The sequence below is a fragment of the Chenopodium quinoa genome, unplaced genomic scaffold (assembly GCF_001683475.1).
Source record: "Chenopodium quinoa cultivar QQ74 unplaced genomic scaffold, ASM168347v1, whole genome shotgun sequence".
NCBI classification, from domain to species: domain Eukaryota; kingdom Viridiplantae; phylum Streptophyta; class Magnoliopsida; order Caryophyllales; family Amaranthaceae; genus Chenopodium; species Chenopodium quinoa.
The window spans coordinates 4723259-4867437 of record NW_018744026.1 but is presented as its reverse complement, the minus strand read 5'-3'; the positions used below and the strand labels follow the sequence as shown (position 1 = coordinate 4867437).

General features: G+C 36.3%; 8 protein-coding genes across 9 annotated transcripts in view; 5 read left to right on the top strand and 3 right to left on the bottom strand.

Moving 5' to 3' along the window:
- Window positions 1-25966: 25966 nt before the first annotated feature.
- On the top strand, window positions 25967-27384 carry LOC110690267. Its single transcript, XM_021867093.1, has 2 exons — window positions 25967-26545; window positions 26638-27384. Exons 1-2 carry the CDS (start codon window positions 25967-25969, stop codon window positions 27382-27384), a joined length of 1326 nt encoding a protein of 441 aa, XP_021722785.1.
- A 7356-nt stretch (window positions 27385-34740) lies between these two features.
- On the bottom strand, window positions 34741-35262 carry LOC110690266. The gene has a single exon (XM_021867092.1). The coding sequence runs from the start codon at window positions 35260-35262 to the stop codon at window positions 34741-34743; it is 522 nt and encodes a 173-aa protein (XP_021722784.1).
- A 10329-nt stretch (window positions 35263-45591) lies between these two features.
- LOC110690308 (bifunctional riboflavin kinase/FMN phosphatase-like) lies at window positions 45592-52376 on the bottom strand. Of its 2 annotated transcripts, XM_021867128.1 has the most exons (11): window positions 52221-52376; window positions 50951-51062; window positions 49689-49875; window positions 48829-48959; window positions 48665-48734; window positions 48382-48447; window positions 47128-47282; window positions 46940-47035; window positions 46281-46432; window positions 46111-46194; window positions 45592-46024 (listed from the first exon to the last, which is right to left on the bottom strand). In XM_021867128.1, the coding sequence occupies exons 2-11, from the start codon at window positions 51036-51038 to the stop codon at window positions 45872-45874; spliced, it is 1182 nt and encodes a 393-aa protein (XP_021722820.1). In that variant the 5' UTR covers window positions 51039-51062; window positions 52221-52376; the 3' UTR covers window positions 45592-45871. The 2 variants fall into 2 exon arrangements, with proteins under 2 accessions (XP_021722820.1, XP_021722821.1); XM_021867129.1 differs by lacking the exon at window positions 49689-49875 and having other exon boundaries at window positions 48829-48933.
- Window positions 52377-62717: 10341 nt separating this feature from the next.
- Window positions 62718-64067, top strand: LOC110690306 (VQ motif-containing protein 4-like). Its single transcript, XM_021867127.1, has one exon. It carries the CDS (start codon window positions 63066-63068, stop codon window positions 63753-63755), a length of 690 nt encoding a protein of 229 aa, XP_021722819.1. The 5' UTR covers window positions 62718-63065; the 3' UTR covers window positions 63756-64067.
- Window positions 64068-76901: 12834 nt separating this feature from the next.
- Window positions 76902-80733, top strand: LOC110690265 (zinc finger MYM-type protein 1-like). The gene is made up of 2 exons (XM_021867091.1): window positions 76902-77740; window positions 78246-80733. The coding sequence occupies exon 2, from the start codon at window positions 78274-78276 to the stop codon at window positions 80731-80733; it is 2460 nt and encodes an 819-aa protein (XP_021722783.1). The 5' UTR covers window positions 76902-77740; window positions 78246-78273.
- Window positions 80734-89523: 8790 nt separating this feature from the next.
- Window positions 89524-121354, bottom strand: LOC110690305 (probable bifunctional methylthioribulose-1-phosphate dehydratase/enolase-phosphatase E1 1). The gene is made up of 13 exons (XM_021867126.1): window positions 121211-121354; window positions 118981-119254; window positions 118305-118441; window positions 117634-117729; window positions 113586-113705; window positions 113211-113300; window positions 108766-108942; window positions 100930-101085; window positions 92953-93102; window positions 92768-92869; window positions 90735-90844; window positions 89998-90116; window positions 89524-89887 (listed from the first exon to the last, which is right to left on the bottom strand). The coding sequence occupies exons 2-13, from the start codon at window positions 119228-119230 to the stop codon at window positions 89796-89798; spliced, it is 1599 nt and encodes a 532-aa protein (XP_021722818.1). The 5' UTR covers window positions 119231-119254; window positions 121211-121354; the 3' UTR covers window positions 89524-89795.
- Window positions 121355-137910: 16556 nt separating this feature from the next.
- LOC110690264 (rRNA 2'-O-methyltransferase fibrillarin-like) lies at window positions 137911-138400 on the top strand. Its single transcript, XM_021867090.1, has 2 exons — window positions 137911-138168; window positions 138260-138400. The coding sequence occupies exons 1-2, from the start codon at window positions 137911-137913 to the stop codon at window positions 138398-138400; spliced, it is 399 nt and encodes a 132-aa protein (XP_021722782.1).
- A 3622-nt stretch (window positions 138401-142022) lies between these two features.
- LOC110690304 overlaps window positions 142023-144179 on the top strand; it is a 10120-nt gene continuing 7963 nt past the window's right edge. The window contains exon 1 of the mRNA XM_021867125.1: window positions 142023-142342. Within this exon, the coding sequence (XP_021722817.1) occupies window positions 142118-142342 (225 nt within the window). The 5' untranslated portion in view covers window positions 142023-142117. The remainder of the gene's footprint in view (window positions 142343-144179) is intronic.

Below are 144179 nucleotides of genomic sequence, written 5' to 3'. Positions count from 1 at the left end.
TCTGGTAATATCTCGCGCACCGATACAATAATGACGATCACTAAGATGCCTAATTAGAGACCGTCGAGTAAGGCCACTGCCAATCCCATCTTGACAACCACTAAGACCCACAAAGGAACACTGAAACTTCACAGTGGAAGCCGACATAGCTGCACACAAACAAGCACCACCCAAAACTACCCAAGCCGCAAGAAACACCAACAAAGTCGATACGAGACAAAAACTACCAAATACAGCAAACAAACATACGCTGCAAATAACCTTAAAAACGCCAGATAATGCACTAGAAACAGATAGAAAACTGCACCCAAGAGGTGCCAAAACTGCACCAGAAAGTTCCACAAAACACAGCCAAAAACACACGCAGAAACATCCTAAAATTTGCCTCAAATTCGACCAAAATTTTACCAGAAAATAGCCCGCAAATAGCCCCAGAAACCTGCCTCAAAAATGCCCAGAAACAATCCCAAAAATGCTCGAAAAACCTGCCTCAACTTCGCCAGCAATTGGAACAAAGCAGCTAAAACCACGAGCCAAAAACTCCACCTAAAACACGAGTCAAAAACAGCCTGAAAGACGACCAAAAACGAGCCAGAAACGAGGGCAAATTTTGCTTGAAACATGACCAGAAATGCTCCCAGAAACAACCTGAAAACAACCAAATTATGCCTGAAAAGAACCCAAAAACCCAGCAACAAACGAAGACAAACTGCGGGAAAAACCGACACCGGAAAACCACCGAATATCCGCCTAAAAACAGCCACTAAAATGCCCTAAAAACACCCTTAAAACTTCTCGATCCCACCAGGAATTCGCCCAAAAAAAGCCCAAAAGTCACCTGAATCCACCGGACTTGATTGCACTACCACCGAGAATCTGAAACAGCCGGAATATCTGCCAAAAAGTTAACGTGGAACTCTACCCAACCCTAACCTAATCGCACAAAAATGAGAGGATTATTATTATGATTATTATTATTATTATTATTACTATTATTATTATTATTATTATTATTATTACTATTACTATTATTATTATTATTATTATTATTATTATTATTATTATTATTATTATTATTATTATTATTATTATTATTATTATTATTATATCTCAAAAACAAAAGTCATACAACCTACAATAAATTAGTGGGAAGCCGAGATACAATCTGGGCCCCCACTCCTCTAGCTATAGCAAATCCTACCCTAGTGAAGATATGAGCTGCAGCACGAGCCCCAATGTCTTGCGTCATCGAGAACCTCTGAATCCGCTTCAGTAACGCAACATCCTCCTTCTCTAATTCCCCAAGCGAAGAAAAGGAGAAGGGAATGAGACCATATCCAATCGCCTGACATCGAGCTTCATACTTAACCCGCTTCCGATGAGCAGCATCAGCCACAACCCGCCCAGGAATAAAGTCAGATAGCCCTGATTGTCTCAAAGGAGAAGACCCTGTCAAATCAACACAGACATCGCGACCACGATCCCATGAATAAAGTAACACATCCGCAGGTCTGAGGGCCTCGTCGTTCCCTCCAGCCAACCCAATGTCAACCTCCTTTCTCGCTGAAATCCCAGAACGATAGCAAACATCAACAAGGGTATCCCGAACAACATTATGCCGATGTTTAATGCCCACAATACCAGCACAAGACACCGCGTGATCACCAAAAATATCTCCAACAAAAACCCTCGACCAAGCAGAGCACGACGTCGAGATAGTCATACAACCTGCGGATCCGCTTCAGCAACGCAACAACCTCCTTCTCTGATTCCCCAAACGAAGAAAAGGAGAAGGGAATGAAACCATATCCAATCGCCAGACAATGAGCTTCATACTTAACTCGCTTCCGATGAGCCGCATCCTCCACAACCCGTCCCGGAACTAAATCAGATAGCCTTGTCTGTGTCAAAGGAGAAGACCCTGTGAAGTTGACACATACATCACGACCACGATCCCATGAATAAAGTAACACATCGGCAGGTCTGAGGGCCCCGTCATTCCCTCCATACAATCCTATGTCAACCTCCTTTCTTGCTCAAATCCCAGATTTGTAGCAAATATTAACAAAATTATCCCGAACAACATTGCGCCGATGTTTTATACCTACAATACCAGCACATGACACCGCATGGTCGCCGAATACATCCCCAGTAAAACCCGAGAGCAAGCAGAGCACAGTGTCGAGACAGAGAACAATGGAACACCCATCCGATAACACAACACACATCGGTATCTCTTAGCGTTCATCGTCTGACCCAATCTAGAAATAGGGACTACCTGAAGCCAAGCAGAGTTGTGATCACCCTGCTGCGACTTCCACAATGCCGACTGCTGAGGAAACAAAGAAAAGGTGGATTCTACATAAGCGGTAACCTTTCTGAAATATATATCTGCCAATTTCTTCATGATTTTAGGGGCAGCGACCTCACAAGGATTACCTAAAATGTCAGATTCAACCGTTGCAGTAAACAGACTCAACGCATCCTCAAAATCCTAACCAAGACCAACAATACCAGTACGACGCAGAAGCTGCGTCTGCAACACAGAAGACTGCAATCGAGAAGCAAGAAAAGCATAATGACGAACATCACCTACGGAATAAACACCAAGCCCTCCAAACGCAAAAGATAAGGTGGCAAGTCACCACAACCAATCACCAAACCCGGGCCCCGAAGCAGTAACAATACGCTCTAAGGAAGATCGAAGAGTCTCGTCAAAAACGCGCTGAGTCACCTTGAAAGCACCTGGAGGACAAGTACGCAAGGAAAAGTAGAGTTTAGAAACTCTAGTACATGCCCTAAGTAACAATAGCTCCTCACACTGAGGATCATCCAACATAGCAACTTTATCCATAAGCGCAATGGTCTAGGTCACCCTCTGCATCACAAGCTCGCCACTAAACCTGGAATCAGAACTAAAGGGACTACCAAGCAGCTTAACACCATGCAATGGTCGAGCAATAGAAGGGGGAAAAACACCCATAAGCCTGGTTCGAGGGTCTTCTGCAGGTCAGAAAGCTTCAGTTTTTTCCACATTAAGATGCAACCCGAAACGAGGTCCTTCCTCTATAATCAACTGTAGAACCTTCCCTACCACCAAAGTATCTCTAATAATAGTGTTGTCATCCAAATACCACGCCTGAAGTCATACCTCAAAAGCATCTCTGATTTTACACACAAGAGGTTGTAAAACCAAAGAAAAAAGGAGAGGACCAAGAGGATCACCCTGCTGCACCCCCTGAGACGACCATAAGGTGTGGTCCCCATAATACAATCTGGCTAGGTTAGAGTAGCAGAATTCAACCCACCGCGAAATACCCGAACAACGACGACGTACTTCACGTTACATGATCGCACGATGAACTAGGTTGAAGGCATTTCGAAAATCCACCAACAACATAGAAAGACCAACTAGGGGTGAAAGTTCGGTATTCGGTTTGGATTTTACTCCAAACTGAATCCAAATCGAATTATTTTGGTTTCAGATTTTTGAAACCGAATCCAAACCGAATTTGGATTCAATCCAATCCAATCCAAACCGAAATAATTCGGTTTTGAAAAATGAATCCAATCCTAACCAAATTTTTTTTAGGCTGTCATTTTGGGCCTTAAATTTGGGCTTTTATTTGGGCCTATTGTTTTAGTCATTTTAAAGGCCTAAATTTTGTACGTTTCCTAAACAATTTTTTAAGAAAAAACTAAAGTCTTTAAGACTAATATTTGTCAATTAAGTAATAGCTTAATAATAATAAAATAAAAAAATAAAAAAATTCCAGCCATTAGAATAAAATTACAGACATAATAGAAATCTTAAAAATGAAATAACAGTCCAACTAGCAGCAACTTAATTCAATTGGCAGCAGCTTAATGAAACAATGGCAGCAGCTTAATTGGCTGGCAGCTTCAACTCTTCAACCGTTCAATCAAGCTCAACCAAGTCTTGGTTATTTTGACCACCACCAATTGTGTCAAATTTCTCAAGTCTAACAACAAAAACAAAAAAACAAGTTACATAATATATATGAAATAATGAAAAAAAATATCATATAATAATTGTTGTTATTAAAACATATCAAACAGAGGCTATGGGTGAACATCAATTATCACCAAACAATCAATCTATCACCAATTCGAACATCAAATATCACCAAACAATCAATCTATCACCAATTCGAAGTTTTCGAACAAAATAAAGGAAATCTAGGGACAATTGGACAAAGGAAAATTCACCAATTCGAACTATAAAACATTAAATTCACCAATTCACAAAGGAATATTACCATTTCAAACATAACAAAACATCAAATTCACAAAATCGAAGAGAAGCAGGAAAAGAGAAGTGAAATATGAAAGAGAAGGTATTCTTAGCTTTGACTGAATCAGAACGTGGTGGTGACTGGTGAGCGTTGAGCGGCGGTGAGATATCGAAGTACCGGACTGGTGGTGGACGGACGGAGTGAGGTGGTGAGGGAGAGAAGAGGGAAAATCTAGGGTTTTGGTGAGGGAAAGTGAAACTGTGAAAGGAAAATGGGAAAAGAAGGGACGAAAAGATCTAGGATTTTGGATATATATATGTCATAAAATGGGCTGGATTAGTGGGCTTATAAATTTCGGTTCAGTGTTTGGTTTTCGGTTTTTCAAATTCCAAAACCGAATCTACACCGAAATATTTCGGTTTCTATTTTTTCAAATCGATCCAATCCGAAAACCGAAAAAAAACCGAACCGAATTGCTTATTCGGTTTGGATTGGTTCGGTTTTCGGTTTTTATCCAATTTACTTTCACCCCTAAGACCAACGTCAGAATCACGATCCTCAATCAACCGATTCACAGCATGAAGAATAGCTTCACCCCTGAAGAAACCCCAACGCCAAATTGAAGACCATCAAAGTATTTGCCCAAAGACTGGCGAACCATAACATCACCAATCTTCGAAACCAAACGACGCCAAACAATACCCACATGTATAGGATGTGTACCACCACAGGGCTTAATAAGTGGTGTGAGAGGAGCGCTAGCAATATACTCTCCTAGTTTCATAGGACATCTTCCAGCAAGAAATAGATTAACCACCCCGGAAATAGAGGCAACTAACTCATCTGAGACAGCCACAACAACAACACCACTCAAGCAATCCATAAGGTGTTGAGCACGTAAACCATCTCTACCACATGAAGTACCACGCGGAAAAATCTTAAACCGATCCAAAACAACATCAGAAGTAGCTTGTTGTTGTTGTTGTTGTTGTTGTTGTTGTTGTTGTTGTTTCTTATTCTTATTCTTATATTATTATTATTATTATATAATAATTAATATTTAATATTTAATAATAATTATTTATATAATATTATTATTAATTGTTATTATTATTATTATTTATTATTTATTATTATTAGTATTAAATATTTATTATTATGATTATTATTCAATATTAATCATTATTATAATTATATAATATTAATTATTCATTATTATTATTAATTATTAATTATTAATAATGTCACATATTAACGTTTCTTGCTGATATAGTGGCAAAGTTGAAAATAAAAGCATTAATTTATGTAAAGTATTCATTTTATTTTTCAACTGGTGATGTGGACTCCGTTTATTCAGTTTGTTGTACCAATTTCGTTTTGAGGCTTACTTAACGGCAAAATTAACATCGTTGCTACCTAATTGTCTGCAATTCTGGGTAAGATGGTAGGAGGAGAGAGAAACCAAAATTTAGAGACCGAAAGCGAAAAGAAATCTAATTAACGCTACTAATAATGCCATGGACATGGTTAGCTATGACGCGCGCGATGCCTCCCTAGTATGAATAGAAGCAAGAAGCCTAATAATGGAAAATTTGCCAAGAATAATACTACCTTTCACTTGTCTTCCAATAATGAAACCACCTTTGGACTATCTCAAAATAACACGACCTTTGATACACGAACTTTGTACATGTGTCACATTGTGATTCGTTAAGATGTTTATTTTAGTTTTTATATTATTCTTTTACTTAAAATGATTTTATTTAATTTATTGTTTTAATTAAAAACCCTCCCCTTTCCCTATTCTCTAGCTAGCCCCATCCATCTCCCTTTCCCCGAATTCCCCCATGTCAGCCACCATTATGCGGCCCCACAAGCACCAACAACCTCCCCCTTCCCGCATGCCACCCTCTTGTCGCATCAACCCAGGCCCTCCTCCTCATCTCCTCCCTTCCCCACAAAGCCCCAATTCCGCCATGTCCCCTTCCTGCTTCTCGCAACCCCGATTGCCGCAGCTGGTTTAATTTTGTGGTGGGTGTTTTAGAATGGTTGGGGTAAGGGTTAGTGGTGGAAATGTTTTGAGGGGGGTTCTGGTCTCGAAGAGGGTTGGGGTGGGGTTTCGACCGGGCTGGTTTGTACAACGGTGGGATTTGTCGAGGAATTTCGAGGCTCGTGGTGGATTTTGCGGCTGGTGGACGATGAGGTTAAAGGATGGGGTTTCGACTGGGAAAGGGTGCTTGGATGGGGTTTGTCGGGGCAGGTGATGGTGGGTGAAGGCGAGGGCTGGTGATGACTAGCGGCAGTGGGGCGGTGATGGGGTGGGGAGTTTTCTTTTTTTTTTTTTTAATTTAAGGTTTTTTTTTTTAAATCAAAATTGATTACAAAAAAAATTAACCAATGACATTATGACACGTTTTACAGGTAACCTATTAAACAGGTTAATAACAAGTGACGTTCTATTTATAGAAGATGTGAGTCAAAGGTCGTGTTATTTTGAGATAATCCAAAGATGGTTTTATTATTGGAAGACTGGTGAAAGGTGGTATTATTCTTGGCAAATTTCCCCTAATAATTTCTCAAGATATTATACGACGCGCGATGGAGAAATTCAAATATTAGGCTTCTATTCATACTAGGGCGGCATCGCGAGCGTCATAACTAGCTATGTCTATGGCATTATTAGTAGTGTTAATTAGGAAAAATATGTAAACAAATATTTTTAGGAACAAATATTTTTAGGGGTATAAATGTTTTTGATATTTTTAAGTATTAAAAAAAACAAGGAAAAATGAAAATAAATAAACCCACCTTTGCTTGAACTGAAAGTAACAAACCCACCTTTGCATATTTACAAGACAAACCCACTTTTATTATTAATCTTCTTTTAATATACCAATTTACAGGCTACCTGTTGAATTGGTTAATCTTTCCCATTTCCCTCCTAAACTCTCTTGGTGTTCAACTAATTTTATTCGAACACCATTTCTACTGGTTTGATGACGAACTGCGAGGAAATTCCCAAAAAAAAATAAATTAAATTGACGTTGTTGATCTATAGACGCAAAGCTTGGAGCTTCAGTAAGGGGAATTGTGAACTAGGTTTCATCGATCTTGGGCAATACGTGTGTTGTCGAGGTAATTCCAGAAACCCTAAGTTTCGATTTTTTTTTTTTTTTTTGAATTGGATGAATTGAAGTGAAAGTCTTGTGCTTGGGGTAGTAATTAGGGTTTATACATTACTTTAACTGAATTACTTGCTTTCGTTTGATAATTAAACATGGAAAATGTGTGTTTGAAATTTTACCATGGGGGGGTATTTAAGATGCGCAAAAATGGTGGATGAGAATATGTGGGAGGGCGATACAGGACATTTGCAGTTAATGCTGATGAGTTGTGTTGGTTTTATTTAAAGGAATTAGTAGATAAATGTGGTAATTATGGTGATGTGTACACGATTTATTACTTGATGCCTGGGTTTGATTTTGTTGATGGGTTAAAGAGTGTGTATAATGATGATGATGTTAGAACAATGGGGGAAGTTTTGCATGATAGTAGATGTCTGGATTTGTATGTGGTTCAAGATGGAAAGCAGCCTAATTTCTTAGACCCTTTGTATGGATCCCAGACTAGATCAACAAACACAACCCACCCCATTAGAAGCCCAAAGCTCTTCCCTGGTCCATCCACAAGGCCCAAGAAAATGACCCCAAGAAAATGCCCTATGTTGACTCAGGAATCATGTGCTGCACATGATGAAGGGAAGACAACTCCTGTGCTGGTCCCCACAGCCACAATTGACCAAAAAAACAAAAAAACCTACTTCTACATCTAACAGTTTAGGTGTTCAGATCCCAGACAACAACAACAACAACAACAAACAAAAAACCCCACTGAAACACAAAAACCAGAAGCTGAACCCAGAAACATTGTTGAACCATCAAACAGCTTTGATAGAACTGAAGTCCCTTCTAATTATGACTAGGAGGATGACAGACTGTAGACACCCATTTGTGTCTCCCCAAAACCAAACCCAATGATGAGTACCTTTCACATCGAATCATCATCGAATGAAGTGAAAGTGTGGAAAAATTAGTGTGGCGGATAGTTTTAATTTATTTTCTCTTCTCTCTGTTTTTGAAAACTTATTTTAAGAAAACAGCCAATCCAGTTTGGTTGGTCCATGATATGGGTCCAATAGTAGTGTAGTTGGATGGGGTTTGAAAAGAGATTTCCAAAGATATATTATAAGCCCAATTCCGATGAATACTGAGGAAGTTATGGCCAATTTACTAAACTGGGCCCGGTTTGAGCCTTATATGCGGCCCAATGATCTAGGGGAGGGCCTAATATGGATTTATCATTCCTAATGCAATTAGGAATGGTTTTAGTCTTCTAGATTCTTCTAGAAGGTTATTTTCATTCCTAATTCAATTAGCATTGATATATTGACTTTTGTTGACTTTTCAGAGTTTTAATTAAAATCAAAGAGCATTTTTGAGGAAAAATACGATTTTATCCTCCTGTACGGCAATTTTTATCTGATTTAAAGAAAACGCATGATTTTCTGAATCAGCGCCAAACGCCAGTTGTAGCGCCTGGCGCTACGCTTGGCGCCTGGCGCCAGCGTTGGCGCTGGTTAGGTTTGATGTGCGCCAGACTCTGTTTTGATATTTTATCTTTTTGGCTGATTTTCTTTATAAATAACGTACTAAAAACTCCGTTTTCGATAACCAGATTTCATCTACAATCACCGATTCTCTCTATTACCAACTCTTATCAAGATTTTCTTGATTACTCTCTCTCTCTTTCTCTTTTCTAAACTAGCTTCTCTCAAATATAAAAATTCCGCATACATTAGATCTAGATACACCTAGCCATATTCGAAGTTGCCTTCGCCTTAGACGTGAAAGGTTTAATTTCTGAGGGTTTGGTCCCTAATCTCTCTTTCAATTATTTAATTTAATTGTTTTGATTATTATTTTCCTTGAAGTTACTAACGTGTGTATTTTGTTATTATAAAGAGGTACGAGGCATCAAAGTAAGTAGTTTAATGATTTAATTGATATTATGATGTAGAAATCATGTTTAGATTGTTATTTTAATTCCTAGTATCATGTCTAGGGTAATTTTTATCAAGTATGATTAAAAGTATGATGCCTCCTATGTTCTTCCTAATATTTATGATTGTTAGTATCATGTTAGGGTTAAAGATTTGATTTTTATTGCTTAGTGACATGCTAGGGTCTGTTATTAATCTTGTTAGTATCATGCCTAGGATCTTGCTATTTTTATTATACTTTAACATGAGTTATGATTATTTTTATAATTGTTTTGATTATGATTATAATTTTATTATTGCTATAATTATTATTATCATGATTATTATCATGATTTTGATTATTATGATTTATTGTGTTGCTTGATATTTATTGTTATTGCTTGATCACGCCTTTTATGCATGTTTAAAGGGAATTAGTATTTGTAATCACGCTTAATAAGATAATTAATAATCTTGTCAGGGTTAATTTGATTATAACTCAAGTGATCGCCAATAATAGATTTATTTGTGCATTAATATTCAACCAACATAGATAAACAGGTTTAGGGTAATCCTATTGATTGCATGTTAGTCAGAAAGCGCACATGAATACGATCAGAATAAAGTAGAGGCCTATTATTAGGGCAGGTTCAATCTCTTTTAGGTTGGATTTGTATCTTCATCCCCGAACCCTTATTTGGTTCAAGACCTTATGGAGTTGACGATCTCTTGGATCGTTAAGAGGTGTAACCTTCACCCTGTGAACGGTTTACAAGTTCCTAAGAAACTTGTTGGCGACTCTTTTGCTCTATCTTCTTTCCCTTTGGACACCATCGTACTTTAGTGTATGATCACAGTGGGGTTCAAGCTAGGGGATTAACGCTTGAAATTATTCCCTATAGTTTTTGGCGACTCCACTGGGGAGGATTTTTATTTTAATTCCTGAATTTGTTTCGGCAATGATTTAGAATGAGTGGATGAGACTCGAAACGTTCTAAGTATTTCATGTGCGTAATTTTGATTAACATTATTGTCATATGCATAAAAAAGATCTCATTGGAAAGACCATCCGTAATGAGTTAAAAACATAGGATTTTACACGTAGGAAATTTGAGAAATATCTTTCACAACTAGGACCGAAATAACACTGCGCGAAAATGGAAAATTTTATCGAGCATAGAAAGCTGTTGAGGCATGTAGGAATTAGCGTCAGCAACCAGAGCATTGGCGCCAGAATTTTAACTGTAGCGCCAGATGCTAACATTGGCGCCAGGCGCTACAGCTAAAACTTGGCGCCAAGCTCTGTTTGCTGGCACCAAATTCTTCCAATACCGAGCCAGAAATATGCGTTCTAATTTCGACCAGTTTTTCGTATTGTTTGCTCGATCCTACTTCCTTATTGAGTTTTTCTCACTTTTATGAAACTCATATGTGTTCTACATATGGATATAACCCTCTGGGAATTCATGCTCCATCTACCTGATTGAACGCTCTGAGCAACAAAGGGTACATCCGAGATTGTTGAATTCACCAAACCATGGAAGCGAGTTTTTCTAAAACTCGCGGTGTCCCATCCACTCGCGCCAACCCTTAACGTTTAGTCTTCCGCGCGGTGCATCCGGACAATTAACCATAGACTCTCTATTGACTAAACCATATCCTGAACTTTAGAGAACTAGAGCCATGGTTAGGTTGCAAACTCATTGCATCATATTGTGCCTACTTGACTAATTGTGCATTATTTGTTGTACATATATATGTTTTCTTAACCGTTTGTTTGACTTGTGTTGAGATTAAATAAATTAATGACTTAAAGAACTTTTCCTAATTAATTAATTAATTTGAGTCAATAAAGTCTAATATTATAATCAGAATTGACCTAGTACGACTTTAGGCATACCCCTGTTGATTAATAACACCGAATACAGTCCTAGATTGAAGCTCCAGCATTGGCGCCAAAGTCTGGACTGTAGCGCCACTCTGTGGAGTGTGGCGCCTGGCGACAGCTCTCTCATCTGGCGCTACACTACACAGTGCGACGCCAGTCCTGTCGTTTTGCCGACAGTTTGGATTATTGGTCGAGTCATCACCTAGTGTCTGATTAACCAGTTTGCTGATTAATTAGGTTAATTTTCGCTGTCAATAGTACTTGGTTGAGTCATTAATCGAGTTTAGGCACTAAGTCCCATGGTCATGAAACGAGTCTTAACATGTCACCTACACTCACTAGTCTTAGCACACACTTTGAGTATACATCACCATGACCATGTCTTAGGTTCATGCATAAGTCGGTCTTTCCGTCACTTGAGTTGGGGGGTACATCCTATTCCTAGTTCTTCATATCCCTCCATCTACATCATTTTCCTTCACATTCTATTCCAATCTTTCTTCACTTCCTCCATCCATTGCATGTTGAATAAAGTTTGAATATCCTCAAGTTCCTTTTCCACAGTACTTGGTCGAGGAGAGAAGGGCGATTAATCAAGGACAACACCTTTGTTCAGGTCTCGCTTTTTGATAAACCCGATTCGTCAAAAGAGGAAGGCTAAAAAGATAATGGCAAGTCAAGAAGAGGTCAATGAACTTAGGAATCAATTGAATGATGTGACTGAGGTGTTAAAGGCTTTAACCCTCAAAATTGATGACCCTGTGAAGCAACAACAAATGAACCTCATGCAAGAAAGTTTGAGAAAGCTGTCTAGTGACTATAAATTTCAGGGCATGAGTTCAAAAGGGGTCTCGCTAGGCAAGGAACTTCTTCCGCATAATTTCAACGCCACTGACATCCCTAAATTCAAGGCAATAGATAATCCTTACTTCCATCTAAGAGCTTTTGAAACTATAATGAGCATTAAGAGTATCGATAAGAAGGTTTTCCCCTCTCTGTTCCCACTATCTCTCGAGACCGTTTGCCAACAATGGTTCTTCTCCCTTGACAAAGAGAAAACATCTACCTGGGAATCGATAGTAAACGCTTTCATAGATAGATATAAGTGCAATATCCAAGTTGAAACCGACTATAGACGACTTGAGATGCTAAGGCAAAAAGAGAATTAAGGCTTTACTTCTTTCTTTAATAAATGGATGGAAACTTCCGCTAAGATGATTGAGGCGCCCACTGAAAAAGAATCTGTGAGGATGTTTATCAAGAATCTCAAAGAGAAGTATTCGAAGCATTTAAAATATCAACACAATCTGAATACTTTCAAGGCGGTTTATGACATCGGAATTGAAATCGAAGATGACCTCGCAAAGCAAAAAGCTACTAACAATAGTAACCACGGTGGCTAGAAAGGAAAGAAGAACTACAATCCTTCTTCTTCCGAAAACGCCCACTCTAGTAACAATGTTAGTACCTTTGACCATAACGATGTCTTAGCTGTGGATAATCAAGGATATAAAAAGAAACCCAGGAGAGAGTTCACACCCATTGGAATGACCTACGATGCTGCTTTCGATCGTCTCTATGACCGAGGGTTAATCAAACCTATTGGCCCTACCGAGGATCCAACGCCAGAAAATCGATCCTCGAGATAGAATCCCAACTCTTATTGCAAGTACCATCGAGGAAACGATCATACCACTGATGAATGATACAGGTTTCAAAATCTCATTCAAGATCTCATAGTTGCAAATAACATCCCATTGCCTCTAGCTAACGAGAAGATTGGGTGATGATAAAGAAAACAACACAAGACATGAGGCGAGCTTCAACGACAAGATTTCATGATCTTTTTTCTATTTCTTTTTCTTTATTTATCCTTTCCCCAATAAGTCTACCATAGGCACCTTTCTTTTCCCTCGGATTAATTTTGTAGATTCTTTCTTTTTCCCTTTTTAATAAAATGAGCATTTATTTCTTACATATGATCATCTCATTATATTGCATTTAAAAAAAAAAAAAAAAAAAGAAATCCATGTCGAACTAAACACAAGGTATACCAATGATTTGACGCACCCCTTGTAGCCACCTCATATTGCCTTTCACCCTTCTAATTTATAATCCTTTCTTGATAAACCACTTTGAGCCTCGTCTAACGATAGACCCTTCTTTTTTCAACCCAAATCTACCTAACCTTGTGATGGGATGATGTGCAACTTATGCAATTTTGAATTTCATAAAAAGCTTGAGTGACTTCAAAAGATAGAATAAGCAAAAAATAAATAAAAGTGTACAAAAGGGTAAGTGTTCCAATGTCTTTGACATGAAAATATCTTCGATAAGAACACGTCTCAGATTGCGTCTCTTATCGAGTGCTCGGTACCGTGCCTGAGAAACATGAATGCCAAGTGAGTGATAGACCGCATGATCAAGATTTCCCACACTTATAAAAATAAAATAAATGCTAAAGCAAAAAGAAGAGAGCTAAAAAAGAGAAGCAAGCCTCAAGCATAAAAATATAAAGACTCAAAAGCAAGGTTGCACACCTTGGGGGCTTATCTAGGGTCTTGAGCCTTTTTTATCCCCTTCTTCTTTAACCTTTAGCCTAACCACGTTACAACCTTTAAAAAGACCTTTTTGAGGTATACACATACTTGTGCGAGGTTCGGCTAGAGCTACGTTTGGCCTGATTCCTAACGGATACGTAGGCAACCTCAAATCGAGGTGCGGCCGTAATAAACATGCATTCATATTCACATTCACACACTTACACCATGATCATATCAAGGGATCTCCTATGCTCATCCCTATTCATGTAGAGCTAGACTTGGGGGCTTGATCCCTACATCATTAGCTTACCTAACCTAAGAGTCACCACCATTTGACTCTTTTAAAAAAAATAGTATCTTTCCACACACTTAGCCCTTGCGGCCTAACTTTAGTATCACTTTCACACACATCACGGATACATGACTAAATATACTTCACTTAGGAACCCTTTGTCATGGAATCTTAACAAAATGTTGAAGCATGCCTTGTCATATCAACATCACTCATCAATCATAATTGTCATTGCATCACGAAGTACGAAGTACTTAGCCTCCGTGCCTAAGTTACCCAAATACTTTCATCATGGAGTCAACAGTTGAGATAGCCTAGGATGGGTTAATCCTTGAACCTTAAGAGATGGTATCAAACAACATTTGACTAAGCTCATTCAACATGCATTCGAAAACTTCGATTCTTTTTTCGCGTCTTTCTTTTTCGGGAGAAAGTCGGTACCCTCCACAAAATGACGGAAATTTTTTGATTTTTTTGCATTTTCGAGTCGCGCGATCATATAATAATGCACACACGAGTCATGTACACATTGAATCATGTCGTGTCATATCACTTTGATTTGAGTCTAACACACGTGTCATTTCACTTCGAGTCGAGTCAACCTCGAGTCAATCACAGAGAGTCAAGTTTATACCTTGAGTCGTGTCAAGTCGATGAGTCAAGCGACGTTAAACCTTAGGTCAACCCTAAGATAATTAAAAAAAATTAGCAAAGTTCTATAGTCAAAAATAAATACAGGTGCAGCAGAATAGGGAAGACCCTACCCCAGCGCCAGACGACAACATCTAGCGTATAGAAATAGATTTCAGCGCTTGGCGCTAGCGTCTGGCGACAGAGTCAATTCTTGGCGCCAGAGATATTTCAGTAGCGACAGAGCTCGAAGCCTCTCGGAAAGGTGATTTCGACCTCAAACAGCAATTTCGGGTTCCTTGGTACGCCAGTTAGCCCCTATAAGCAATTTGACATGATTAAGTAGTCGGTTTGATTACAGTCTAAGTGATCGACCTGACGAAAGATCATCTCACTTAGCTTAAGCGCCTAAAACAATGGCTCATTACAATCGGTTTAAAAGCAAGCACTTAAACGACAATATTTCCAAATATGGATTGTCGCGCATTCTTATTAAACGACAAATTTTTCCAAAAATTGGATTGTCATCCCCAACTGACAATATTTCCAAAAATGGATTGTCGTGCATCTTTTTCAACGACAATTTTTCCAAGATTGGATTGTCATCTCTGGAAAGGTTTCTAAGCGTGGATTGTCGTGCTCCTTCTTTGTTTGGCAAGTTTTTCCAAGTTCGGATTGTCATACATTCATCGACTCATTGGCAAGTTTTCCGAGATTGGATTGTCATACACCCAGTTCCCTATGGAAAAATTTCCCAAAGGATTGTTGTAGGACTCTATTTCATCATAAAAATCAGCAAAGGTTCCTCAACGTGGATTGTCATTCATTTCAGTAAGTGGCAAATTTTCCCGAAGTGGATTGTCGGTCGACTCTTTTTTGCAAATGTTCCAAGACGAGGATTGTCAATTGTGTCAATATTTTCCTAAAAGGATTGTCGCATAGCGTTGGCAAATTTCCAAGGTGGATTTCTTTCAAGAGTTATATTCCAAGATGTGGATTGTCGATCGTAGCAAAATTCTTATGACAGATTGTTACGAAGCATTGACAAATTTTCCCCAAAATTGGATTTTGGAAAATTTTCCGAGGTACGGATTGTCGCTTCATCGCGGCAACATTTCCAAGGATGGATTGTTACGAAGCATTGACAACTTTCCCTAAATCGGATTGTCATACATCATACAAGAGTTATGTTGGCAACTATTCCCAAATAAAAGAGGATTGTCGACATACTGGTTCACAAGCAGCAAAGCGCCGATATACTGGCATAGCAGCATTAAGGATCAACAAGAAGTGATCTTTTCGAAGACTATCACAGCGGAAATTGGAGGCATATCAATCATCAAGCTATTTTGCTCTAGAGACGCGTGGGCATATCATTCAAAGAAGCTCTTTGTTCAGAGGCGCGTGAACATATCCAAAAAGAAAGAAGCTCTTTGTTCAGAGACGAGTGAACATCAAAACAGCAACATGGCGTTCCCTAGATTGTGGAGAGTTGTCACAAACAATTGAAGGTCATTTCAAGCGAAGCTGTCTTTGATCATGTTCCCTTAGACGTGGAAGATGATCACAAAGCGGGAGGAGATTGTTTCAAGCGAAGCAATCTTCGATGGTATTCCCTTGGACGTGGAATATTATCAAAGCGGAGGAGGATCGTTTCAGGTGAAGCAATCTTCAATATTGGAAGCAGTTACAATCGTAGCGGTTTTCAAGTAGGATGGCATTCTCTTGGCAGGAGGTCATCAAAACAATGGCAATGCGGCAGCAAATCGGTTACTTTCAGAGACGTGTGCTCGACGGTGCAAGATACGCGTTTCTTAACTCTTTTATCTGTTTGACTAACGCTAGTTTGCAGGTATCGGCGTTACAAGAATGATTTAGGATCGCGAAACGTTCTGAATCATTCTCCGCCCCTATCGATACTTTGACTTTTGTTTTCGAAACTTGCATTTCTCCAAACTCAGTCAAAGTGGGGGCTTCTGTAGACACCAATTTGTGTCTCCCCAAAACCAAACCCAGTGATGAGTACCTTTCACGTCGAATCATAATCAAATGAAGTGAAAGTGTGGAAAGTTTAGTGTTGCGGATAGTTTTAATTTCTTTTCTCTTTTCTCTGTTTTTGAAAACTTATTTTAAGGAAACAGCCAATCCAGTTTGGTTGGTCCATGATATGGGTCCAATAGTAGTGTAGTTGGATGGGGTTGAAAAGAGCTTTCCAACGATATATTATAAGCCCAATTCCGATGAATACTGAGGAAGTTATGGCCAATTTACTGAATTGGGCCCGGTTTGAGCCTTATATGCAGCCCAATGATCTAGGGGAGTGCCTAATATGGATTTATCATTCCTAATGCAATTAGGAATGGTTTTAGTCTTCTAGATTCTTCTAGCAGGTTCTTTTCATTCCTAATTCAATTAGCATTGATAAATAGACTTTTGTTAACTTTTTAGAGTTTTAATTAAAATCAAAGAGCATTTTTGAGGAAAAATACGATTTTATCCTCCTGTACGACAATTTTTATCTGATTTTTTAAGAAAACGCATGATTTTCTTATTCAGCGCCAAACGCCAGCTGTAGCGCATGGCGCTACGCTTGGCGCCTAGCGCTAATGTTGGCGCCTGGCGCCAATAGCCAGCGTTGGCGCTGGTTCGGTTTGATGTGTGTCAGACTCTGTTTTGATATTTTATCTTTTTGGCTGATTTTCTCTATAAATAACGTACTAAAAACTCCGTTTTCGATAACCAGTTTTCATCTACAATCACCGATTCTCTCTATTACCAACTCTCATCAAGATTTTCTTGATTACTCTCTCTTTCTCTTTTCTAAACTAGCTTCTCTCAAATATAAAAATTCCGCATACATTAGATCTAGATACACCTAGCCATATTCGAAGTTGCCTTCGCCTTAGACGTGAAAGGTTTAATTTCTGAGGGTTTAGTCCCTAATCTCTCTTTCAATTATTTAATTTTATTGTTTTTATTATTATTTTCCTTGAAGTTACTAACGTGTGTATTTTGTTACTAGAAAGAGGTACGAGGCATCAAAGTAAGTAGTTTAATGGTTTAATTGATATTATGATGTAGAAATCATGTTTAGATTGTTATTTTAATTCCTAGTATCATGTCTAGGGTAATTTTAATATCAAGTATGATTAAAGTATGAGGCCTCCTATGTTCTTCCTAATATTTATGATTGTTAGTATCATGTTAGGGTTAAAAATTTGATTTTTATTGCTTAGTGACATGCTAGGGTTTGTTATTAATCTTGTTAGTATCATGCCTAGGATCTTGCTATTTTTATTATACTTTAACATGATTTATGATTATTTTTATAATTGTTTTGATTATGATTATAATTTTATTATTGCTATAATTATTATTATTATGATGATTATTATCATGATTTTGATTATTTTGATTTATTGTGTTGCTTGATATTTATTGTTATCGCTTGATCACGCCTTTTATGCATGTTTAAAGGGAATTTGTACTTGTAATCACGCTTAATAAGATAATTAATAATCTTGTTAGGGTTAATTTGATTATAATTCAAGTGATCGTCAATAATAGATTTATTTGTGCATTAAAATTCAACCAACATAGATAAACAGGTTTAGGGTAATCCTATTGATTGCATGTTAGTCAGAAAGCGCACATGAATACGATCAGAATAAAGTAGAGGCCTATTATTAGGGCAGGTTCAATCTCTTTTAGGTTGGATTTGTACCTTCATCCCCGAGCCCTTATTTGGTTCAAGACCTTATGGAGTTGACGATCTCTTGGATCGTTAAGGGGTGTAACCTTCACCCTGTGAACAGTTTACAAGTTCCTAAGAAACTTGTTGGCGACTCTTTTGCTCTATCTTCTTTCCCTTTGGACGTCACCGTACTTTAGTGTATGATCATAGTGGGGTTCAAGCTAGGGGATTAACGCTTGAAATTATTCCCTTCACAGACCCTGTAGTCCAATTCCCTTAGATTTGTTTTTGCATGGTGTTAATTCTGATGAGGATAAGTCAGATGAAGATTATGAAATAGGGTTAGATGAGTGGGTGGATGAGGATGATGATGAGTGGTTGTTTCAGTCTGCTGATGAAGTAAATGAAAGAACTCAGGAGGATGAGGAGTGGTTAGGTGATTATGAGATATATGAAGCAAATTTTTTTTTTGGGGGGGGGTGAACATAATGACTTAGAACAATTACAAGATCCACTGTTATTAGATGGATTGGATAGTAGTGATGATGAAATACAAGAAGCAAGGGAAAGAGTGAAGGGATTCAACTGTAGCATTCTTGAATTAGCTCATAAACTCCAAGCGGAGGCTGATCAGTGTGGGCTTACTGCACAGCAACTGGGATCTACAGACCCACAGAACAGTGAAGTTGACCCTAAATCTGAATATGAGGATTCTGGGGAAGAAATACATTCACTTGTTGTAAGTGGTGATAAAGCTGACACCATTCAACAAAGAAGGGAGAGAAGAGGGTTGTTAGTAGGGAAGCATACAGACTTCTCATTATTTAAGTGGAAGGTGGGTCAGAGATTCACAAGTAGGGAAGATTTTAAGCAAGCTGTGGCCAAGTTTGCAGTGTTACAAGGGAGGAACTTGCACATTGTTTTGGCTGATAAGAAAAGGCAGCAAAGGATAGGTGTAAGGTGTAGTTCAGGTTGTCCCTTTAGATTGTATGGTTCCTGGGATTCTAGAAGGGGATCATTTCACTAGTAGAAAAAACGTTATGGGAAGCGGTTCAAACCCCCTAATGGGAAGCGGTTCTGAACCGCATGGGTTTAGGGGGCTTGCCAATTGCCATGTAAATGGCAAGCGGTTCAGAATCGCTTCCCATTAGGGGGGAATGGCAAGCGGTTTGGCGCCAAAACCGCTTGCCATTTGTATATATTTTTTTTAAAAAATTTTATATATATATTAATTAATAATAATAATATTATTAGTGACCTGTTTTGATATGCACATTAATCTGTAATTTTAAAAATTATTATTATTATTAATATTATTATTAATTAATATTAATAATTAATAATAATTAATTACAAATATTACAAATGCATAATAATAATTCAATAATAATAAAATGCATAATAATAATAACATATATAAAACTCATAAATAATATATATTACTAATTACAAATAAGTAATATAATGTACATATATATTTAAAAAAAAATAAAAAAGATAGTTGCTAAATATTAATTGTTCATAATAAAAAAATAACTCAATCTCATTCATTATCTAACTAACACATATATATTATATATTCTACCCAGATGCCATCAAATGTCACAAAAAAAAGCCCACATGTCGCGAATTTCATCAACTTCTTCCCTTGTCAAAGGGCCTTCCCTTTGAATCTTACAAACCTTTGGAAAGAAAAAAATACCAAACATTAAACATCATTCATATATTACATAAAATTCAAACTAATAATTAAAAAATAATAATGTATATGTTAAATATTTCAAACATCATTCTAACTTGCCCGATTTAGCATTCTACTAAGTTTTAGGACGGCTTTTACCAAAAATCGCCTATTTCACTACTACTTTGCCCGATTTCTACATTTCTTATCTAATGAGATATTTCTTTAGCATAACATGTCAATTATAACTAGTCTTAGGTGTCTAATGTTTGAAATCATAGCAAATTAGCATTCTACTAAGTTTTAGGACGGCTTTAACCAAAAATCGTCTATTTCACTACTACTTTGCCCGATTTCTACATTTCTTATCTAATGAGCTATTTCTTTATCATAACATGTCAATTATAACTAGTCTTAGGTGTCTAATGTTTGAAATCATAGCAAATTAGCATTCTACTAAGTTTTAGGACGGCTTTTACCCAAAATCGCCTATTTCACTACTACTTTGCCCGATTTCTGCATTTCTTATCTAATGAGATATTTCTTTATCATAACATGTCAATTATAACTAGTCTAATTTTTGAAATCATAGCAAGTTAGCATTCTAATAAGTTTTAGGACGGCTTTTACCCAAAATCGCCTATTTCACTACTACTTTGCCCGATTTCTACATTTATTATCTAATGAGCTATTTCTTTATCATAACATTTCAATTACAACTAGTCTTAGGTGTCTAATGTTTGAAATCATAGCAAATTAGCATTCTACTAAGTTTTAGGATGGCTTTTACCCAAAATCGCCTATGTGACTTCTACTTTGCCCGATTTATACATTTCTTACCTAATGACCTATTTCTTTATCATAACATGTCAATTATAACTAGTCTTAGGTGTCTAATGTTTGAAATCATAGCAAATTAGCATTCTACTAAGTTTTAGGACGGCTTTTACCCGAAATCGCCTATTTCACTACTACTTTGCCCTATTTCTACATTTCTTACCTAATGAGCTATTTCTTTATCATAACATGTCAATTATAACTAGTCTTAGGTGTCTAACGTTTGAAATCATAGCAAATTAGCATTCTACTAAGTTTTAGGACGGCTTTTACCCAAAATCGTCTATTTCACTACTACTTTGCCTGATTTCTACATTTCTTATCTAATGAGATATTTCTTTATCATAACATATCAATTATAACTAGTATTAGGTGTCTAATGTTTGAAATCATAGCAAGTTAGCATTCTACTAAGTTTTAGGACAGCTTTTACCCAAAATCGCCTATTTCACTACTACTTTGCCCGATTTCTACATTTCTTATCTAATGAGCTATTTCTTTATCATAACATGTCAATTACAACTATTCTTAGGTGTCTAATGTTTAGAATCATAGCAAATTAGCATTCTACTTAGTTTTAGGACGGCCTTTATCCAAAATCGAACCGAAAAAAAGTAAAAACAAGTGCCTCCTCAATGTGTTGGGCTTCAGTGCACCTATTGACTATGTCTTGCATAAACCTCATCACGTACAAGGCACAATCAACGCCGTTGTCTTGTTGCGCACACTAACATGACACAAAGTTAAAATAGTCATGCATAGCCATAACTCAAGGCAATTTTATTAAATAAATCAATATATCAAGGCTTTACCTTCGAATATTTCCACGTGGGACCCGCAACCGATCGACAATTCAACTTCTTCATAACACTTCAAAAAAATGAAAAACAAACAATTTAGGAACATAGCCACTCAATCACTTAGGTGATGATACAAAACAATATATAGGAATCGGTATGTACCTATTCAATAGGTTATTCACTAGCAACTTCCTTGGTGGCCATATACGAGCCGAGTCAAAGTAGTAGATTGTGTTAATGGAAACACAAATCACCATAAGGCTCCAATGTAGACTACATATATATTAAAGCAAATATAAATCCATCAATTGTTATGCGTCAACATCTATACTTAACAAGTAAATTAAGAGTGACATATTTAAACTTACTCCTCAAAGAAAGGGGCTAATATGAACTTGTTTCCCGCACGCATTGATTCTCTAATACCCCGCTCAAGGTAATCTATCACATCATGAGGGTTATGAAAGCATTTGGTTACGGAGGTCTACTCGGGGCATAACCACCCAACTGCTGCTTCACCATCGGGTTTACTACTTAGGAGCTCCTATAGTGACCTTCAAGAAAGTAATGTGTGCAAGTAATTACTAGTTGCATTGTTTTGGTACGAAAATATCAAAAATACAATATGTTTAGAAATAGTCTCGTTAATTTACCTCATGAAAGTTTGAATGATGGAAATGTTAAGCATGGAACCGGTTAGAAATTCCGTCACATCCTCTCTAGAAATGTATGCGATCGCATCCTCATCATAGTGGAACAATGCCTTAGGCAAGTTCACTTGAATATGTGTACCCGTAGGCAACTTACTAACACGGTTGTGAAGAAAAGTACATGCTTTAGAAAGCTACCTAAGGACATTGGCTTCTACCTGTGGAGTACATGAAGCTTTCGAACTCTTCTTCGACACTTGTCCTTGTTCCATCTTCGGAGGAACTTCTTCCTTGGATTTTGGCTTCTCCACCTTATTCCTTTTAGCGGACTGATTTTCCATAGTAATCTAGTAACATAAAAGAACATGGTCATTGCACAAAGACATGTTAATCTAGTTACATACAAGTAGTTACATACAAGTAGTGTTTACTTACCCCTCCTACCAACCTCAACCGATCACGTGGCCATTGCACAAAGCTCCCGGTCGCGTCACGCAGCTTAAAAAAATCATATTCCTCTCTAGGCATCGGTAGTGGTAAGCAACTATAGAATCGATCCCGACCGAGATGTAATGGGTGCTAGTATATATTAGACTTAAAATGGACCTTGTCAAAAGGTTGTGCACTACCATACCCCACCAACTGCAACTGTCCACCGGTGTTTTCCCCGAGGTGAAGAAGCTCACAAGCCGTCTCTTCCTACATATTTGATTAAGACATAAGTTATGAAATAACAAACGAAAGCCTAACATAAGAAAAGCTGATTACGTAGTGTTCTAGGTACACGTTCAGTGTGTCATCAATACAAATGGGACATGCTTTATGCCCTTTGTTCTTTTACCCAGACAGATTGCCATATGCGGGAAAATCATTGATGGTCCACATAAGGGCAGCACGCAAAAGAAACATCTCGTTCTTATGGGCATCATAAACGGTAACACCTCCGTCCCACATTTTTCTCAAATCATCAATAAAGGGATCAAGGTAAACATCAATGTCGTTTCCAGGTTGCCTTGGCCCCGTTATCAAAATTGAAAGCATTATATATTTCCGTTTCATACACAACCACGGAGGCAAGTTGTAAATCACTAAAAGTACCGGCCATGTGCTATGTTTAGTACTAAGAGTGCCAAATGGATTCATACCGTCCGTGCACAACCAAACCTTAAATTTCTGACTTCACCCCCAAATGCCCTAAACTTCATATCGATGTTCTTCCATTGTGGAGAGTCGGCAGGATGCTTCAACAAACCATTTTTCTTTCCTCCCTCAGCATGCCATCTTAGGTTCTTGGCGTCTTTTGGTATTGAAAATAGACGCTTTAACCTTGGAATAATAGGAAGATACCACAACACCTTGGCAGGAGGTCCTTTACTACCAGCATTGCAGCTTGATCGCTTGTAACGCGACTTACCGCAACGTGGACACTCCTCCAACTCTTCATATTCATTTCGATACAGAACACAATCATTAGGACATGCATGTATCTTCTTATACTCTAAACCAAATGGATACATTAGTTTCTTTGCATAATAATAGGAATTAGGAAGTTCATTCCCATCTGGCAACATATCACATAACGCAGTCAATAAAGAAGTGAAACTAGTGTCACTCCAGTTATGCTTAGACTTAATTTCAAATAGTGCAAGCACGGCTGAGAGTTTTGTGTACTTTTTGGACCCGGGTTACAAAGGCTTTTTGGCAGCCTTTGATAATGACTCAAATACATCAGGTCGGTCACCAAATTCACCTTCAACATCACGCATCATCTCATCCAAGTGATCATCACCACCACCATCCTCGGTGTCATCCCTTTCACCACCATCATCACTCCCATTTTCTTCTTCAACATGAATTTCGGCACTTTCAACGTGCGTCTCATTGCCAACAACATTCTCCCTATACGATCCCATCTCACCATGCCAAACCCAAACATGATTTTGAGGCCTAAACACATGACATTGTACATGAGCCATGATGGTATCCACACTATTGACCCTTATGACATTATTAAAATTGACACAAGGACAATAAAGGTAATTGACACCCGTTCTAAGCTGATACTGTGAAGCACTCTTGCAAAACTCTTGAACCCCATTAAAAAATTCCAATGTATCACGTCTACCATACGTCCAACCGCGATCCATTGACGCTTTAAATTGCCTTTAAACATACCAACACATTTCAAACAATGATAAATGTAACATATATTATATCAATCAAAATACATAGCATATATATCATCCATATATCGTAAAAATGAATGCTCCCAAAAGGTCCTTATCACTCCAACCTAACTCATCCTTGAACGTCTAATCTCACTAGTGAATGTATGTCAACTTTTCAATTTTAAGGAAAATCCGGCAGCATTTCCTCCCAGTTCTCCAAGTACACGATGTAGGTAATAACTTACCTACATATGTACCCAGAGAACATGGTGAGAAAATGAGAAGCCCGGATATTCCTTAAAATCGAAAAAGAGACATACATTCACTACCTAAGTGAGATTAAACGTCCAAGAACAGTCCCAACTGGGGACTATTCAAGACTTTCTCCTATTGAGAAAGACTCGAACGGGTATCTAGGAAAATGATGATGCAAGCATTCAATTATTTGCATTTATTTGACATTCAACAATAAACAAGTTCATTCATTTAAATAGTGCTAATAATTAAATTAACGTACATACAATCAAACTAAGTTTACTTATATATATATAGCAATCCATTATATTCATACATTGCAATTTACTAACCACATTTAACAAACTAAAATGTTAACTAATATATATTCTATTCATAAATTTCATTTAAAGCTACTCAAATTCAAACAATATATATATACATATGAAACTTGTGTTAACTACTTGAAACCCTAACTTGAAATTTTGGAATAACAAACAATTAATACTAGTTAATACATATGAAACTAAAATTTAGCAAGAACTCACCCTAATTTGAGAGTGAGAAAGACAAAGATTGAGGGATGAGGATGACAATTGGAGGGAGAGAGAGAGACAGCTAGAGAGTTGTGTGTTGTCCTGCGGTTGCTCGGTTCAACAACACCCACGAACACCACCACCAAGTGCACCTACGAACACCACCAGCAACCACCGGCAGCCTCGAGCAACCACCAGCAACCTCGACCAAACACCAGCAGCCTCGACCCACGACCCACTAACTACATGCACCTTCGAAATTAAATAGCCAAATTAAAAAAAAAAAAAAAGTATATGAATGGAGTGGTGGTGGTGGTGGCCAGAATCTGAAGAAGTGAGAAGAGAGGTGAGAACAAGGGAGACAGAGAGGAGGAGTGAAGGCAGGGGAATTTTTGGGAAGTGAAGTGGTGAAAATTCAGGGAGGAGAAGAGAGGGTATATCGCCCGCTTTTTTTTTTAAATGGTAAGCGGTTCGGGCTTGAACCGCTTGCCAATTTAACTAATGGTAAGAGGTTCAAGCCCAAACCGCTGGCCATTAGTTAAAAGGCAAGCGGTTCGCGCCAAAACCGCTTGCCAATTCACTTCTCTCTTCTTTTTTTTTATTAATTAAATGGGAAGCGGATTTTGTAAACCGCTTGCCTATTATGGCTTCCCATCACATTTATTCTACTAGTGTTTGTTGTTAAAACTGTGGTTGGGGATCATACTTGCATCAGAAACATGGAAAAGAACAAGCAACTGAAATGTAGCTGGCTTGCAAACCAGTTACTTGATGTTTTCAAAGCTAGGCCTCATTGGCCTGCTAAAGAAATTATTGAAACTGTGAGGAGAGCTTATAGAGCCATTGTGAAGCCTGATTTTGCTTATAAAGTTAAGTGGCATGCTCACTGGAAACTTCATGGGTCAATAAGGGACCATTATGGGAAGGTTGGTAGATACCTAGAAGCTGTGAAAAGGTTCAGTCCTAACACACACTTGGACTTGGTAACTTACATGGAGAAGAACAAGACTCCAATGATTTTTCAGAGACTGTATGTGTGTTTTGAGGGTGTGCAGATGGGTTGGAAGGAAGGGTGTAGGAAGATAATTTGTGTAGATGCATGTTTCTTGAAAACATTCCTAGGAGGTCAGTTGATGTCAGCTGTAGGGAGGGATGGTAATGATCAAATGTACCCAATTGCTTGGGCTGTAGTGGAGGGAGAAAACAATATTTCTTGGGAATGGTTCCTTAAACACCTCAGCAATAGCCTTGGTCTGGGAGAAGGAGATGGAGTTGTTATTGTTTCTGATGAGCATCAGGTACCTCTAAATCTTTCAATGTCATTAGTTTACATGTAATTTTCTTTGATTTGGTCTGTTTTAATGTAGTGGTTATTGTTGGTATGTTTCAGTCAATCTTAACTGGAGTTGGAGTCATTCTCCCTAATGCTGAGCACAGGCACTGTGCAAGGCATATTTATGCCAATTGGCACAAGTCCTTCAAAGGGGATGAATTGAAGCTTAAGTTTTGGAGCTGTGCCAAGGCATACAGTAGAGCTGACTATAAGGAAGCATTAGAGAAATTAACACTAGCTAATCCAACAGCTGTAGAGGCTTTCAAAGCATACAATCCAAAGCTGTTTTGCAGAGCTTTTATGAAAATAGAGGTGAAGTCTGATGCCATAACAAGCAACATGGCAGAGACTTTCAATGGGTACATAATACAAGCCAGAGCAAAACATCTACTGTACATGCTTGAAGACATTAGATCATCATTAATGGAAAGATTGGTGACAAAGAAACAGGAAATGGAGAAATGGACAACATCACTTTGTCCTAGGATACAAAAAAGGTTGGAGTGGGAGAAAGAAGAGGCAGCCAAGTGTCATGTCATCCCCTCAAGCAGTACATTGTTCCAAGTTAGTCACATTTTGGACACAATGAGTGTTGACCTTGAAAATAGGAAGTGCACTTGCAGAAAATGGGATATGACAGGCATCCCTTGTTGCCATGCTGTTGCAGAATTGTTCTTCACACATAGAAATGCAGAGGATTTTGTTGATGATTATTCAAGAAGGATAAGTACCTGCTGTGTTATTCAAATTCAATCCCTCCCTTGGAGGGGAAAAGACACTGGCCAAGGAGTGATTTGGTGTTAGACCCACCACCAATTAAGATAGGGCCTGGAAGACCACGGAAGAATAGGAGAAGGGACCCTTTTGAAGACCCCAAAAAACCTGGAAAGCTAACAAAACATGGCATGGAGATGACCTGTAGTGTTTGCAACACTAAAGGCCATAACAAAAGATCATGTCCAAGCAAAGGAACAACCACCACAGTTGAACCTCCACCCAAAAAACCTATGGGTAGGCCTAAGCTTCAGGTTGAATCAACACCACAACATGACCAAGCCAGCTGTAGTGTCAATTTAACAGCAACAACCCAATCTTCAAGGATAGGCAAGGGTGGAAGGGTTGTGAGCAGGGGAAGAGGGACAGGAAATGTAAGGGGCAGAGGAGGGGAGAGCAGCAGGGAAGGGGAGAGCAACAGGGGAAGGGGGAGCAGCAAGGGAAGGGGGAGTCAGGACAGTGGCAAAGCAAGGGGTGGTAGAGGAAGAAGTCAGGTGCCACAAGGTTATGGGGTGTTTGTTGCTGTTGATGGTTCCAATTACACAAATGTAAGAGTGTTTGATTGTTTGATTTGTGCTTATACAGTTCAGTTTGTATTCGAACAAACTTAACTATATTTGTGTATAGGTACCAAGTGGAGCAGGACCTCAAGATCTCAGCACCACAACATTCTCCTACAATTTCAGCCAAGGGTCCAAGATTTAAAGTGCAACACATGTAGTTAGGTTCCAATTCCAGTGTAATGGAAATGTATTTTGACTTATTTTGAACTTTTAGAGCCAAACAATATGAGTCATTGTGTTTACATACTCAAGCCAACTATGTGTACTGCTACCATATTTCAAGTATTTTATGCATTTTCAATTTTCTGTCCACTTTTTTTTTTCCTTTTATTTATCAATTTCTGTTCACATTTCAAGTATTAATGTGCAATGCAATACTTAAATCAAAATTTGCCAACAAATTAGGAACAAATTAAACCATAAAGTAGTTAATAAAGTCATGCATATATATTCCTTTCATAAGATTTTCTTACATATACCCAAAAACTTAGGCTCCCATTTTTAACCTAAAACAAAGCTAAAAATACTTCTTCCTACAACTGACATGTACTACTACTGACTGAGTAGTTACACCTTACTTGCATCACAAAAAACAACAAAAAATTACACAACTCAGCCACATACAAAAGACTACTACACACTACCTACTTCATTACTCCAACACCAAAACCAGACACATACTTCCCTAACATCTAGTCCTAAGGAACTATTTCAACAACAACACTAATGTAAAAAATGCCCAAGAGAAAACCAATGTCAGCATCAATCTCCTGTCAGTGTTGTGTTCCTTCAACTCATACATTATCTCAGTGGTGGCAATTCCCATCTCTGCAACCTCATCCACAAGCTCCTCCTTTTCGCTTTCAGCTTCTTGACCTTCTCTCTCAGACATTCGTTCTCATCTTCAAGCTCAGATATCCTGGAAATCTTATCAAGAACTCTGTGCTGCAAGACCTTAACATCATCTACTTCGTCGTACCACTTGAAGAAGTCGCATGTCCTCTGCTCCTACATATTAATCAAATTAATACGTAGAAAAAAAAATTGAAATTAAAGTAGCCTAACAAAACTTACAGGCCAGTATGAACAACCATAGAATCTTTTCCCTTTCGTTGGACCATTGTGGCGCACAGTTCTCAAAGGGGCTACATCGTCATGGTAGCAATACACTTGAATAGGAGAAGAGTTTCCCCTACTTCTAGATCTGGCACCAGACCCAACAGAACCATCACTTGTCGCCATTGATAAAATCAGAAAATTAGCTTTCAAGGTTGAGAATTTTAGGGGTAAGGAAGATAAAACAATGGGGATGATGAACGATTTTAAAGGAGGAAGAACAGGGGAAGTGAAGAGGGAGAGGAGGAGTTATTTCACGCGCAATTAATCCCAACTACCAGAATTAATTAAGGGAAGAAACCGGAAGAAATAAAAAAAGGGAAAAGTTTACCTGTTTCAGAAGGTTATGGTATATTAAAAGAAGATTAATAATAAAAGTGGGTTTGTCTTGTAAATATGCAAAGGTGGGTTTGTTACTTTCAGTTCGAGCAAAGGTGGATTTATTTATTTCCATTTTTCCAAAAAACAATTAACATTAATGAATAAGGCAAATATGTAAATAAATATTTTGGGGACATAATCGTATCAACACAATTCATAAAGTGTGGTCATATTTTTAAAAGGGGTAAATAAGTAAATAAATATTTTCAGGGGCATAATAAGAGTTTATTAATGCTTTTAAAATAGGTAGGGTTAAATAGATAATATGCAAGATATTTTCATTGTGTGCATTTATATAATTATTTTGAAGGTGTCCATAATTAGATTAAAATCGAAATTCAATCCAATTCAAACTGAATTATCAATTCGGATCGGATCCGAATTTTAAATCGGATAGATGTTTTTTGAAAACTCGGATTGGATCATACGACCCTAATCGACTTCAAACCAAATCGAAAACTGAATTTTAGAACTTTTTTTTTTAAAGCAACTGAATTTTAGAATTTAGCATGCCGTAATATGGAAGTTGCTGCTGTCTTAAACTATTGAAATTTGCTGCTTGATATTAGTACTAGCCCGTGCGATGCATGGTTTGTTTGAATATTTTAAAATAATTTTTTATATATATATTTATGTGCTAAAAGTCATGTCATCAATTCACGATCAATTTATTTATCCAATCAGAATTTAATAGGTATAAAATAGGAAATAAAAATTAAGTTAAAAGTGGAATACATTCAATATGGGTAGATCTTTTTGAAACGCCCAAAATAGTATATGGGACTAATTTCATTCTTATTTTTTATAATTTCATTCTTATTTTTATATTATCATTCTAGTTAATTAGACGTTATAAACTAATGTATTTTAATTCGGATTATCGGATTAGATCCAAATAACCAAATTTTAATTCGGATTGGATTGGGTGAGTAATTTGGATTTGATCGGATTAAAAATTTGAAAACCGAATTATATTTCGAATCGGATTAAATTTAGCCTAAATTCAAATTGAAAACCGAACGGACATCCCTAATTTATATTTTGAAAAGTGCATTATCCTTGTGATATGATCTCACTAGGTTATTAGGAAATAACTCATCCAGACTGGCTATTTAACACGACATTTTGAGACTAACCTTGTAATGCTCCAAAACTTTTAACTCAACAATTTTACACACCATTATATTGGTGCACACTATACATAGTATTTTGCCTCGTCAAAAAACAAATATATATATATATATATATATATATATATATATATATATATATATATATATAGGGGAGGGATCATGTGAGAACCAAGCCTTATATGAGAACCAAACTTATGCCATTAAAAATTATGAAACTAGCGGCTAAGATTAGACATATGCACATGTATACCCATTGTGCATTTATTGAGACAATGATCACTTTTCCCTCGAAAATTTAAAACTGCAATTTTAATGTCTAATCAAAACTGACGGTTGGTTTGCTTCCCTTACACACCGATTATTCTTACAAATTTACATCATTTCAAAAACCAATTATCTTACTTCAATTGTGTTCGCGCCCATAACTTCCATTGGGAAAAAAACGGAAGTAACTGCTACATTGTTCTATAAAAACCCCAAAAACTACCCAAAAATACCCATTATCGATTTTGTTAGCAAAATGAAAGAACAAACGCAAAAAAGGACTACCGAAGCAAGGAGAGTTTCAAGAAATTTCAGTAAGTTTTTTATAATTCAGTAAATTATGATGAAATAAGATAATGTAAACAGTTAGGGTTTTAAATTTTCAAAATGTTTGGTTTTTAACAGAGAAAGGTTGCGAAGAGAGTTGGATGGAGTGGAGGGGGAAAACCCTACGGAGGAGGCCGGCGTTCCCGCTGCAGCCGAACAAGCGACGGAAAACGTACAACCACCAACGACGGAAGCTCAATTGACAAAGTAATGTTTCCAATTGTATTGTTAATGTCACGCGAATTATACTTAGGGTTTCAAAAATTATATAGATTGTGTTTTGGCATTTTTCAAATTACTGCAACTAGGGATTTAAAATTAGTATCAAATTAATTTTGTTCCATAATTTTGTTATAGTGTTTCTAAATTTGGAATTATTGTAACGGAAAAATGAACCATTGTTTCTGAACGTTGTTATGTTTTGAATTATAAGAGTAATTATTGTTCCATAAGTTGTTGTTATTGTTTCAAAATTAAAAAAACGATTATGTTTCATTTTATAATATATAAATTAATTCAGTTTTCCATTTTCCGGAATAATAACAATTCTGTTTCATTTTATACTAATTATGTTCCATAAAATACATGTATTGTTTCATATACTAATTACATTGTTTCATGCATTAAATCTATTTTGTTTCATATTTTACATTAAGGTCGCTGATAAGGAAAAAGTGGTACCCGTGCCAAAAAAAAAGGAAGGAAACTCCAGCAAATGTACAGTCTGTGAAGGGGAAAAAAATCAGACATGTGCAAGAAGACAGTGATGAGGAGGAACAAGTGGCATTTAGACAACGTATTCCACCAGCCAAATTCATGAACATGTTATTGTAGGACTTCCGGAAGCTCACAAGCAAGCTATAAGGGATGTAGGCTTTGGGTCCTTCCTACTATTGGACCTGGATTCTAAAAAAAACAGTTTTTGTCACGAGCTTGTGGCAAGGTTCAACCCCGACAGAGCCTCCCTTCAATTGCCAAATAGAGAGGAGATAGAAGTCCTCTCGGAAGACGTCCATGTTGTATTTGGTCTTCCAATTGGAGGGAGAGAAATTAAAGACAATAAGTGGATTGAAGAGGATGAAGAATCGCAGGTTTTCCTGCAAAAATGGAGAGATCAATTTGATGATGGAAGTCCAGCCAATACCTCATTAATACAGCTGATTGAGACCCAAAAAGATGAAGATGTAACCAATGAATTCATCTGGAATTTCATTGTGGCTGCCATAAATTGTTGTGTACGATCTACATCTCGTTCAACATTAAATTTTAAATTTTTGTATTGCTGTGAGAATGTCTCACAAATTAAGACTTACGACTGGTGTACATACACATTTGAGAATCTGATAAACTCCGTAGCAGAATGGAAGGAAGGAGTTGCATACTTCACAGGACCTCTGCCATTCTTGATGATAAATATATTGTTTCAAAATCTTAATAAACTGTTTCACTGAATAATTACAATGTTACGAAAATAATCCTTACTGTTACACTGTTAATTTGAGTACTTGCTTTAGTATTAGCTGTTTCATATTTTATGTAAGTTGTTTCATTTTAAATACATAATGTTTCAGTATTAGCAACACAATGTAAGTTGCTTATGTAACTTGTTCAGATACCGGAATTCAGATATTGTTTCAGAATCCTAATAAACTGTTTCACTGAATAACTACAATGTTACTAAAATAATCCTTACTGTTACACTGTTAATTTGAACACTATTATCTGTTCTGTTTCAATTTTTCACGCAAGCAACTGCAAATTATAGACAACAGATTTCTAGAAGAAGGTGTTGAAATGGATGCAAAGTACGGCAATTTCCCAGCTACCATGGTAAAAATATGACACTGTTTCACTAAACATCACTGGTATTCCATTTTTTATTTTTTGATGTTTCAATTAGTATATCTGGTGTTTCATTGTTGATTTCTGCTGTTTTTGATTATATAGAATTTGTTTCAATATATATATATGGTTTCAAATAATACATTTGATGTTCCATTTTTTCATTACTGCTGATTCATATTAAATTAAATAGGTTTCATTGTACATAGAATATGTTATTTCATATTCATACATGTGATGTTTCATTTTTCATTTACGCTGTTTCATATTATATATCAATTGTTTCATTGTATATATTTGTTGTTTCTTATTATATTGAATTTGTTTCAATATATGTATATATGGTTTCAAATAATACATTTGATATGTTTCATTGTACATATAATATGTTATTTCATATTCATACATCTGATATTTCATTTTTCATTTAGCCTGTTTCATATTATATATCAATTGTTTCATTGTATATATTTGTTGTGCCATTGTTCCTTGGTACATCTAATTGTTTCATATTACACAGATCAAGGCATTTGCTAAATTTCTAAATGAAAAGAAAGTTGGGAATGGACGGGGAGTGTCTAGATTCAATACCACTATGAAGGAAATGAGATGGAAGAATAATGAGAATTATAATGACTACGGTGTATACGCTCTCAAACACATGGAAACTTACATGGGGCAGCTAGATGAATGTTGGGATATTGGATTTGACCCAAAAGATGTGAGTTTTTGTGTAATTCTTATATTAATTTATACATAATTTATGGTTCATTGTTCCGGTATTTATTTTGAATTGTTAATATATTTCAGCCTGATATAATGAAGAAGCTGAGGATTGAGTATTGTGGGAAAATATTGACAAGCCCTGCAAACGTACTACAAGATGAAGTTATAGCCAAATCAAAGACCTGGGCATTAGAGCAGCTTCGTCATGTTAATCAGTAAACAATGTTTATAATGTTTCCACATTAGTTGTAAGATACATAATTTTTATGCATGTCCTGGATAATTTAGCTAAACATCTTTTTATGTTTCGTATGTAAAGATGTGCGTATATTATTGTCAATTGTGAACTATTAATATGACACATTAGAAGTATTAAATGAAACTTTAAATATATAAAATGAAACAACAACTAGGTAATATGAAACAATGTGATTATAGGTTTAGCTAAACATGTTCTGGATTATTTTCCCATAATTAGAATTATTAAATGAAACTATAAATAGATAAAATGAAACAACGGTAACGTAATATGAAACAATATGAAACAACATGCATAGTCAACGGTAAGAAATAAATTTAAACCATGCACTGTCACAACTGAACACGTTTCCACATGAAACTGACAAGTGTAAGGTTTGCTTTTAAACTTTACAATAAATATGTTCTCAAAGCAACAATACCACACCAGTACTTTTAAAAAAAGATGACTAGTCAAATCAATACATGCTGCCACATAAAATCAATTTGCACACTTTGTGAAAAATATTATATACTCCGTAACTTTTTTATATAAAACATGCTTACAAAACATGCTAAAACGAATCTTAATTTTCAGGGAATGTTCCTACTGTTCCCATAAATGAAACAATTGTTACATATATTAGAACTAGTGTTTCTTAAAACTGATGCTTCTCAAAACTGATGTAACATATATTAAAACTTATGTTTCTCAAATGTAACTAATTGTTCCATTACAACAAACATAAAAATGAGTAAAACATTCCCATAAGAAGGAACAACAGCTGCACAAATCATCATGCTTTGTGAGGACAATTCCGAATATCATGATATGCTAGCTCGCCACAGCCACTGCATTTCCTCTTCGTTTTCTTTTTAGATTGTTCAACCGCTATTTCTTTGGCACCCTTTAATCTTTTAGACCCACTAGTTCCAGAGCCATCGTGAACACCTGTACCTTTATTCTTCGACACTTTAGGAGGCTGAACAAGTATTTCATCAGGAATGCTACATCCTATTAACATCTCAATATCATGTTCACTAGATCTTACATTCTGAGTATCTTCCAAAGTAACATTTTTTGTCGCTTCAATTTTATTCTTGAACTCTCGAATATTCTTAATAAAGTCCTCCTCATGACCTTTAACCCAACTCACACAAGAAAATATCTCCGACCACATTTCATTTATAACCACCCGCCTATCATCTTCGGTGTCTAAACAACTTATATCTAACACTGGTTTCTGAGTAGCATTTATTGTCCAACGATCTAAGATATATTGCTTTGGAATGCTTTTTAAATTCTTTGCCTTCCACATCCATATCATATGTCTTCATGGGATTCCTATCCTATAAAACTTCTTACAAGAGCAGGTAGTGTCATGACTAAAGCACTCAAACAAAACTTTAAATTTCCTTCTCCTATTTGCCTCAGTAACAATTGCTACATCAATACCATCTTCCTTCCTCAATTCATCTACACCACAACAATAAAAAGCACTATGAACTTCATCTTGAAATTCATAAAATACAGAAACGGTGTACACCTCAGAACCATGCCTCTCAATCAACAATTATGTCTTACATTGAGGGAATTTCTCCTGTAATTCATTGTCATTCTCTGCCTGACAATGTCTCTGTGCATCCAACGCAGTTTCATACCTCATGAAAAACTCCACAAGAGACACGTGAGGATTTACAACGGATGTAAAAAAATTATTCTCACTCTCTGACCTTGAGGTAGTTCTCATAATACCACCCATAAAGACATCTCTAAAATACGCTGGAATCCACATAGCTCTCATCTCAAACATCAAATTCAACCAATCATGATCTTGTAATTTAAACTCAACAAGAACATTGTTCCACTTCTCTTCAAATTCAGGTGCCTCAATTTCTAAATTCCAAACACACTTACTGAGTTCCTTCAAAAATTCAGTATCCTGAATGATATTCCTTCCAACTTTATCAGGCAGCTTTTTCATTATGTGCCACATACAAAATCTGAAGGACATTAATTATGGGACATTAGACCACTATTTTGAAACATTATCTTTTAAAACTGTAACATTATAGTAAAATTCCGGAACATCATCTTGAAGATTTGAAATAATAAAATAAATAATTGGAATAACTAGGCGAATTCTCGTAACAATTGATTAACCTAATGGAACGTCAGAACATAAATTTGAAACAATAAAACACTATATAGGAACAATGTTTTTTTTAAAAAAAAATTCAGAATAATAATATTTAACATCATCACAACAGCTGGAAACATCAATCAACTAATATGAAACATCAGACACGTATTTTGAAACAATAGTATTCACAAATGAATCAATGACATTAATTATGGGACATTAGACCAGTATTTAGGAACATTAGCTTTTAATACTGTAACATTGTAGTAAAATTCCGGAACATTATCTTGAAGATTTGAAATAATAAAAAAAAAATTGGAATAATTAGGCAAATTCTCGTAACAATTGATTAACCTAATGGAACATCAGAACATAAATTTGAAACAATAAAACACTATTTAGGAACAAGAATTTTTTTTTTAACAATAATATTTAACATCATTAATTTGAAACAATAATATGAAACAATAGTATTCACAAATGAATCATTCTAGTTGCAGTACAATAAAATCAATACTAACCTGAACCAATAAATTTGAAACAATAATATTTAACATCATAACAACAGCTGGAAACATGAATAAACTAATATGAAACATCAGACACATATTTTGAAACAATAGTATTCACAAATGAATCATTCTAGTTGCAGTACAATAAAATAAATACTTGTGCTCACATTGTTGGAAAACAGAATTTACAGCAATTTTCATAGCTGGATCTTGATCCGTAATTAAACAATTGGGCTCCCTACCACCCATTGCCTTAACAAATGTTCTAAATAGCCATTCGAATGAAGCAACATCTTCCTTTGCAATAAAACCAGCAGCAAAAGTGACACATTTCTTGTGGTGATCGACTCCCGTGAATGGACCAAATACCATATTATATCTGGAAAACATGAAACATACGCTGAAATTACGATTCCATATTTATGTCTACTGTTTCGTAATATTATTCCAATGTTCCGGAAATTAAAACAAATGTTACATCAAATTGTAAAACCCAAAAAAAAATTCAAAAAACTTTAAAAATAACACTATGATACCTGTTGCTTTGGTAGGTTGTATCAAACGAGAGCATATCACCAAATACGGCATAATTTCTCCGGCAAATAGGATCTGCCCATAAAGCTCTACATAGACAGTCGTCTTCATCCATTTCGTAATAAAAAAAATAAGCCGACCACATCAACTTTTTCCTCTTAAAATTATCAACAAACATCTGGGCGTCCGATCCTTCAATATACGCCTTCAAATCTCTATGAAAATTTTTGAAGTCATTCCTACTAGCGCCTATATTCTCATACCCACCAACATATTCCTTCACCATTCTGTATGTCTTGACAGGACCAATATTCACCTGTGGAGACAAAATGTAAAAAGACTAGACTGTTTGAGGACCATGATATATATGGAAACAGATCTAACAGTGCATATTTAATTTTATGAAAAAAAAGGCAAAAAAGATTTCAAAGATTCTAAATATAGATGTGAACAAAAAACAAAAAGGCACACATTTAATAACAAATAACGGTACACGTTATTCTTGATGGATAATGCGAAATTCGATGATGACATATTATATGAAACAAAAATGCACTTTATTGTTCCATATATCTGACCACCTGTTCCAAAAATGCACTTTATTGTTCCATATATCTGACCTACTGTTCCTACGCATTACCCTATTGTTACATTTGTTATAATAACGAAATAATTTTAAACCTTTACAACCAATCGCTCCAACTATGTTTCAATTATACGTAATATTGTTCCATTTATCAAAACCATTGTTCCATACAGTTGTACTTACACCTACTTGAGTATATACATTACAAACAATTGTTCCATCAAAAATAATATATATTTCATATTACAGTACTAATGTTTCATATATGTACACAATTGTTACTTCACATTTAAAATTTAATTATTTTAAACAAAACCATATTCAAATACGATTGTTCCATCCAAAACAATATATATTTCATATTACAGTACCAATGTTTCATATATGTACACAATTGTTACTTCACATTTAAAATTTAATCATTTTAAACAAAACCATATTCAAATACCTTTGAATTATCAATCACTACTACAATTTTGATCTATTGCAACCCCTAAATCCGTTGCATTATCCGTGGCATTAGGCCTAATGCAACGGCCATGTACCGTGGCATCTGCTGGCGTTGCAGTAGGTCTAATGCAACGGCTTATGACACCTAATGCCACGGCACCACTGATCCGTGGCAATAGACCAATACATGTTGCAACGGCATAACTTATCCGTGGCAATAGAGTACTAACTAATAATTATGATGAAATTGAACCTATTGCAACGGCATAACTTATCCGTGGCAATAGAGTACTGACTAATAATTTTGATGAAATTGAACCTATTGCAACGGATGAAGCTAATTAATACAATGGTAGGAGTACCTATCTACTGCAACGGATTGATCATTGGTTTTTTTTTTTTTTTTTGTTGGGATGGAATAGTAATATAATATTAATTAGTCGGCATAAATCTAAATATACTAACATAAACAAATTAAAGTATCATTTATATAAAATAATTATAATGCAAAATACGTACATTACAAAATATTACTTGCCTATTTTTGATATGACATACCGTACTAATAATAAATAAAAGTTAGATAATTAATTTGATCGTCCAAAATACAAATTGTCAACATATATATAAGCCGAAATATCCAAATCTTCACAAAGCCGGAACTTGAATAAGAGTCGCCAACATATATGCACCATTTGTTAGATGGCTAGTCACTATACTTCCGCTCCATTTGACTCCCCATGCACCTACACGTAAAATTGAAAAAAATAAAAGAAATATAATTAAACTAAATTATAAATTATAATAGACCAAGGCCACAATCAACATAGCTCAGATTATGGTTGTTTAAAAGATGGCAGCAAAGAAAATATTTTTTTTACACAGAAAGGAAAATATTATTAATTTATAGTGGCAGTAGCCACATTAATTACCAAAAGATAAGCATTCCAAGTCTGAAAAACAAAATAGCACCCCCGGAATATAACAAAGTACTAGCTAAATAACAACCAAGAAATAGAACTAAGTAGTAGTCAAAGGTATTCTGGAATCAAAAGCACCAGATTCATGCACTGTAGGTGAACTAATTAAGTTGCCACCATTATTTCTAGAAGGGGCACATTAGGAAAATTGTTAGAAGTGTGCAGCTAAGAGAAGCTAAAAACTGTAAGTCTGTAAAGATGTCAAAATTTATACCAAGAATTTCCTTATCATTCTTCTCCCATCAAAAAAAAAATCAAAACGGTGCAGAAAATTAATGCCCCCGTACATTGCTTAAATTTTTTTTATATTGCGCCTGATTATGACCAAAAACAGTAACATGGACCATGAAAACGAGTCTAGTGCCTCTCCATTAGCACAACACAAGGACACACATAAGGAGATAACACAAGAGAAGCATAGTGCACACAATATTAGTTTCTCAGTCTTATTTCAATTAGTAAACACAGTTAGCAGCACAAACTAGACATAAAAAATAATACAGACAGAAGATGTGCACCTCTAATCTTTTTGTAATCACAATCCACAATGAATTAAGCTCTGTTTCGTGCTTTATAATGTATGTGATATTAGTTCTTAAACAAATTGAAAGGCTTTGTTTCACCCAATGAGAATGTGAGGAACTCTAACTCTATTAGATCCATCAGCCATTCATTTGCTTAGTAAATAGCGTTCTGAAGGATCATTTTCAATCTGTAGGAATTTCAGCACGATGTTGGCTACATATCTACAAGCACCTAGGATTGTTGAACTATAGAAAATGTCTCAATACGATTACGTCCACTGAAGTTCTGTAATAAGGCTAATAAGGTAGATTTTAAATGGATATTACTTCAAAGAAACCAAATTTAAGAAACTTTCCATACTTCATAATCAACAAGATGAAATAACAGTGAGACAACAGGCAGGCATAGTCTATCAATCAATATTTTCCGAGACAATTGATAAACCTGAGTTTCAAACTAGAAACGGCCGAATCCTGCTAGTGAATGACAAATTTGACTAAGCAATGAAAAATTAAAATAAGGCACTACCCACTAAAGTCAAGCAGCTCTAACTTTGAAAATTTGTAAGCAATAGCAGAAAAAAAAAAAGCATTAGTGATGCCAGAGCCCAAAACTAATGAGAGCATTCTTAGTTCCTTGAATGAAAGGAAACATCAACCAATAACTCCAATCGATAACATCAACCCACACTCTAATTAACTACAAATAAAATAATAAAAAGCACATATAAATTTAAAACTTACTAAATAACTCAAACAAAACATGATGGTGAGATAGTCCCTTAAGATTAATCCTAAGAAACAACCTTCACAAAAGACACTTCAAAAATAGTAATGGTGAAAATATGAAAAGATTATTTAATAAAAAAAAATCATGCATCATGGCTAGCCGATTACAACAATTGTATTATATTTGTGCACATATATTATTATAGCCAGATAATGTCACATCAACAACACAAAAACAAACCGTGTATGAAGTTAAATGTTAAATCCAATATAAGCAATAAACCAAAGCCCACTAGTCTATTATATGGAGCATAACTACCAGATTTAAGAACAAACTAACATATGCCAGATTCAAAACTGACAAAGTTTCGGGTAAATTTTTATGGATACTCTTCATTGACTATTCTTATCAAGTTTAAGGTTTCAACTGAGCATCCCAGCTTAAGGATTGGATCTACAAATAGAATCACTCGACCTATCGGCTACAGATTAGAATAACTAAGAACTTACTGTCACACTCCGTAGATCAACCAAAAAATACAGTAGAGTTTGGTTAGAAGGGAAAAATCTGTCTGGGTTTATGAAAGCAGAAAATTCAGTGGAATAAGGAAAAATAACATTAAAAGCCACATTTATAATTAAAATTGTAAACAAACCAGAACAATTACTGGAATTTCTGCTATTCAACATCTTACTTCTCTGATGAGTTGGGTCCTCTCTTCTTGCCGAATCTGACAACTGAAATCAAAAGTAGCATAATGAAAACCAGAACAAGAAAATCAAGCATACATTGAACTTTTAGAAAAATTTGTTTTGGCTACATCAAAGCATTAACTGAAATATGAAAAGTGAAATGGATTAGCAGAACTCCACGAGTAACAATCTTTTCTTTACTTAGTGTAGGTAAATATACACATATATTTACTTACAATTAATCCCACTAACAACAGAAAGAGCAATTTCCTTTGTTCCTTCCTCATACACCTGCTTGGACGAGCAATCACCAGAATATACCCTGTCTACCAAACAAGACAAAGATAAACCAAAATTAATAATAAACATACAAGAATTTACATTTCATTTGAGCACAAGCACTTACTTACAAACAAAAATCACCCTCCAAAATCATTAAAAATTTCACTCAATCACAACCTCACGGGTTCTTCACTTAACAGCCATTATAATTACAATGCAGTCATTGTCCAACAATATTGCAACTTATAATGTCAAAGTTCGAGAAATGCATGAGCAAAATATCATAATCATATATTAGACATGTTATAATTTTTACTCATCTACAAATTATATCCATCACAAATTCACAATATCCTTGCAATCCTATACCTCACAAAGGACATAAACACGATCATCATGCATCAACTTAAGATCACGATGTTTCAATGATCTACTAGTTAAAATTTGCATTACCAAATGAATAAACCGTGGGAATTCCAGAGCGTTCTTGAAGACTATTTCTATACAAAATGGTACTATCATTAATACATTCCCAATCAGCAACACTAGTAACAACATAACTTATGCAAAAAACACCCTAAAATAGAAAATAATCAAAACATTTACAAAAAAATTAACAACTCACTTTAGTAACCTTAGGTTCTCCAAAAATCAACAAAGTCAGTTAATTGCTCACAAGAAAAGCATTGTCATCATTAAAATTTGGTGTATCAACAGCTCATAAAAGCAAATGAAGTACCTTTTTTACCTTATTCTCTGCAAAAATAACACCCAAAAAACAAAAGAAAAAAGAGAGAGAGAGAGAGAGAGAAAAGGAAACTAATTATAGCAATTTTCTCACTTTTCTTAACTGGGTTTAATTAAATTAACTGGTAAAAAAACAACAAAATTAAACAATTTAGACACGGGGGTTTAGAGGTTATAATCATGGGATTAGGTTGATAATCATAAATCAAAAACTAATCAAGCTTTGCTTGATCTTTCCTTTTAAGTTTCCAAAAAAGATAAAAGCCAATCTGTCAAGCTTCAAACAAAATGAACAGAAAATAGAATTTCATATAGTTGATTCACCACCCTCCTTAGCAATGCATTGATTAGTTTAATCAGAAACAATTTAATGGCAGCACAAGATCTGATACTACAACTGTAGAGCTAAAAGATTACCAGATCATATGAATTTACATAACAGAGAAAACAGCAATACGTACAAGTATAGAGGTGTAGCAACAACTAATTTAAGAGCTAAAACCAATAACACAATATCAAGCTATTTCCAAATCTTCGCAAAATCAAATTCCAAGGGATCGGAATTGCAAAATCAGACTGAAATCTTCCTTGAACATTAACAAACACTTCATTAATTTTAGCTTAAAGAGAGAAGAGGGAAAGAAATACCGTGCATGTGGCAGTGAAGAGAGGAGCGGTAGTCTTAAATCTCTTCTTAGCTATAATCTGAAATCCTAGAAATCGAAGCGCCGTAGTGGATAACGCGACCACCGTCACCACCACCATCACCTCCATAAACCCTTGAATACAATAGTCGATGATGATTACAAATCCTTTTTTACAAATCAATTACCTAAAATCAAAAATATGAAAATAAAACAAAAGCCAAGAGGCAAACCCTAGATTGTAAAATCGATAGTCAGTGATGATTTAAAAGAAAAAAAAAAACAATTTACCCAAAGCTGATTCAATGGAGAACAAAAGGCTCAAAAGCCGTTTCAGGGAAGAGCTTAATGTACGGCTTCAATGGAGAATTCAAAATACAACTTGAATGGAAGGGATTCAGAGTACTGCTTCATTGGACCAGAGAGTAAAGGATTCAGAGTATTGCTTCAATGGACTTCAATGGATGACGGGTTCTCGAGGATGGAGAAGGCAGGTTGCAAAATTGGAGGAATCCCTAACCAAATGAATTGAAGAAGGGGAATTTGGGGATTTTTCTAATTTGGAGATAAGAAAACAGCGGGGGTCAAAATATTTGGGCACTTTAATTTAGAATTTCAAAATTTTGGGTATAAAATACGGAGGGAAAGAAAAAAATATTAAAGTTTAGTAGCCGTTGTGTTAGCTCTTGTGGCCGTTGTATTAGCCCAATCTATTGCAACGGCATATAAGGGACCGTTGCAGTAGATATGATATATAATTGACTAATTGTATTAGTTAATCCTACCGTTGCAATAGGCTATCTATTGCGACGCCATTGAATAGGGCGTTGCAATAGCCCATTTTTTGGCGTTGCATTTGATCGAAAATGTAGTAGTGAATTATCATTTTCTTATGAAACATTGTCAGCTTTCTTTTGGACTTCTGAAAATGAGAGTTCTCGGATGAATACATATGATGAGTATGCCCTTCTTCAAAATTAGAAACAATGTAACCTCCATCTTCGCAATACTTTAAAATCATCTTTGCCTTACAACCAACTCGAGTAGACAATCTTATTTTAACCATAGGAGTATTCGCTTCTTGACAATCATAGTCTTCTTTATCTTGACCAACAACCACTTCTTCAACATTCATATCATCTACAAAATTATCATCTTCTTCCCTGATACTATCAACTTTCTCTGTCACCACATTATTTCGTTTTTCTTTAAACCCAGCTTTATTACATACAATAATTTGAAAAGAAATAATACCATTTTTTCTTTTTTTGACTGTCGACTTTCTAGTAATAAATCCTACAACAGCTGCGTAGGACTCATAAAAACGCAAACCTTCATCAAGTTTTGAAAATTTCATACCTATAGTTGGTCTAATTTCACTATCACAACATGGAATCCATATCTTCGTTCCACCAGGGGTAAAAGCATGAAGAACATTAGACGTACCAAATTCAACAGACAAATCCATGCTTAATATAACTACAGAAAAAAAAAAAAAAAAAAAAAATTGAGCTCTAACCTTTGATAATGTATTCCAATGGCTGAATCTATTCCAATGGCTGAGATAACGTCTTCCAATGACTGACCCATAATGTATTCCAATGGAATACAACGTCTTCCAATGCACAAAAATAAAAAAAAAATAAAAATTACAAACAATCGTTACCTTTTCAAGCTGGCCCACGTGAATTCCCACTATAGTTACTAATAAATCTGAACCATTCATCTAATAAAAATGAATGGTCTTAGATTGGTTCTCATTTTATATTGGTTCTCACCTAAGCCATGGGTTCTCACATGATCCCATTTCTATATATATATATATATATATATATATATATATATATATATATATATATATATATATATATATATATATATATACCTCCGGTTCAATTTAGTCACAACAAAGTACAACTTTTCGGAGACCAAGGCAAAAGATTGAAAACATGATTATGGAAGAATAAGGGTATATGCTTAACTATTAATCCAACCAAAAAAAAAAGAAAAAAACATATTCAACCTTAATTAAATTAAATAACCCACCACCACTAACACCACCAAGCATCACCCAAACCACACACCACCACCCATAACCCAACCCAGCACCATCGACGCACCACCACCACCCACGCACCCAGCAAACCGCCGACGCACCACCACCACCCCACGAACCCAGCCACCCCACGAACCCACCACCACCCCATGCACCCAGCAACCCACGAACAAGCCACCCCACGAATCCAGCAACCCATCGACCCACCAATCTGGCAATCTGCAACCCACGAACCAAGCTACCCCACGAAACCAAACCCGCAACCGCCGCCGATTTGAAACCCACGAATCAAACCCACGAAACCAAACCACCAATCTGCAACCCACGAATCAAACCCACGAAACCAAACCACCGATCTGCAACCCACGAATCAAACCCACGAAACCAAACCACCGATCTGCAACCCACGAATCAAACCCACTACCGTCACCGATCTAAAACCCACGAAACCAAACCAACGATCTGCAACCCACGAATCAAACCAACAAAACCAAACCCACGACGCCGCTGATCTACAACCCCCGCCGCTCGTAACACCATGAAGCAACCATGAAAAGGGGGTTGGAAGAGGAGAGAGAAATTAAATTGGATGAGAGTTTATTTAATTAAGATCGGGGTTTTATCTAATGAAATCAGATTTATAATTTGATAAGGGTGTTTAAAAAAAAGTAAGGGTATATTGGTTAATTACCATCCAAAAATATACTTAAAAAAAATAAAAAAAATAAAAAAAAAAAGTTTGTTGCGAATAAATTGAACCACCCAAAAAAGGAAATTGTTGTGAGTAAATTGAACCGGAGGTAGTATATAGTATTTTGCCGACTTGAATCTAGATCCACACTCTATATATGTACAAGAATCGAACATGTGATGGAAATGAAAAGGAGAAGCCAAACCAGCCCAAAGCTCGAACCTGAAGAAAGTGTTCTAACATTATTGTAATTTGTTAAAAATGAGTACATATTCCATAACAGGATTCGCATAAATTTCTGTTTTCAGAGGTCCTTTGCAATAGAGTTTCTAAGTAAAATGTCTCTTCATATGCAATTATACTAGTGACTTATGAGTGGTCTCCAATAAGCTTTCAAGATAAGGGTCATCTTTGTATTTTGCGTAAATGGGAAGCTCAAGTGCGCTCTCTGCTATTCTCCGGTCCTCGTAAATCTTTGCTACAAGACTTTCCAAAGAAGGAAAGTTGGCCTGTAAAATTCGAAGTCAAAAACATCTACAATATGGTATTACATTATAGGAAAGAGGATATTGGAAGTTTACAAATAATACAATACCTCAGGTCGTATATAACCAACAACAACAAGGCGTAATTCTTCTCCATAAAGGTCGTCCTCAAACTCATGAAGCAGCCAAGGTTCCTTCAAAAAAAAAAAGGTAAAAAAAAGGTTGTTAAAGATAAACCTTACGTAGTAGAAATAAAGCAAAATTTTCATGTTCAACTTACTATTGTCTTCTCTGGATTGTTGAAGTACGGATTCCAGCCAATGCTCATTACCATCTTGTAAATTCCTCGTTTGGAAACTCCAGCCCAACCAAAGTATACACCAGATGGATATTCAGAGAGAAGGTTTGAATAGCTCTCTGTGGACAAATTAGCTACAGAAGATTGAAGAAATGATCAGAACATATGATCTGACATTTTCAAGGGAATATGAACACAGGGCATGACATGCCAGAATAACAAATCTATTTTAGTTAAATAATTCTCATGTTTAATTATAACCTAATTAATTCTTCTCAAACATTTCTTTTTGTTCATAAAGTCATATGATGAAACAGTTAATCAGAGCAGCTAAAAGAAAGTAACCAGACCAACTAAGATAAATGACGTGAAATCATAAATATAGCTCACACATCCCCAAATTAATTGTTTCAATATCCTTCTTGGCCTCCAATTACTTGTTTCAGGTTAAAAATCACCTGAACTATCCAAAATCCCTTGTTACTCTGATAAATATTGTGGATTTATCTAACATATTATACAAGAGTCGAACTAGGATGCCAAATACATTATGATGGACCTATAATGGTTACAATAGAGATTAATATATAAATTGCAAAAAAATTATCTAACAAGGAAATACAGATATATTAATAACACACCTGTAGGGATTCCAAGTACCTTTGACCCACGGCCAAAACCCTTAATAACAGGACCACCAATGTGCCAAGGTTCTATAGGAAGGGTTTCTTCAATCCCTGGACAAATCAGTGAAGTTTCAGACATATGATGCAAAGTAGGGTTCCATCTCTCATATAGTCATATAGAATTTTGATTCATGGAAATTTACAATCTTCAAACGGAGGTAAGCTCCATTGCTCAGGACGTAAATCAAATAGAGAATTAATGACTTTGTCTGCCATTGTGTAGAGATGTGATTGTTTAGGCAGTGATGGTACAGCAATCACTTCCATTCCAGCAGCCTTGCCTGCAGTAACACCAGGCCTAAAAAAAATTCAAACTATTATTACCAGTAAGTATGACATACAACATTGAATACAAAGCCAAGTAAAAACAATCACCCAAGAAAAAAGGGGAATCCCATTGAATATCAATGCTGTAAAAAAGGTGTTCAAGTTGGTTTACGAAGGTTAAGATTAGGTTTCACACAACTTTTTGCAAAAATCATGAACCTCTTTGCAGAACCATTCTAGGTGGACTGAAGTCTAATGCCATACTTAGAAAAAAGAAAGCATGCACAGAAATAAGGGGAAACTTGTGATAACAGTGTACACTAGTAACAAGGTTAAAGAGTGTTCCACGTGAGTGATTGTTAAAAATTCAGAGATATCTACTAAGAAAATCAAGATAAGGATTAAATATCCATGTACTAACTAGCAAAACATAACAAAGATCACCATATAAAGATGTTAAAATTAAAATAAGGATTAAAATATCCATGTACTGACTAGCAAACATGTCAAATATCCATTTACAAGTTGCTGATGCTTTTTTTATAATGAAACACCCACTTAGGCCCCGTTCACTTCACCTTATTTTTGCTGAACTGAAATTATTATTACTGAAACAAAATTATATTTGCTGAACTTAAATTATTTTTACTGAACTGAAATTATTTTTACTGATTTTCTTTTATAATTCTTCTTTAAAAAAACTGAATTTTACTGAACTGAACTTATTTTTATTAAACTGAAATTATTTTAATTGAACTGAACTTATTTTTACTGAACTAAAATTATTTTTACTTAACATTATTTTTTTAAGGTAAAGTGAACAGGGCCTTATATCTACAAAACTAAACTGTAAATCAATTTGCAAAGAATGCAATAGACAGCCACTCTTAAACATCCAAAAGTCACAACAAACTAAATTATATTAGAAATTAAACACAGATCATTCAATCATTATACTCTACAACTCTAAATCTTCAGACGTTCCCTGATAATCAGAACATTACCTCAACCTTTTTGTCTCTCACGTCCAAAAGTAATTTCTAACTTTTTAAGAGCTATTTGCTACAAATAAGTTGAGCATCTCAAATAACCTTTACTAGATACTTTTGAAGGACTCATAGGATACTTACAAAGAATCTTCAATGACAAGGCAACTGGAAGGTTGGACGTTGAGCCTATTGGCTGCTTCGAGGAACCTTTTCACATGAAAATATGCAGTAAGCACATTAGACAAATGCATTTCTTAACTAGATTAAACATAAGATACTGTGTAGTTCCTCTTCTTTTACCAAAACCACAACAATTCTAACATGAATGCAATAGACTTACTCCCTTCATTTATGATGCAAGGGGAAAAAAGTAGAGAAATATACTATATGAAATAAATAATCTATTTATACAATTCTTACTCACAAATCAGGAGATGGCTTCCCAGACTTTACTTCATCTCCACCAATTACTGCAGAAAATAATTCTTTCCAGCCTACCAAATGAAATATGAGTAAGAAAATGGTGATGAATGGAGAAGTAAAAATATCAAAGTTCAAAGAAAGAGAAAAGCTCTAAGTTTTACGTACCCTGATTATAAGATAGTTTCTTCTCTATGAAAGGTCTGGGAGAGTTTGAAGCCAAGGCCATCGGTATTCCATGACCATGCAAATGATTAATTAACCGGTTGGCGCCTGGAAGAGGTTTGATGTTGCTCAAACTACAGTCAAATTGCAATAACATGTTCAAGCACTCACAGATGCAAACTTATTTATGGATTGCAGAGTTTCAGAAGGATATGCTTATTGCTTAATCTACCCAAAAAATAAACTACTTTGCTTTTTCAAATGTATTCAAGTGGCAAGTGCACACACTCTGCTCCATGTAAAAAGGAACCAAATAACTGAGTAAACAATCAAAATCCCAATTTCTGAAGAATTTGAAGGTTGAAATAGAACAGGTTTCAGCTCTGAATTGAACAAATTTTACTATGATTGGCCTCATCCTAAATCAAAATTGTCTAATATGCCAACCGTCATCAGGGTGGTTGAAAAAAAAAAAAAAACATTCAGACAGAAGAGGGGAAACCATTCAACAAGAACATAAACGGAACTTAGATCATGAACATCAATATGAAAAATGACAAAGTGGAGCCAAAAATTATATATACAAAATAAAAAATAAATAAAAATAAAACTCAGTCATTGACATGAGAACAATAATCATTTGTACGTGAGAAAACACAAAAAATTAAACTTAACAGCTCATGAATAAATACCAAGAAGCTAACCAAATAAGATATGTACATGCTTTAGATATGACTTAATACTTGCAGTGATATAACACACAAAGAACAAGAAAACACTTAGTATGGAAAATTGGAGACATCAAAATCTTGAATATTGATCCCTATATATTGAAGAAGAGAACCAAGTAAAAGTTTCATTACTGATCAGAGAACATTGGGGTGAATGCTTTTGCGAATTCCTCTGCAGTGCAAGGTAGTTCATAAGCTTCAACAACAGCAGAAGATGCTTCTGGAGGGGTCTTTCCAACTATCCTATGAGCCTCTCTCCCATCCCACTGCTTTCCATACTTAACCAAAAAACTCTTCAGGACATCAGTTACTAATTGATCTGCCATAAAATTAATAAATTATCATTAAGCACCTAGCAGTTTTCAAAAGGCATGATGGATATTAATACAATAGAGGTCCTACAGCCCAGGCATAAGGTGTCTTCATTAAAGAAAAAGGCTTAAGCTGATTTTCCAAATGCAACTGATACTGAATAGTATTTCTCTTATTCCACGTAATTTAACTGATGAACTACCAAAACAATCCCACATTCCCACCAATAGCAATGCAAAGTATCTCCAATTCAGCTCTCCAATCTTTCTTTTCTATTCTCTCTCCTCGTGATACTCCCTAAGTCAAAACAAAAAAAAACAAATAAACTAATAGCCCAACAATGCAAATCTCTATAATGGTTTCATATAATTTGTCCTTTTTTGTGGTCGCCATTATTTGAAGAACCTAAGCACACTCAAGATAAAGAGGCATTAATTCAAGTCTTGCAACTTGCAAATTGTTAGAAAAAACATAGAAGACTCTTCCATGAATCTTTAACTACAATACCACCCGTGGGGGAGACATCCACAATCTTCATGGAGATGTAGCCAAGAGTCCCCTTGTATCTAGTTTAATGCAAATCTTCTCCAAATTGCTTCAATGTGAGCTTTAGCCAACAGCCCAACAATCTCCTAAACACTACAATAGCAGCAGCGAGAAAGCAACTATAAAAAGGGTTATCCTCACCACCCTATAATGCATCAGCAATCACCCTTGCTTCCCTACATTGTTACAAAAGCAAATCCACAAAGAGCACATAATATTCCATTGGTCTATGGTAGTAAACAAATGTATGCTTCAGCATCAAGCTTCAAAAGCATAACATAATTTATACCTCTTAAATATATTATAAAACTTAATTTTCCCCTTCTATATCCGAATATGACATTTTTGCATGATCATAAAGCTATCAGTTATATTTTTTCCTCTTAAAGAACTCCCATGTTAATCACATACTATTAGTTGCATGAGAACAACAGCATATTAATCTCACTCAAGATGTTCATACAAATTCATAAAAAAGATCAAACTAGCAAACCCTCAAATGACAAACAGACACTAAACACCTATGGAAAGCACACCTGTATTAAGAAGTGTGCCATCCAAATCAAGGATCACAGAAGAAACTGTCTTCTTAACAGGATTAGCTATTGACATCTTGCCGATCATGAGAATCTTGTAAAGCTTTTAATTCTGCATGAGAAAACATAAGCAATTATAAGAATTAACCATTGTCTACATATCAGTATTAAAATATCAACGCAAACAAATAGACACTTACATATAGTTGCACTCCAAAATATAATAAAAGGGAAGGAAATGAATAATGAAATCCATATCAATTCTAAACCCATCAAAGCCGACAATTGAAGGCATTGCTAGCAGTTGGCATCTATGAGAAATCAAGTACCAAGTGTAGAGACAAACTTCCTAATTTACCACAAAAACATTGGTTTCTAGTTTCTCAGCAGTCGACCCCATCCTTTAAAGAATAAGGCTTTGGTATCGTTACTGTTGTACCACAAAACATTTGAATCTGAAATTAGAAGTACTAACCATATGTTGTTCACAATTTTCAACTACGGTACACATAGTTACATACTATGCAATACACAAAAATGGTATCTGTCTTCAAATTACAAACTATCAAAACTTATTTGAACTTCTCTGAACTTATTGACCTTATTAGAATTTATTTTAGCTATTCATTGAACTTGAGTAACCCTTACAAAAATCTTACCAAAGCTTATCTCAACTTCTAAACTTATTAATCCTTATCTAAACTTATTTCTCTCGGAATTAGTCGAACTAAACCGGGCCAAAACATGTAAAACATCTTAAAAAAAATAAACCATTAATCCATTTTGAATGATATTCTTAAACATTCATCTCAACATCGATAAAAATACTAAATCAAACAATCTCATTAAACCTCACAATTCTTTTACAACCCAAATTGGCCTCTCTATTAAAGATGAGTCTCTCCTAATTATGTTTTGCAAACCATAGCTCTATGTTCAAACTACAATTCCTAAAGCAATACAATCAAATGACAATTTATAAAATAAATTTAAAAAAAAAAAAAAAAAAAAAAAAAAAAAACCTTTCAGTTCAAATAATAATGAGTAATAATTCAAGTCAAAATTGAAAGGCATATGAACAATCTTATAAATATGTAAACCAATTCCAATGAAAAATTCAAATTCAATCCCAATTATGTTTGGCAAATTATAGACTAATTTGTAATACTCAAAATTCGATTTCAAAATTCAATGCCAAAGTGACAAAAATCCATCAGCAATCTCAGCAAAATTTAATCAAATAATAAAGAATTCAAGCTAGAAATCGAACCAATTCGTCGCAAAAATGTGAGATGTTGAGTGAGAGATGATGATTTTGCCGCCGAGCCACCGCAGTAGTTCGTCCGTCGCTACGCGATAGGACCTTAAGGAACGATGCGTGCGGGTGATTAAAGAGAAAAAGGCAAAGGACATCCTTTTGCAAATTAAAGGGCAAATTTGTAATATTTTGGGTTTAACCATTAATACCATTAACGGTTTTAGGTCAATACAAAACACTTTGATAGTATTTTTTTGAGACGATTCTAACAAGAACTCATGACGAATATGTTTTTCCTTGCAAAATTCACAAAGGTCCTATTTAGGGATGACAATATTAAGTGGACATCCGCTAACTCGCTCCACCCGCTTAAATAAATGGACGAAAACCCGAATTAAATGGACGAGAAGCGAGTGACGGATGATGGATCGAATCGGATGTGGATGATATTTTTTTCATCCACTAACCATTTTCCCATCCGTTTAACATATATTAAATTTTTAATCAAAGAATTTTACTAATAAAATATAGAATGTGCAAGAAAATTACTTGTCTTTTTTTGTTGCAAATTAATTTTTCAAACAATATGTTGTTATTTTTTTATTAATAAATTAAAAAAATTATTATATAAATAACCGAAAATTAAAGTTTATGTGAGTTTTTTTTTCATTTTAGTACTCATCCATTTGTCATCCGCTCCACCCGTTTCATCCGCGGATGATGGACGGACGGATATGAATGATGGGTGAAGCGAATGACGGATGGATGTGGATGGAGCAATTAGGATAATGGATGGATGCGGGTGAAGCTCCACCCGATCCAAATCCGATCCATTGCCATCTCTAGTCCTATTTGACAAAGGTAGCAGTAACGGGTAACTTTTAGTGATCGAGTAGCAGATAGCTGTTAAGGTAGCGAGAAGTAGTCAATTAGTAGTGGGTACTGGGAAGAGGTTAGCTGTCAAAGTAACGGTTGAAGTATGAGTGTTTGGCAAAAGTAGCGGCCGCAATACCAAAATATATAAAAATTCATATAAATATTGTTTTTAAAGTAATTAAAATTTGTCAAACGCTACCCGCTACTTCTAAACGCTACTATTATTAACGTGTCAAAAAAAACTACCTAAACACTACCTCTATCGCTAACCGCTACTAGAATTGTTACCTTGCCAAACATCCTTAATGTTTTTTTTAGTAGTGTTACGCTAACCGCAACCTTAAATGCTAATACCAAACAGGGTCAAAAGATGGTCAAATGAAAAGTGTTGAATAATGTTAAAGTCAAAGTGGGTCAAGTAATAAAGACGGGAAAAGTGCCATTTATGGGTTAACATCATGACCAGTTTTACGATAATTGACAATATTGAATAATTTTATATCAAGATTTTTACTCCCTCTATTTTAGAATAATTGACACATTTTGACTTTTGCATTATTCATACCCTAAATTTGACTATTTCTTATTAAAGTAATAAAACAACATGTCCAATATAACTCGTGTTATTTATATATTGTATTTTTTTTATAATGATGTGAAGGTCTTGATCAGATTCAACCCCCATAGTTATTTTAGCTCATTATTTGCAGCCTTGCAGGCCACACACTTTGGAGTATGTAGAGGGAAGGGTAAGGAAATCCCTACCTCCAAGCACCCTCACTTGGTAGCATTCAAACCCCAAACCTCTAGATTCTAAAGTAAAAAAAACTTACCAAGTGAGCCAACACGCACTTTTATTGAACACTCATGTTATATGTTGTTAAATACGAACTAGTTATTTATAGTTTCATAATATCATCATTTGTATACTTACGGAGTGACATTGAACTATTTGTCATTACTATTGATGGCCAAATTAGTTGATTAACATGTGTTTCAATTTAAATAGTTAATGTATTAGTTATTGTAGAAAGAAGGTAGTATAAACTTGGATTTGTTTTTGTGTACTACCATGTACGAAGTATGTATATAACACTATTATGATATACATTGTCTTATTAGTCCATTATATCTCACAAAGTCACATTGGTATAATATTTGATATACCATTTACATTATTTATTTGTATTATTAGATAAATATTTAAATTATTATGACATTTAATGATACTAAAATTTTACCTATTTAGTGGTACTTTTTTTTTTTTTTTACAAAACCTATTTAGTGGTACCTTATACACCATATGTTAACATTTACAATTTTGCCATTTTTTTTTCAAAAAAAAAAAAAAAACAAAAGCATGCGCTAATACTTCTCCCACTCCCTTACCCAGTACTCTCACATTATTTACAAATTACAACCTTCTCCCAGTCCCTTACCCTCACAATATTTACAAATTTCAACCTCTCACTCATATGACTCATTTCACTTTCACCCAATTTTCTTTGGAAAAATTGAAATTAATAATCCTACCTTTTACCTATCTTCTTAAAATAGTCCCACTTTTTAATTAACTTATAATAATCCTAACTTTTACACCCATATTCTTTTACTGGTCCTTTGTTTGTTTTCACTTACAATAGCCGGTTTCCTAACCTACGTGGCAGTCACCTATCCACGTGGCACCAAGTGAGTGAGTGTTGGTTATTCTTTTACTAACCTTTATTTTTCTCTTAATTTTATTCTCCCCTTTCCTTGCTTCATCTTCTGTGTTCTTTGTTACGAATTACCCCCAAGCTTTTACCTCCTCATTCTAAATTTTCATCTTAAAGGTCTTATACACTATTTCACCAGTTTTATCCTTCTTAAAATTACCACCATACCAAAATTTAAGAGTGACTTCATCAATTAAAGCCATTGAAGAGGGGTCAATCACTAGTCACTCCGAGCAATTTTCCCTAATACGGAGTTTAGAATTCAGAAAAAAAAAGGTCACAATTTTCTAATTAAACAATTTTCTACTCCGTAATAAACTCTTATCAATACTCCACCAAACACAATTCACAACAGATAAATTTGAAATTGACAAAAAACCAATCGCAATTTAAGGGTTTAGATATGTTTCCTGTAATTCACACTAACTTGGGCAAGAATTTTCTTTGCTGCTGCAGTAGAATTCGAACACCAATTTCACAAATTTTCCCCTTTTTACGCAAGAATTCAGTTCACTGCCTTCACATGAGCATCGAAGAGAACGAGAAATTTTTTAAAAATATTAACAGAGAAGTGATGGCGCTGACAGAGGAGTAGTAGTTGGAGAAGATGAAAGATGTCTTAAATTAGAGTTGACAGGGAATTAAGAACTTGGTTACCCAGTTACCGGTTACAGGTTTAAAGCATACGTGTTTAAAAGTTGGGATTATTATAATTTAATTAAAAGATAGGACTATTTTAAAAAGATGAGTAAAAGGTAGGATTATTTATTTCAAATTTTCCATTTTCTTTTCTATATCAATTATATCTTACATTCATGGGCGGCTTTTGCATTTGAGCACGCGAACATATCTCTTGTGACTTTAGCTATGTGAGATGTGTTGTCTAAGATTTCACCATATAACTGTAACCTTTAATAACATACTAGTCAAGTCAACTATGCAAGGCAACGCTTGAAAGTTGAAGATGAAGATAATAAATTTTCTTAAGTAATATATGTATAATTGTTAAGCCTTGAATTTATGGTCTTTAAAATTACTAGATGAGTTCTCCATCAATTCCACCACATATGTTTGATTTAGGGTCTGTTCTGATGCGATTATTTTTAGTTCAGTTCAGTTCAGCTCTAATAAGTTCAATTCAATTCAGCTCAGCTCAGCTCTAATAAGTTCAGTTCAACTCCTAATTTTCTTCTCTTATAAAATATTCAATTCATTTCAGTTAAGTTCAGTTCAGTTCAGTTCAGCTCTAATAAGTTAAGTTAAGTTAAATTCAGTTCACTTCAACTCAATTCAGTCAATCAAAACAAGCCCTTAGTCTTTTGCTAGTTGAAGAGAGTGATCTCTAAAATTAAAAATAAAATAAAATAAAAAAAAAAAAAAAAGGTGACATGAAACAAAGAGTACATTATTACATTGAAATTCACGAAAATTACATATAGTCACTCATCACAATTCACAAAGAACAATGATGTAATTAAATTTACTTGATTCGAATAATTAATTAACTTCAAGACGCCTCGATCACTAGCTACATAATACTAGCCCTCTAGCCCAAGTGTGAATTGGCTCAAAAAAGACAAGAAATGCACCTATATAAAACTAGCTCAATCATAACATGTGCCCAAATTTAGCTTGATTAATGGTGGTGGGCTTAAAATAGAGTAATTTTTCGGTAGCAAAAGTGGGCGTATACATTTAAAATTGATGTACTAGTGTAGTACTATAGTACTATACTATTTACAAGCTTATGCTAAAGTCAGCAGAATAAACTTATAAAAGTCGATTAGATTCCCTAATTATTTAATTTTATGCACATTACATATAATTAATAAGAAATTCATTGATCATCTAATTTGGTCACCATTTACAAGCGCACAATAGGGAGCATCCCAAAAATGTGGCACAACAAATTCTTTTTATGTAAGCCTAAAGTCAATATCAAGCCGTCCATAAAATGATAATGAATTTGTTCTTTTGTTGCTCTCACAATACTAGTATGAGTGTTTTTTTAAGCACAAAATTAAAAATGAATCATGGAATAAGGATACTTTTTTTGTTCCTCACTCGATCACAAGTCATAATACTAGTATATATGGTTTTTTTTTTCCTTTCTAAGATGCAATATTTTAACTGTTGCAATAAACCAAGAATAATATACTTGCAAACTTTGATTGCTTTTTATTATCGTTGTGAAAATCTAAATTGTTAATATGGACGATATTGTTAAGTGATTCTCTATGTATATTCAAAATATCAAAATATTATTATTTTTACTAGCTACTTCATAATATATTTTAGGGTATTACAATAGTAGATAAAGTTGTGCATTGTAGAACGTAAAAGTGGGCAATCAATTGAATATATATGTATATGTTAAATTGTTAAGTGTTTTAGATTTATTTTATCTTCAACCATAAATAAGTAATATAATCATGCATGATTGTATGACGACTTAAGTTTTTTTTTGGTACAAATAAGCGTTGAGAGACAATAAAAATAAAAATATGATGGGAGAAAGAGATTTGAACATGCATGTGATTATTTGCAAGGCTCTTAGTCTTTGTCATCACTAAGTTAAAACTTTATTGGTACTTATGTTAATGAATGACCTATGTAACCAAATATTAATTTGATGCATGTAAACCATATACATGCATTATCTAATTTAAAACATACTATGTATAATATAATAAACATAATACTAATGCAAAATTAAGACAAGACAAGGGTAGGTTAGAGAAGAAATTTAAATAAGCAAAAATATTGTTCATGCAAACCTTCAGCAAACAATGGATATGAGTAGCCAACCAACTTTCTAATGCTGTTTGTAAAGCTAATACAAAGTGGCTTTCTCTAAGAAGTAAGAATACTTTAAAAGAGGTGAATTTCAAAGTTACCTAAGTTCAACTCATAATTATAATAATAAGTTCAAATTAAATTGTAAAAAGAAAACACCTTAAATAAAGTTTAGGCTTAAAAAGTATTTTATATGTAATTAAAGATTGAAATTCCAATTGCACCACCCAAAAAAAAAAAAAAAAAAAAAATGAAATTCCAAAACTAATAGGGAATTATACGTTGTAAAATCATGAGATTTTTTATACTAGGTTTTACAAGTGCTTGCTTATAAACCTTTTTGTGGATTATATTATATTAGAGAAAATTTTGCAATATTAAAATAAAATTATGTTGATTACTCCTTGTTAACGACAATATTTTTCATACGAGTCATGAGTGGACACCTTTAAGAAAGACATCATGAAGATATGAAAACCTTTTCTTATGCTAAAATGTGGCGCACCCATTTTTTCATCTTACTTTATTTTTCCTTTTCAAAATTACGTGTGATTAAAAAAGTCATTACTCTTCTTTCAAAAAAAAAAAAAAAAGTCATTACTCTAATGCTTTGGATATTTTGGTCCTTTTGCTTTCCTCTAACATTATGGAAAAAGAATTTGGTTCTTTCTCCTTTTCAATTCATTTTGAAACATGTTTAAGAATGAATGAGCCAATTTGAATTTGGAATAAGGTAGTGGAAATTTAATGAGGTTTGTTAGTTGTAATTTTATTAGGTTTTTCACTTCTCTCTTTTTTTTTTTTTTTTTTTTTTTTTTTTTTTTTTTTTTTTGGCATTGTAACAAGGATTCTTCATAAAATATATCTTTGGTTAAATAATTTATTTTTTATTTGTGTTTTTGATATATTATTTTAAGTTGTATTTATAGAAATCTATAAATTAAAGTCTATAATGGTTTATTAAAGTAAGGTTAATGACATAAGACAAAATCATTCTCTTGCATGATTCAACCTATATATTTTAAAACCTTATTTTAAGGAAACCTTTATGATTTGCCTCCTATTTCAATTGGCTTATTTGTCATGAACTTTAGCTAGGATTTGTTTTCACTCAAAAGAAATCAAGCACTAGTAAGGGAATTTGATCCTTCTTTAAAGAAATTCAAATTTAGTTGGTTCTTAATTTTCAATAATATAGAACTAAAATGTCATATCATTATGATTTGTTTAGTACGCTCAAATAAATGGAGGCCATGTAATGCTAATGACTTCATATATGGTTATGCACCCAAAAAAGACTCGTGTCAATTTCCGTTGTAGTGAAGGTACATCCCCATATATGCTATTGTAATTAAAAAAAAAAAATCAATTACGTACTATCCAATATTGTCTTGCCTTGCCTTGAGTTGTAATGAAAATTATGGTGCAAAACGCATGTGTGAGATGAACTTCATTCTATTACGCTTAGGCATTTGAAAGAAACTTTCTTAAGAATTTTACATATAAATTGGAGTATGATAGCTTGAGTTTTGGAGAGATAGAGATCAAACCCTTGAATTAAATTTTGTTAAGATGTGAAAAAAAATGACAATATGTTGAACGAGAAAATCCAATGAAAAAGGAGAAAACAATGAATTGACGATAACGTATCAAAATCACCATCCACACTAGGTTTGAAGTTTGAGTTGCATTGTAAAATACTATGCATACTGTAGGCGTCTTTCGAAGCTCGCCTACCTAAGCATGTGGTGAATATACTTGGCAAGCATAGGAAGTGAGAATTGACATTATACGATTAGGGACAAGAAAGTAGGGAGTCGCCAATAAATTTTTAAGGAACTTGTAAACCGTCCACGTATCATTATAAGCTAAGGCAACCACGATTAAGGGACAACATAACAATAGGTAACAATGATTGACCCATGAAGTTTATACCCAATTCATAATCCATGAGATTACTAACCTCATATGGTTCAGAACCACAAAAGGAGGGTCGGAAATGATGGTACGAAGTGAGTCATTTGTCCATATTGGCCTCTACCCGATTCTTATTGTGAAAATGACTTCTTGCAATCTCAAAGGCATACAAACAAAAATTTAATTTGCTCCAAACTATTATTAAGCTAAATTGATTGAATGTTAATACAACATATAATTCTAAAATATTATGATCACTTGATTAACACCACAAGATTAAAAAGGAATCTAAACCGGTTGTCCAAATGATCTAATTAAGCGCGACATTCAATTACATATTCCCCTTAAACATGCAATATAATGACCATAAATATAATAAAAAGCAACATAAACATAAACATTTGAAGTAATTTAACCGTAATAACAACCATTAATAAGTGACAAACACACTAAAAATCGTTAGAAATATAATATGAACAAAAGGAACATGATTCATTACTTTGATTGCGTTTGCTTGCAACTATAAAATAATAAACGCGTTAGTAGCTTCAAGGAAAATAAATAATTAAATTGAAATTAATTCAAATGAAAGTAAAGTTGATGATTTGGGGCCAAACCCTCAAATAATTCTACCTTTCACGCCTTGGTTTAAGCGTAGAGCTGTGGGTAGAGTACGGACTCCATAAAGTGCTTAAGGGATGCATGTATTGTGAGAGAATAGGGAAGACTATATTTAGGCTAAAGTATAAGAGAAAGAGAATTATTTGGTGCCCTGAAATCGAGAAATCAACCTTGTATTTAAAGAGAAAATGTGAGGGATGAGGTACGATACCCTGGAAACGAGGTGCCACGAAGATACAAACCCTAAAAATTGGCATGTCAAGAAAAAATTTGTCGTTGCGCTGTAATTTCCCGTTTTTACGTTTTTAAAAAAACTATGATAACTTTTGATCAGTAAGTCGGAATAAGGAATATAATATATAGTTGGAAAGATCTTAAAGTCTACTTTTCAACCCAATTAGAATCAGATCAAAATATTTTTTGTAGATTTTAAGATATGGCCGTTTTAGTAAAAGGGTGTCAATTTTGAGGAAATGGGCTAAGAATTAGGTTGGTTTATGGAATTTATTAAATTGAAAATGAATTTAAGCACTTCAAAGATTATATACTCAACCCGACCAATAATGGCAGTGAAATGTTGTTCATCATCAGGTTTGGTTTTGGAGAAACATATTTAGGTGTCTATACTACATATGTACTCAATCTTCATGTGCCAATTAAGTAAATTGATACAGATGACTTCTTTAGGATTTCAGTAGCTATCTTAATTTTTTTTTTAAATGTTATACTTATTTGCTTATTGTATAATTTTCAATGCAATAATACAATTATAATAAACTGTTAAAGTTATTAGATTTTTTAAAAACTATTGCCAAAGTGTATGTGGCAGTTAAATTGAAACAGAATGAATGAAAAGTAGATAATGCGCTGAAAATTCGATCAATGTAATTATGTAAATAAAAAAATATTAGGATAAACTGAGAATAAGTACCTAGACAAAGGGTATAAATGGTTAAAGACGATGCAGATAATGCAAATTAAGCTAGCGTGGCAACTGACAAAAAAAAAGTTATAATTTTTCTTCTTTTATTTAATTACTAGATGTAAGCCCGTGCGATGCACGATTTTTAAATATTTCATTTTGTATATTTTTTTAGTAATTTCTTAATATATTTTGTTTTTATTTTCTATTCTATTATTTTAACATTAATTTAAGGTAAAATATTTTGTTAAGTTTTAAATTATTCTTATTCAAATTTTACTTATATAGAACTTGAATATATAAATTGAAATAAATATTATCTCATTCATCAGATAGTTAGATAAAATCATTAAATCAAAATATATTTTTTAATTTCTAATTATTTGTTAAAATAATATAAATCCTTACGTAAAAGATAATATAAAATATAATTTTTGTTTTTTTTTCATAATTTAAATATTAAATTACTATTTTTTATTTTCAATTCTCAAATTTCATTTGTTGATTTTTTCTTAAATGACGACTGAAAATTAAAATTCTAAATTAATCATAAATCTAATTTTTCATTGGTCGAAATATTACTTTTGCTTATGTAGCGTGCGATGCACGAATTTTTATATACATTTTGTATATAAATTTTTTTTTGGTGATCTATTATTTTTTTTCTTGCATTATAAGTTTTAAAATTTTGTATGAAATTATCATATCATCAGATATTTACATAAAACCATTAACATCAAATGATAGTTTATATTTTTTAAATATCAAAATATAATTTTTAGTTTTTTTAAATAATATAAATCCTAATATCTAAAGATAATTTTTAGTTTTGTAACAAATAAAAATGATAAAATTTAGTGTTCTTAAATAATTAAAATCCTAATAAATTACTATTCGTCATTTTTACCTACGAGACAAAAATTTAAAATTTCATTTGTCACTTTTGTTTAGGTGGCGAGTGATTTTTTAATTCTAAAATAAAATAAAAATCTAATTTTTGATTGGTCGAAAATATACCTATTCTTATGTGGCGCTCCCAATGCTCTCCAAAAAGGCTTACTTTATTTATATATATATTAGATTACTACTATAACAATGAAGATTTTTTCCTCATAAAAAAAAAATGAAGATTTCAAGCATCCATCATTTTTTTTTACTCAAGTTTAGTGGAGGTGATGAATAGGAGATTAAATCATCATATTAAGGTGGAGTGTATCGTATTAGGGTTAGTTGATGTCAAATGTTTCGGTTATGAATTATTCTAGTTGGTTTCAACTAGATGACTTTCAATTACATTATTGCTAATTATTTGTATTTTGTAGTGTAATTAAATACGGAATAATCAACATTAGACAAATTACTTTTCAAATCAAATCTTAGTCAAATCAACTTTGATTCATATCAAAGTTAAGTCATTTAATTTCAAAAACTCTATTAATAAGGATATTTTTTTAATTATTTGTTCCTAATTAATTGCTATACTTTGATACTCCGCATTATTTATGTCTTCCACTAATCACACTAACACAGTTACAGTATATTCTACTCCGTAGTATTCAATTCAATTTCGATTCATATCAAAGTCAAGTAATCTAATAATTAAACTACTGGATACCAAAATGTACAGTTACAACACACATTTTTTTTACAGTATTTAAAAAATATAACAACTTGTATTGTTCTCGTCTTTGCACATCATAATGTTTCAATTAATTAGAGACAGAGAGAGTACGATTTAGAAAGAGGTTAGAATAGCAAAGTCATAGACTTTATAATAATCCTACGTACTGAAAGAAAATTTGGTAAAAGAAAAAGAGAAAAACCAAAACCAACCAAAAAGACTAAAAAGGACATCCTCTCTTCCAACCCCCATCATTCCATTATTCCATCAATTCAAACAAACCCCCTTTCTCCTCTTCTAGTCTTCTTCTTCTTCACTCATCCATCTCTTATTACCCACCCAACTCACCTCCTCATTTTCTCTCTCCTCCCCCCCCCAAACAAAAAACCATGGAAATCACTTCAAAATTCAAGGAGAGAGAAAATTACTCATCCCCTTTAAACTCACCCACTAGTTGCAGCACCAACATCAACAATCCACCTTCTTCTCCATTACCCATTACCAGATCCGACCCGAATAGCCCTTACCCAACGACATTCGTAACCGCTGATACTTCTTCCTTCAAACAAGTTGTCCAAATGCTAACCGGATCCTCTGAAAACCACCCATCTAATAAACCATCCAACCCAAAACCGCTTTCCACCCATGAAAACCACTCTAAAAACTATGTAATACCACCCATTAAAACCGCCCCTAAGAAACAGGGGTTCAAACTTTACGAAAGAAGAAACAGTATCAAGAACTTAATCAGCCCATTAAACGCAGCGTCTGGGAATTTTTCAAATCAAAACTCGTCGTTTTCGCCGAGGTATAAGCAGGAGATTTTGTCGCCGAGTTTGCTCGATTTTCCGTCGCTAACTTTGAGCCCTGTTACACCATTGGTCGACGACATCGGCGGCGGCGGAGTTATCGACGGCGGTGGCGGTCGGAGTTCGTCGGCGACGGCTGAAGAAGAAGAAAAAGCGATGGCCGAAAAAGGGTATTATTTACACCCTTCTCCCATTTCTACCCCTCGAGATTCACAGCCTCAGTTACTCCCTCTTTTCCCTCTTTCTTCTCCTCGGGTTTCTGACCCTTGATTTTATTTTATATAAATAGTAATAATAATTTTGATTTTTAATAATTATTAAAAATAAAAAAAAAAAGGAAAAAAAAATGAGGGATGATTGAATTTGGGGTAACAGAGAAAATGAATGATGATGATGATTTAAGATGTGTAGCAATTTGTATAACTTTGATACTCAATTCAAATGTATGGTGTTGGTGGGTGTTATTTGAGGTGAAATGTGGGTTTTAATTAGTTTGTTATCATATCAAATATGAATATAAGTAATGTTATATTATTATTATAACGTCTATTAATGAGCCGAGCTGAGCCGAGTTTAAATCGAGTTTTTTTTTTAGTGTGAATTAGTTCGATAATAATAGTAGTAGTATTAATACATGTATTGTAAATTTTGATTCAAATTGTACAATGTGAATGTATCTAATTGTTGAATTTCATAAACTTTGTGATCATAGTTTAATTAGTAGTTCTAATATGTTATTAGAGTATTAGCATCAATAGGTACTATTACAGTATTACTAGCTAGAATCTTTGAATTTGTGTTGAGGGTAATATGGTAAAAGAATGTAGGGAATGAAGTTTGATATTCGACTATAAAATTTAATAAACAGTTGGAATCTTACTGTGTCGAATTGTCAATGTGTTATGAAGGTGGTAAGTTTTACTTGGTATTATTCTTAGACAATGTAAATCATTCTCCATTTGGTGAATCCCAACTTTAGATAAATCATCACCTTTTTTCTTTCCCTTTCTTTTTGTTTGTTTTGGTAGTAGTGTTGGTCGAAAAATTATTGTAGGGTCCCGAATCATTGCTACTGCTACTGGTTTAACTTAAATTTATCGGTCAATATTCTCTAATTTCTTTGTACAAGAAAATTAATATTCCTACTATATCGTGTACTAGTATATGGTTGATTTTGGTAGACTAGGAGTTTTTTTTTGGTCAATTGATTACTTATGTTATACCATTAATAAGAAGGCAATCAATATGTTTACTAACAATATACTAACTACTACAACCTAATATGACATTGTACAACACTAGTAGTCAAACATGATATAATGCATATCTAATAGAATCCAAAAAATATTTAAGTAGTTGTATATTTATCCATCCAACGTAAATGTTATATAGTACAAGAGAATTTTACTACTAACACTTGATGATTTCACAACCAATATAAAGTGGCCAAAACAACACAAAATGACAAATCTTAGTGTTTGGGTCCAATTTAGTCCAATTGGGCTTAGGCATTAAATGATCCAATTAAAAGCCCAAGGTCAAGGTTCATCTCTCCAATTGTGCTAAAGTCAAAGATCAATCCTCAAGGCAAACCAATTGGGCTAAGGCCCAACTTCTCCATGTATGAAGAGGTATAAAAGCCATCAATATTACATTTTTACATTCATTCAAGCAAAACCTCAAGCAACTAATTCTCTTGCATAGTGTTCTCTTTCTACACATTGTACTGACTTTAGCATCGGAGGGGCCTTCCTCGGCAACACCCCCGAGGCTAGTTTACGTGTGTTTACTGTGCAGGAAACCTTCGGCTCAACATTACTTGGATCGAATCTAGTCTTCCCCGCTTCATCGGACCTTCGGCAAGGTCCCATTGTTTTCACCCGAAACATTTGGCGCCGTCTGTGGGGAGGACTTTCAAAAATCTTTAAGCCAAATTTCTAACCAAGATCATCTTGCAATTATCTTAGTAGCAATGGCTAAGAACCGCAAGAGCAAAGGCCTCCGTCAAGGAGCGAGCGAAAAGGCTAAAACCCCTACACCATCACCCTCGCCGGACCGGAACTCTCCCAAGGGTGCCAGCTCGGGGGGAGGATCATCATAGGCCGAGTCACTCTCGGTCTAGCAGGGGTGAGTCCAATCATAGGACACATTCAGTGCCCCAAAGCCAACCATCGACTGTGCGCCCTCATTCCCATACTCGGCCGAGGACCCCTTTGACGGGGCCCAGCTCGGAGGAGGTGGCAAGAGCGCTGGCAGTGCTCATGGAGGCGATGAGGGCACAAAATATGCCACCACCTCGTGATCGAACTCCTCCGCATACCCGGCATCAGCGGAGGAAGCTAGATCATGATGGTGGGAAGCTTCCTTCCTTCCGGGAACTGGAAGAGTGGGAAGAGGATACCTGGAAAAATGAAAAAGAGAGGAAAAAGAACCCTCAATTTTTAAAAGGATCCTCATCCTCCCGACCAGAAACGCATAAGAGCAGCAGCTCAGCTTCTCGGCCAGAATCTACTCACCGAGAACCTGAGACTGTTCGCCGAAGCGTCCTCGACCGACTCGGCGGCAAGGAACCGAGCGTGCGCAGTCGCCTCTCGTTCCCTGCGGCCGAGGCCCAGACTTCCCAGCCAGGGACGAAAACCACTCCTACCTCTCTAAGAGGGCGGAGCGCGGTCCCTTCGGCCAGGAACAAGGGCAAGGCCGTTATGCTACCCGCCAGTTCGCCATTCGAGCAATGGATACTGGAAGAGCACGTGCCCACAGTTAAAATACCGTCGCACATCACATATGACGGGACTTCGGATCCGAAGGATCACGTGGCCTCGTATGAGACTCATATGCATCTTTGCCCTAGATCCGAAGCGACTTGGTGCAAATATTTCCCAACCACTCTCAAGGGGGTCGCGCAAGCGTGGATCTCCAAGGGAGTAAAGCAAGGCTCCATAACAGGGTGGGATGATCTGTCCTCCAAATTTAGGAGCAAGTTTTCCACGGCAAACCGCCGAGAGAAGACTACTGCAGAACTCATGAGTCTGCAACAGGGGGAAACCGAAAGCCTCCGAGACTATCTGACCCGTTTCAGTAACGAGTCATCCAGCGTCTCTCAGCTGGACCAGGGGCTAGCCGTTTTTGCAATGCAGAATGACCTTCAGCCCGGGAAGTTCCTAGACTTCATGGTCATGCATACCCCGCAGACCTTGGAGGAAGCTCTGAATGCCTCGGATAAGTTCATCCGAGCCGAAGAATGGAACAAAGCGAAAACCCAACCTCAATTCGGGGGAGGGAAACAAAGACAAATACCCTTGTCTGAAGGCCAAGGCCATAAGGCAAAGGGAAAGTCAAAGGCCTCTGAGCAATCTTCGGCCAGCGACCCAAAGAAGGAAAAATCTACCTCATACACAGGCAGATACGAGTCCTACACTCCGCTCTCTCTTCCACGCGTCAAAATTTACAGCGTGACGAAGGAGGAGCAGAGTTACCGAAAGCCGAGACCACTCCCAGAGTGGTATCAGCGGAAAAATAAAAATCAGTGGTGCGAGTTCCACGAGTCTCCGGGACACAACACTGAGGAGTGTATCCAACTGAAGGACCAGATAGAGGACATGGTCCGGAAGGGATACTTGAAAAAATACATCGCGGATCACCGCGAGAAAAAAGAATCCGAGAAGTCAGCAAAGGACTCTTGGCAAGACCTCGACTTCCCCCGGAAGAACAGTAAAAAGCCGGAGGGGAAATTCTCTCCGATCAATGTTATCTCGGGAGGAATATGCTCTCGGAGGGAGCACAAGCGACACCTTAGGGATTTGGCTCCAGGTGAACAACGCTGACATTCAGTCTCCCCAGTCGCCGGTGCCGAACATGACGTTCACAGCCGCCGACTGCCGGGGGATAACGTTCCCTCACGAGGATCCGTTGGTGATCATCGCCACGGTGGCCAACCACGACGTCAGTAAGGTCCTTGTTGACGGTGGCAGCGGAGCAAACATTCTGTTCCGAAAGGCCTACAATCAAATCAAGCTGAAGCCCAAGCACCTTACGCCGGTACCCTACCCGGTATCCGGGTTCAACGGGGCTTCAACTTATCCAGATGGGAAGGTGACACTTCCTATCACCATCGGCTGCGATGAGGCAGCCAGGAACGTCATGATTGAATTTTTGGTCATTGACGCTCCTTCAGTGTACAACGTGATTTTGGGGAGACCCATAATTCATGAGATCCAAGGGGTCGTTTCAACTTATCATCAGCTGATGATTTACGTCTCAGACGCCGGCTTCCCCGAAAGGATACAGGGCAACCAAAAGGACGCCCGAAGGTGCAACTACCTCAAGCCATCCAGTAGTCGCCCAGATGACGACAAGGATGAGGAGGAGAAAGAAAAAGAAAGAGAGCCAAGCACAAAAAGCCGAAAGGCCTAAGTGCTTCGGCCCAAGGATCTGTACCCAGAGGTAAAGGGCCCGAAAGGGAAAAGGCTAGCTCTTCAGCTGAACCGCAAGACTCAGAGAGCCAGCCGAAGAACAAAAAGACTGGGACACCTGCTGACATAGGCAGCAGGCCAGATTATGAAGAGTCCAGTCCATCAGCAATGGACATGGACCAACAGACTGAAACAGTTGAGTTGGCCGAAGGAGACGTTGAGAAATGTGTAACAATCGGGATGGACCTTGATCCGAACACCCGTTGTGAACTTATTTAGCTCCTTCAGGACAACAGAGATGTGTTTGCTTTCTCGGCAACTGATATGCCCGGGATAAGTCCAGACCTCATCTCCCATAAGCTTAATGTTGACCCAACGTGTCGACCAATTAAGCAAAACAAGCGGAATTACTCCGCTAATAAGAACCGAGACATCGCAGCCGAGGTCAAAAAATTGCTGGAGGCGGGCTTCATCGATCCTTGCCAATATCTAGAATGGCTGGCAAATGTGGTGATGGTTCAGAAGGCCAATGGTACCTGGAGGATGTGCGTTGACTTCACGGACCTAAATAAGGCTTGTCCGAAGGATTTCTATCCCTTGCCGAGGATCGATCAGCTAGTCGATTCGACAAGTGGCCATGCCTTGCTTAGTTTCATGGACGCATTCTCGAGGTATCATCAGATCTTCATGCACCCCGACGATCGAGCAAAGACAATATTCGTCACGAACGCTGGGGTGTACAATTACAAAATGATGCCCTTCGGATTGAAAAATGCGGGGGCAACCTATCAAAGGCTGGTGGATCAAGTTTTTGCCGATCAAAAGGGCCGAAACATGGAAGTCTATGTCGACGATTCGATCGTCAAAAGCAAAAAACCTGAGGACCATGTTAAGGACCTGGCTGAAACTTTCGCCACCTTAAGAAAGCATCAAATGAAGCTGAATCCGAAGAAGTGCGTCTTCGGCGTCAAGTCAGGGAAATTCCTTGGGTTCATAGTCAGCAAAAGGGGGATTGATGCCAATCCCTCCAAAGTTAAAGCGACGCTCGACCTTCCTGAGCCGAAAACAAAGCGGGATGTTCAGCGGCTCACCGGAAGAATGGCAGTCCTCTCGAGGTTCATTTCCAGAGCTTCGGATAAGGGGTTACCTTTCTTCAAAGCCCTGAAACTCCCAAAAACAAAAGAGCTCGTTTGGGAGGAAGAGCAAAAAGACGCCTTTAAACAGCTTCGGGAGCATCTGGCTCAACTCCCAACGCAGGCTAGCCCAGTTGAAGGAGAAACTCTATACCTGTATGTGGCCGTTAGCCCAGCCACCATCAGTGCAGTACTGCTGAAGGAAGAAAGTAAAAGTCAGCAACCGATCTACTTTGTCAGTCATACACTGACGGATGCCGAGACTCGCTACCCTCTACTCGAGAAAGTCGCTTTCGCGGTAGTAGTAGCTGCTCGGAAGCTGAGGCCCTATTTTGATTGCCATCAGATAGTGGTCTTAACTGATCAGCCGTTGAAAAAAGTTCTCGGCAAGGTTGAAAAATCTGGTAGGCTAGCCAAGTGGGCTTTTGAGCTCACCGAATTCAGCATCAGCTACCGTCCGAGGGCTTCCATTAAGGCTCAAGCTCTAGCGGATTTCTTGGCCGAATGCTCATACCAAGAAGCGCTAGACAATGAAAAGAAAGTCTGGACCGTGTTTACGGATGGATCTTCCACCGAAAACGGTTTGGGGGCAGGAGTAGTGATAACTTCTCCCGAAGGCAAATCCTTTGAGTATGCACTAAAATTTTCTTTTAAGGCCTCGAACAACGAAGCCGAATATGAGGCAGCAATCGCCGGCCTAGAATTGTGCATCTCCCTGGAAGCCGATCATGTCTGCCTGAAAACAGACTCTCAGCTAGTTGCATATCAGATTAGCGGCAGCTACGAGGCCAAAGAGCCCTCCATGATAGCTTATCTTGCCAAGACCAAGTCAGTCATTGCAGAGCTGAAAACTTTTGAGGTTCAGCTGATCCCAAGGGGTCAGAATACTCAAGCCGATGCACTCTCCAAACTTGCCAGTTCATCTCTTACCGAGCTGAACAGATCTGTTTATGTAGAAGTGCGTCGAGAGAGAAGTGTCGACGAAGCACCTGAAGTGTGCTGCGCTGACCCAGAGCCTAGTTAAATGGACCCCATCCTAGCTTTCAAGTTTCGGGGAGAAACTCCCGAAGATAAAGCTTTGGCCTCCAAGATGAAGAGAACCAGCTCAAGGTTCATTGTCTTCAGGGGGGAACTTCTGAAAAAGTCCTTCTCAGCCCCATTGCTGAAATGCGTGGGACCAACAGATGCAGATTATATCCTACGGGAGATTCACCTCGGCATCTGTGGGAACCACATTGGGGGAAGGACCTTAGCCCACAAGGCATTGAGGGCTGGATATTACTGGCCCACCATGATCGCAGATGCTAAGGAGCTGGTCCGGAAATGCGAAAAATGTCAAAAATACGCTCCAGTTATCCACCAGCCAGCAAGGGATCTTCAGCCGATCCTTAATCCACTCCCGTTTGCCCAATGGGGACTGGATATACTAGGACCATTTCCAGAGGCTGTGTACCAGAAAAAATGGCTGATAGTTGGTGTTGACTACTTCAGTAAATGGATCGAGGCCGAAGCAGCCTCGAACATTACAGAGCAAACTGTTAGAAAATTTGTCTGGCAGAATATCATCACTCGCTATCCCCAGAGTATTTGTCTTCGATCATGGGAGGCAATTTGATAACTTACCGTTGAAGCGGTATACAGATCAGTTCGGCATCAAACTGGCATATTCAGCGGTATGCCACCCGCAAAGTAACGGACAAGCCGAAGCTGCAAATAAACAGATCCTAAATGCCCTCAAGAAGAGGGTGGAAGATCAAAAGTCCAAGTGGCTGGAGGAGCTCCCTGGAACCCTTTGGTCCCTTCGGACAACTGAAAAAGAGGCAACAGGCTATTCACCTTTTTAACTGGTGTATGGTGCCGAAGCCGTCCTTCGCTCTGAGAGCCTTTGAGTGCACTACTTCTCGGCTGAGAATGAGCAACTGATGAGGGAATCTCTCGATTTCCTCGACGAAGTAAGAGACTCAGCCCGAGACAGAATGACCGCTTATAAGCAGAGAATCAGCAAATTTTATAACCGAAGGGTCCATGCAAGGCCTCTTAAAATTGGAGACCTTGTCCTTCGAAATGCTGCTGCAGTTCAGAAAGGCCGAATCCATGGGAAACTCTCAGCTGCTGCATGGGAAGGGCCTTATGAAATCTGTGATGAGCTTCAGCCAGGGACATACCGACTTTGGCAGTTGGATGGAACTGAGTTGAAAAATCACTGGAACGCTGATGTACTGAAAAAATATCATGTGTAAACCCTTCGGGGCAGAACAATCTTTGTAAGTACATTTTGAACTAATGAAAGGCCTTGGAGCCGCCATTTATATAAATGTTTGCAACTTTTTATCCTTTCAAAGTTTTCTTGGTTCTATCTACTCTTTAAGGGTTTTTTATTCAGCCTCGTCCGAAACCTTCGACTTCGGGTAACTGGGTTTCAGATTGCTGACAAAACTCGTCTTTTTAAAGAACACTGGTCTTTCAGCTGAAGTCAAACTTCAGTAAGACTTGTTCTCCAAAGACATGAGTCCATGGACAATTCTGGGATATTGCCTTAACTGAGCCTTGTATCCCAGAAAGCCATTATCCGAAACATTGCCTTCAGTTGGCCCTGTGTTTCGGATATCCATTTTTCAATGATAGACAGAAAATCAAGGATAACAGCGACAGTTGGAAATTGTTTATTCAGCCTCGTCTGAAACCTTCGCCTTCGGGTAACTGGGTTTCAGATTGCTGACAAAACTCGTCTTTTTAAAGAACACTAGTCTTTCAGCTGAAGTCAAGCTTCAGTAAGACTTGTTCTCCAAAGACATGAGTCCATGGACAATTCTGGGATATTGCCTTAACTGAGCCTTGTATCCTAGAAAGCCATTATCCGAAACATTGCCTTCAGTTGGCCCTGTGTTTCGGATATCCATTTTTTAAAGAACTCTAGTCTTTCAGCTGAAGTCAAACTTCAGTAAGACTTGTTCTCCAAAGACATGAGTCCATGGACAATTCTGGGATATTGCCTTAACTGAGCCTTGTATCCCAGTAAGTCATTATCCGAAACATTGCCTTCAGTTGGCCCTGTGTTTCGGATATCCATTTTTTAAAGAACTCTAGTCTTTCAGCCGAAGTCAAGCTTCAGTAAGATTTGTTCTCCAAAGGCGTGAGTCCATGGACAATTCTGGGATATTGCCTTAATTGAGCCTTGTATCCCAGAAAGCCATTATCCGAAACATTGCCTTCAGTTGGCCCTGTGTTTCGAATACCCATTTTTAGAAAAATAAAGAAATTGTTTATTCAGCTGGAGCCATACTTCAATTTCTGGGGGGGCAAGAAGCACTACCAATGCAAGTTTATGTTCAGCAGAATTGAAGAAACAGTAAAGCATTCAAAAACAAAGCAGCTGAAGAAAAGAACATCAAATTAATAATTTATGCTCAGAAATTGAGCTACAAGTTCAAATAAACTATATCGGCAGCCGCCCACAAGCGGAAAATAACAGCTGCCGAAATACGTACAGAAGCAAAAAAAATAAACTGTTTTGTGCGACAAGGCAAGCTGAAGCAAAAAACAAACAAGGAAAAAAAATTCAGAAAGCGGCAAGTCTAAAGTTGAGCGCATGATGAACCGCAAGATTCTGAAGACGACTGCCCGAGTTCCTATGCTTCAGCCCGAGGATCAGACTGGTCAGCATTGTTGAGCCCCATGGTGGTCTCAGCCCCAGCAGCAGAAGAAGCAGGCTTTGCACTCTGCCGAGCCTCCCTTTCCTTCTGTTTAGCCTCCAACTCCATTCTCTCAGCTTCTTCTTCGGCTTCCTCAGCCTTAAGAAGTCCAGCTTCGGCTCAGCATGAAGGCAGACTCTTCGGCACACTCTGAACCCGTTTCTGAAACCCATTTCATATTCTTCCTGGGTATAGACGCGGACTTTGAGTAGAGCCTCAGCATCAGCCAACTTCTTCTGGGTCTCCTCCAAGTCCTCCTTGGATTTCTTCAGCTCATCGGCGAGCTTGGAGGAGGAACCTTTCAGCTCATTCAGCTCCTGCTGAACTTGGGAAGCCTCTGTCTGAGCCTGGGCCACTTCTTCCTTTTTGGCCGTCAGCTGATCCTCAGCTTCTTGGAGCTTAGCTCTCTGAGCTTCAGCAGCAGCAGCAGCTTCTGAGAGTTGGACATCCCTGGCTTGGAGCATCTCTTCAGCAGCCATTCTGCTGGCTTCAAGAGCTTCTAGCCGTTGCTGCACTTCAGCTTGTGCAGCAGCTCCTTCCTGGATTCGGCTCTCAATGGTAGCCTTGAATTTGGAGATGTCCACTCCCATGTGCTCTTGGAGGAATTTTTACCCTTCCATCAGTGGGGGAAAAACTTCCTTCTCCATAGCGTCGCAGAAGGTTTTGAAGGCTTCAGCAACTTTTTTCTCGTATTCCTCACCCTTCTGTTGCTTCTCTTCCGCTGCTGCTTGCTTCAGCTTAGCAAGCTTTAACTCCTCTTCGGCTACCTTCTTGTCGTGCTCGGCAGCGTCTACCCTATCTTGTAGGGTATCTATCAGCTCTACAGTGAGAGACTGATTGTGCACGAACTGAAAACAGGAGCACAAGTTAAAATAAAAAAAAAATAATAAAAATAAAGCTGAATTTTAGAGGAAATAAAGGCAAGGAAAATCACCTGCATCATCAGCAGTTGGTTAGACCTGGCTGGGTCAGGAACTGATCTGCTGGATTCGCCCATCCCAGCAGTGGCCTTCAGCGACCAAATTCTTGCCCTATCTACTTCGGACGTGCCAGCAAAATCGCCGAAGTAGGCTGCAGCACCTTCTCGGTTCTGACCCCATATGAGGTCCCAGATGTGATTTGGGATTGGAATTCGGGGGGCCGAGAAACCCATTTCTCCAGATTGCAGAGTCTGGAAGGAAGGAAAGGATGATGACGGAGCCTCTTTAACTTTGGATGGCTCAGCATCCTCCTTCTCAGAAGAGTCAATTATTATGACCTCTTCTTCTTCAGGGGTGAGGACGAAAGCCTCAACCTCTCTTGCAATGTCTGCCGTGAAACCCTCAGCACTGGGCATCACGGCATCCTTATTCTTGTGCTCAGCAGCACTCTCCTGAACTTCTTCTTGGACCCCTCCCTTAGATTCGGGAGTTTTCTGATCCACCTCCATCTCAGGAGGTGGCGGAGGGGTCTTTTGAGGTGATTGAGGTGGTGGCCGGGGAACCCTCGGCGATCCATTGCCTTCCTCGGGTTCCCTTATTTCAACGCCGATGGTCATCGGCCTCCGCTGAAAGTCATGCGGGCCGATGATGGCCATTCTTCGGCGCCTTTTCTGAAGCGGCTGCTCGTCCATGTCTGAGTCTGAAGACTCTTCTTGTATCTGGTCTTCGGGACGAACATGGGCTTTCCCTTCTCTGTGTCTGTTACTCTCTTCAGACTGTAAAAGACAGGGGGGAGGAAGAATGTGAGTACAAAAAAAAAAAAAAAACAGAAACAGACAAAGTTAAGTCTGAAAGCTCACCGAGGTCTTCAGCAAAGCCTCGTCTTCTTCAGCTGCCCTAGCTGCAGCTTCCTCTTCAGCAGCCCTAGAGGACCCTTCTCCTCCTTCACAAGCTTCAATAACCCGTGCAACCTCTTCGGCCGTACGGGCAGCTTCAGCTTCTTCGTCCAGCAACTGAAACCAGGGATCTCTCTTCTTCCACCAAGGCTTCTGCCTCTGATACAGAGCAACAGCCTCAATTTGGAAGTGGGAAGAGTCTAGATGAACTTCCCTATGCCTCGGTTCAGTGATAGAGGGGGCCCGATCAGTTACAACTCGTTCTCGGTTGACGCCAAGACGAGCGTAGTTAATGCCGACGTTGGTCTCGTCCCGCTCTGAAAAAGAAAAGGGGAAAGGTCAGTTCAGTTAGGTTGGCACAACAGAAAAAAGCGAAGTGAGAGGAGAAAAAGAGATAATTAAAAAGCCTCGGCCCCAGCCGAAGAAGCTTACCATCCTTAAACTTTCGGCTGAGGCCGACAGCTGCTAGCATGTTCTCTTGGAAAACATAATGCGTATCGGGGAGCCAAGTCTCCGGGATATGCTGCATTCGGCCGCTGCCCCCCCGGTTCGGCAGTTTGCCGAAGATGTTCTGTTGATTAAGGTTCGGATCTGGGCCGTTATCTGCGGGGGGACCTAGACTTCCCATGTCGGGATCAGGCTCAGCAAGGTACCGGGGAGCGCTGAAGACGCAAGGGTGGCCCGTGTCCGTGGGTGCCCTAACCCAAATCCATTGACCTCTCCAGTCCTTGTCTGAAGAGTCGTTCGGCCACATGGTTAGGTACTGGGGCTGAGACTCAATCCGGTACCACCCGGAACCATGACTTCCGTGCCCACTTTGAATATTTGGCACTAGCCGATGAAGCTTTTTGAAGCAGTGCAGGTTCGGCACATACTTGAAGAACTTGCAGACCCATAAGTATGCCATCACCCTTCGGATGCTAGTAGGAGTTAGCTGACATAGGGAAATATTGTAATGGATCAGCAAGTCTCGGACGAATACGTCCAAAGGGAACCTCAGCCCATACTGAAGTTGTCTTGTGTACACCCCCACATACCCCGGGGGTGGACGATGGATTCTATCGGATGCCACGGGCATTCGGCACCAATACCCATCAGCTTCAAGGATGCCGTAATGCAACTCAATTTGTTCGGCAAACCGATACTGTTTGGCATTCTCCACCCACCATGAGTAGGGGCGGTTCTTTATCATGGCCGAAGCTACTTCGGCATCCTCCCACTCTTAAAACCCGGGGAGGATATCCCAAAGGACAGCGGGAACTTCATCGTCCCGCCCAGAAGCGCTCGACCCCTCCGTTCTCTGAGGAGGAGCCGAGGAAATTGGAGTCGCCCTAATCCCTTCAGCAGGGTCAGACTCTGCTCTTTGTCCATTCCAGGTCCTAATCTTGTTCCTAGGATCGGGAATTGGCCTTGCTCTTCTTGGAGCACGGGCTCTACCCCTAACTCCTCTTGCCATTGATAATTTCGAAGAAAAAAGTCGAAAAAAAAGAGGGAAGGAGTTCGAATTTGAAGAAAAATAAACTAAAATCAAAGGAATTTACCTTAATCTGAAGCGAAAGTTGCCGATTTACGAGTTCGTAGTGGCAAGTCTCAGTTTCTAAGCTTAATGCTCGGGGAATTTGCGAAGTTTTGATGCGGGTTCTTGGGTTCTCTCGAGAATTCTGGGTTTGTGTTGGTGAATAAGTGAGGAGAGATGACGCGCCTCTGATTATATCTCCAGAAATGGGAATACGGGGAGGCGCCTCTGATTATATCTCCAGAAATGGGAATACGGGGAGTCCGCGTTTCAATTTCTCTTAAATACCCCACTAAGTAACCGTTAAACACACGACCTTGCGATTAAACTGCCCATTATCCGTCCAACTTCCACAATCATCCGCCTTAACCGTTGTTATCTCATTAATTACGGTTTAAATTCAAATTTTTGGATTAATTAAATCATTCACTTCCCTCCTTTTCTGAATTAAATCAAACCCGACCCGTCATCCTTCCAAATCGGGTCTGGGGGGCAAGTTGTTTGGGTCCAATTTAGTCCAATTGGGCTTAGGCATTAAATGATCCAATTAAAAGCCCAAGGTCAAGGTTCATCTCTCCAATTGTGCTAAAATCAAAGATCAATCCTCAAAGCAAACCAATTGGGCTAAGGCCCAACTTCTCCATGTATGAAGAGGTATAAAAGCCATCAATATTACATTTTTACATTCATTCAAGCAAAGCCTCAAGCAACTAATTCTCTTGCATAGTGTTCTCTTTCTACACATTGTACTGACTTTAGCATCGGAGGGGCCTTCCTCGGCAACACCCCCGAGGCTAGTTTACGTGTGTTTACTGTGCAGGAAACCTTCGGCCCAACATTACTTGGATCGAATCTAGTCTTCTCCGCTTCATCGGACCTTCGGCAAGGTCCCATTGTTTTCACCCGAAACACTTAGTAACCATGCGGCCATGATCCAATGCATGGTATTGACATAGTATAGTTGAAAATCTGTTGTTTTTCTTGTTAGGGCCGGGGATGACATACTAGTATGAGACATGCGATAAGTACGATATCATCCGAGTTTCAACTAAGTTATCGCTTTAAAGTCTTAAGATAAACCGATAAAATACAAGTATCTTTTGATTTTATTACTGTGTTCTTTTGCTACACAACAGGGGCGGAACTAGGGTGGGTTCAAGTGGGTTCATTGAACCCACTGATTTTTTGAAAAAAATTTAAATTTTTTTTTTTTAAAAAAAAAAAAAAATCAAAATAGGTTTAAATAGAATATTTGTGTATTATATGGCAACAAGTAAAGTTGTAGCCCAGTGGTTATTTTTACCTCCCATCACACAAGAGGTTGTGGGTTCAAAACCCATAACTCACATTTTTTTTTTTTAATTTTGTTTCCTGAGCACTGAGCTTTCCTGCTTCGTGCTTCCAGAGTTCGCTTTCCTCTTCCTCATTCAGTCATTCCCCCAAATTGCAAAACCCTAACTTCTTCCTCCAATCCTCCTTCTCTTAATCTCTTCCCGAGTTCCCGTTCTTCCTCCTTCAGTCCTTCTCTTCCCGTTCTTCCTCCTTCTCTTCCCGGCGCAGCACGGCAGCAGACTAGCAGAGTCAGCAGAACACGGCGGCAGCGGCAGGCCGGCAGCGCACCAGCCACTCACCCAGACCCAGCGTCCCAGCCTCACAGCCGTGTATGGTGTATCGGTGTATGTAGGGGTAAGTGAATTTGTCAATTTGGGGATTTTTTTTTTGCAAATGTAATTTACTTCTCAATTTGGGGATTTTTTTTGCTAAATCATTGAATACTTGAAAATTGAATTCATATGCTAAATTCAATTGCTAATATACATTACGATTTACGAATTGCCAATTTTTTGTAAATTGCTGAAGTTTGGTTAATCGGTTATAATTATCTAATTTACTTCTCAAGTTCTCAATTTGGGGATTTTTTTGTATTTCGTATGCTATTTTCTGATTTTCATATGCTATGCTATTTTCTGCCTTTCGTTTCTGCCAATTCATATGCTATTTTCTGTATTTCGTTTCTGCCTTCTAGTTTTCATAATTTCATTTGCTATTTCGTTTTATGCCGTCTAGATTTCGTTTACTAATTGAGTAATTGACTGTAATCTTTAATTACGATAGTTTTAATTAGCCTTCTAGATATATCATTCATTCATTATTTCATTGATTTCATTCTGCATTTATCATGTGTGTGCAGCAGACTAGCAGCATATACCTATTATACCATGAGTTTAGAGTCATTTTGGAAACGTGCCGGGAAGTCACAAAAGTCTTCAACTTGTTCTTCACCTAGTTCAAGGGATCCTCCAATAGAAGAACATGTGTCTCCTAATGATGATGAGGTTCCTATTGCTGCAACAATTCCACCACCTGAGAACACTAATACTACTGTTGACTCCGATGATACTCGCATTTATGATGTTGATCTTCTTCCACATGACCCTGGAAAAAGAATTCCAGTTATGGAGTATCCTCCTAATGATCGAGATGCCGTAAGGAGAGGCTATATTACAAAGAAACATTGTGATCCACGCACACATAATTTTCCTCAAAGAAAAGTTGGAGGTATGCGCCGTTTTAATGTTACTTGGTTTGATAAATATGAGTGGCTTGAATATAGTGTTGAGAAAGATGCGGCTTTTTGTTTTGTGTGCTATTTGTTCACTGATAAAGTTGATTATTCTTTGGCTGTTAATGATTCCTTTATTAAAGGGGGATTTAGAGGATGGAATAAGACTGGTAGATTTGATGTTCATGTGGGTGGTATTGGTAGTTTCCATAATCAGGCTAATGAGAAATATAGTATGTTTATCAACCCAAAGACATCAGTTGCTGAATCTCTTTGCACTTATTCTAAGGAAGCTAAACTACAATACAAATCTCGCTTGACTTATTCATTGAAATGTATTAGATTTCTTTTAAATCAAGGTTTAGCTTGTCGTGGGCATAATGAAAGTGAAGAATCTTGGAATAGGGGTAATTTTCTTGCACTCTTAACATGGTTTTCAGAAAATAATAGTGAGGTAGCAAAGGTTGTTCTAGGTAATGCCCCGGGAAATAATCGAATGACTAGTCCTTTAATTCAAAAAGAACTTATTAATTGTTGTGCCAAAGAAACCACTAGACTTCTTATTGATGATATTGGGGATGACTATTTTGGAATACTGGCTGATGAATCTAGTGATGTATCTCAAAAGGAACAAATGGCCCTTTGCTTGCGTTATGTCAATAATAAAGGGAAGATAAATGAGAGGTTTCTTGGAATTGTACATGTTAAGGATACTACTGCTTTGTCACTAAAGAGTGCAATTGAGTCTTTGCTTATGGAATATTCATTGAGTTTGTCTAGAGTTCGTGGACAAGGTTATGACGGTGCTAGTAATATGAGGGGGGAGATAAATGGTCTCAAGACTTTGATCATGAATGAAACAAAACAAGCCTATTATATTCATTGTTTTGCTCACCAACTTCAATTAACCCTTGTTGCTGTTGCTAAGGATAATGATGATTGTATTTGGTTGTTTGATCAACTTGCTATTTTGTTGAATATTATTGGTGTTTCTTGTAAGCGAAGGGAAATGATAAGAGAAATACAATCTCAACATATTCTACAAGCATTAGAACTAGGAGAAATTGAAAGTGGGCAAGGTTTAAACCAAGAACATGGCTTAGGTAGGCCTGGTGATACTAGGTGGGGATCACATTACAAAACTGTTTCAAATGTTACCGCATTGTATGCTACTATTGTTAAAGTTCTTGAGAAGATTGGATCAAATAAGATTTATAAGGATGATCGCGTGAAGGCTATCACTGTCATGTCTACATTTGAATCATTTGAATTTGTATTTATGATACATTTGATGTCCGAAATATTTGGGATTACTGATAAATTGTGTCAAGCTCTGCAAAAGGGGGACCAAGATATTGTTAATGCCATGACATATGTTAAATTGACTAAGGAGGGATTACAACAAATGAGGGACCATGGGTGGGAAGACTTTTTACATCTTGTGGTTTGTTTTTGTGTTAAACATGATGTAGAAGTTCCTACTATGGATGATATGTATGTTCCTCGTGGAAGGTCAAGACGCTTCTTTTCCAAAGTTTCAAATCTTCATCGATTTCGGGTAGAAATGTTTATAAGTGTTATTGATTTACAACTCCAAGAGCTCAATAGTAGATTTGATGAAGAAAATATGGAGTTACTTATTTGTGTGTCATGCTTAAACCCGATCAATTCATTTGCGGCATTTGATATGCAAAAGTTGTTGAGACTTGCTGAGTTATATCCCAAAGAGTTTCCAACTAATGATATGACGATGACTGCACTTCGTCATGAGCTTCAATTTTATATTAATGATGTGCGCCAAGATGCAAGGTTTGGAGACTTGAAGGGTATTCATGAGCTTTCTATGATGCTTGTTGAAACAAATAAGCATACTACTTACAACTTAGTTTACTTGCTTATAAGACTAGCATTGATCCTTCCGGTTGCAACTGCAAGCGTGGAACGAGTGTTTTCCTCAATGACATACGTAAAAAATAAGTTGCGAAATAGTATGGGTGATCAACTATTGAATGATAATTTAGTCACTTTTCTTGAAAGAGATTTATTTTCAAGAGTTAGTGATGATGATGTATTGGAACGCTTCCAAAGTATGAAGACTCGAAGAATGCTTCTGTAGTCTTTTTTTTTTTTTTTTTTTCATTTTTCTATGTGTAATCTATTTGTAATCCATAGTTTGAAATTATTTATGTACTGAATATTTAATTATTGTATTTTTATTCCTTTGTTAATTATGATTTCAAATTTCGGAAGTTTCGAACCCACACTTCGAAAATCCTGGTGACGCCACTGCTACACAATGGTTACCATCGTTAAAATCTAACGTACATTTACATTGGTGAGATCATTTGGCAACAGAGTAACTATGTTTTAAATTATATTACAAAATTTCGCATAATTTTTAATGGTTAGGTGATTAGTAATCATATGAAAAGACGATAATGCCCTTACCATAGTAATTAGTTAAGTAACCTAGCCTAGGCCATCTAGGAGAAACTGAGAACCATGGGTTCAATAATGAACAACTGGGATTAGTAGTATTCCACGAAAAGGTATCTTATTCTGAGTCATGTGAGCAATTGTGAAAGTGACGTAAGTCCAAAAATAGAACTTACCAATTTAATGTCATCCTGATTTCTCAAGTGCAATTACAGGAATTTAATTTGCCCTTTTACCAGATTAATTTAGTAGTGATACCAAAACTATATCCACATGTATATTTTTTTAAAATCATTTATTTTCTCTTATTTTATTTATTTATCTCTCCTTCCTTTTTCTTTTTTTTTTCTTTTTTACCATGTTCATATTGTTCTTTCTACTTTGACCAATTACGCTTCATTACAAGATTATAAGTGGAAAAAAAACAATATAAAACAAAGGGAAAGGAAATTAAAAAGAGGGTGGGGGCAAGAAGTGTTTTGTAGTGGAAAAAAAAGGGTTAAAAATGGTCCAATTGATTGGCAGAGCAGCACTAAGACTGTAGATAGAGTGAGTTGAGTGAGTGAGTGAGTGAGTGAGGAAGTGAGTAAGCAAAGCAATTAAAAAGAATGAAACAGCAAACTAAACTAAACTCACTTACTTACTAAGGAGTAAGATTGTATGAATTTGGAGTAGTAGTACATACAATCTTGCTATTGTATTGGCATTTTTCATTTTTGTGGGGACTTAATTTCACTCATAATCCTTTCTTCAAGACTCATAGGATGATAACTGGGTCCCATTCTGACTCATATCTCTCTCTCTCTCTTACTGTTCTTTGCTGAGATTTTTTTTTTTTGTAATTTATATTTTACAGTATTTTTTTGTAATTATATGCATGTACATGCATTTTACAAGTTTCATTTTGTATGTCTTCAATTGGAACATAAACCCCTAACAACTTGGTATGGAGTTTTTATACTCATCTTTCATTTTTATACTCATTCTATTTTTTGAGGAAGCCTTATTTAATCACCGTGATATACAAAAAATCGTTTATTAGTGACATTTTTGTAAATAAATCAACAAAATATCCCATTTAACATGATATTTTTGTAAATAAATCAACAATCATAGGATCCGTATTTACTAAGAATTATTGACTTATTTACAGATGACATTTTTTTTTTGTTTATTATGAAGATCAACTTGTATTTTCTCCTGTTTCTTTTCATACTTCGCAGCTCTTATTCAAGGTATTTCCACTTCACCTTAATTTCATTTCAGCTCAATTCAGTTCAGTTCAGTTCACCTTTTAATTTCCTTCTCTCATAAAATAATCATTATATTTCAGCTCAATTCAGTTCAATTCAGTTTAACTCCAAACAATTCAGTTCAATTTAGCTTAGCTCAGTTCAGTTAATGTGAACATACATTTAGATCTCAAAAATTTTCTATGTGCGTAATAAATGCTATTTATAATCTTTAATATTTATATCATATTAGGTAAATCGAATAGAGCCTCATTCCTAACTATAACTTAAGCAAGACTTTTAGCATACAAATGCTATTAAATAAAACTATATATAAATAATAAAAGTTAAAGTAATGGAGTAAAATTTATAAACATCCAAGTCTAATGGAACAGCCGCAATGTTAGACAAAGTACAGGTTGTAGTATACAATGTGTATGTGATTTGATATGATACTCAGTTTTGTACCAAATTATTTTAAGTATGTGAGTCAAGCTAAGTGTTAGAGGCGGCCCCATGTGACAAAAAAGGGTGTGAGGAAAAATCTCATCTTGCTAACGTCAAATTCTTCCCTACCATTTGAAATCTACGTACACTTTTAGCTCATATATGAATTATGATATATCCAAATCTCATTTTTAGACTTGATCTATACTTCTCAATTTAAACAAATAAAAAAAATGAAATACAAATTCTAAAAAAATTAGAATTGTTTATGAATCATGTAATGTTTGGGTGAACGTGAATAACATTCAAGATTTCAAATCAAGAATACAATAGTTCAATATATATTTATAAAAGGGTGTTGAAAAGTATGAAAAAATAGGGTTTCATTTGGTCTTTACATAGTATGTAGTTCGTATTAATGTACGGAATGTTTAGAAAATATGTGAAAGATATATAAGTAATATAGAAAATTCTTAAAGATAATACTTTTCATAATTTTTTGGATGCGGCCTACTGTACCGTGCGGCAGAGATTACTCGAATTTCTCGATTAGGGATTACTCGAGTTATCAGGGTTACTTGGGTTTTTCGGTAAGGGGTTACTCGAGTTGCCGGTGTTACTCAAGTTTCTTGGTCAGGGGTTACTCGAGTTACTTAATCAGGGGTTACTCGAGTTGTCGGGATTGCTCAAGTTAATCGATCAGGTAACCCCTAACTGAACCCTAAAGTAACCCCTGATCGAGTACCCCTGACTGAACTCCTTAAATAACCCCCGATCAAATTACTCGAGTAATACCTAATCGAACTCCTTAGATAACCTCTGACCGAGTAACTCGAGTAACCCCTGACCAAGTAATTCAAGCAACCCATTACCAAGTAAACCCCTGAGTAATTCCTAATTGAGTAACTCGAGTAACTCCAAACCGAGTAATAATCCCTAACCGAGTAAATCGAGTAAGCCCTAACCGAGTAACCCTTGACCGAGTGAACCCTTCGAGTAACCCTGTCCAAACCTCTCAAGTAACCCATGACTGAATAATTCGAGTAATCCCTAACAAAAAGAAGCTGCATATTTTTTTGGGTTTTTTTTTTCATGTTTTTCAATTATAAATTTTTCTTTGCATACGATATGGACAATTTTATTATAGGAAAAAAATATATAGTAATTTTTAATGGCGCACACGAAGGCCACACCTGAAACAAAAAGAAAAATCTATTTAGGAACTAGTTGTGCTAAAGCCACCCCTCTAGCACAATCAACTAACGGGTATGTAAGTTTAAATCACCTGATTTTCATTTACCAATATTTCTTTTATCTTACTTATACTTATTAAACTTTATTAAAACTTGTTTTTTTTTTTGTTGTAATTTGTACTTAGATAACCATTATTAGAACTAAGGGTCTGTTCTCTTCATCTTAATTTTTTCCAGTTTAGTTCAACTCCAATCAGTTCAGTTCCTAATGTCTTTCTCTCATAAACAATTCAGTTCAGCTCCAATCAGTTCAGTTCAGTTCAGCTCAGCTTCAATCAGTTCAGTTCAACTCTAATCAGTTCAGCTCACTTCAACTCGGTTCAGTAAATCAGAACATATCCTTACTTTTCCTAAACAAAATTTATTTGAACTTAATTGAAGTTATTTGAATTCATTATACTTGAAATAAATGAAAATAAGTTGAAAATTTTAAAGTGTAATCGTGAAAATTTAGGTTTTTTTATTTCTTCTTGAATAGCTTCTTGATTTTCAATCCAATCCGCAACCTGATTCATCTCTCTATAAACAATGTTCTCCGTATAAAATTATAGCATTTGTACGGCGCGTAGTGGTTACAATTTGCAAAACTTTTGCTACGGGCTGTAACAGGTAGGAAAAGGGAAGAGCATCTAGCAATAGACAAAGTTGGTAAATTGAAAGGAAGTAAATGAAACAGGAAAATAGTTCTACAACATAGTAGACTAGTAGTAGTAGTCATTTTCTTTATCATTCAATCTTTCTAGTAAGTAAGAGTAGTATAAATTTCTTGTTTAATAATAAAGAAGGTGGTTGGTCGAATGGTCGTTGATTTCATTATAGAATAGCTTTAAACTCTTTTAGTCTTCTTAGTTACGCAGTCCTTTTTTGACTACTGAGAGACCAAAACTTAATGAGTGCCAAACACATCGTGTTGTGGGCACCAAGATATGACTTTCATCATTATAATTGAGAATGAAAGAAAATGATACATAACAATAGTACAAAGTACCAAGTATATCTCAATCTATTTTGAAATAATATGTCACAGTTTTAAATTTTGAAGAATCATTTTCATATTTTGACTCATTTCCTTATACAAGTCGTATGGTTTATAATCTAATCTAATATATTAAATTTGAATTAAGATTTTTTCTAAGAATGAGAACTTGTCACCTCATTTTCATTCTTAGAAACTATAATTTAGAAATTATTATTAGGATTAAGATTGTCGTAAACTTTAAATTGTATTACAATTTTAGCTAGCGCTTTGTAATACATACTGGATAATGCTCGAGTCATGCTCGATTTTTAAAATTAATACGGTAAAGTATTTGAAATATAGAAATTTATGTGTAAATGTTAGTCAATAGTCAATCCATAAATAAATAAATAATTAAATTTGTTAAATAAGTAAATTTGAAGTGTGTAGAAAAATGTGCATAACAATAATTAGATAATAATACTATTACGAGTATAAAGCGGAGATTGGGAGGGAAAATTCCCTCCAAATAGATTCTACTTTAGTATAGAGTATTACATAGTTAATTAACTTCTATAATGAGTATAATAATTTTTTTTAATTGTTATATAGTTTTGCATCGAAAAGTATTTTACAACTAGATTCATTTATGATATTGTTTTAATTCACCTAAACTATCATTTACATAGCATCTTCTTTGTATATGAATAACTACAATAGTTTGACTTTTACATTAACAATAAAAAATGTAACTAGATACTTCATATATTAAAGAAATAATCATGAATTTTTTTTTTCCTATATGTGTTTATGTGAATAATCACAATAGTTTCCTTTGAAGAAACTGTAGGAGTTTATAGGTATGAATGCGGACAACATGAATCATATTCATATAGCACCTAATCCCAAGATCATGCATAACACATAAAGAATTGGAATTAATACCTTTGAAGCATGATTCCACGTGCGATCGAACAAGAACAGGGGAGATAAAGAACCTCAAGCGTGATTCCTCTACTTGGTCCACAGGCACAGATTAAGTCCTCCACTAATGCTAGTTAGTTGCAATCGAACACTTCAATTGACTTTCTATGGAGTAGAACGAGCAACGAACAAATCACGAACCACCACGAAGGGAGGGGATAGGCGTACGGTACAGAGATAGAGGTTTTGGATTACTGGTTGCTTGATGCACAATCAACTGTTAATTGTGTTGTATCATACAACCCTAGGCATGAACTTTATTTATAGATCTCATCTTTAAATAAGAGTCCATGACAAAGTCCAAATCCTAACTCTAATTTAACTATACTAGCCCAAATCCTAACTCTAATCTAACTATACTAGCCCAATCCAATTCATGATTGGTTACTTGTTCATGAGGCCCATAAATAGGCCTCTAGCTTGCTTAACCCAATACCTTTGTTGTGTGACCTCATAGGATCCATTCTAGTGGGCTTTAGAGTAATTGACTAGCCCAAAGATCAATGATCATAATCTAGCAACAGATAATGACGATCCAAAAGAACGAACTTATTATCTCCATAATAGTGATCCTTGATATATCTAGTAATTGCACTTATCGAAGACAGAACTCCTTCAGAAATGATATCAAAACAAAAAGTACAAAGTTAAAAGGAAAAAAATGTAGTAAGATCGGTTTAAGAGAAAAAAGAAAAAGGTTTTGACAAAATAAGTTCATAAAATTAATATAAATAAGACAAATTTAAAAATAATTTCAAATAAGTTAAAGTAAAATAGAATTGATTCAGATAAAATAGAACATTATACTCCCTCCGTTTTTAAATACTTGCTCCATTTCTATTTTTTGTACTATTCATTTGTCCTACTTTGACTAATATTTGTGATTTATACATAAGAAAAAATATAGTCTTGTGGGTACTTGTTAGAATCATATCAATGAATAGATTATTAATTTTCAATTGTTAGAATTTATACTTATTGGTAATTGAAGATATTGGTGATCAAAGATTAGCATCGGCATGCATGCCCAAGAGAAATGGAGCAAGTATTTAAAAACGGAGGGAGTATTTGGAAAGAACCACTTAGAGCCTAAATTTTTAACCAATTAAATACAATGAACAATAAAATAAAGCAAAATTAAACACATTAACTTCAAAATTCAATTTCAATTATCATAATATGCATAAAAATTAAGCAAAAAATCAAGTGCAAACTCTAAAAATTACATGCACTAGTAATTCAACATATGACAACACATTTATAAGTGACAATTGAGTTGGAAATTTTGAAAAAATGATAAAAAATTAAGATAACACGCGTTCTGACTTCTTTGCACTCTTCTTCTTCACAATTGCAGAATCAAACACTACAAAAAAAAATCAAAATAAAAATAACTAAAACTAACAAAGATCTCAAAAAATTAAGTAAACAATCCTGAAATAGCAAATAACAACTTAGCAACTGAAAGAAAATAGAGAAAAAGCTCGAAAATCGCCGGTTGAGGAGAGAGAAAATCTCAGTTAAGGAAGGAGGAAGAGAGAGAAAGAAATTTCAGAATGACGAAGAAAGAGAAAATAATTTGAATTGCCAAAATTTTGGAAGTTAATGTTGGCACGTGTGTTTGAAATAAGGAAACAAATAGTTTCCTTTTGAAAGCTTGATTTACACTAATTTATTGTAAATTGCCTTTATTAAAAATTTGTGTTTTACAACTAGATCCATTTATGATGTTGATTTAATTCACCTAAAATATCATTTACGCATCATCTTCTTTGTATATGAATAACTGCAATAGTTCGACTTTTAAAATACCAGTAAAAAATGTAACCAGATACTTTATATACGTAGTATTAAAGAAATAATCGTGAATTTTTATATTTTTTAATATGTGTTTATGTAAATAATCACAATAGTTTCCTTTGAAGAAATGATATCAAAACGGAAATTACAAAGGTTAAAAGAAAAAAAAAATAGTACTCAAGATAGATTTAGAGAAAAAAAAAAACGTTTATAAAATTAACATAATATAGCCTTTAAAAAAATAACATAAAATAAGAAAAATAAAATAATACTTTCAAAAAAGTGTAGGCACTTAAAATTTATATAAGTTCCACATCGGATGTTCAAGGAATTTTGTTAGAGTTTTGACAACAACAATAAGTTCATGTAAAACAGAATTGATTCAGATAACATAAAATAAAATATTTCGAAACAAAATTAGATGAACCAAACAATGCCTAATTGTTTTTTTTTTTCCTTTTACAAGAACAACACCTATATTGTTGGTGTTGAACAATTTGTTTCAAAATATATGTGGATGTTTATCATACTCTTGTACTCTCAAAGCAAACCCTAGTGATTATATATATATATATATATATATATATATATATATATATATATATATATATATATATATATATATTTGGTGCAGAAGAGAGGAACACCCCGAGGAAAAAAAAACAAAAGCAAAATAAAACTAAGGTACTACCCGTGGCCAAGCCACTCCCACTACATTCTCATGTAAAATTCTCCGTGGAACGCATATATATATTTCTCATCGTATGGAATAAGTAATGGGCCTCATTTCTCTCTATTTTTCACAACAATGTTATTTATCTATCAAGACGTGATGAGTTATTATTGGGTCAATTTGTAATTTAATAATTATCACCTAATCAAATACGAAATATACTCTTTTTTTTTTTGAATAGCAAATACGAAATATACTTTGTACTACTATTAAAAAAATAAAAAGAGAGTAAATTTTTAATAGGATTTCAAATAAATCCAAACTAAAAGTTTAGGGCTTGTTTGACATCAGTTTTGGTTTTAAGTTTTCTGTTTTTTTTGAAAACCAAAAACCAAAAACAGGAAACAAGAAAAAGGTGTTTCTACTTTTCTGTTGTCAGTTTTCAAAATTATCATAATTTTAACAAGTTTATATAATTTTTGATTCATTATGGGACACATATCATATACTTTTGGAAAACAAAAAACCAAAAAACAGAAAACCATAGCGGTGCCAAACGAACCCTTAAATTCGAAGTAGGATCTAATTAGATTCAGATTGAATTGGAGTAATTTAAATTGAATTGGTAAATCCTAGTCCACTATATATGAAAAATAAATAAATTAGTACTTTTTTTAAAAAAAAAAAAAAAAAATCAAAGAAATGATTAAACAAGGACCATAGCACAATGTCCGTAAAAGATGATACAAAGACATCAAAATTTTCAAACCAAATGATTAGAAAACAATACAATCATTATGTATTTTGACATTGAGATTTCCCTCTTACTATACTCAAAAATTACAAAATAAACGAAAGAATTAAAAGGACAGTTTCCCTCTTGCAGAAGGTACAACATCCTCCACCGAGTTGATTTATGTTATTGGACCCACGGTTGTGACCATTATTTGGCTGTTGAAATCAATGCAAATGAGAAAGCAAATAAAACTATGATTAGGAAGCAATGCAAATGCAATCATGATGTACTTTGACAAGCCAAAAATTATGGCAAAAAAAGATAGATATAGTGACTCTATTTTGACATCTTAGACTTTACGTGGTACACCCGAGTGAATAATAGACAAGATATGAATATGGCTGATGAATTCTCTTATTATTCTGAATTCAGAAGCAAAGCAAATACTCCATATTCTTTAACAGATTGGTGTGTAAAATACCTTGTCCTTTAAACTTTCGAGGTTCATTCCAAAAAAAAAAAACTGCTTAAACCAGTTTCCGATTTACCTTTCCAATTATTTCAAATATACATCTTATTGAATATTGATACTTTTGAAATTAGAAGTATATTATTGCAAGTCATAGAAAGATTACAGAAGCTAAATTACAGAAGAAGTATTATATTTCTGAAAATGAATTCACTGTCTTGAATCCATGATTCTCTGGAAGAGGTCCATTTCCAGGCCGCACTGAAATTAAAACTTCAAGACCTGAGATGATAGAATCATAGAATTGAACCGGAGGAAAGATCAGATATAAAGCTAACCAGGAAGATAAGAACATAATAAAAATTTTACAGCAGCAAACTACAAGCAGTTACCGGCTTCCTTTGCTGCTGTGGCTTCCTGATAGACATCTGTTACAAATAAGATCTCTGATGGATCATCAACCCCCATTGAGTTGAAGATCTCAACATAACTTTGCGTCTCTCTCTTGTTCCTGTGAAATAAAGAACAGCACAATTCGGTGATGGAATTCTTGGACCAATCCACTATAAATCTCCTGGATCTAACAATGACCCCTCCTCAATCCACTACTCTCTTCAAAACAATTGAATAAGCAATAAGGTTTAATATTTGTAAATGCTTACTCACTCAGATAATACATGATATTTTGCTAATAAAACAACGCTGCATCAAACGTGGGTAAAGAAAATTATAAGTACTGAAAATGTCAAGGACTATTAATATTTTTGTTAGCACATCATGATATTATTGGAAGAGTGATTTTTTTTTTTTTTTTTTAAAAAGTTGGCGTAGTGTATATTCTCTAAGCAGTGAAGCATACTAAGATATAGTGATTATGGTGAAGGTCATTTATAAGCCATATTAATTCAAACCATTTCCACTTAGTGCCTGAAGGCTTGGTCCCAAATGGTTTATCCTCAAATGGTTACTTTGGAAATATTGCAGGCAGCTTGATCCATTGAAGGAGCACTAAATGCTGCAATTTCATTATGGCCTATTACTGCCATATGATTTACTGAGAATTAAGTTACAAATCAATCGTAAGCTTGGCATAACGAGTTTAAAGTGTTCCATAGAAATTAGCACGTACCCAACTGCGGTATCAAAAAATCCACATAGATATTTCCTAAGATCTCCATATTTGGTGTTTCCAAATATAAGCCTTTGCGCGAGCCTGCTGCCACTGGAATAGATATAAACCTAAAGAACAATGAGAACACAAACATTTAGTCAACCAACAAAATACCACCAGCAAGTTCCCTACTATAATTTTACTTGTGGATGGCTATTGCTTGTCATTGGTAGTTATTTAACAAATTTGAAGTTTTCGTAGTATATAGCCAAAGCCCACAATTAACTGAAAGAAAAAAATTACAAACATAAAAGTTACAACAAATATTCACGAAGGTTTTAAGTAGTGCAGAGTGGTAGAACCACCAAGACTGTTTGATTTTACAAGCTCTTTCCCCTCTCCTTGACAGAAAACATATGGATTTACACAGATATACTATGCATATCCAAGAAAAGCATCCTTGGCTCCTAGCCTTTAGCCCTTAACTTAAAATCTTGAGATTGTCTAATAGGTTAACACTCAGGGATCCACTGGAGACTATTTCCAAGCCCTTCTCATTCGCCTTTCCTTATTAAGCTGTGTTTAGTTCAAATGAAAAAGAAAATTCAACTGGATTTTATATTTTATGGAAATTAAATTTCAAGCTTCAGTTTCCTTTGTTAGATTCCTACATGAAGAAAATAGAGAGAAAAAAGAAAAGAAATTATAGAGGAAGAGGAGGGAGGTCGAGATGGTGAGGACGGATTAGGAGGATAATGTGGCACTCCTCTTTAAGACCAGAAAATATTTTCTAGCCTTTGAGGATAAATTTTCATTTTTAATTAAAAACAAACTTTCACCCTTTTATAAACCAAGCGGAAGAAAAATGGGAAAACCAATTTACCTAGAAAATGATTTCTGCCCAATCAAAACAGCCCCTAATTTTGATGTATACATTCCAAGTATCAAAATTTTATTATTTTTACTGTTGGTAATTACAGATTTTAATGGCTGAAGTTGTCCATTGGCAAGTGTGAAAATAGAAACGTTGCAATTAAATAAAATCAAAGGAAGTACAACATTAGTATTGCTTAATTTTAAATATTCAAAGAAAATTTTTGGTTTGAAGAAGCACTTCCAAACCTTTTTATTCTTAATAAGATGCCCCTAAGCCTCAATGACTCAACTCTTGATATTAGGGTCAGAAAGTCAATAAACAAGGAAATAAAATCATCATAGAAGTATGGAATAATGTATTGAGTGGTGTACTGTTGAACCTCTCTCTTCTCACATAGCACAATTCTACCCCTTTCCTTGATATAGGTTCTCTTGTTCAGTATTGCCATAGTAGTTTCATGGGAGTACTCATTTGGTTATCTAGGATATAAAGACATCTTCATCCTATTTTCCTAAAATTTTCTAGTAGAGTAAAACTTTTCCTTTATTTTCTTTCCTTATTCAATAGGATGGGACCAAATCAATCTATTGGAGGCCTTGTAGTACAAGGGTACAAAGTTTCAAGTCTCATCATATATAAAGATTATGTATGAGTTCAGTGACTTCAGTCACATGAGTTTAATTTCTTCCTTCACCTAATTTATTCTCTTTTTTCCCCTTATCCTACTCTCTTACAACTCCCTTTCCTTTTCTACTTACCCTATTCTACATTACTGCCAAAGATTAAATCATCAGTGCAGAGAAGAAAGAGAAAAAAAAGCTAACAATTTTCCAAAAAAGCATTTAATTGTTCATTAGAATTGCTATATTTAATGTACATACAAGACCAAACAAGTGTATCACAACAATTGTATGATACATATATTTCCAGCCACCAGCTGGTCAAGCCTTTTACAGAAGGTTCGACCCCAACCCCCACCCCCACCCCCACTCACTCTCCTTAAAAGAACAAAAAAGTGAAAGATGACCTAGCATACTCATCAAGGAACTTCATTTAACTAAGAAGAAAAAACCATACAAGTATATAACCAATCCACATTGTAACAAATTATACAATAAATTGACATAGAATAGAAAAAGCGAGAAATTGAAAAGAACAAATAGTAAAAACTAACCTTTATGCCTGAAGAGTGCCACCTTTCAAGAGCTTCTGGTACATCCTCAAAGACTACACCCTCAAGTTCATTATTCTGGAATCCAGTTCTCCATATGTGACCCTGTGAGAAAATTAGTTTTCAGGATTCAGACAATAGCCTAGTCAAGATAGGTTCTTTATACATCTTTGTGATTTTCTAATTACCTGCAGCTGCTTTAATGCAGTAATTTTCCTGTCAGCTTTGATCATACCCCCAACGTTGGCAACCAAAGCAGCAATAACCTCCTCTTTACCCTCATCATCAGAAGGGATTGGAACAGCACCAACAACGCCAGCTTTAAGATCTTCTTCAACCTACAAAAATAATGCTCATTTCAGAAACAATTTTGTGAGCTAGCAAGCAGCATCTGACCAATTAAACAACGCTGCAGAGTACAGATGTTCACAAGATCATTACAGCCTCAGGTGCCAAGACATATTTGATATACTAGTAAGACCCTAATTTATGAAGCACATATAATTGTAATTTAGCGAGCCATGGTGTTTGTGGACTTTCTTGGACACCCAACACTTACCCGAGACTCCTCAGACATACATGACACACTGAATCACTGAAATTCAGGTTCTGGTGAAAAAAAATAAGCTACCATAATCATATCTGTTCTTTATAACATTAGTAGATTGGTTTACCCTGAAGGCATAAGAAAACAGACAAATAATTAATCTGAAGAAGCATATCTAAAAGTAAAACATGCAGGGATATACATACCAAACCCTAAGCCAAGACATGGATCCTCACTACCAAGAGCCGGGAGATCGTAAGAGGCCTTTAATGTAGCTAATGAAACAGTATCATAAAAGATCAAAAAAGAAAACATGATCTTACTTGACCACGCAGTAGCTTAATATCATCTTGAGTTTCTGGAGAATCATATGTAGAGCTCAAATGTCTTCCAACATTATCACGAGCATATGGGAAAAGAACGTCGGTAACAAAAGATATTGGGGTTGTGGTTCCTTCAATGTCGAGAACAATGCAGCGCTGCACAATGATATTAAACAAGGAAATTAAGATAAAAGTAGTTTGTAATTTGACAAACCAACATACGACTTTAAGCACTCCCTCTGTTCCTCATTTTTACACATCAATAACACATGTTTTTGATAAACTTCCAACAAAAGGATTTTTGATGATATATCAAAACTAACACTTGCATATGATACACCCTCCCACCCCTTTTACCAACCTTGATTGAAGCCTTTTTAGTGACAATTAGACAAGTAATACAAAATTTATACATGCTAAGATCAAGTCAGTTGTTACCTCAGTGTGGACACTGGATATCTTATGAACAAGCAAGTTGTCAAAAAACAAAAAAGTATAGAACAAAATATAGACCCTGGGTGCAGGGAGTTAAGGTGGGTGACCAAGTTAATTTGCAGTCACTGGCCACCATATCTACAGCGCAAAGGACAGTTCATGATAAACAAATAGAGACAATACTGCTACATTACTTCCACCGCCAACCTGAACCAATGTATAAAAAAGGTCAAGGCGCACCAAGGCATTGTCAGAGTTCCCAGCTCCTAAGGCACGCCTCACTGTGATTCGTTGAAATGAAGTGCATATAATAAACGATAAAAAAATTTGTGGAAAACCAATGCGCCTCATCAAAATCACATCGCCTAGGCCACAAAAGCTACATGACCCCCTAATGCCTTGCGCCTAGGTGACCAATTTCAAACACCGACCCGACGACCCCAACTACTAATTTCTAAACATGGCCACAGCAAGATTCCATCCTTTACTTCCACCGTCAAATCCCATCACCATCAACATCACCAACAAACCACCTCCACTACCCTTTTAACGCCATGTTCACCCCATTGTTGCTGTCGCTGACAGTTGACAAATCAGGGAATTGCCACACCAATGATTCCTTAAATCTCTCAAAACACAAGAGTATGGCCTCAACTTGGAAAACCAACACATGACCACTATTACTCCATCCCTCCCCCAACACTTGTTTCTTATAGTCAATGTTTGGTTCATTAAGTTTCGAATCTGAAACTAAGGCCTCTGGCTAATCATAAGTTCTTTTGCTATTTGGATGGGTATTCGGGATTTTTCCAAATTCCAATTCACCCTCAAGATCAGGAAAAGACTACATTTACATGCCCTTATGGTACTTTTGCTTATCGTAGAATGCCATTTGGTTTGTGTAATGCCCCTGCCACCTTTCAGCGTTGCATGATGAGTAGTCTATCATGGAAGTCTTTATGGATGATTTTAGTGTGTATGGTTCTTCATTTGATGCATGTCTTATTAATCTCACTAAAATTTTGAAAAAATGCGAAGAATGCAATTTGGTTTTAAATTGGGAAGTGTCACTTTATGGTGACTAAGGGAGTAGTGATTGGTCATATTGTATCTAATAAGGGGGGTATACAGGTAGATAAAGCTAAAGTTTCTGTGATTGAGCAATTACCTCCTCCCGTTAATGTTAAGGGGGTTAGAAGTTTCTTAGGTCATGCGGGGTTTTATCATCGCTTTATCAAAGATTTTTCTAAAATTGCTAAACCACTAACTCAGCTTTTACTCAAGGATGTCCCATTTATTTTTACTGATGAGTGTCTCGAGTCTTTTAACAGGATTAAGCTTGATATCGACACCTATCATATGTGCTCTCGATTGGGATCTCCCTTTCGAGATCATGTGTGATTCCAGTGACTTTACATTAGGAGTCGTGCTAGGATAGAGAAATAACAAGGTTTTGCATGCTATCTACTATGCAAGCAAAACTTTGGATGAAGCCCAAGTTAACTATGCCACCACGGAGAAGGGGTTTCTTGCTGTGATTTATGCTTTAGAAAAATTTAGATCATATCTAGTTGGTTCTAAAGTTATTGTTTTTATTGACCATGTAGCGTTGAAATATTTGATAGTCAAGGCAAAATCTAGGCTCCTCCGTTGGGTTCTCTTGCTCCAAGACTTTGATGTGGAGATCAAAGATAAGAAAGGTGTAGCAGAACACTTGCCACGAATCAGGTATGATAAGGGTAAGAATTCTCTTCATATAGATGATTCTTTCCCTAATGACCACTTGTATGCAATTGTACAACATCCTTGGTATGCCGATTTTGCAAATTATTTGGTAGGCAGTACTACCAACATAAAAAGAATTCCTTTCTGATGTTAAACATTTTTTTAAGATGATCCTTTCTTTTTTCGTGAGTGTGCATATGGATTATTTCATAGGTGTGTTCCCGAAAGGAAAGTTCACTGTGTTCTTACTAGATGCCACAACTCACCTTATGGAGGACATCATGGTTCCACCTAAGATCAATGAGCATGTTCAAGAATGCAGACTTGGATTGGCAACATCTCACGGCGGCATGAGATGCCCCAAACAGGTATATTGAAAGTTGAAATTTTCGATGTTTGGGGTGTTGATTGCATGGGACCTTTTCCTTCTTCACGAGAGAATCGATATATACTTGTCGCCGTTGATTATGTATCCAAGTGGGTTAAAGCCATTGCCACACCTACCAATGATGCCAAGGTGGTCCATAGGCTTTTCAAGAAAACCATCTTTAGTACATAGAGCGATAATTAGTGATGGAGGATCTCACTTTCAAAAGTGGAAGTTGGACACCCTTCTCAAGCAGTATAGTATATACCATAGGACAAGTTTAGCCTACCATCCCCAAACTAGTGGCTAAGTTAAAGTTTCGAACCGTGAGATCAAGGTCATTCTAGAGAAGGTGGTAGCAAAATCAAGGAAAGATGGGAGTGATAAGTTGGATGACACCATTTGGGCGTATAGAACTGCATATAAGACCCCAATTGGTACTACTACCTTTAGACTTGTGTATGGGAAAGCATGTCACCCCCCAGTAGAATTAAAGTTTAAGACATATTGGGCTATTAAATAACTTAATTTGGATGCTAAGCTAGTGGGAGAAAAGAGGCTCCTACAACTTAATCACTTAGATGAGTTTAGGTTGATGACCTATAATAGTGCACGCCTCTACAAGGAGAAGACCAAGAGATGACATGACAAGATGATCCTTCTAAGAGAGTTCAAAGAGGGTGATAAGGTTTTGTTATTCAACTCTAGACTTAGACTTTTCCCAGGAAAGTTGACGACAAGGTGGTTGGGTCCTTTTACTGTAAAAAGGGCAAATAAGTTCGTATCTATGGAATTATACGATGATCGTAGTAGGGTATTCAAGGTAAATGGTCAAAGACTCAAGCTATACCACGAGGGGGCTACGATTGGTGCAGTTGAATTACTTCACCTAATCGCTTCTGTCCCATCTTGATAAATATATGGTAAAAAGGTCGTGCGGGATCTATAGATAAACTAGTGCTTTGCACAAGGCAACCTATATTTTCTTGCTTTTAGTTAGGTTTATTCTTTTCTTTTTCTTGTGAGAAGAGAGTAGAGGGAATTTAATGAGTTTTTGTCTAGAGAAAGAGTTAGCCAAATTTGGAGTAAAGAAGAAAAAAATAAGACCCCTCTTTGTTGTAGCGCGCCCCACCGGGCGAAGCTCCACCCGACCGAGCGCGAGAGGAAGCAAAGAAAAGAGATTATTCGCCCGACCAGGCGAGTTGAGCGAGAAGAAGGTCAAGTTTTAAAGTGTTTTCGGCCAACCGAGCGAAGGCACGCCCGGTCACCGGGCACGAGAGTTTGACGAGTACAAACCACTTTCAGAAAACTTTTAAAGGGTACGTTCGCCCGATCGGACGCGAGAGCGGCAAATAATATTCACTTAGATCGCCCGATCGAACGAGCTCCTGCCGACCGGGCGCTATACCATCGTCCCACCTTTACTCCTTTCTCTCTCTCTCTAGAAACTCAAAATCCTCTACCTTCTGTATAAGATCCTCCCTCTATTTCTCACCCAAATCTAAAAAATTTTACATATTCCTTCTCATCTCTTCACCCTCTACACTTCTATACCAACTTTGTTCACTTTTAAACAATTTTTTTTTCAAACCCATTCTCAACAATGGCATCAAAGAGGTCAAGAACTCAAGGAGGGCGTGGTTCAACCTCAAGTCAAGCATATGACCCAGAATTACAACTCGATGAGTGGCCGAAAATACGAATTACATCACAAACCCAACGGGAATGGCTCATCAAGCTCTATGAGCGCGAGGTAATTCCTTCTCAGTGGCTACACCGAGCCTCACTTAACTCACTAGGATTATATGATCATGCTAAAAGGTTCATGAATGATATAGGAATGAGAAAATTTGTTGATATGCATTATCCTACTTATCGTGAACTAAAATGTGAATTTTTGACATCTTTGAATGTTGTAAATAATAAAAATGGTCCTAATTTTCAATTTAGGTTGAATAATAGAAATATTAGTTTAACTTATATTGAATTTTGCAAAATTGTTAGGATTGGAATCGAAACTCCCCACCGCTTGGCATGAAAATTACAAAATGGAAGATATTTATCGTGTTTTAACTAGTTTACCGGCCCCAAACATCCAACATGCTAGTGCTCGACCTATTCACCATCTCGTCCCTAAAATCTGGCAAAGATTTGCGGGCGCTTGTTTTTTAGGTAGATATGAACCACATAACGCTCAAACTAATGAACTAGCTATAATAGGTCACTATGTGTTTGGGTTTGGTAAATTGAACATAGGTAGGTATATTATACACCATTTGAGTCGACATGCCGCCGCTAGTACCACCACTAGGACCCCTATTCGATTAGGAGGCCTTATTACTAGTATAGCAGTTAAAAAAGTCGGGTTTAGTGAGACTAGGGCTGAGGGTTTCACTAATTGTGTGGGGGATACTTTCATGACCACTAGGTATTTGCAGAGTGTTTGGATTGGATTGGATAGAACTAGATCGTCAGCAAATCCCTCATTGGTGTGTTAGGGTAGGAAATGACCCATTACGAGTTTTTACCCTTCCTAGCCCCCAGTTGACCGCTTGCTTTTCCCCCGAGCAAGAGTTGTACACCTATGACCTTTTAGTTGCCCATGCCTAGGGGCGAGCACCACCACCATCACCACCACCACCCCATGTTGTACACCTATGACCTTTTAGTTGACCTACCTGTGTTCAATTTACCAAACCCAAACACATAGTGACCTATTATAGCTAGTTCATTAGTTTGAGCGTTATGTGGTTTATACCTACCTAAAAAACAAGCGCCCACAAATCTTTGCCAGATTTTAGGGACGAGATGGTGAATAGGTCGAGCACTAGCATGTTGGATGTTTGGGGCCGGTAAACCAGTTAAAACACGATAAATATCTTCCATTTTGTAATTTTCATGCAAGCGATGGGGAGTTTCGATTCCAATCCAAACAATTTGCAAAATTCAATATAAGTTAAACTAATATTTTTATTATTCAACCTAAATTGCAAATTAGAACCATTTTTATTATTTACAACATTCAAAGAAAACAAAAATTCACATGTTAGTTCACGATAAAAAGGATAATGCATATCAACAAATCATTCATGAACCTTTTAACATGATCATATAATCTTAGTGATTCAAGAGAGGCTCGGCGGAGCCACCGAGAAGAAATTACCTCGCGCACAATCAAATAGAGCTTGATGAGCCGTTTCCGTTGGGTTTGTGTTGACATTCGGATTTTCGGCCACTCATCGATTTGTAATTCTGGGTCATATGCTTGGCTTGAGCTAAACCACGCCCTCCTTGATTTCTTGACCTCTTTGATGCCATTGTTTGAAAAAAAAATTGTTCAAAAGTGAACAAAATTGGTATAGAAGTGTAGAGGGTGAAGAGAGGAGAAGGAATATGTAAAAAAAAAAAAAAAAATTAGATTTGGGTGAGAAATGGAGGGAAGATCTTAGAGAGAAGGTAGAGGATTTTGAGTTTTTAGAGAGAGAAAGAATGGAGGAAAGTGAAATAAGGAGGAAAGAAGGAAGAAAGGAGTAAAGGTGGGATGGTGGTATAGCGCCCGGTCGAGTGGGAGCTCGACCGATCGGGCGTAAGTGAAGAATATTATTTGCCGCTATCCCGATCGGGAGAACAAACCCTTTAAAAAATTTCATCTCTCGCGCAGCAGAGCTTCGCCCGAGCGAACAAAGTGGTTCGTACTCGTCAACTCTCGCGCCCGGTCGAGCGCGTCTTTTCTCGCCAAGCGAAAACTCTTGAAAATTTGACCTTCTCGCGCCCGGTCAGGCGCGCTACAGCAAAGAGGGATACGATTTTTTTCTTCTTTACTCCAAATTTAGCTAACTTTTTTTTCTCCAAACGTGTACAAAAACTCTGATACTCATTAAATCCCCTCGACTCTCCTCTCACAAGAAAGCTGAAGAGTGCCACCTTTCAAGAGCTTCTGGTACATCCTCAAAGACTACACCCTCAAGTTCATTATTCTGGAATCCAGTTCTCCATATGTGACCCTGTGAGAAAATTAGTTTTCAGGATTCAGACAATAGCCTAGTCAAGATAGGTTCTTTATACATCTTTGTGATTTTCTAATTACCTGCAGCTGCTTTAATGCAGTAATTTTCCTGTCAGCTTTGATCATACCCCAACGTTGGCAACCAAAGCAGCAATAACCTCCTCTTTACCCTCATCATCAGAAGGGATTGGAACAGCACCAACAACGCCAGCTTTAAGATCTTCTTCAACCTACAAAAATAATGCTCATTTCAGAAACAATTTTGTGAGCTAGCAAGCAGCATCTGACCAATTAAACAACGCTGCAGAGTACAGATGTTCACAAGATCATTACAGCCTCAGGTGCCAAGACATATTTGATATACTAGTAAGACCCTAATTTATGAAGCACATATAATTGTAATTTAGCGAGCCATGGTGTTTGTGGACTTTCTTGGACACCCAACACTTACCCGAGACTCCTCAGACATACATGACACACTGAATCACTGAAATTCAGGTTCTGGTGAAAAAAAATAAGCTACCATAATCATATCTGTTCTTTATAACATTAGTAGATTGGTTTACCCTGAAGGCATAAGAAAACAGACAAATAATTAATCTGAAGAAGCATATCTAAAAGTAAAACATGCAGGGATATACATACCAAACCCTAAGCCAAGACATGGATCCTCACTACCAAGAGCCGGGAGATCGTAAGAGGCCTTTAATGTAGCTAATGAAACAGTATCATAAAAGATCAAAAAAGAAAACATGATCTTACTTGACCACGCAGTAGCTTAATATCATCTTGAGTTTCTGGAGAATCATATGTAGAGCTCAAATGTCTTCCAACATTATCACGAGCATATGGGAAAAGAACGTCGGTAACAAAAGATATTGGGGTTGTGGTTCCTTCAATGTCGAGAACAATGCAGCGCTGCACAATGATATTAAACAAGGAAATTAAGATAAAAGTAGTTTGTAATTTGACAAACCAACATACGACTTTAAGCACTCCCTCTGTTCCTCATTTTTACACATCAATAACACATGTTTTTGATAAACTTCCAACAAAAGGATTTTTGATGATATATCAAAACTAACACTTGCATATGATACACCCTCCCACCCCTTTTACCAACCTTGATTGAAGCCTTTTTAGTGACAATTAGACAAGTAATACAAAATTTATACATGCTAAGATCAAGTCAGTTGTTACCTCAGTGTGGACACTGGATATCTTATGAACAAGCAAGTTGTCAAAAAACAAAAAAGTATAGAACAAAATATAGACCCTGGGTGCAGGGAGTTAAGGTGGGTGACCAAGTTAATTTGCAGTCACTGGCCACCATATCTACAGCGCAAAGGACAGTTCATGATAAACAAATAGAGACAATACTGCTACATTACTTCCACCGCCAACCTGAACCAATGTATAAAAAAGGTCAAGGCGCACCAAGGCATTGTCAGAGTTCCCAGCTCCTAAGGCACGCCTCACTGTGATTCGTTGAAATGAAGTGCATATAATAAACGATAAAAAAATTTGTGGAAAACCAATGCGCCTCATCAAAATCACATCGCCTAGGCCACAAAAGCTACATGACCCCCTAATGCCTTGCGCCTAGGTGACCAATTTCAAACACCGACCCGACGACCCCAACTACTAATTTCTAAACATGGCCACAGCAAGATTCCATCCTTTACTTCCACCGTCAAATCCCATCACCATCAACATCACCAACAAACCACCTCCACTACCCTTTTAACGCCATGTTCACCCCATTGTTGCTGTCGCTGACAGTTGACAAATCAGGGAATTGCCACACCAATGATTCCTTAAATCTCTCAAAACACAAGAGTATGGCCTCAACTTGGAAAACCAACACATGACCACTATTACTCCATCCCTCCCCCAACACTTGTTTCTTATAGTCAATGTTTGGTTCATTAAGTTTCGAATCTGAAACTAAGGCCTCTGGCTAATCATAAGTTCTTTTGCTATTTGGATGGGTATTCGGGATTTTTCCAAATTCCAATTCACCCTCAAGATCAGGAAAAGACTACATTTACATGCCCTTATGGTACTTTTGCTTATCGTAGAATGCCATTTGGTTTGTGTAATGCCCCTGCCACCTTTCAGCGTTGCATGATGAGTAGTCTATCATGGAAGTCTTTATGGATGATTTTAGTGTGTATGGTTCTTCATTTGATGCATGTCTTATTAATCTCACTAAAATTTTGAAAAAATGCGAAGAATGCAATTTGGTTTTAAATTGGGAAGTGTCACTTTATGGTGACTAAGGGAGTAGTGATTGGTCATATTGTATCTAATAAGGGGGGTATACAGGTAGATAAAGCTAAAGTTTCTGTGATTGAGCAATTACCTCCTCCCGTTAATGTTAAGGGGGTTAGAAGTTTCTTAGGTCATGCGGGGTTTTATCATCGCTTTATCAAAGATTTTTCTAAAATTGCTAAACCACTAACTCAGCTTTTACTCAAGGATGTCCCATTTATTTTTACTGATGAGTGTCTCGAGTCTTTTAACAGGATTAAGCTTGATATCGACACCTATCATATGTGCTCTCGATTGGGATCTCCCTTTCGAGATCATGTGTGATTCCAGTGACTTTACATTAGGAGTCGTGCTAGGATAGAGAAATAACAAGGTTTTGCATGCTATCTACTATGCAAGCAAAACTTTGGATGAAGCCCAAGTTAACTATGCCACCACGGAGAAGGGGTTTCTTGCTGTGATTTATGCTTTAGAAAAATTTAGATCATATCTAGTTGGTTCTAAAGTTATTGTTTTTATTGACCATGTAGCGTTGAAATATTTGATAGTCAAGGCAAAATCTAGGCTCCTCCGTTGGGTTCTCTTGCTCCAAGACTTTGATGTGGAGATCAAAGATAAGAAAGGTGTAGCAGAACACTTGCCACGAATCAGGTATGATAAGGGTAAGAATTCTCTTCATATAGATGATTCTTTCCCTAATGACCACTTGTATGCAATTGTACAACATCCTTGGTATGCCGATTTTGCAAATTATTTGGTAGGCAGTACTACCAACATAAAAAGAATTCCTTTCTGATGTTAAACATTTTTTTAAGATGATCCTTTCTTTTTTCGTGAGTGTGCATATGGATTATTTCATAGGTGTGTTCCCGAAAGGAAAGTTCACTGTGTTCTTACTAGATGCCACAACTCACCTTATGGAGGACATCATGGTTCCACCTAAGATCAATGAGCATGTTCAAGAATGCAGACTTGGATTGGCAACATCTCACGGCGGCATGAGATGCCCCAAACAGGTATATTGAAAGTTGAAATTTTCGATGTTTGGGGTGTTGATTGCATGGGACCTTTTCCTTCTTCACGAGAGAATCGATATATACTTGTCGCCGTTGATTATGTATCCAAGTGGGTTAAAGCCATTGCCACACCTACCAATGATGCCAAGGTGGTCCATAGGCTTTTCAAGAAAACCATCTTTAGTACATAGAGCGATAATTAGTGATGGAGGATCTCACTTTCAAAAGTGGAAGTTGGACACCCTTCTCAAGCAGTATAGTATATACCATAGGACAAGTTTAGCCTACCATCCCCAAACTAGTGGCTAAGTTAAAGTTTCGAACCGTGAGATCAAGGTCATTCTAGAGAAGGTGGTAGCAAAATCAAGGAAAGATGGGAGTGATAAGTTGGATGACACCATTTGGGCGTATAGAACTGCATATAAGACCCCAATTGGTACTACTACCTTTAGACTTGTGTATGGGAAAGCATGTCACCCCCCAGTAGAATTAAAGTTTAAGACATATTGGGCTATTAAATAACTTAATTTGGATGCTAAGCTAGTGGGAGAAAAGAGGCTCCTACAACTTAATCACTTAGATGAGTTTAGGTTGATGACCTATAATAGTGCACGCCTCTACAAGGAGAAGACCAAGAGATGACATGACAAGATGATCCTTCTAAGAGAGTTCAAAGAGGGTGATAAGGTTTTGTTATTCAACTCTAGACTTAGACTTTTCCCAGGAAAGTTGACGACAAGGTGGTTGGGTCCTTTTACTGTAAAAAGGGCAAATAAGTTCGTATCTATGGAATTATACGATGATCGTAGTAGGGTATTCAAGGTAAATGGTCAAAGACTCAAGCTATACCACGAGGGGGCTACGATTGGTGCAGTTGAATTACTTCACCTAATCGCTTCTGTCCCATCTTGATAAATATATGGTAAAAAGGTCGTGCGGGATCTATAGATAAACTAGTGCTTTGCACAAGGCAACCTATATTTTCTTGCTTTTAGTTAGGTTTATTCTTTTCTTTTTCTTGTGAGAAGAGAGTAGAGGGAATTTAATGAGTTTTTGTCTAGAGAAAGAGTTAGCCAAATTTGGAGTAAAGAAGAAAAAAATAAGACCCCTCTTTGTTGTAGCGCGCCCCACCGGGCGAAGCTCCACCCGACCGAGCGCGAGAGGAAGCAAAGAAAAGAGATTATTCGCCCGACCAGGCGAGTTGAGCGAGAAGAAGGTCAAGTTTTAAAGTGTTTTCGGCCAACCGAGCGAAGGCACGCCCGGTCACCGGGCACGAGAGTTTGACGAGTACAAACCACTTTCAGAAAACTTTTAAAGGGTACGTTCGCCCGATCGGACGCGAGAGCGGCAAATAATATTCACTTAGATCGCCCGATCGAACGAGCTCCTGCCGACCGGGCGCTATACCATCGTCCCACCTTTACTCCTTTCTCTCTCTCTCTAGAAACTCAAAATCCTCTACCTTCTGTATAAGATCCTCCCTCTATTTCTCACCCAAATCTAAAAAATTTTACATATTCCTTCTCATCTCTTCACCCTCTACACTTCTATACCAACTTTGTTCACTTTTAAACAATTTTTTTTTCAAACCCATTCTCAACAATGGCATCAAAGAGGTCAAGAACTCAAGGAGGGCGTGGTTCAACCTCAAGTCAAGCATATGACCCAGAATTACAACTCGATGAGTGGCCGAAAATACGAATTACATCACAAACCCAACGGGAATGGCTCATCAAGCTCTATGAGCGCGAGGTAATTCCTTCTCAGTGGCTACACCGAGCCTCACTTAACTCACTAGGATTATATGATCATGCTAAAAGGTTCATGAATGATATAGGAATGAGAAAATTTGTTGATATGCATTATCCTACTTATCGTGAACTAAAATGTGAATTTTTGACATCTTTGAATGTTGTAAATAATAAAAATGGTCCTAATTTTCAATTTAGGTTGAATAATAGAAATATTAGTTTAACTTATATTGAATTTTGCAAAATTGTTAGGATTGGAATCGAAACTCCCCACCGCTTGGCATGAAAATTACAAAATGGAAGATATTTATCGTGTTTTAACTAGTTTACCGGCCCCAAACATCCAACATGCTAGTGCTCGACCTATTCACCATCTCGTCCCTAAAATCTGGCAAAGATTTGCGGGCGCTTGTTTTTTAGGTAGATATGAACCACATAACGCTCAAACTAATGAACTAGCTATAATAGGTCACTATGTGTTTGGGTTTGGTAAATTGAACATAGGTAGGTATATTATACACCATTTGAGTCGACATGCCGCCGCTAGTACCACCACTAGGACCCCTATTCGATTAGGAGGCCTTATTACTAGTATAGCAGTTAAAAAAGTCGGGTTTAGTGAGACTAGGGCTGAGGGTTTCACTAATTGTGTGGGGGATACTTTCATGACCACTAGGTATTTGCAGAGTGTTTGGATTGGATTGGATAGAACTAGATCGTCAGCAAATCCCTCATTGGTGTGTTAGGGTAGGAAATGACCCATTACGAGTTTTTACCCTTCCTAGCCCCCAGTTGACCGCTTGCTTTTCCCCCGAGCAAGAGTTGTACACCTATGACCTTTTAGTTGCCCATGCCTAGGGGCGAGCACCACCACCATCACCACCACCACCCCATGTTGTACACCTATGACCTTTTAGTTGACCTACCTGTGTTCAATTTACCAAACCCAAACACATAGTGACCTATTATAGCTAGTTCATTAGTTTGAGCGTTATGTGGTTTATACCTACCTAAAAAACAAGCGCCCACAAATCTTTGCCAGATTTTAGGGACGAGATGGTGAATAGGTCGAGCACTAGCATGTTGGATGTTTGGGGCCGGTAAACCAGTTAAAACACGATAAATATCTTCCATTTTGTAATTTTCATGCAAGCGATGGGGAGTTTCGATTCCAATCCAAACAATTTGCAAAATTCAATATAAGTTAAACTAATATTTTTATTATTCAACCTAAATTGCAAATTAGAACCATTTTTATTATTTACAACATTCAAAGAAAACAAAAATTCACATGTTAGTTCACGATAAAAAGGATAATGCATATCAACAAATCATTCATGAACCTTTTAACATGATCATATAATCTTAGTGATTCAAGAGAGGCTCGGCGGAGCCACCGAGAAGAAATTACCTCGCGCACAATCAAATAGAGCTTGATGAGCCGTTTCCGTTGGGTTTGTGTTGACATTCGGATTTTCGGCCACTCATCGATTTGTAATTCTGGGTCATATGCTTGGCTTGAGCTAAACCACGCCCTCCTTGATTTCTTGACCTCTTTGATGCCATTGTTTGAAAAAAAAATTGTTCAAAAGTGAACAAAATTGGTATAGAAGTGTAGAGGGTGAAGAGAGGAGAAGGAATATGTAAAAAAAAAAAAAAAATTAGATTTGGGTGAGAAATGGAGGGAAGATCTTAGAGAGAAGGTAGAGGATTTTGAGTTTTTAGAGAGAGAAAGAATGGAGGAAAGTGAAATAAGGAGGAAAGAAGGAAGAAAGGAGTAAAGGTGGGATGGTGGTATAGCGCCCGGTCGAGTGGGAGCTCGACCGATCGGGCGTAAGTGAAGAATATTATTTGCCGCTATCCCGATCGGGAGAACAAACCCTTTAAAAAATTTCATCTCTCGCGCAGCAGAGCTTCGCCCGAGCGAACAAAGTGGTTCGTACTCGTCAACTCTCGCGCCCGGTCGAGCGCGTCTTTTCTCGCCAAGCGAAAACTCTTGAAAATTTGACCTTCTCGCGCCCGGTCAGGCGCGCTACAGCAAAGAGGGATACGATTTTTTTCTTCTTTACTCCAAATTTAGCTAACTTTTTTTTCTCCAAACGTGTACAAAAACTCTGATACTCATTAAATCCCCTCGACTCTCCTCTCACAAGAAAAAGAAAGGAATAAAACTAAACTAAAAAGCGAGAAATACAGGTTGTCTCTCGCTAGTTTATCTAGGTCCCGCACGACCTTCTTACCATATGTTTATCAAGATGGGACAGAATCGATTAGGTGAAGTAATTCAACTGCACCAATCGTAGCCCCTCGTGATATAGCTCGAGTCTTTGACCATTTACCTTGAATACCCTACTATGATCATCGTATAATTCCACATAACCGAACTTATTTGTCCTTTTTACTGTAAAAGGACCCGACCACTTTCCTAGGAAAAGTTTAAGTCTAGAGTTGAATAACAAGACCTTATCACCCTCTTTGAACTCTCTTGGAAGGATCATCTTGTCATGCTATCTCTTGGTCTTCTCCTTGTAGACGCGTGCACTATCATAGGCCATCAACCTAAACTCATCTAAGTGATTAAGTTGTATGAGCCTCTTTTTTCCCGCTAACTTGGCATCCAAATTAAGCTCTTTAATAACCCAATATGCCTTGTACTTTAATTCTACCGAGAGGTGACATGCTTTCCCATACACAGGTCTAAAGGGAGTAGTACCAATTGGGGTCTTAAATGCGGTTCTATACGCCCAAACGGTGTCATCCAACTTATCACTCCCATCTTTCCTAGATTTTGCTACCACCTTCTCTATAATGGCCTTGATCTCACGGTTCAAAACTTCAACTTGGCCAATAGTTTGGGGATAGTAGGCTAAACTTGTCCTATGGTATACACCATACTCCTTGAGAAGGGTGTCCAACTTCCACTCGTGAAAGTGAGATTCTCTATCACTAATTATCACTCTAGGTACTCTAAATCTAGGAAAGATGGTTTTCTTGAAAAGCCTATAGACTACCTTGGCATTATTGGTAGGTATGGCAATGGCTTCAACCCACTTGGATACATAATCAACCGGCGATAAGTATATATCAATTCTCTCGTGAAGAAGGAAAAGGTCCCATGTAATCAATAACCTAAACATCGAAAATTTCAACTTCCAATATACCTGTTTGAAAACCCTAACATGCAAACAGTGGAAAGTTGGAAACCTATTTCAAGGTAGACTTTGGCCTTTCCAATTTCTTATTAGCCATATCTAAGTCTATTGTTAAGGGGTTCATCACTTGGAGACTAAAAGATTGTAACCCTAAGGACAGTACATCAGGAAATCTTGAATGATCCCAGGGAATCTAATATGTGATATTCATGGGTATAGAAGAATTTGGTAACCTGCAATCCTAGAACATATTATACCTCAGACTCTTAGAGAGAAATAGCAATTGCATATCCATCATAAAAATCAAGTCAAGACAGAACTTGATGCAATCAGATCCAAAAAATAATAAATCAATGGACCATGGAACCAATTTTTCTCAAGAATGGAAAAGATGAAGTAACTTACTGGTTTTGGCTCCCCAGGGTTCAATCCAGAAGTCCCAGCCTTAGCAGATACAGCTCTTTCACCACTTCTGAAATCTGCTTGAATCCTCTTAATAGGACCATGGGTGGGAGTAGACCAGTCCAGACCCATTTGATTGAGTTTGATCGCAGCATCAAATAGATAGTGGTAACATTCAGCCTAAAAAAATCACAAGTTAAAAAAATTTAGGAAATAGATAAGGATCAATAACATCTGTACAAAATAGGAAGGTAATGAAGAATTAATTATCCTCCCAAGTGCAACAAGAATGATTTTTTTTTATTATTATTATTATTATTATTTAAAATAACAAAGTCATGTGCACATAGTTATTAATATTACATGGCCTTCTACATTAGCAAGAAAAAACATTTTCAAAATTTCTTGTCTATTTTAATTGTTGTAAGTTGCAACCAATGGAAATTCAAATTCTACACCCAAAATATGGATCATTTTTAGCGCAGCAATAGACATCAGACCTCTGCAAGTGGAATCTATTAGTGCTCATGGTCAACTAGATTAGATTATATTGGGATATGAAATATTTAGCATGCCAAAAGTACATGAAGATAAAGCTTAGACTAGTAACTGTCCAGCTTCAAACATCCGCAAGTTTGGAAAACCTCAGAACTGGATCAGACATTAACTTCATGCTGAATGACTAGAGTCACTCAGCTAACATATATCAGATATTCAGATCACAAACAATCCAAATATACTGATGCAAGGGTGATTTGCAGTTTATAAATTTTCAAAACAAAGGTTGTTCTGCATGGCTACATATGTAAATCTCTGCAATAATATGGTCATCACTGCAAGAAAATTACATCACTGGCAAGAAATAATTATTAGATTACAAAGAGAAGGATTACAACCCAGAGGACAATAAGTCACCAGCACAAAAAACCTGAAAGAAAAACATAAATTAAATCCTACTAAACCTTCCCCAAGACCACAATCCTCAAGATCAATGTAAAAGATAAATTTTCCAGCTCCCTACTCTAAATAATATTTGAGTTAAGTATACAGGAGGGACTAAAGAGAAAGTTGCAAACAAGGGACTTGACTTTCACTAGTAGCATATAGGGGATTGGAAGTTGATCGGAGGTCACTTTTCCGATTGAAACTTGCTACAACCAGTTAATTCAAGTTTAGGACTTTAAGGGAAAATTCCATTTTTGAACAGAAATTTCTTCAACCTTCTGACAAACTTCTACCCACCCGTCTGCCATTGAAGACCAAAAAGAAGAAAACTTCCGACCACAGTTCCTAGCAAAATGCCCAATAAACCCATTATATCAGAGTACTATTTAAAATTACATTAAGTGAGAGATGATTTTCCACCACATTTCATAATCACCATCCTCAATACCCAAAATGAAAAAGTACCAGGGAAAAGTTTAAAAGATTCCCAAAATAAAAATCTAACACTAATTATTTTCTACTCTTCAAAGTCAATAATAATGTCTTCAAAATCACCGATTATGTTCTCTCTTCCCCAAAAATTCAAAATTTCAAATTGAAAAAAATAAATGTTAATCGATCTTGTAACTTGGTTATTTCTCCCAAATTGCATTCCTAACCTTAAGCAGATCTCTCCCTTTCAACATACTTCCACCCCTTCAAGCACTGAAAATGATGCTATCCGCGTCCTCGCTGTATACTTAAGCAGCGGCACCTACTCATCCTTGTCTTCTTATTGATATATTGTCTTCCATTAATTAACAGAGAGAGAAAAAGGAAAATTTGATGGTTTTTTTAGTTCTTTTGGAGTAATTTGTTATGGGATAATGTAGGTCAAGTGACTACTAGATGAGTGAGAAACAGATTATTGTGATAAATTGGCAAGAGTCATGGCAAACAATGAAACTTAACAATGGAATTGAAGCTGTAGTTTCAGAAACAAAATCTCTGAAATAAATGTACTATGAAATGACATCAGAATTTTTTTTTTTTTTTTTTTGAACTTGATAACCGGTTATGCCTAAACACTGGTTAAAGTTCCCTAATACTAATGAAAGTTCAGTCCCCAATCTGCAATTTTCCCCGAAGTTTAGTTCCCTTCTTTATACTTAACTTAATAATAGTTCCAAGCATAAGCTTTTGATACTGGATATTACCCTTACCATTAATAGCATCCTAGTGGGAGACACTTAGGACTATTAAAGTTAGGAGGCAACTACTCTTTCCTCCTGCCAGCCAAATTGACCACTGGATGCTGGACAACAGCATTTAAAATTAATTTGCACTACCTGCAGAACCAACAATGATATATCTAATATATAAAGGACCTAAGTGACCAATAACATGCCTTCTTCATCAGAGATGATTCTCATAAACCAAAAAATCTTATGCCCAGAACAAGAGCTCATTACTTGACCTGCATAGATACTACTATCAACAAAACACCAGCTAACCTTGGTGTGTGTCTTTCTTCTGCAGAGAAAGAATCATCAACCGTATATGATTTACCAGATCCAGTAGGAGAAGCAATCATCCTTAAGAGGGTCTGACTACCAAGCACAAGAAGATCAGCTTACTGAAATTTAACTCCATGATCCTTGCAACTATAAGCTAGCTCAACGGCCAAAGCCACACTATCCCCCAAGGCCCCAAGTTGTTAAGAACTTTTACTTAATGGCAGATGTAAAACAAATATGGAAGATAATAGGTCAAAACAGACAATTGAAGTTCCAATATAGCCATATGACCGATGTTCAAATCATGCCACTCCTTTGTAACCTTAACATCAGACCAAAGACTAGGGATACTACTACTAGTTCTACTAGCCCTATGCTAACTTATTTCTACAAATTCAGATCACAGTGATAAGAAAAAAGGTTCATCAACCATTACAGTACTGGAATAGCCATTCCCCAAGACAATCAAGGGTAAGAACATAGACATAGACATCCCATCCTTGTCCTATAGCTCACAAAGCATCATTGTATGATGTGTATTCCACTTCCTCAATCATCAGTTCATAGTTCATCACTTCAGGTGCTGTAGACTGTAGACATGACACCATGAGCATTACTTAACATTATATATAGGGCATCACAAAACTCATTCACCTCCAAATGCATGGATTTACATGTTTGCATAGAACTCCCTAAAATCTACACTGCTGCTGCTGCTGCTGCTAATCAACAAAAATCAGAGGAGGCTATTAACTAGATCTCAAACACATATTGACTTTTGGTGGTGGTGACCCATACATGATCTACTTGAATATTAAAACAAAGGAGCACCAGGATCTGCCACAACCTCACCCTTTACCATTCTAACAAAAGCTGCCTAAATTCTGGCCATTGATTTCTCCTCAAAGAGAAAGCAAGCTTAAGAAACTTGGCCAGAGAGTTCTTTTGACCTATAACCACACAGCTCCCCTACCAAAGCTTTTCTTCTTAGGATAAAGGAGGAGCCAAGAGTTTCAAACACCAAACTTGCCTTGGAATTTGACACAGTTATCCTATGAACTATCTTATTTTTTACATGAAGGATCCTTTGGTATATCTTTCTTACCTTTACCCCAATAAAAAAGAATAAGTCTCAATTACTAAACTTTTAAGTGCCCCACTCAAGTTGAAATACTGATACACAAGGAAAATAGAAGAGTGGTGCTAGAAAAGGAGATCAACAAACAGAAAGAAAAGAAAAGAAAAGAGAAGAGAGAAGGGCACGAATAGAGATGGAGATAGAAGAGAGAATACACAACTTTAAAAATGTCTGCAGTAGATGAAAAAAACATTAATCCTAACCTATGTTCAGAAACAGTTTAGGATCCATCATGGGTATAATTCTAACAATTAGACTGGGTAAACATATGGGATGATTCCTTTAGCCTGCGACTAATTTCTAAGTGTCGAAAACATCACATCTTGGTACCCTAACTTCAAACATGGATATTTTGGTTGATCAAAAGATTTAGAGAATAGCTGAGTCAATTCAATTGCATCTAGAACAGTAAGCCTTGCAAGCACATAGGAAGATAGGAAGATTTTTATGTTTGTTAAGTACTACCACTACTACCAAGCTAGTTGAATAGCACACCTCTCTAAAAGTCTAAATGATAATATGCACAAAGGCTGACATAGCAATATGAAAACAAACTATTTCCATTCAACAAGCTTTGTAATGTACAGCTTGTATGCGCAAATTTGAAGGTAAAATTCAAGAATTCATCACAGCATGATCAAGATCCCATATCATTTAACTTCAAATGGGAAAATGACGCAAAAGTTGCAACACAGCAACAATGCATCATAGCAGCAGATGAATACAATTCAAAGAAGTCCGCTACAAAGGGGGGTTTCCGTTATCTTTACATGGTAGAAAAAAAGTTAATCCACACCAATTTCATATTGGAACAAATGAGACAGTGCTAGAACACAATGACTAATCGATCAATTAGCAAGTTAACTAACCTGGGTCTTTGCACTTATCCAGGAGTCTCCCCACACATATATGCCATGATTCCGAACAAGGACAGCAGTAGTTTTGGGATATGCTTCAATCTGTAGAAAATCAAATGGATTAGAAGGCATGTGGAAACCTATACTGACAGAGGCTCAAAGCATAAGAGAAATTGCAATTTTGCTACAGAAAAATATTACTACAGATCACTCCCTTAATCAACATTAGAAGCTGTAAAGTAGATATAAGGATAAAGACACAAGTTAATCCCTTTGTCCCACTTTATTTGCTAGCTATAATATTTGTGGATTGCAATGCTATTGTAAGCCACTATCTAAAGACTAATAGATAAAATGGGTTAAATGGAGCATAAAATATAGACTTACAGCTGCTGCAAGAGCGTCTGTGAGATCACGTTCATGAGCTGAATTTTCTATGATTGGAACTACAAGCTCATCATAATAGCCATGCCCTTGAATACCTTTGATCATTTCCATGTGAGTGATCTATCAAAAACCAAGAAAGACATTAAAAGAAGCATAAAAACAAATATAAAAAGAGGCAACACACAGAAATGAAAGCAAGTACTAATGTCTAATGATAAAGACAGTAGGAAATATTGCCCTGATCATGGGTCTTTGTAGCAAATTATCCCTCTAAACAGCTTGAGTGAACTACCACAAATTCAATCATAATAAGATGTTCTACTGAACATTTTCCGAATAAATCACTCCTATACAATTATGATACCATACAAAATATTCAAGTAGCCTGGATCAGATTTCATAACAGAACTTTAGGTATGCAACAAGGCAGGGATAAAGACTAAAGAGCTACAACAACATTCTTTCCCCTATGATTTTTAACAGGTAAGAGTACAAACAGAAGGGAATATAAAATGTTTATATAATTGTTATAGACTGAGTAATTCGGATTGTTTGAAGGTAACAGTAAGATAAGAAATAGAGGAAAACTTAGATATTTTGATTGAAAATTGCAAATAACGGCTACAACGGAAAGATGGCTAAAGCTACTTCCTTGAGGACTACTTCACTACACTACTATTACACGTCTACACTACTTCTACACTACTTACTACTTTCACCAATAACAACCTGAATATTACTATTGCATTGCTACCTCTTATATACCAAGCTCTCCCTAACACAAAAGTACCCTGACAATTAAAGACTTTGTCAGGTACTGCCAAGATGGCTTTCCCACACAAAAATCAGATGCCACACTTCTTAGTGGATCATTAAAGCTTTTGCATTCTTGCTGCTACAATTGCTGCTGCTACTGTGCTTGTCTTGTGGTCTTGTGCTTGTGCCTCCTCTCATAAACCCGGTGAAAGATTCTAGAATACCCAAAGTGCCCCTCCTCTAGGAAGCTCGGACTCGGGTACGGGTGTCGGACTCGGGTATGGGTCCAAGTGTCAGACTCGAAATATTATAAAATTAAGGATACGTGGACACGTTTTAAAAGAGTCCATATTTTAAATTTGGACTCAGGGACACGGCAATTTAAAAAATATTAAGAGTTTTTTTTTTTTAAGGAAAAAAAAAAATTAGAGTTTAAGGTAAGTAAAAATAGGTCAAAGTAAAAGTTTAGAGTAGTATTTATTATTCAGCTTTTAAAAAGATATAAAAGTAGTACTGTAAAAAAGAAAAGAAAGAAACAGTAAATAAGATTATAAATCACGTGAGTTTTCCACCCACCCCCACATTCACTATTTCAATTTTCAAGACTGCCTACCCCCACCCCCACGTTAAAAGAAAATAAAAGAAAACAGAAATTGCACTTGAAGTTGAATGGTCGAGAACTCGAGACTCAAAGAACCAGTTTTCCGTCACCGGCAAAGAAATCCGGCAACTTCTTAGTGTCAAACTGCTCGTTTTTCACTTTCGATCAAAAGCCCTAAGGTTAAGGCTCTTGGTTTGGTGAATCTGTCCTTCTATTTTAGATCTAGGGTTCACAATTGACGAGTCCACTTTTTCACCCAAGGGTCCAACCCAGATTCCGTGTCCGCACCCGGGTCGCGTCGTGTCGACACCGGTACGGCTGGGTGTTTGACCGAGTCCGAGCTTCGCAGCCCCTCCTTAAATCAGTTTATTACAATAATCTACGAAGATTAGCAGCTACAGCTATCTAGATATAATCATTGCCCACAAACATAGAAAATATATAATATAAATTGGTATGTATTGTAAAATGAGATAACAAGACCTTGCTATCTCATAGTGGGAAAGGGGAGATATGAGGCTCAAACGGAGGAAACGATTGCTCCACTAGACCAAATTCACACCATATATATGTTGGAAGTACGTCCTTTAAACAATGTGCATTATTCTAAAAGATAGTTTATCGGATTGGATACAGAGTAATCGATATGCCGAAAAATGCTATCGATCAACATACTTAGTGTAATTGGGCTTGCAACTTAATGTAAACTAATCATATAGGGTTGCACAAAAGCATGGATTGAACCAACTATACGCAAGAGGGCCAAGATTGGAGCAAGGACACATTAGCACATCACCACAAGTCCACAAGCCGGCCTAGAGGTCGTATGATGCTTAGGGTGACCGGCCAAATGGAGAAAACTTGGTCTAGGTTTTCCTTTCATTCAAATGAAGTTAGTTTAGGAAAGAATCAAGGGGATTGATTCCATCCTACACTAAATTACCACATGAATTAGAACCTAAATATTGTGTTCATATTCATTTCCCAAAAATGTAACATACGTATGGCAGAAGATAAGGAGGAAGAGAAAAGTTCTTGCTTTGTCAATCTCATCACGCAGTTAAATCGTGTATGCTAATTAGAGGAGTTCCGTGTGAAGTCCTAGACGTCTTGTAACCAGATCAAATCAGCTAGGGGAAGCACACTACACATTTAAATTAATATACATATCAATTATGCAAAATATATATACATTAAAACTGTAATGTTAGGCTTTACAGAACAATTTTTGGGTTTGTTTGAATATTTTATGGTTAAAAGGGTTGAATTAGGGCAAAAGATGGTTAGAATGGAAAGAGAAGAATGTTGAAGAGGGATTGTAAATGGCTGTATTTTTAGAGAAATGAAGAGGATAAAAATGGAGGTATTTAGTTTGGTGGTTTCATGATGTAGAAGTAAATAAAGAAGATGAAAATTTAGGAGGTAAAAAAGAGTGCAAACAGAAGAAGATGAGTGAAATTAGAAGAAAAGGCAGTGGCGGGAAACCGCGGGTCAACACTGGAAAAGACATGATATAACGCCACAAAATAGAGTAAGGATTCATCTTAAAAATAAATAAAAAATAAAAAATAGTTGTTAAAACAGATTATATCTTGCAAAAAGCTCCATATACAAGGGTTGTTTCTTAAAAATATCCTTCAAGATTAAAACCATATAAAATCATGCCAATTAATATAGTGACAATTTTATAAATTCGAAACATATATTAAAAATTACCAAAAATTAATATGTGTAAGATAACTCTTGATACCATTGTTAAGTTTGATGTGAATATATTATGCATAATATGGACTTGAACACACAGTAATCATGAACCTAATATAACTAGTAATATTCCTTTGTAGTGTGCCTTTCCTTAGTTCCTCTAATGGTTGACTAGCACACAAGATCCAATCGTGCGATGAGAAGAATATCAACGTGGTATTATTACGATCTACTTCATGTGGTAATACCGTGATAAAACCAGTTCCCTTGATTTTTTCATAAACTAACTCCACTAAGAATGGAAAACATAGACCAAGTATTCTTTCATTTTTCATCCATTTGGCCGCCACCCTAAGCATCATAGTAACATACGACCTTTGGGCCAACTTGTAGTGATGTGTCAATGTGGCCTTGCTCATTTGCTTGCAGTTGGCTCGATCCAAGCTTGTATGCGACCTTATAGGATTATTTTAAATCAAGCATGCTAATCATTAGTTGTTTATGGCTAAATATATCGATTTCTTAATTAAACTACTAAATTGTTGTCTATAATTAATTCTATAAACAATCATTTAGGATAAAGTAATGTACATTGTTTGAAGGACATACTTATACTGTACTTATCAAAAACCTAACATAATACTTATCTTATGATAAACGAAGTATATAACAATTTATTTTTATATAATTTAGGTATGTTGATAGCATATTTGGTGATTGTGAAATTTTGATTTCTATGGAAAAAGTATTTGTGTGGTTGATTTACATAGTCATAGTCAAAGGCAAAATTAATACTAGCAAAGTTGGATAAACCAAGTTATCTAACTACACAAATTAATAATATAATTGCCCATCAAACTTCCATTGTTGAAGTCTTTACTTAGCACATACAATACTGAAGACAAGGATAGCAAGAGAAAAAGATTCAATAAATAAACATAAAAGTGTAGTCAGCAATTTCAATTGATCAATAAGTAAATAACTCACTCGGAACTCATTTGATGTTGGATTCATCATCGTTACGAGACAACTTTCCATCCCATGGCTATGTATGACAGCTCCAGCATTACGCATCTGGTATGCCTGCACAAAAGATTGAGACTTAATATCATAAACTTTAAGTTGATGATCCTGGAAATCCCAAGCAACATTTTCACACAGAATATCACAGTAGAAGAGACGGTCATATTTCAGAAACAACACACAAAGACAACAGTACCACTGAAAACTTAGACAATAGAAACTTTTAGGCATCCATAAAGTGTTAACTGAACCGATCAGAGTATCAGACCACTCAAAAGTAAAAATTCAAAACATCAGACATAATTGGTTGAATCAGCCTGATTACTATCTAGCCGAGCTGTTGGAATAACAACCAAGAAAAGAAAAGATAGCCATCCTTCGGAATAACTAATGTAAGATCTATAGTCCCAAATATCTCAAGTTCCAAAACAGCAATTGTATTTTGTATTTTATGCAGTGTACATAAGCAGCTACACAATAAAAATAGAGGAAGCAATCAAACAGGCTTTTGCACAAAACTAGACAAGCAGGAAACCCCATAGAAACTAGAAAAACTGAGCCTTGCAACTCCTCTCCTTGATTGCAGATGGCCATAAAACCCAGTTGCCAGCTCAATGAATCAAGGAAGAGATTACCTTCATGAAAAGAGGACCACAATCTGAACATTTAGGTGGCTTGTTAGGGTAAGGTTTTGGACTTGGTGCAGATACAGTGGACCCGTCTGAGGAAAGGACATACATATCCTCTGAAAGCATCCTTTCCTTCTGGACTCCTACTCACAAACAAAAACATAGGAAGCAACATTAAAGCTCAATAAGACTTCTCAACAATAATAAAATAGAGAGGCAATCAAGATGTTATAACTTATAAGTAGGCAAAACAAGCACAACTGACCAATTGAAACAAAAATCGATTTCCAGCGAAATCAAAGCTTGAAGCTTTTCCAATTAAACTACAATCAAATGCATAGTAAAAAATAAAAATAAAAAACTAAAAACACCCTGAAAAAGAGAAGAATACCCACATCATAGAACCACACAAATTGATCAATAAAACACTCTAGACTATATTTTTCTGACTATAAACCATACTATCTAACAATCAAACACTTGCACAACACTAAACATTAAAGTAATGGGTAAACACATTATAAAAAAAAAATAAAAAAAAATAAAAAAAATAAAACATAAACCGGACAATCTTGATTAATCAAGCACTTGCACAGCAAAAAAATCAAAATCAAAGAGTACCCACATCACAAAACTACACAGATTGATCAATTTAACGGACAAAGCAAGAAAGAGAATATACCAGAAGGAGACATAATGATGATTTGTTGGGGTTTAGGGATGGAATCATCATGAACTTTGAGTGTGATGCTGCCACCGGTGCCACCAACCCAACCAAGGTGATAGAATTGACGGCAGAGTTCCGTGAGTAAGGCCTTTGCTTCTTGAACCGGCTTGCTCTCAAGATACGCTTGCGTTGTTGTAGAATTCGCCATTTTTAGGCCATTTCCTGCAGCTAATGGTCCTACTGATGCTGCTGATGCAAATGCCATCAACAATTTTTTCTCTTAGCAAATCTGTAATGATCAAAAAGCTTTTGATATTAATTTGTGTTTATAGTTGGAAGATTCTATGTACTACCTCCGTCACATATTATTAGACATTTTTCGAGTTAAGTACAAAGTTGGGGTCTAAGTTTTTAAGTTTTTCACCTTTTGGGACCTAAGTTTTTTTTTTCACCTTTTGGGACCTAGAGTTAAGAATCCGGCAAGTTAACTCACATTTAACTCACCGGAGAAAGACTTAGTCCCTTAGCACTCATTTTAGGGAAAAAAACATAATCCCTTCCTTTTTTAAAAAAAAAATACAACATAAATACTGTCAAACCAAAAAACACAGGTGAATCGTTAATAAATTTTAAAAAAAAAATTATAAAAATCGATGGTAATCTTCTAATGATGTTGATTCCTTAACCTTATTGCAATTTCTTTTAAAAAAAAAATAAATAAAACTTAATGCAATTTCTCCTTCAGCATTTGGGCAGCCATCTTCACTATTCCCAGCAACCCCTACGACCTTCACCTCCCCAAAATCACCCAACCATTGTAGCACCACCTCCAAATTCTCCAACCACCGTCCACAGCGCGTCCAGCAACCACAAATCGCACCAATTTCGATTCAACTATGTGTGTAGATTTCGTATACTTTTACCTACTAATTACTTACTTTTTATGTGTGACTTCAACATTAATATAATTGAGACCTCGCTTAACTTGATATCTAATATATACATATCAAATACGAAAAAGCATAGCATAACCTATTATCAATAATCAGCGGCTCTATAGATGGCGACCGATAGTCATGATATGTGACTAATTAATTACCTATTTAAAAAATGATAACCTGACTATAAACTATATACTACGTATGTATAAGTTGAAGTTTTCTTTTTCTATTATTACCAAGTTAAAAAGGGTTACTTCCTAAAAATATATAAATTGTCATATTTTAATATGAAGCATAAGTTGAGATAAGTTTTTATTTATTTATTTTTACGTATGAACTATACTTTATTTTTTTTGACGGGAAATTCATTGTTTAAACAATATATTTACAAGCTTATTTTGGTTTATTATTGTGTGTTTAGTTAGCGTGCTTGCAATTGTTTATCATTCATAATGTTTTCTAATTATTGTATATAATGAGTTAATGACAGTTGTGTTGTACACCATCGATCCATACTAAGCTACTAACCTCTCTAATTGTTAATATGTTATTGATCGTGCACTACCATCCTGAACAACATTAACTTTTAGAAGAGAAGAAAAATCTTTTAATAATTAGTGTTGAAGTTAAAAGGAGAGAAAATATAAAAATTAATAGCAAACTTTAGCCTTGTAATTAACCACATGTGAGAGAGAGTAATAAATGAAGGGACTAAGTTTTTAACTAAGGGACAATGTTTTTTTACTCACATTTAGTTACTTTTGGCCGGAAATTGGACTATAGGTCCAAAAGGTGAAAAAAAAAAAAAATTGAGGTCCCAAAAGGTGAAAAAATAAAAAACTTGGACCCCAATGTTATACTTAACTCGACATTTTTCCTCTCTACTTTATGTCAAATCGTTGCAAATAATATGTAATGGAGGTAGCACATTTGAAACATATAACTATTGTTATAGAATACTTTGTAAAACTTTATACTTCATCCGTTTCAAATAAATTACAACAAATTTTCCTTAAAAAAAACACTTAGCAGCCAAATTTAGAATTGATTATCAAATAAAGTTCGCAAATTCATAAAAATTTATTCTTGCTTGATAATAAGAGCACATAACAAAATTCTAGCAACGAATAAGGTGGTTTAATTTATGATAATAACTTCAGTGTTTATGACAAACAGTTCAACAATCCAACTTAGAAGAACACTAAAATGAATATACACTGCTAATTTAATCAATGATAATGATAGTGTGGAATTAAACCCTAGATTCTGAAATTGATATCAGATGATTAAGAAAACAATCTTACCAATAAGAAGCTGTTTCAATTGGAGAGGGAAGCTCAGGAGCTGCTTCAATGAAATGAAATGGAAAATTTCAGTGACGAATCAATGGAGATTGGAGAGAGAGGGGAGTGCAGCGTCGAAGTAAAATAGTTCCACGGAGGAAACAGGAATTAAAAGTAGGGCTGGCAAAAACTGACCCGACCTGATAACCCGACCCGAACCCGACCTGAAAATAGCGGGTTAGGGTTGAGTTTTTCAACCCGAATAATTAAATGGGTTGACACGAACCCGACCTAAAATTAAATGGGTTAGGTTCGGGTTGAGAATTTCAACCCGAAAATGACCCGTGTAACCCGAAAAAAAAAATTATTGGATCAAACTATTTGGTGACAGTAACATTTTTGCGTGAAACTAGTTTATAAGCTACAAGCCCAACTAAGTTAGCCCAATATTAACCCTAACTATATATAACACTTTCTATCTCATTTCCTTAAATTCTCAAAGATAGCCGCTTAACTCTCACTCTCAGTTTCTCTCTCTCTCTCTCCTTCATAAATCTCTTTGCTGCGTACACCTCTAGAGGCAAGAGTCAAGAGTCACTAGCAGATCTCCTTAAATCCTCGAATGGATCAGCTCCATAGCTTCGAGTTTGACAATCCCAAATAAATAGCTCGAACTAAAGTGACTACAAATAATCTATTCTTTCTCCCTGTCTTCTTCTAAGTTTTTTTAAGCTATTGATTTTGTAAATTTACTTGCTTGTAATTTCAACTTAGTTATAATTATTGTTGGTTTTTAATTCGATTGTTTTTATTTTCATGCAAATAAATTGTTCAAACTAGTATACAAGTATAAATTATTGTTCTATTTAATTTTATTTTTTTCTATTTTTCGTTTGTTTGACTCATATTTTCTGGGCGTATGAGCGATTTCATGCGTATGCCATATTTATTTGGTACTTAGATTGTGGATTATAGCTTTGAAATTTCAAAAAAACAGGTTGTTCAAGTTATATTCAGGTTAAAGAAAACAGATTTAGACAAAAAAAAAAATCAGGTCATAAGGTTATTTTCGGGTTGACCCGAACCCGAAAATATCAGGTTCAGGTTGGGATTTTCAACCCGAAAAGTTAAATGGATCAGGTTAGGGTTGGGAGGTTTCTGACCCGAAAACAGGTGACCCGAACACGAACCCGACCCGACCTGATCCGATTGCCAGCCCTAATTAAAAGCGTACAAGGAATATTGACGACAAAAGTCAAGCGGAACCGTTCATGCATTATTCTTACACCTTGCAATCTTGACCCCCTACGACCCGAAAGTTAACCCGAACCCAAACTATCCCGACGCAATCCGAAATGGAGTTGACCCGAACGTGACTCAATGCCCGAACTTGACCCAACCAGAAGTGACCCAAAACCCGAAGTGACTCGACTCGATTTTACCCCAAATTGTAGGGATGAAAGTAATTCGGATTAAAACCGAACCGAATCGAAAACCAAACCGAATTAGTAATTCAGTTTGGATTTTTTAAGAATTCGGATTGGATCGGATTGGAAAAATTAAAAAATATGGATTACGGATTGGATTCGGTTTGGGGTTTAAAAAAAACCGAAAAAACGAATTTCAAATCGAATTTCGACCCAATACTTTAAGCCCATTTTATTTTTCAAAGTATCTAACCACTTTCCCCTTTCATATATAAACTTAAAAAAAGAACCTAATTCTCAATTCTCCTTTCTCAATATCTTACTCTCTCACAAAGAATGTAATTAACAAGAAATGATTGTAGGAATTTTCAGGGTGAAGTTCGAGTTTCGAATTTGAATGTTGCAAAAGAAGGGAACAAATTTCGGTTTGGATTGGATTCTAATTTGAAAAACCGTATTAATTCGGTTTGGATTGGATTGGATTGAATTGAATCTTAATTCGGTTTGGATTCGGATTGAGATTTTTGAAATCGAATTAATTCAGATTGGATTCGGTTTTGGCTATAATTCAAATTGTAAACCGAACTTTCACCCCTACTGAATTGATTGACCCAAAGTAACTCAATCCTAAGGGACACGATTCCTGGAGTAAATAGGGTGAAATGGTGAATTACTTAGTTTAGTGCTTCTTTCTTTCATATGTAATAGGTACTCACAATTTTTTTTTTATTGAACGATTTTACTTAATTTTTCCAACTATTAGTGAATTTATTTTGTTGACACGACACAAACTTGACCCGACCCGAATAATTTGCTCCGAATTGACTCGACCCCAAATTAACCGATCCGAAATTGAACCGAAAATCAATAATACTCCCTCCGTGCTTAAATAATACTCCCTCCATGCTTTAATAAGTGTTACATTTACCAAATCCGACCGTGTTTTTAAATAAGTGATACACTTCCTTTTTTGCAAAAAAAAACTACCTTTAAATACTACTTCCTCCGTTTTCTTTTACTTGCAACACTTCCCTAAAAAGGAAATGTCACAATACTTACAACACACTATAAAAGGAAAGTTACTATAGGGAAAAACTATATTATTTCCTTTATTTAAAGCACATGACCTACTAAATTACACTCCTAACAACCACTCATCCCATTTTAAAGTGTATTATATCATGTGAACCCTACATTCCTAAAATACTATGAAAAAGTGTGTGTTGCATTGAAAAGAAAACGGAGGAAGTATATCTCTCTTTTCTCATGGTCCGAAGTATATCTCTCTTCTCTCATGGTCCCCACCCAAACCCACTACTACTTTTTTTTTATTATATACTTCCTCTCACATTCATTACTTTTCAATTAACTATTAACCCCACTATCTTTCTTTTACAATTTTTTAATACTCCAACTACCCCATTTACTTCTTATTTTATTTAAGTGAATTAAATTGCCTAAAAGTATGTGTCGGTCAAATTGTAACACTTATTAAAACACGGAGGGAGTAACATAATACTAAAACAGACACCAATAATGACACATGTCAGTTTTTGATGTCGTTTTTTCTGTCCAAAACTTTTTTCCTTTGTTTTTTTTAGGAAATTTTGACATTTTCTATCATGAAAAACACCTCGATTCACATTTCCTACCATTTTAAAAAAAAAATTGCTACCATTTAAATCAGAGTTTGTTAGAAATTACTACCACTTAACGGAATTCGTTAAGTTTATATTTTAAAAAAAAAAAACAGTCGTCCCCTCCCCTCAACTGCCACCTCTTCCCCTCAACCCTGTCGGTGGCCGGTGCCGGCGACCCCACCCCCTCCCTTATCCCCACCCATGAAGCCAACCCCCTTTCCCCCACCCACGAAGCCAACCCCCCACCAAATTCAACCCCCCTCCCCGTTACCCCCACCAGAAACGACCCCTTTCACCTTCCCCCATCCAAAAACCGATACCCCTAACCCTAAACCACCGGCCCGAAACCACCCTAAACGAGTTTTAGGGTTTCGCTTATGCTGGTTTTAGGGTGGTGGTTTAGGGTTAGGGATGGCCGAAAAGGGTAGGAGAAGGGGAGGGATGTCGATTCCGGTGGAGGGAACGGGGAATGGGTTGAATTCGGTGGGGTTGGTGTAACACCCTAGAAATTCCTTTCTTTTAAAATACCTGTTTTGCCCTATTTAAAACTTTAAATAAGAATATCTAAGACATTACCGCCACCGTGAAAACGATTAAGGCAACTATCAAAGACACACAGCGGAAGACTTATTTCAAAACCATTCAAAACAAAAGTTAGCTTGAAAAGTCAATCAACGGAAGTAAAATTAAACGAAGTAAAATAAAATCAACCAACAAGTTGGAACCATTATAGGCCCTTATTAAAACCAAATCAAATTCAAAACCTTTTGCGTTAGTCATGCATAATAATGATATCATAAATGATTAAAGTGATAACCACATCATATACTTATAAAAAATAGCATGCTCGCTCTTCACTCATGTCCATTCATGAATATGCTTCATCACCTGAAAAACTTCTCTCTACTTGTTTGCACTACTCTCCATTAAAAATGGGTCATCATAGGGCCAAGATAAAGACAAGGCCAACAAACACACAAAACACACAATCAGCAAAGCTGAGTACATAAGCGTAATTAACACACTAACATATAATTTCCTATTAACACACAACTTACCTTATTGCACCTATTTTTCAAGCATACAACATTTAATAAAACTTCTCACTAGACCACTAATAATTTGTTTAATGTTGAATATGCATCGAACGTGTTTCCTCACTAACCTCCCCCAATAAATTGAGGTTACTAACACGGGAGCTAACCGTGCCAGCATCAATAACCACTTATAAGTGGTGGAATTCCTGCGCATACTAATAATAAAAGGAATGTACAAGGTCCTGTACTCCAGTATAAGTTATGGTTAAATATAAAACCATATAACTCCCCCTATATGTTCATACTCAAAGTATATACGTTCCAAGAGTTTTGGTGCGTAATCTCTTTCACTTTACGTTCTTTAAAATTTATTAACTTGGTGATGACTCTCAAAACATAACAACATCAAACATCATGATTAGTCAAAAAATTAAGCACTTTAATTTAATTCTTGAATAATTAGTGACCACATAATATTTAATGTTGAACCCTTTTTTAATCTATCTCGGTGTCAATAACACCTTAAACGCATTAAGCGCCACAAATCCTATCCCTCTGTGTTAAAAACACCTTAAGTGCACTAAGGCACCAACTTGTACTTTATTCCTCGTGTACATAGACACTTACATAGCTCATTTCCCAAGTTTAAAGCATCAATAAAAATTATATGAACCATAATAAAATTCCCTTTTAATATTACAAACCAAATTAAACATTTAATTAGTTTAATTAAACATGCTCTCTATCATGCCATAAATAAAAGTGTGGTTCATAAACAATATTTTAAACTATAATTTTCCATCCATTACTCTACTACAAATAAATCATGCTTCATAATTCAATCACCAATATCATCCAAATTATAATTTCCATTCCAAATCTAGCATGATACTACTTGTAATCAATTAAACACATTTAGTATGCTACTACATCAATAAAATTATGCTAAGTAAGCGAACGTACCTTGTATACGATCTTAAAATCGTCACGACTAATACAAATCGCTCACTTCAAAGTCTCCTACAATTTAAAATCATAAAAGAGTATTAAAATCCTCTCTACACAAATTTCCAGCAATATATACTATTATAAAACCTTTCATTATTTAATTAAAATAAGCTGAAATTATATTTAAAACATCAAATTCCTTAAAGAAACTTGATTGTCAATGCACTACCAGAAATTCCAGCATTATATTTTAATGAAAACTTGCTGTAATTAAGCCTTAAAACACTTTAATTAATGGTTTAGACTATTTTACATCATAATCCTTCATTAATTCATAATTCAAGAACCTAGGGTTTAAAAAATTGGGGCTTTTTAATTTAAAATAAAATCTGAAAAATTAATTAACATAATACTCATAATCAAACATCAAAAATCAAATTACAAAACTCATAATTAATAATTAGATCAAAATTAAACAAAATTTTAAAGCAAATTTTATTATTTTTTTGTTCGAAAAGATGCGGCAGCCGATAGCCACCACGGCTGCGGCTGGCGCTGTTGGCGGCCACCGCTAGTGGTGGTGGTCGGCAGTGAAGGGGAGCCGAAAGGGGAAGGGAGAAAAAGAAAGAAAAATAAAGAGAAAAAGGAGAGAAGTTTACCTTGAGTTTTCTCCACTCTGGGCAAAGTTTTATTTGCCTCAAGTGTTGAATATTTATACCCCTTCTCTAGAAATCCTTCTCCCTAAACTTTCCTCTTTTAATTTTCCTAATCCCTCCCCTAATAAAACTTTACTAAATTAAAACTTTCTTAAATTAAACCCCAACTTAAATAAAATAATTAGTTAAATAAACTTTCCTTTTTATATAATATTTCCAAACTCATTAAAATAAATAATTAAAAGACTTTAAATAAAACTATTCAATTTAATAAAATACTTCTCAAAATACTTATTTTAATTAAAATACGCATAAAAAAAGAGGTATTACAGTTGGCTTCGGTGGGTGGGGGGTTATCTTCGTGGGTGGGGGAAAGGGAGGGGGTAAGGTCGCCAGCGCCGGTCGTAGCTTTGGGCGCCGGCCGCCAACAATGGGGCAGAGGGAGGGGAGGGGTGGCAATTGAGGGGGGGTGGCAGTGGGGTGGCTGGACGGTGGTTGGGCCCCAGTGACGGAAATAGTTATGGTGTAAGGCATCAGGTAGTAATTTCTAACAAACTCTGATTTAGGTGGTAGCAAAGTAAAAATAAAAAAATGAAAACGGTAGTGTAGACACCTAAAAATGTCTCCTTAAAACCAACCTGATGATGAACAACCTTTCACCGCCATTATTGGTTGAGTTGAGTATTCAATCTTTTTAGTACTTAAATCCATGTTTTCATTCAATAAATTTAATAAACCAATCCATTTCCTAGCTCATTTCCGTAAACCATAACTTGTTTTCCACTTTTCATGTCCACATCGCAAAACTGAGAGTAACTGATTTTTTGGCTTAATAATTTTGATCCAATTATTATTTTTTTGGATAGGCCTTGAAATAAGCTTTCCAAAAATATATCATAAGCCCAATTCCGATTTAAAACAAAGAAGATATGAGCCAAACACTAAACTCGGCCCAAAACCGACACCCTTCTACTAAAACGACCATATCTTAAAATCTACAAATTATTTTGAACTGATTTTAATTATTTTGGAAATTAGACTTGATAAGATTTCCAATTATATATTATATGCCTTATTCTGAGTTACGGATCAAAAGTTATCGCAATTTTAAAAACGCATAAAAAATTGGAATCGTCGCGCAAGCAACAAAAGCACCGCGTCGCGGGGGATAGTGACGTGGCACGGGATTTGGTACCGTATCACGGCAGTCTGTACCGTGTCGCGGTACACATACCATGACATGGTGCTTTTCCGCGTCATTCCCCACGTGATTTTTTCACCGTGACACGGTATACTGTACCGTGACACGGTATATTGTACCGTGACACAGGGTAGCTCCGTGTCCTTTCCGCGTAAACCCTTCACGCGTTTTATCTCCCGTAGCCTAATTATTTCCCGCGTCACACAATATTCCCTCGTGTCAGGTAATTTTCTGCCGTGTCGCGGCATTACTTTTTAGGGTTTTTATCTTTTTAGGGTTCCGTGTGTTTCCTCTGCTCATTTTCCCTATAAATACCCCCCTCCTTTCTACAGTTCGGGGCATCAAATCATTCTCTCTTTCTCTCTTTTACACCAAAAATCATTCTCTTCTCTATCTCTTATTCAAATCCTTAAACCTATATTCTTAATTGCACCATTCTTCCCTTAAGCACTCCAAGGAGTCCATACTTAACCCGAGGTTCCGTCCTTAAACCAAGCCGTGAAAGGTATAAATAAATGAGGGTTTGGACCAAATCATCTCTACTTTTTGTTTAATTTAATTTAATTTCCATTTGATTTATATTTTTTTATTGAAGTTACTAACAATTTATTCATGTTGTAGCAATTCAAAGGAACGCGCGGAATGTGAGTAACTAATTAATTTAATTATTTTTATATTGCTAGTATCATGATTAGGTTTATTTATATTTGATTTGACTAACGATATTATTGTTAAATTGCTTCCAATATTAAGTAAATCAATATTCATGACTTTTTTCATTCCCTCTAGGTTTTCTCCTTGGGAGGGTTTTTTTGGTTCCTTCTAGGGTTTTTCCCCTTGGGAAGGTTTTCCTAGCCTCCATTGCTAGGTTTTTTCAATTTCTTTGAAGGTTTTCCTTATTTCTTCTCCCTTTTCTCTCCATCTCTTTTCCTCTTGGTCTCAGTTGTGAATCTTTGTAGGGGCTTCCACTGGTATTTTTACCGGTGGTAAGCCCCAAAAACCTTTCAATTGCTTTCAATAAATAGATCTCATCCTTGTGATGATGATTTTTGTCTTGAGTTTATTTTCTTTTTGTGTTTGTTTTGTGAAAATTGAAGATTTAGGGTTTCATAATCTCTACAAGAATCCGGAGGACCACATGAGTATTTTCACTCAAACGACTACGCATCAGTGGATTTCAAGCCGAATCAATGCGAACTCACAGATTGTATTGCTTCAGATGAAGTTTTTTATTAAGGCGATTGTTAATCAAATCTACGATGTATTTAGTTTTAAGGTGTGTACTTATGTTGGAATTTTTGATTTTTTAGAAATTATATGTAAGTGCCGTTTAGCTATATTTTATTAATGAAATCCCTTTTCTTCTTGTCAAAAAAAAAAAATTGCTTCCAATATTAATGTTTATTCTATTATATTTTTTATGATCACCATATTGCATGTTTTAAGGGAATATGTAATTGAAAGTCAAGCCTAATAAGATAATTTGGACAACTGGTTTGGGTTCCTTTTTAATCTTGTTGTTTAATCAAGTGATCACTAATATTTTATAATTATGTGGTGCATTAATATTCAACCAATTTAGCATAATAATAGTTTGGGGCAAATTGAATATTTTGTTTGCATGCCTTTGAGATCGCAGGAATCACTTTTCACTATAAGAATCGAGTAGAGGCCAATACGGGCGAATGTGACTCCATGACTCACTTCGTACCATTATCCCCGATCCTCCTTTCGTGGTTTTAGAACCATATGGAGTTAGCAATCTCATGGATTATGAATGGGGTGTAACCTTCAAGGGTCAATCGTTGTTGCCTTTCGTTGTCCCTTTATTTGTGATTGCCTTTTATGATCCGTGAACGGTTTACAAGTTCCTTAAAAACTTGTTGGCGGCTCCCTACTTTCCTTGTCCCTAATCGCGTCCCTAATCATATGTCAATTCCCACTTCCTATGAGTGTCAAGCATATTCACAACATGCTTAACGTAGGCGAACTACGCCTACATATAGCAAATTTGAATCAGGGTGTTTTTCCTGGTAGCAAATGTCAAAATTTCTTTTTTTTATTCACTTCCTAAAAAAAATTCATTTCTTTATATAATTGTAATTCACTTCTATAATTGTGATTCTTTTCCTAAAAAAATATTCGCATAATTTTCATATTTTTATTGCATAAAATATTTTTCTACATTTTTTACTTTGTTTTTTGGTGTTCTACCTTTGGTATAATTTGGATTCAAGGCTCAATTCCGAGTATAAATTAAGATTCAAACCTTTTCAATTTCATTTAAAAATATAAGGATTATTTTTTGGTAGACATTGAATTAACATTATAATTCATTAAAATATTTTGTTAAACCCGACGTGGGACTTATTCTAGTTGGTCCTTAGAATTGACCCAACCCGAACTAACACACCTCGAATTGACTCAACCCCAAATTGACTCGGCCCAAAATTGACCCGAAAATTGGTCCTTAAAATTGACCCTAACCAAACTGACCAAACCCGAACTTGACCCGATCGAAACCTAAATTGACCCAAACAAATTTGACCTAACCCGAAGTTACTCGGAACCCGAATTGACCCAACTCGAACCCGACACAAATATTTGCTGACCCGATATTGACCCGACCCAAATTGGCCTGACCTAAATGACCCATTTACCAGGTCTAAAATACTCCTCAATATATTTTCTAAGTGAAACGTTTCTCCTACGTATGTATCTCGTTATTAAACTTTTTTTTTGAAAAATTTGTCAATTATAGTCATTTAAAATGTATGTTTTGCAAATTATTGCTATTTTCCTACCTTATAAAAAGTAGAAAATAACTCTTAGTAATAGTGTGGTACCAACTATACCCTCAAAAATATGTAAAACATTATGTACAAAAATGTATATTTACTTTTTTACCCTCATTAATATGTTTACTCTCATTAATATATTTAATTGATTTTTTTTTTCATTAAACATACCATCAATTAATACAAAGTTTTTTTTTTAAAGAAAAACTTGTAATGCCTTTTTTTAAATAAAATAATTATAATGTTTTGTGCTTCATATGTTATTATTATTATTTAAAAAGGAAAAAATTGTATGTACGAATACTTTGTTTATTACCACGAGATGATTTATTTTTACTCCTTTGTGGTTGCTCTTCTTATTTACAATTTTGTTGTCCTTTAATTACAAACATTGTTAAGGTTTATTAGCTTTTCAATTGTACATGATTTGATGGCACACACATAAACAACGTGGAATTTAAATGACATTCATATTAAATAATGATATTAGAGCAGATTTTATCAAGAGGTATAAATAACTTAAAATCCTAAAATCGAGGGACATCGATGATAGAAAAAAAATCTATTAAATATGGAGAGAATTTAAGAGGAAAAATATAACTAAGTGGTTATTGCTTTAGTATTAAATATAGATATAGATATTAGATGATCGTAGAACATTGAACTTACATTATTAAGTTTATAGCTACAATGAACATTTCACATATTGTTACTCCGTATGACCAAGCTCAAAAAAAAATTCGTTTGAAGAAAAATACGTTAAGTATTATTGAATCATGCAAATCAATTAAGAATTCTAAACTAGCTTAAGATATGAAGGGATGCAAATCAATTAAATATTATTTAATAATAATTTTGAAATAACACTGTCAAACTTTTGAGGGTTTTAGCAAATAATTGTCATTAAAGATTTTGGTGCCTTTTTTATACTTCTACAAAACCACTATATAGACACATAAACCAAATAGTACGTATTAAAACTACCAAGTCTACAACCCAAACCAAAGGTGTAACTACACACTAATACAACTTCTATGCAAGAGCTAACTCTTTCGCGCGCATTGCGCGCGTAGGATACCCTAGTTAAAAAAAATTGCAAATAGTAGTCCAAATGTGCTAATAACTTGTTAATTGCCACCTAGTCCAAATTTTTCTCAATTTGTGTGCCGAAAAAAATATCCCGTTAGCGGTTTAAGGGTCGTTTTAGTGCTTAAGGGAGCAAATTGAGCTCGAAATTGACAAACAATTAGTGTAAGTGCCTTGTTTTTTGGGCAAAAAGATAGTTACACACAAATCAATACATTTTTGTATACGCAAAACAAGACACTTACGTTAATTTTTTGCCAGTTATAAGCTCAATTTGGACCCTTAAAAACTAAAGTGACCCATAAAACCTTAACGGAAGAATAAAATGACCCCTAAAACCTTAATGGAAATGAAAGAACAATGCATAATGAAAGAAACAAAAGGAACAAAATTATTATAGGCAAGGTTGGTGCTCTCGGTGATGTTACTTGTGAAAAGAGCAAAGCAAGAGGAAAGAACAATATTAATTTTGGGAAAATTTGCAAATTACAGCCATTTAAAGTTCGTATTTTGCAAATTGCAGTCATTTTTTTTTTTTTGCAAATTGCAGCCCGATTAAAATTTTTCATCGGTTTACATGTTGAAAAAATCTTCGGTTAAGGTTTTAGGGGTCATTTTAGTTCTTAAGGGTCCGAATTGAGCTCGGAATTAGCAACACAATAACGCAAGTATCCCGTTTTGCATAACAAAAATGTATCGATTTGTGGGAAACTGTAAATATGAGACACTTACGTTATTTTTTTGCTAATTCCGAGCTCAATTCGGGTCCTTAAGAGCTAAAATGACCCCTAAAACCATAACCGAAGATTTTTCAACATGTAAACCGATGAAAAAATTGAATCGGGTTTCAATTTACAATTTATACGAACTTTTAGGCTGCAATTTGCAAAAAAAAATTCAAAATGGCTGCAATTTGCAAAATACGAACTTTAAATGACTGCAATTTGCAAATTTTCCTTAATTTTTCCATTAAAGACCATACACTAGAGGAGGAAAAAAACACCAAAGCAAAAGTAAAGGATGAGTTGAGTTGTCCAAGAGAGAATCAGACTTGATATTTCAAAGACAAATGACAACGACAAGACAACAATTAAAAGATACGGAGTAAGGGTAAAAACGTTATTTCTAGTATAATTAGCGTCCTAATTAATGGAATATTACTGTTTTGATTACACTAATTTTCACTAGTAAATTGGGTATTTCAGGGTATATGAAAAAGACCAATTTAATCGGTGAAAAGCCCCAATTTTTTTCATTAAAGTTTTTTTTAGTTTTATAATAATGTTTCCTTGTTTTGGGAGGAACTTTTCTCCCTCGAAAGAAGTGTTTTCAATCTCCTTTGAAAGAGAAGGATTTTTCGACCTCCTTCGAAAGACAAGGTTTATCTTCTTTTTCTCGGGGGAGAAATTTGTTAGTTTTGAATCCATGATATTAAACCTAATGGATTGTTGTGAAATTATTTCGTTGGTGAAAAAGTTATCAAGTTTTCAAATATAGACAGATGAATCAGACGAAAAAGATCCTCAGGGCTCCAAAGGATCGTTAGATTGTCTCTCCAACAGGGCTGTATTTTCTAGCGATATAAGCGGGAGATGTTCTAAAGTGCAATATACTCGACGATCGTAGTTTTTATGAAAAAATATAATTTTATTCAATACCTTATGTATTTTTTAACGTCGGATTTCTATTAATTAATGAAATATTTTTGCTATTTAAGAAACAAAAATAGAATTTTTTTTTGACAAGAATAATCCCAACTTTAGCTCATTCGCCCAAGGAAAAATTGCCCGGATTAATCCGACCTTTTGTCCGTCCGCTGAAAATAATCCCACCTATCGATTATTTTTTAATAATCCCACCTTTACCCCCCGATCTTTTCTACTGGTCCCCGTTTACATGAAACCAGCTAACAAGGTAAACAGTTGTGACGTGGACTTGGGTATTTAATTTTCCCTCTCTTAAACATGACAAGTCATCTCTCTCCCACCCACCCTCTGTTATTTCTGAACTTTCTCCCTCCCTCTTCATAACTTCTTACACAGAGCAATTAAAATTGGGTTTGAAGTAGATCAAAAGCCATAATTGAAGCTTCAACAACTATCGTACCTTGCAGTAAAGTCTGAAACTTCCATTTTTGGCGAAATTGCGACAGTTAAACCCTAAATTTCGCCATTTTAGGTAAGGTACTAAACCCTAACTTTTTCCTGTAATTTGCGATTCACTGCGTCTAAATTTGGAAACCTAATCAATTGAACTGGAAGTTGATGAATTTATGCTTGTAATTGCAATGTATTTGTTCAATATGGTTGTGAATTGTTGTTTTGTTGGCTAAAAATTTGCGCATTATGTGTTTGTTAATGTTAGTGGTGTATGATTCTTAAAGTCTGGGTTTTTATTGCGTGCTTTTGGTGGTTGTTGTATGTTGATTGTAATTTAGTGCCTGTTAATTTAGGTATGGGTAAGATTACCTTGAAAATGTGGCATGGAGGTGTGTTTGAGACTGGTAACAATGGGCAGTTGCGCTATAGGAATGGGGAGGGGAGAACATTTAGCATAGACCCAGATGAACTTTGCTCCTTTTATTTGGTTGAGTTGGTTATGAAGTGTGCTAGATATGATGGGAGGATAAAGGGGTTTTTATACTTGGTTCTTGGGTTGAGTATGGTGGATGGTTTGAGGAAGGTGACAGATGATGAAAGTATGAGGGATGTGATTCAAGTTGCAGAGAAGTATAGGGGGGTGGAGGTATATGTTATGCATGATGACAATGACCCAATACCCTTCCCCCCACAGTTACAGGCTTCTGCCAAAAAGAATCAACCCAAAACAGTCATGCAAAAAAAAAACTACCAATAAATAGGGGACCACAAATTAGATGTAGTCCAAGAAAGAAAAGTCAGCCTTTGACAATTAATGAACCTACCCAAAAAGCCCCTGACAGCTCACTAAAGCCAAAAACAGATGAGTTTAAAAAAGATGCCCCCACTATTGAGTTAAACAAAGATGCTCCCACTGAATCTGTTCCCACTCCACCCACCAACACCTTATCCAACCAAAGCTTTTTTAGAGTTAAATATGTTATAAACCCTAGTTCACCAACTGCAACAGCTCTCCCCACTCTCTCTTCTCTCATAGCACCCTCAAACACCCAAACTGACCCAGTACAGTCATATGAGTGGGAACATTCTAGGCCAGATAGCCCCATCCCAATTAATGACCCGATTCTAGATTATAGCACTGAGAGTGACCATGAAGACCCTCCATACAACCCACTGGTTGACAAGGGCAAGGGAGTGAGCTCAAAGCCTTTCTTTGGAGAGGTTTACTTAGATCATAGTGATGAGGATGTGGAGTCAGATGGGGAGCAGGGAGCAGATGTTGATGGTGATGATTTAGAATTAGAGGTTGAAGGTTTAGAGGAGTTAGAGGAGGAGTATGAGAGGGAACATGAAGAGATCTTGGATGAAGATCTACAATATCAGTCTAATAGTGGAGATGAGGAGTACAATATAGCTAGGCAGAGGGTTAGGGATACAACTGCCCAGCTAGTTGACATTGCAAGGAAGATACAATTGGAGGCTGCTAGGGGTTTGAGCATACAAGAAGTTGCTGAGAACAGGGAAGAAGCTGGGGAAAGTGCAGCAACTGGGGCTCAGAGTGATTATGAAGAAAGTGATGAAGAAATTCATACCCCTCCCAGCAGTGGTGATGAAGAAGAGTTGATTCCAGGGAGGAGAAGAAGGTTAGGGCTTTTAGTGTCTAAGCATACAGAATTTAGCACATTTGTTTGGAAGGTTGGGCAGAAGTTTGCCAACAGAGAGGACTTCAAGGATGCAGTTGCTAAATATGGAATACTTCAGGGCAGAGATATGTTTTTTGTTGTGAGCAACAAGCAAAGATCTCAGAGATTGGGTGTAAGGTGCATAGAGAGCTGTCCTTTTTATGTGTATGCATCCTGGGATACAAGAAGAGCAACATTTGTGGTGAAGACAGTGAAAGGGGAACACACCTGTCAGAGAAACATGAAGAGAAACAAGCAGCTCAAATCTAGTTGGGTTGCAAAGCAGTTCTTGGATGTCTTCAAATCTAGGCCACATTGGCCTGCAAAGGAGATACAAGAGTGTATAAGGAAAGCTTACAAGATGTTGGTGACCAAAGACTTTGCCTACAAGGTGAAGTACAATGCTCATAGGTTGTTACATGGGTCAATGCATGACCACTACAACAAGCTTGGAGGGTACTTGAAAGAGATTGAGAACTGCAGCCCAGGGACAGAGATTGAGCTTGTAACTGAACCATCAAAACAAGGAGACCAACCTGTATTTCAAAGGTTGTTCATTTGCTTTGAGGGGCTTAAAAATGGGTGGATACAAGGATGCAGGAAAGTGTTGGCAGTAGATGCATGCTTCTTAAAGACTTTCTTAGGGGGTCAGCTGTTGGCTGCTGTTGGAAGGGACAACAATGACCAAATGTTTCCTGTCTGCTGGGTAGTGGTTGAAGGAGAGAATAACTCCTCTTAGGAGTGGTTCTTTAGGAAGGTAGCAATGTGCCTAAGTCTGGGAGAAGGGGAAGGCATCTCAATCATTTCAGATGAGCATGTGGTATGGACTTAACTTTGTACTCATTTATTGTTAAATAGTTTACATAGGCTAGTTTATGTTGTGTGCAAACTTTGACTTGGTTTTTATTTTTTTTTTGGCTTTTTTTTGTGCAAATGTAGAGTATTGTGAGTAGTGTCTCAACTGTCCTACCTAGGGCAGAACATAGACACTGTGCCAGACATATATTTGCTCACTGGCACAAGAAATATAGAGGAGATGAGATGAAATTGTTGTTCTGGGCTATTGCAAAGAGCTACAATGAAGTTGATTATGAAGAGAACATGGCTAAGCTTAGTTCTCTCAATGTTGATGCTGCCAATGACTTCAAGCTGCATAGGCCTCAGTTGTTTTGCAGAGCTTTCCTCAATCCTGCTATCAAAACAGATGCAATAACTTCCAACATTGCAGAGACATTTAATGGTTTCATCATTCAAGCAAGGACCAAACATTTGCTATACATGTTAGAAGAAATCAGAACTTCACTGATGCAAAGGCTGGTAGTGAAAAGGTAGGCCATGATGAAAGCTACTGGTGTGCTTTGTCCAAGGATTCAAGCGAAGTTGGATTTTGAGAAGACAAAGGCTGCTGAATGTGAAGTGTACCCTTCTTTTGAAAATAATTTCAATGTTAGCTACATATTGGATCAATTGGTGGTGAGGTTGGAAGAAAGTAGTTGTACTTGTAGAAAATGGGACATGACTAGCATCCCATGCTGTCATGCTGTTGCCTGCATCTATTTTGTGGGAAGGAGCCTGAGTTATATGTGCACTCATCATATTTCAAAGACACTTACATGTCAGTTTATGCAGGTACAATAACTGAACCATTTCAACATTTGTGTATTACTTTGTTAGTGTATGTGTATGTGTCACATGTTACTTGTGTATGGCAGGCTCAATTCCCCCAATTCAAGGTGAAAGACACTGGCCTAAAGTGTCCAAATCAATTGCTCCACCACCAATCAAAATTGGCCCAGGAAGGCCAAGAAAAATAGAATCAAAGACCCCCATGAGATCCCTAAGAAATCTGGTACAATGACCAGAGCAGGGATTGAGATGACTTGCTCACTCTGCCAGCTTAAGGGACATAATAAAAGAAAGTGCCCCAACAAGGACAATGTGCAGCCAACTGAACCTGCTCCAAAAAGGGCTAAAGGAAGGCCTAGAAAGGATGCTCCACCACCAACTCAGCCCTCAATAGCTAGTCAGGCTGTGCCATCTACACAAGCTAGTCAGGCTGTGCCATCTGCACCCAAGGACCTAATACAAGTCACTACAATCAAACAGCTCAACCCACCATACTAGGTAGAGGGGGAAGAACGATAAATATGGGAAGGGGCTCTAGGGGTGGAAGGGGTAGTGGAGATGGTGCTGGGAGAGGTGTTGTTGCTGGTGGGAGAGGGGCTACTGCTACTGGTAGAGGAGTGGATGCTGGGAGTGGTGTTGCTGCTGGGAGAGGCTCTGCTGGAAGAGGTGTTTCAAGTACCGCAGGCTCCAGCAGTGGTGGTGCAAGTGGGAACAGGGGTGCTGCAAGTGGGACCAGAGGAAGGGCAAGGGGTGGCTCAAGGGGCAGGGGAAGGAACCAGGTGGGTTTTTGTTCTCATACATCCCTCAATTAGATCCTAAACTTGTTTATGGTGTGTACTTATTTCCTTGAATTTTTTGTGTTTTGTGCAGATTCCACAAGGTGTAGGTATGTACATTGCACCTAATGGATCAGCCCACACTAATCAAAGAAGGACAAGGTCAGCCATGGACTGGTTTCAGTGCAGTCAAACAAGCCAAACCTCCACTTTGCAACAAGGACCAACTCAATAGTTTCATGTCACTCATTAGACTTAACTATGTTTATATTATACATTTGGATACTGTCTTTTGATCATGTTGGGTGTGCTAATTCCTACAGCAATTACACCCAATTCATGATGTATTTTGTGTATGAATGTTAGGCAAGACAATGTCACCATCTTTTGTTGAACTTATGCAGCTATGTGATTATGCTACATGTCTGAATTTCAAGTATTGTGCAAACAATTGTCAAAATAACTTTCATTAACTCATCAATGCATTTCTCATTACATAACAACTTGGTCTTTGCTCAATACATGTCATAAATGACCACAACACATTACTTAACCAAACTAAACTGACTTCACTTTTAACTACCTACAATCATTTGCAATACATCACAGTCATGCCTTCAAAATCACTATCATGAAAGCAAAGACAATCCAAGAAACCAACAGAAAAATGGAAAAATTCTTTTCATTCCTTGTAGCCTTCATCAATTCAATTCGAGTGTGGCAAAGCTCCATTTTGGTGTCATCTAATTCATCCTCTTTACTTCCCATTTTCTTCTCAACCTTCTTCAATTCTTCTTTAAGGAAATCAATCTCCATTTCCTTTTCAGCAACTTGAGTATCTCTTTCAAACACTTGAAATCGTAGGTCATCAACAACTTTGGGGTTAACATGAGCCCACTCAAAGAAGCCACAGTCACCATCCTGCAAAAAAAATAAAAAAAAACCCCAATTCAATTAGAATGAAAACCCTACATTCAAATCCCCAATTTAATTGGAGCAATTAACCTTAATTAATCACACACATAATGTCGCAATACACCTGGAACTTACAGGCCATCTAGGGCATCCATGGAACTTCAACCCCACGTTCTCACCATTCTTAACCGTGTGTGTAATTGCTTCCAAACCACACCTGCACTTCATTTTTGATGCAACCAAGCCGTAATTCCTTGACGAAGTAGAACTACTTGACCCATTATGCCTCCTACTAGCCATTTTAGATAGATTTAACAAAGAAGAAATTTAATTAAGAGAAGAAAATCAGAGGGGACAGAGAACGAAGAAGGAGAAAGCAAAATTGTTGACTTGGCAATTTTTAAAAGGATTGTAACCGTTGGTAGCCACGTCATCCCAAAACCGGCTACAATAGGTAAGGTAACCTGTAGGGACCAATAGAAAAGATTGGGGGGTAAAGGTGGGATTATTAAAAAATAATCGATAGGTGGGATTATTTTCAGCGGACGGGCAAAAGGTCGGATTAATCCGAGCAATTTTTCCTTCGCCCAAAATTATCCCAATTTTTGTTTATTTTTTAATAATTCGAACTTTAATGTCATTTTGCTTTCAATGGTCCCAAGCGACTCGTAACTTGTTGACCATGTAATTTTTTTTTAAGTTTAATATTCATATGTCGCTACATGATTGGTCAAAATAAGTTTAAATTTTATTTAGTTACTAATTAAATCTTACCTAACTAAGTAACTATTGTTAGCTAATAACTACGCATTTTACAAAAAAAAAAGCACCATTAGAAGTGCCAGCCACCTCCTCGGCCCTCACCATTGCCCAACCTTCACCCACCGTTCAGTCGAGTTAACCCGTCACCCCATAGCGCCGAGACCCACTCCCCAGCACCATTCCCGCCGTCGCTTGTCCCCTTAAACCACCATAGACCCACCACGAAACCCCCTCCCCTCCCCTAAAAAATCCTTAAGAAAAACCCTTTCCCTCCTCTTATACCGCCCACTCGCTAGGGTTCTGAGGGTGAGCAAGGTGGAATTCGGGGGTTTTCCGTTGGGGGAGGTTTTTAAGGGATTTCGAGGGATTTTTTTTAAGGGATTTTGAAGGAGGTTTTTTAAGGGATTCATGGGGTTTTGGGGTTTGGGACGACGACAAGTGGTAGGATGAAAGGTGGCGCGGTTTCTGGTGCGGGAGAGGGGGCCGAAGAGTGGCTGGAGCGTGGTGCTGGAGTTGCCGGGGAGTGGTGGTGGGTTTTAGTTAGTTTATTGAATTTTTAAAATCCTTATTTTTAGATTTTTTTTTACCGATCCCGTCCTGACACGTGTCAGCTAACTTGATACAACAAGTTGGATGACCGGTTGGGACCATTGAAAGAAAATTGATATTAAAGTTCGGATTATTAAAAAATAATCATAAGTTGGGATTATTTTGGGTGAATGAGGAAAAATTGGGATTATTCTAAAGTTCGGATTATTAAAAAAAATACTCTTTTTTTTTTTAGTTAAGTACAAAAGTGAGTACTCAGTTTTAACTTTTTTTACCTTTTGGGTACTCTAAGTTTTTTTTTTCACCTTTTAGGTACTCTACTTAGAAAACCGATAAGTTAACCCAATATAAACCCACCGGAATAAAACATAGTACCTTAGCTAAATAAATGCAGCAAAAACTCAGTCCCTTCATTGAATTTTAATTCCAAAAAACACAGTCCCTTCTGACAAATTAAGCAAGACCTTGAATATTTCCTTGCAAATACAAAATACATAATTAAATCCCAAAAAGTAGCCGTTGCAACTACAACAACATACTAGACAAAATAACAGCAACTTAATTGCTTAGACAAAATAATTATTTGAAGCTAATTCACACATTCTCCCCTGTCCAAGCCCTGCAAGGAAAAAAGAAATGACAACAATAAATAATTTTTGCAGATGTAATAGGAGGGTGGCTAGAAGAAAATCTAAGTGTGAAATGATCAAATTGATTCAAATTAATTAGATGCTGCATAAAATGGAGTACAAGATGTAGATTTCCATTTCTTTTTACAGAATTATTATCTTATGTCTAATTGTAATTATATGTGTTTTTTTTATATACAAGTAAAAATTTACATGGCTTAGTACATCCTCACTGTTGTAGTAGTTGAACTAGTGTTGGATTGTGACTGAGATGCTTGGGTTGTATGAACTAAGGCAACCTAAATCAAACATGCACCAAACACATAACCCATTTTAGCACACCCACCATATAAATTACACACATATTCGCATAATTGAACCACATAATTGGAAAAAAAAATTCCAGACCCTAATACCAAAATATACACATTTGAAAAATTGAACAATTTCGCAAAAAAAAACACAACAATAGAAGTACAGAGGAAGCCCCCAAATCAGAAGAATATTCAAGGTTGCAGAGAGAATTTGAGAAAATGAACAGAGGAATAAATGAGAAATGGGAGAAATGAAGCCTAAATCAGAATAAAAAAAGACCCTTGGTATTCCAAACACTGCGTTTTAATTTTAGCCACAGAATTAAGTAGCTTGAACAACAAGATCCCACTCCCCAAGGAACACGTGTGCCAATCCTATCCGTCGCCATCAAATCATCATCAGACGTAATTAATAGGGGATTGAGTTTTTTCATCATCTCAAAGAATTTTTTTAAGCGGGTCCCACATATACAAGGGTACTCAGTTTTTAGGAGTTTTTTTTTAAAGTGGGTCCCAAGTGTAACCAAGGTACTCAGTTTTTAACTCACATTTGGTTAAATTTTGACTGGAATATACATTTGATTACCTAAAAGGTAAAATAAAAAACTTAGAGTACCCAAAAGGTGAAGAATGTCACAACTGAGTAATCACTTTTATACTAAACTTTTTTTTTTTTTAACAGCAAGTAAAGTGAAGTATTGAAGTTGCAAATAATGGGTCAGTGAAGTAACAATCTCTTTCTCATTTTCTCTCTCCTCCTCCTCTCGATAAGGCCATCCATCCATGTCGAGAGGAACAGGCAAGCTAGTTGAGCAGGTGAAGCAATTCGCCGATACCCAATGCAAAAACTTCACTCACCATTATGGTCAGCAAGTTATTGACGTTTTCGAATTCCCTTTAAGGGTTGTTCTCTCTCCTTTCACCATTGCTTATGGCATTGCTGGTTCTGCCCCTCGAGGTTTTGGTATTCCAGAATTCATCTCCAAAGTTTCCTACACTACTATATTTGTAAGTTTTTGCACTTACCCCTTTTTTAAATCTCTTTTTTGGTAGTGGGTTTTGAAGATTTTAAGCTTCTGGTTGATTATTTAGTCATAATTTAGCATTTGTTTGTTGGGTATTTTATGGGATTGTTTAAGAATGTTGAATTGTTAGGGTTCTTTGCAGTTTTTATGAGTTGGGTGCTTAATTTTGCTTGTTGGGTGTGAATTTCTATTGACATTTTACCTAGTACTAGTATTGAGTTGGAAATTGTTGTTTTGATGTAATGTTTTGTGGGGATGCTAGATGTTAAATTTATGAGTGAGCATTAAAAATTAGCCGGGGCTAATACCCTTGTACAACGAACTTTCGAGCCGGAGTAGGGTGTAATTTCATTATTTCAAGACGAATTGGCTATGGGATGAGTAATTTAGTGTGCTTCTAATGAGGTCATTTTCATTTGTACACCATACATATATGGGGTTTAACACTCCCACTCACATATTAGTGCACTATTCACTATAGCAAATTGGAAATATAAACAACTAGAATGTTTATTCAGGTTGGTTAAGACCAAATTCCTATACAATTGCATGATTATAGGCTGGGATCATCAAACATATCAGTCCTGGCTCTCGTACCTGGTTAACTTTTATATATTTCCAAACATAACTACATAAGCCTCCAAAACCGATCATGACTTTTTATCTGAAGATACACTGGTGATGGGATGTATAAGTCCATTTGCTTATAATAATGTTATATTCTTTCTTCCGACTCTTTTGCTTTCAACACATGTAAGGGGTATAACACTCTCCCTTAACATTATAGTGCCCTATCAACTAGCTAATTAGAAATACAACAGACGAGAAAACTCATTAGGGCCAGTAAAGGCCAAATTCTCATACAATTGCATGATTCAAGGCTCAACTTATCAAACAAGTCAACCTTGGCTTTTGTACCCTGTAAACTTTCGATATTGCAAAAACCAGGAATTAAAATAATGATAAAGAATTGAAGAGAGTTTGATCAATCATAAGACTTAGTGAAATATCATTCCTAATATTGGCAATGAGAGACACAACTATCCATTGTGAAACCGATATGTACCTGATCATGAGGCATTAGTTAACTAGGGGTCTTATCCTCTTAAGCTCCATCTGATCAATTACAAGCTAACCTGTTAGATTTTCAATAAATTTGTCAGCCGAGAGTAAGTTTTTCTTTTTGGAAAGACTGTCAAGTTATTCTGCTTCTCCGCTCTGGATTCAAAATCTAAACTTAGTAATAATTGTAATAAGTGACTCCAGTTGTATTATGGCATGGTCTCATAGATCAGCATAGAGTACGGACTTCTTGTTAGCCAAAATGACTTTCCATAAAAAATTGGCTTCTGAAATGTAACTCCCAAGACTTATAAAGTGGTTATATATATTCTCTTTTTCTCCAAATTGTGCACGACACACATGTATGTGCTTCAGCAAAAGCTACATTTGAGATTCCACAATTAGTAGTTGCTCTGTTGTATATTGTACTAGTGCCTCATTGTCTGATGATCTTGATTGTCTCCTTTTCTATTGTGGTTGTTTTTTTCACTTATGTCTATATGCTTGTCATCTTTTTTTTTACATATTATTACCTTAAAGTTAATCTCAGTATGGTGCTCTTTGCCCATAAAGAGGCATTACCTTGATGGTATTATTTTTTGGTTGGGGGACCACTGACACTGAGTTAGAAACTTTTGCAGGATAAGGAAATTGAAACTCAACAAAGTTATTTTGTAGACTATGTAGAGTGCATTGATGATGATGATTGAATTTTAAGCTCTAAAGCTCTGATTGATGTGCTTGCTAAATATTCTGTA

Excerpts from the sequence above, each read along its gene's own strand:
- LOC110690267 (XM_021867093.1), top strand. The coding sequence starts at position 25,967 with ATGGAAAAGAACAAGCAACTGAAATGTAGCTGGCTTGCAAACCAGTTA. Across the intron at positions 26,546-26,637 it reads TTGTTTCTGATGAGCATCAG|TCAATCTTAACTGGAGTTGG; the intron begins GTACCTCTAAAT and ends GGTATGTTTCAG.
- LOC110690266 (XM_021867092.1), bottom strand. The coding sequence starts at position 35,262 with ATGTGGAAGGCAAAGAATTTAAAAAGCATTCCAAAGCAATATATCTTA.
- LOC110690264 (XM_021867090.1), top strand. The coding sequence starts at position 137,911 with ATGGGAAGGGGCTCTAGGGGTGGAAGGGGTAGTGGAGATGGTGCTGGG. Across the intron at positions 138,169-138,259 it reads GGGGCAGGGGAAGGAACCAG|ATTCCACAAGGTGTAGGTAT; the intron begins GTGGGTTTTTGT and ends TGTTTTGTGCAG.
- LOC110690306 (XM_021867127.1), top strand. The coding sequence starts at position 63,066 with ATGGAAATCACTTCAAAATTCAAGGAGAGAGAAAATTACTCATCCCCT.
- LOC110690305 (XM_021867126.1), bottom strand. The coding sequence starts at position 119,230 with ATGGCATTTGCATCAGCAGCATCAGTAGGACCATTAGCTGCAGGAAAT. Across the intron at positions 93,103-100,929 it reads TTAAGCTACTGCGTGGTCAA|GTTGAAGAAGATCTTAAAGC; the intron begins GTAAGATCATGT and ends TTATTTTTGTAG. Across the intron at positions 90,845-92,767 it reads GGCACTCTTCAGGCATAAAG|GTTTATATCTATTCCAGTGG; the intron begins GTTAGTTTTTAC and ends ATTGTTCTTTAG.
- LOC110690265 (XM_021867091.1), top strand. The coding sequence starts at position 78,274 with ATGAGTTTAGAGTCATTTTGGAAACGTGCCGGGAAGTCACAAAAGTCT.
- LOC110690308 (XM_021867128.1), bottom strand. The coding sequence starts at position 51,038 with ATGATCGGCAAGATGTCAATAGCTAATCCTGTTAAGAAGACAGTTTCT. Across the intron at positions 48,448-48,664 it reads GGGAAGCCATCTCCTGATTT|GTTCCTCGAAGCAGCCAATA; the intron begins GTGAGTAAGAAT and ends TCATGTGAAAAG. Across the intron at positions 46,433-46,939 it reads GGTACTTGGAATCCCTACAG|CTAATTTGTCCACAGAGAGC; the intron begins GTGTGTTATTAA and ends AATCTTCTGTAG.